The sequence below is a fragment of the Camelus bactrianus genome, chromosome 18 (genome assembly GCF_048773025.1).
Source record: "Camelus bactrianus isolate YW-2024 breed Bactrian camel chromosome 18, ASM4877302v1, whole genome shotgun sequence".
Taxonomy (NCBI): Eukaryota; Metazoa; Chordata; class Mammalia; order Artiodactyla; family Camelidae; genus Camelus; species Camelus bactrianus.
The window spans coordinates 18363449-18495290 of NC_133556.1; the positions used below are offsets into that span (position 1 = coordinate 18363449).

A 131842-nucleotide genomic window follows, 5' to 3' on the forward strand; every position below is an offset into this window, starting at 1 on the left:
AAGTCCAAAATAATATAGAGGATAACAATCTACTTGGATAGGGTGATGCCATCGTCTTCTCCTTAAAGTAAGTGTTTTCTATATCCAGTCCCAGATGTAAGACCTACAAACTTTCTGGGGAACACTTTTCTATGCCAGATGACACCAGTGAGGGCTTTCTTCCAGGATGTGCTAGACACATGAGAGGTGATGGCATGACAGAAGATCATTCTTATTCTTAGTGAGAACCTAGCTCCAAACAACATGGATATTATTTCTACCTATAGACTTAGCTTGGGGCAATAGCATTAATTGTTGTAATATTAGAGAAATGCAAATTTGGTTATGTTCATTTTCTAGGACACTTTTCTCTCCAAGGGACATACGTGCCCCTGACAAAAGGCAGATGAAAAGTCTTGCCAACTTCCAAGCTATGTCAGAAGGGCTTTCACTGCCTTATATCCAACCTACTTGGCCCTTGTCAATTCCACATTTTACCATGCATCACCTAAAACACTCCACTTCTAGTATTTTTTTTTTGTAATCCAAGTAGAACTCTACATTTCGCAAGTGTCAGAAACAAACAACTCTGAACTAGTTTAGGTTTAAAATGGAACAAATTATCTCGTGTACTGAGGAGTTTGGTTTCAGCCTAGCATAAGCCCAGATTGAAAAGATGTTACCAGGACTTGTTTTCTCTGCCTTTAAGTCTTGACTCTACTTTCTCAGTGTTCATGCCATTCTCTATCCAGTGCAATCATAAGATGGCTGCATTAGCTCCAGGCCCTATATGTACATAACTGAGTCTAGCAGGACTGGTGACTCCAGCATAGGTTGTAAGATGAGTTCTGAATGATCCTGATTAGGCTTTATTACCTTGCCTGAAGCACGTCCAAACCACTAACTGAATGCTGTGATTAAAATAAGGAATGCATTGATTGGCTTAGGTTTGGATTACATGCTTAGGTTTGGAATTAATCACCCAAAACACATGGTCTGAGAGTGAGAAGGGGGTCGTTCTCCCAAAGTAAAATCAGAGTAAATTTTGGGTTGCAAAACAGCTAATCTTCCATAATTTCCCCAATTTTGCCTTCTTTGGCACTTGCAATTGATAGTTGTCTCAGTGAAGCACTGTCTTCCCTTGATTTCTCTGGTGTATCACTTTATCTAAAATTTATTTTTGCTTTTTGAAACTTTTTGTAATGTAGAGTCTGTAGAGACTGGGCTTTAGAGGATCAGAGCTCAGAGACTCAGGAAGCCAGTCATGAAAAATACCAGGAAATCTTAAATCTTATGGAAAGTCAGAGGAGATCTAAAGTAGTTTAGAAAGCTTGATTAAACCGATACTAGGGCTTTGGCTTCAGTGGCACAGGATTGGCTAATTGTGGGAACCCAGTGGTAATGAGTAAGCTTGCTCCCAAGTTTGGCTCTTTCCAGGAGGATTCCTGTGGATCTAGAATGATATCCTTCAGTTCTTGTGGATGTTACCTTGCCCCACAAGGATGGGGTCAAGTCTCTCTCTTCACGCATGCTCATTAAAACAGTTTTGGAAACCTACTCTCTTTGATCACTGGTGAGTAGGAGACAGGATTCTTAGATTCACTCGTGTGAATTTCTTTCTTTCTTTGTGGTGCTTCTTTTGCAGGAAGCTTGCTTTAGATGATCAGCACCACGGACAGCAGCCACGGATACAGCTGTGGGTTCTTCCTATATGCAGGAGGTCTCCAATGGTATGTTCCTCTCCCACAAAACGCCACTTCAGCTTTGGATACATTAAGAAGGATGAAGTCTTGAAAGTAAACCCCTCCAGCCAGGTTATTCAGTTGGCACAAATGAGAGATGTCACAGTTGATTTACCTTTAAAACTCAAAATGTACCAGTTGATTCTTGATATTTGCACTTGTGGTAGTTACGTTCTATGAAGTCACCACAAACACTGAGTTAGCAAATACTGAACCATTGCTCTTAGAAGAACTATAGAGTTAGGTTCCTGCAAGCCTCTGGTTACAACATATTCGTTAACTGATCAACAAATAACTTTTAAAAATGTGTTTCTGCTTAAAAATACCTTATTTAATGTATATTTTTGGCTCATCAGCATTGAACTCATGGCCAATGGCATTATGACTCATGCATGAATGAAGCTTATCTAATACACATACTTTGTCTGAAAAGCACGTGGCAGCTTTCTTGTGCTTAGGAACACAGGACAGCACGTCAGATGGAAATTTATAACTCTAATGCACACATTTAAAAAGAATATTTCTTGGGGGAAGGGTCTAGCTCAGTGGTAGAGTGTGTGCTTAGTATGCACAAGGTCCTGAGTTCAATTCCCAGTATGTCCATTAAAATAAATAAATAGATGGATAGATAGATAGATAAATAAACAAACCAACCAACCAACCTAATTACCACACTCCCCCACCCAAAAAAAGAATAATTCTTGGCAAAGATGCAGAGAAACTTGATGTCTCATACTGCTTCTGGTTGGAATGTACTGGTACATTCAGAGTACAAACTGGTACTATGGAAAACAGTTTGGCAGTTCCTTGTAAAACCAAACATGCATTTACCATAAAACTTAGCAATCACATCCTTGGGCATTTTTCCCAGAGAAATAAAAATTTATGTCTAGACAAATACCTCTGTGTGAATGTTCTGAACAGTTTTATTTGTAATAGTAAAAAACTGGGAGTAACCCAAAAGTTCTTCAGTAGGCGAATGGTTAAACGAACTGATACATCTGTACAAGGGAATACAGTTCAGCAATAAAAAAAAAAGAATGAATATTGATAAATTTAACAACATGGATGGATCTCAAGGGCATTATGTTTAGTGCAAAAAGCTAATTTCAAAAGGTCACACACTGTATGAGGCCATTTATATAACATTATCAAATAGACAAAACTATGGAGATGGAGAACAGATTGATGGTTGCTATGGGACAGGGATGGAGGTAAGAGAGGGTGAGTGGGAACAGAGATAGGTATCAGGAGGGAGTTGCTTTGCGGTGATAGATCAATTCCGTATTTTGATTGTAGTGTGGTTACGTAAATCTATTCATGGGACCAAACTGCACAGAATCTCCTCCTCCCACATACACAGATAGATGAATGCATTTGAAACTGGTGATAACCGAATAAGGTTTGTAGCCTACTTAACAATATTGTACTAATGTTGGTTTCCTGGTTTTGACATTGCACATCAGTTGTATAAGACGTCATCATAGGCAGAAGCTGGGTGAAGGGTTCAAGGAAACTCTAAGTAGAAGTTTTGCAACTCCTTGTGTGTGTTATATTATTATTTCAAAATAAAAAATTAAAAGAATTTTTTAAAGAATATTTGAAGACCAGTACTCTAAGCTGCCGTATCAAGAATTTGGAACAAGAACGTCAAAATAAAACATAAAGAAAGTAGAAGAAAGGCAATGATAAAGAGGCGGTAACAGCAAAGACATACAGATAAGTTAATTATGTAAGGTCTTGATCTCTGGTAGTGCAAGTCCTCATTCTTCAAGACTATTCTAGGTCTTTTGCACGTCCTTGTAAAGTTTAGAATTAGCTTGTCAAATTCCACAAAAAAAGCTTGCTGTGGTTTTGATAGGGGATATGTTGAATCTATAGACCAATTTTACTAGAACTGACATTACAATATTGTCTTTACAATATTGAGTCTTCTAACTATGAATACGGTATATCCTTTCATTTACTGAGATTTTCTTAATTTCTTTCAGCAATATTTTGTAGTTTTTAGTGTAGAGGTCTCATGTTTCTTATCAGATTTATTCCCAGATATCTGATGAGTTTTGGTGTTGATCATAAATGATTTTGTCTTACATTTCACATTCTGCTGGTGTTACCAGTCCCTAGAAGTTAATGCAGCTGTTCAAGGACGTCAAGGTCCAGTCTCCTGTTTTCTTTGGATGCAGCATCCTTAGCATTTGAGGATCACAAGATGACTGCTTCATTACTTGGTCTGGAATATGCTTTCCTGGGAGGAAGAAGCAAGTGACAAGGTAAAATGGATAGCACCTAGACTGGGAAAGAAAAACTTTCCAAGAAATCTCTACAGACATATCAGACATTAGAACTCTGTCTGGCTACTCCTAGATGCAGGGGAAGTGAAAATGGAAGTTTTAAACTGGGTTCATTGCTGCCCCCAAAGAAAATCAGAGTTCTGTTGGTAAATCATAAAGGGAGAATAGATATTAGGTGGGTAACCAGCACTGACGGCCACAGTGCATAAAAAGATTTAGCACTTTCTTAGTACCACATATTCCTACCAACCTCTCAATGTGACTAAAGCACAGTTCTTATTTAGTGTTTTGTGTTATTTGACTGAGGTACATATCATTCCATACTGATCTGGGTCATACATTGTAATTAAGTATCCTCCATTGGTCAACTTGTTTGTTTTCCTTGTAGTTATGGCTTCTTGTCTTTGTTTGCTTAGCTTTATATATCTCCAAGTCTTCCTAAACCTTCAACAGAATTGCAAAATGTCACTAAAAAAATTCTTTTTTATGTAGTTAGACACATCATGTTTTCCTTTTTTGCATCTTTGGCGTCTTCTGTAATCTTACTCATTCTGCACTTGTTGTTCACTAGCATTCTGGAGTTTTCTCCAGCCTCTCTTTGTGCTGGGTTTTCTGTGTCCTGGCTTTCAGTCTTTATGGTTTAATCTCTTATTTAGGCTGACTATATTTTCTGATAGCCTCTTGATAAAGAAGTCATGGGAAGTACATTTTTTGAGGCATTGCCTTTAATCCCATCCTCACACGTGATTAATATAGTTAGCCTGGGAATAGAATTCTAGATTGGAAGTAAGATTCTCTCATTAATTTGAAGGCATTACTTCATTGTGTTCAGTTTCTTGTACTGTTTGTGGAAGTCTGATGGGATTCTGATTTCCACTTGTTCCCCCCTTTTTCCTTTTTGTTTTCCTTTCATGACTTTTTTTTCACTATGAAAGTTTTCATGATATTTTTGTACTTGGTGTTCTAAAATTTCCCAATTACATGCCTTGGTGGGGATCTTTTTCAAATAGTGTTGTGTACCTTTAATCTGGACCTTCATGTTCTTCAATACTAGACATTGTCTTCTATTACTTCTTGCTGGAAATTACTGTTCTCTTTGTAGAATTTCTATCAGTTGAATATTGAACTTCAATGAATTAATTCTCTAATTTCATTATCTTTTCTTTCCTTTTTCTCATCTGCTATCTTTTAAATTTTGCTCTAAGTTGAGATTTCTTCAACTTGATTGTCCAACATTTTTTTTATTTATTGAAGTACAGTCAATTACAATGTGTCAATTTCTGGTGTGCAGCACAATGTCCCAGTCTTGCATATACATACATATGTTTGTTTTCATATTTTTTCCATTAAAGGTTATTACAAGATATTGAGCATTGTTCCCTGTGCTATACAAAAGAAACTTTTTTAAAAATCTATTTTTGTATGCAGTGGCTAACACTGATTGTCCTACTCTTGAGTTCAATTTTAAATTTCTTCTATCAAAACTTTAATTCCCAAAAGTTATTTATACTCTTGTTTTTAAATCATGTTATTGTTTCATAGATGCAATATCTTTTCTTATCTCTTTGAGCAAGTTAGGTACAATTTTTAAAAAAGTTTTCTTCATCTCTCTGCTTTGTCTCAATTTCCTCCAAACTTCTCCTCCTCCTTCTTCTTCTTTTTCTTCTTTTCTGATTGCTTGCTTTGCTTGTCTTTCAAAGTTTGGGGTTTTTCTCAAATGTCTGATGATCCTGAGCTAACCAGCTTTAACAGTGAGGTAACAAAAAGCTGTAGATGTGACATGGGATTTTTTAACTCAGAGGACTTCAATGTAGGACGTTCAGGAGGAATCCAACCATTTGTCAGACTGCCAAATGTCACTGTCTGCGGATTTTTTCAGAGCCCTACTTCTCTAGAAAATAACGCCAATTTCCCGCTGACGGTCGTTCATACCAGTGTGGGACAAAATGGCAAAAGTGGGTTGGGTCAGGAAAGGTGTCTCACTCTAGGTCTCTGACTTGGTTCCCCAGTTTTCAGATTAGTTACTCTTGCCTGCCCTTTCCTCGGCCTTGTTTCTCAGAGCTTGGAATCTCTCTAGTTTAATGTCTTTGTCGACTATACTTCCTGATGGAAGTTGGAGCTAGAAGTGTCATTTCCGTGAATGTGTGTGCTAAGTGAGGGCACCCGAAGGTGTAAATGTGTTATTATAAGCCCCATGTTTTACCCCATCTTTTGCTGCATCTGATGTCTCTAATTCCTGACTGTATTAGTTGCTGGGGCTGCCATAACAAATTACCACCGACTGGTGGGCTTGAAAAACAGAAACTTATTTTATCACAGTTCTGGAGATTAGAAGTCCAAGAACAAGCTATTGGCAGAGTTGGTTTCTTCTGTGACCTCTTTCCTTGGCTTATAGATGGCTGTCTTCTCCCTGTGTCTTCACATAGTCTTCCCTTTGTGCGCGTCTGTGTCCTAATCTCTTCTTACAAGGACATCAGCTACTACTGTATTGGACTAGGGCCCACCCTAATGACCTCATTTTAACTTGATTACCTTTTAAAAGACTCTGTCTCCAAATACAATCACATTCAAAGTACTGGGTTTAGGACTTCATCCCAGGAATTTGGGGGGAGGAGGAGGATACACTTCAACTCAAAACGTGGGCCTTTTAGAGATGCTACACTTGGTTTGCCTGTGATTTTCTTCTTCTCTGCAACTATTTGATATTTGTATTTCTCAGTGCTGCTCACATTTTTACCTGATTTCCAGCTTTTGGAACATCTTGACATCTCTCTGAAGGATTTTCTGCTATTAACTTGACAGCATTACCTCCGTCTTGTAGCTCCCTCTGCATCACAGGGAAGAAGCCAAGAATCTTTCTTTGTGTTTGCTAATGAGAGACACTGGCAAATAATTTGAAAGATAAAAGAGAAATTGTTACTCTCTGGGGGCATTTGTGGGCAGACTGGTGAGCAGACAGCAAACCTGAAGTTCTCAGTAGCTTCCAGGCAAAGGCTATAAGTCACACCTTTTAGTTCTATGGGTATCTGAGAAGATCACGGGGTTCCCCCAGAGCTATTGAGCAGTGCTGGGATTGGGGCGAAGTGAGGCAGGCAAGGTCATTCAAATGCAGGATCAGACTGCTTTCTGTCTTAAATTTTTTAAATTAAAAAAAATTTAAGTTAAAAAAATTCTGTTTTAAAATGTTGACATTTTATTCATTGTGAATTTTTTTCTTGTATTCAGTTTTTTTTTAAGTATTGTATTAAAATTGTCTTCATTTCGATAAGTGAGTTGTGATGGTAAATTTTATGTGTCAACTTGACTGGGCTAAGGAATGCCCAGAAAACTGGTAAAACAGGATTTCTGGGTGTGTCTGTGAAGATGTTTCTGGAAGAGATTAGCATTTGAATCAGACTAAGTAATGAAGATGTCCTTTGCCAGTGCAGATGGGCATCACTCATTCCACTGAGGACCTGAATGGAGCAAAAAGGCAGAGGAAGGGTGAATTTGGTTTTTTTTCTTTTTCCTTTTTTTGCTTAAGCTGGGCCATTTGTCTACTGCTCTTGGACATCAGCACCTGGGTTCTGATTCAGACACCACTGGCCCTGCGATTCTCAGGCCTTCGGAATTATACCAGCAGCTTTCCTAGATCTCTGGCTCACAGACAGCAGATTGCAGGACTTCTCAGTCTCCACAACCATGTGAGGCAAGTCCTATAATAAACCTCCTTTTATGTATATATCAATTCTGTTGGTTCTCTTTCTCTGGAGACCCCTTAATACCTGAGTGTTTTGGTACCCTCTTAAAGTTCGTGTCCAAGGCGACTGCCTTGCTAACCTAGACCTGGCCCTGCCCTTGGGATGCACAGAGCTCCTAGGTTGCTCCTGGAAATTCATTCACTTTGGCGCTACAGGCTGAGATTGGTGATAGTGGCTTGTCTGCCCTGCATGCCCCAACCTTACATTGGTGGGGTAAGTCCCAAATTCCCCCCTTGTAACTCCAAATACACAGTGGCTTCCATTTTTCTGATGGTTTATATAGTCTTTCATTGACTGTAGTCCCCTTTCTTGATATCTGTTTTTCAGATTTATATCTTTTTTTTCTTTTATGCTCATCATACACCCCCCCAACCTATTGGTTCTGTTTCTCTGTAGAACCCTCACTAACACAAGGCATCACTTGACCTCAACATGACTTATCTCTGAGTGGTGTTAACTTCTATCAGTTGGTTAAGGCAGGTCTCTCCATCACAAACTATTTTTCCCCTCCCATACTTTTTGTTCTTTAGAAACAAGTGGAGACCACACTCAAGGGGCATTTAAAAATGAAAGTTTGTATCATAGCAGCAAGTAGAAAATCTGTCTTGCTCTAAATAGAGGGGGAATGTAAAAATGAATAGAGGAAATCAAAATAATGTGATTAAAATCAATCTAGATACTTGTTCTGTTATCCAGTTGTAACAAATTACCCCACAACTTAATGGGTTAAAATCATGCAACAGTTTGCTTTGTCTGAATCTGCAGCCTGGGCAGGGCTTGGCAAGGAAGGCTTGTCCCTGCTCCGTGGGCATCACTGGGGTGGACTGACAGAAGGCTAGGGGACCCACTTCCAAGATTGCTCACCTGTATGGCTAATGAGTTGGTGCTGATTGTCATCAGGAGCTCAGCTAGGGCCTAGGGTTGGGGTCCTCAGGCTTAATTCTTTTCCACGTGGCCCTGCCAGTGTGGCTTGGGCTTCCTCACAGTACGGTGGCTGGGTCCCAAGGGTGAATACTGAGAGAGAGAGAAAGAGAGAGAGAGAGGGAGAGAGAGAAATGGAAGGTGTGTACCTTTTACGACCTGGCCTCAGAAGTCGCATAGTGTCACTTCTGCTGAATTCTATTAGTCAAGGCAGTTTCAGAAGCTCACCAAATTTCAAAAGGGAAGGGGTACACATTCTACTCTTGTTAAGGAGTAGCCAGGTTCTCAAAGAGCATGTGGGATGTGAACCCCACAAACTACCCCATTACTACTGCTGCCTGCCGAAGGCTCTGAACTTGTGTGTAAACAGAGGAGAGAAAGAAAGAGATTAGCAAGTGGTGGGGAGTTTGCAAAACATTTGAGCACCACACTGAGACTCTTCCTTTCAAAAGGAAATGAATGCCAAGAACATACTTTTGTAATAGAAAAGAGCAAATCTGACTCCACATTAGACCTGTTCCTTTGGCTTTAACCCTGTGCTCTGTTTACTAGGTTTAGTCTTGCTGGTTCTGCAACTTTTGTAAAAGAATGTTTGCCTGTAGCCTGAAATATACAGGATAGTCTATTCTCAAGGCTCTGACTTTCAAGGGTATTAACACTTTTCCATTCACATAAAGATAAAAAGTTGTAGAATAGAAAACAGTATTTGTTCTGTTGGAGATTTACAAGGACACCATGACCTGACCCATGTGGACAGCTGCAAGAACAAAAGATTCCACACCAAGAAGTTTGCAACAACCACACCCCCTTCCCTTTTTAGTATAAAAGGAACTTGAATTCTGACTTGGAAAATGGTTCTTCAGGACATTAGTCTGCCATCTTCTCGGTCTGCCAGCTTTCTAAATAAAGTCGTCATTCCTTGCCCCAGCACCTTGTCCCCTGATTTATTGGTTTGTCATGGGGTGAGCAGAATGCATTTGGACTTGGTAACACTTTGCTTATCATGGATTTCTGAGTCTGTCCAACTACCTTGAACTTGAGCCTCATTGACATATGAAGACTTTTCCTGTCCCTATGTCATTACACATGCAATTTTTCTCTTCTTAAATTTCCTTTACTCCCTTCCTTGACTAGAAAACTCATTTTCTTTCTTCCAAACCCAACTCCATTCTCTGATGCTAGAACAACATCTTTATTCTAGCCCTTTTAAAAATCCCTTTTTAATATTTTTATTCATAATTTCTCTGAGATCTGTTTGGTTTCCCAAGTTCACTCACTACATTTTGAATTCCTAAAGCATAGAAACCACATGTTATTTGTAATTGTAAGTTTTTGACCATTTTGTTTCTGCTTGTAACACCCCATCTCCACACTATATTTCCTATCTGGCCAACTCCTCTTCATCCTTAAAAACCCTGATTAACTAATACATTCTAAATGCAATGTTCACTGTCTCCTCCCAGTTGAGTTATTAACTTCATCCTCTGTACTCTCACCAGATTTCATTCATATGCAGAAGACATCTAGGTGTTACAGTATAATTCATTAGATCGTATGCCAATCTTTAAGGGCAGGGACTGAATTAAATCATCTTTGATTTAGACCAGCTCCCCAGAACAAGACACCAAGATGAGAACTCATGGGTAAGTGGGTTTTAGGAAGAGCTCATGGAAGAAACTCATCAGGGGTGAGGGGAGCAGGTCATGGAAAAGGAAGAAGTCAAGCAAAGATGGGATTTGGTGCAAGGTCCTGGAAGGAGTACCTTCATCTTAATCCTGCAGGAAGCTCTCAAATATAAGGTATACCTCAGAATTTGTCACAACGGAGGCAGAGAAGCTGGCTTCCATACTCCTGTACCCAATAGTCATTGGCTAAGGGTCATCCCAGGAGACATAAGCCCCAGGCACTTCCAGCTCTCTGCGGTGTAGACGGGGCAGTGCAGTAGCCCAAAGGCAAGTGCCAGAAGAGAGTCACAGGTGCAAAGAGAGTCCAAGCAACGCACACAGCTGGGGGATGGGCACACAGAATGGGCTGAAGGATCTCATGGGTCTAGGTGGGGCGCAATCCTGGAGCTTCTTGAAAAGAAGAAAGAACTTAGGGACAGGGGAGGCCATTGCCACACACCAATGATAACAGAGTCACAAATAGAGGGATATTTTTAACTCACTTCCATGGTCCTGAACCAAAAAACAAACAAAAAGTAGAATTTTAAGATAATTCTTTGTAAGATTTTGCCAGCAAATTGGAAAACACAGGTGATTTTCTAGCAAAATAAAATGACTAAAATTAATTCAGTAGGAGAAAGAAAATTGAAGCAGACCAATATTAATGGATGGAAATTACAGACTATTTCAAAAAACTGCTTGCTCTACTAGATCCAGAGAGTAAACTGGGTAAATTCTTACAACTTTTGAAAATACATCCTTTAAATTGTTTCAGAGTCTAAAGAAAATAGGGAGGCTTCACAGTGGTTTTTAAAAAACTGACCAGCTTTGAATAGTCTTCTTTTTGGAGGGAATGAATGGGGCAGGGGCAGGTCTGTCTCCCACTAAGGAAGCTGTAAGAAGATATGGTTCCCATCCAACTTCCCAGCAGCTAGTGTTTGGACCTAGGGTTTGGCTCAATCAAATGAATGCTTCCACCTTGGGCTTAGAATTTTGAAGGTATGATAGCAAAAGTTCAAGGACAATCAGAAATTATTCAAGATTATTCATATCTGCTAGAACAGAACCAAGGGTCCAGAAATGTGGCTGCCATCATCCCATGGTGGTGCCAGCAGGGTGTCCAGCTTCATCTTTACACTTAAGATGCTTAAGGCAGCATTTTCTGGTGCAGGGTCCTGACTATGTACAGTCTTCCTTGGTTTCCCAACTCTAATTCTGAAGCTTTTCTCACAGTTCTATGAGCTTCTGGAGATCCATCCTCTCAAAAAACTCTCTTCCTGTTTTTTTTTTTTTTTTAACATTTTTAATTGATTTATAATCATTTTACAATGTTGTGTCAAATTCCAGTGTAGAGCACAATTTTTCAGTTATACATGAACATATATATATTCATTGTCACATTTTTTCTCTGTGAGCTACCATAAGATCTTGTATATATTTCCCTGTGCCATACAGTATAATCTTGTTAATCTATTTTACACTTTGAAATCCCAGTCTATCCCTTCCCACCCCGCCCCCTTGGCAACCACAATTTTGTATTCTATGTCTATGAGTCTATTTCTGTTTTGTATTTACGCTTTGTTTGTTTGTTTGTTTGTTTTTTTAGATTCCACATATGAGCAATCTCATATGGTATTTTTCTTTCTCTTTCTGGCTTACTTCACTTAGAATTCTTTCTGTTTAAGTTAGCTGAAAGTAGTTTATGTTGTTTGCTACCAAGAACTTGGGATGGGTCTACAGGTCAAAGTGAGGAAAAATATCTTCTCATTTCTGTTGATGCCCAGAGGCATTTGATAAGATTCAAGACCCATTTCTGATAATAAACCTTTTCTGAAGTAGAAGTGAATGGATATCACTTTAATGCAATAAATAATATATATCTCAGACCAAAAGCAACCATCAAGGTCAATGGTGAAGCATAACGTCAGGAACAAGGCAGGCTTTCCCACTCTAATTTCTATTCCTTAACAGAATTCTAGAAGGGCAACTAGAAAAGAGAAAGGAAAAGATGAGCTACAAATGTTTTAAAAGATGAGGCCAGGTTATTATCTTATACATTGATATGAATTCCTGAAAAACCTAAGAGAACCAATTTAAAATTGTGAGAAAGAACTCAAGTACATCAAGGTGGCTAGTTGCAAAAATAATTCTGTGCTAGAGACAAGCAACAGAAAATATATTGGCATAAATAATGGCATAAAATACCCCATTCATAATAGCAACAAACAGGAATACACTCATTAATTTTGTTTTGTTTTGTTTTGTTTTTGGGGGAGGTAATTAGGTTTATTTACTTACTTATTTATATTAATGGAGGTACTGGGGATTGAACCCAGGACCTCGTGCCTGCTAAGCATGTGCTCTACAACTGACCTATACCCTCCCCCAGGAATATGCTTATTAATATTACACAGACCTATGGAAGGAAATCATAGTACTCTGAGGGACATGGAGAACTTTTGCATAATTTTTAAAAAAATACTTTATTCTCAGATAAGAAGATACATATTATGATGATGTCAAATTTTCTTAATCTGTATAAATTAATCCCCCCAATAATTAAATTCATCTGAGAGAATGGCCAATAAAATACTAGAAAGTATTGCTCTACCAAACATTTCAATATATTCTAAATTGTATTATCGTGGAATATAAAGACATGTCAAATAAGGTAAAAAGAGATTTAAAAAACTCTGAATGTATGTGGAGTCTAATATATGATAAAAAGTGATATTTTAAAGCAGTGGAAAAGTTTAGGTTATTAAAAAAAAAAAATGGTGTTAGGACAACCGGCTAGCCATGTAGGTGAGGAAAAAGGTAAGATTCTTACCTCATTTCTTACACAAAAATAAATTCCTTATGGAGCCTTTCTACTAAAAGTAAGAAAAAGGAATTAAAAAAAAAAAAAGAAACCATAACAGCACTAAATGAAAACACAGATGAGTATTCTTATGCTCTTGGAATGTCTAAGCGTGTTTGAAAAAAAAAATCACAAACCTTTAAAGAACAAAAGGTTCAATTTGAGTATATAAAATAATTAAAATTCTCTATTTGATGTAGAAATGCTATAAATATGGTGAAAGGTAAATAACCAAATGGAATGGCATAGACCAAGGAATAATATAACTCATACACAAAGTACTTTTATTAACCAGTATTGATAAAAGGAACACACCAAAGGAAAAATAGGCAAATGATGTGCACAGGTAAATCACACCAGCAAAACTACCAAGTGCTAATAAAAAGGCATTACCAGTCACCTTCTTGATTGCAAACAATGGAGACTGACACTGGTTAGTTTTAGCAACAAAGGAATTTATAGGAAGACTATAAGTTAGCTCATAGAATAAACAGAGCTGGAGAAACAGGCTTGGGCAGAAATGCAGGGAGGCAGACACCAGTAAGAACTCACCACTAGAGCAGCCAGCTGGACACTCACTGCCCCCATTCCTAGTACTGCCACCACTGGACCTTCTGCTGAACATAAAGCTACCAGATTCCCTAATTTGCTACATTATCTCCAACCTTGTATCAATACATCCAGAGCCAAGATCCAGGTGGGAGCATCTGACTGGTCTTTCTTAAGTCATCTTCCTGGGCTCTAGATTCCAGGAATGGGAAGGGGAGTACCTTCTCCCCAGCCCCTGCTCAGTTTTCATAATGGAGCTTGAGTTGTCCTGCATAATTTGGTATCCTCTTCAAATAGAAAGTCTGTGTAGATGTTGGATGACTGCAAGACCAGAATATGATGTTCAACTTCACTCCTACAGTTAAAAGCATATTAACATGCCATTTTTTGTTCATCAAATTTGCCAATGTGAAAAAGACTGAAAATATCAATACTGCCTTGGGTTTGGGAAATGTGTGACCTCCCCCCACACACCCCCATAATTGTTGGCAGGATAAAATCTTTCTTGAGGTGAGCTTGACAATAGGTGTCAAAATATGAAATTTGCATGCCCTTCGGTCCAAGGTGTCAGCTTAAGGAGATAGTTGCAGGGATGGACCAAGTTTAGATCATGACAATACTCACTGCCCTGTTGTTTCTAACTTGTGTTTCCCTAGCTTGGCGGTAAGGGGTGGGTACAGAGAGGGACGGTAGAGGATTTACTACAGAATGTTGTCTGGGGTGGATCTTAAAGAATGACCATCAGAGCACTCCAACTAGGGATTCTTTCCAAACCTGTTCTGGTCAAGCTGGAATAGGTCAGCTTTGGGGCCCCATGGGGACCAATAAGCCTGGAATGGTGAGTAGGGCCAGATTGGGTAGGGGGTTCCTATGTTTCATGAAGGAGTTCAGATGTTTGGGTATTACAGCTGCCAAATAATCAACACTCTATCTGATGGCTACCTTACTAATGATCCAATAATGGGTAAGAGGAGCCTCTGTTGGCTTGAAGCCCTCACTTCAGAGCAGGTGACAGGTTGTAAGCAGACTTCCGGTATGGTAAACTTAGTGTCATGACTGAGAGATGCCTGTGGAAGGGACGCCTCCTGGAGCAGGTGATATCTAAGGTGAGACTTCAAGGATAAGGAGCGGTTGGATAATTGAAGAGGCTCAGAGAAAGGTGTTTGGGACAGAGAATACCACTTGAACAAAGGCCCATATGTCTGTTCTTTTTTTTTCCTTCTTTTTTTTTAACTGAAGGTACTGGAGAGTGAACCCAGGACCTTGTGCATGCTAAACATGTGCTCTACCACTGAGCTATACCCCACCTACCCAAGGCCCATATGTCTGGATCAAATTGCTTGAGGGTCTGGGGGGGCAGAGCAAGACATTCCATAATGCTGGACTGCAAGCAGAGACTGGGGGACACTCCCCCGACAGGAGGAAAGTCAGACAGAATTGTATTCTATTGGACTCTAGTGACCAAGGAAACCAGCCTCCGATTACTGCTGAACTATAGCAATTACATTTTTTGATTCCACCCCCGTGCTGGTGGGAAAAGATGGGAGTGGCAACTAGGTAGTATCAGGTTTGGGGAGGCGGCCATGTTCAAAGGGGTGTGGTGAGCCCTAGGATGCCCCTGTGTGGTGGTGCCAAGGTGGGTGCTAAGGGGCCCTAATTTCTTTGAAGCACATGACAGCCATGGGATCCCAAGTGGCTTGCTTGGACTGGAGGGGAGGGCCCAGGCAACGCGGTCATATTTCAGCTAAGACTCCACCAGTTGAGGGCTGCCCCTGTTAGGGAAGAGAGGCTTGTTAATTCAACTCTAGCCAGAGTTCTTTGGCTTTAGGGAGAATCTGCAGGAAGAAAAGCAAAGAAATGAAGAATAGACTTCTGAGGTGGGGGGAGGGGGGGCTATCACACTGCAGTGGCTTACACAGTTTATAGCTGTGGCTTAAATTAGACATGGGTTTAGGGCATAAGATGTGGGGGATGAAAAGCTGTTGGTAGGCTCAATTTCCTTCTAAAGCAGTGTATTCATTTAACCAAACATTTATGAGAACATGGTCAGTTCTCGGAATCTTTGGTCAGCAAAACAGATCTAGTCTCTACCTTAACAGCTGATAGTCTTTCCCAGATTTTGATGGGTGCTATGGACAGGAGTTCAAAATGGAGAAGTGCTACCCCCCCCCAAAAAAAAACGCAGCATAGGGAAGTAAACCTTGGGGGTTAACTTCCAAGTCAGGCTGAAATCTACAGAGACCATCCCAAGACCCTTCCAATCTACTAGAAACAAACAAGAAAGCAAGCAAACAAACCAATTTTTAACTTAATGGCTGAATATTGTGATAAAATGTTGAAATTTTGAAATTTCACCAAAATCTATTCCTTTTTTTAAATCCCTCCCTCCTCCACAATTTTCATATTTGAAAATTCTCAAACATGTTTGCAAGGGTTGAGGGCCACCGCATTCACACTTTAGAATAAATGATCAGATTGCATTCTGATGTCCAGACGAGCTCAAGATGCAGTTAGGAATGAATGTTTTGACTAGAAGGTGCGAGTCGAGGTGATTCAGGGGCTAGGGCAAAGAATCCATGGGGGTGTCACCATAAGGGTCCTACTTACTGCTGGATGGGAGGCCAGAGGCAAAAGCCATTTACTTTGAAATATGGTGTAAGGTGGGATTTGTTTTAAAAAGAGGAAAGACTTTGATTTCCCTGATTTCTCCCTTCTGCAGTAACCAGTACTCAGGCTAAGGGTTAGCAAAGAGATGAATCTACAGAGATCACAAGCGAGTGGATTTGGGGCTGAAGGCAGGACAAAGGGGCACTTTTTTTTTTTGTACTATTTTTTCTCTTTAAATTGAACCGACATTTAAAAATAGGATTTCCACCTTCTCTTAAAAAATCAGATGATCTGAGCCCTGATTTTCACGTGGGAACAATTGGCTGGAGTTGAGTGGCAGCCACCCCCTTTAGAAGGACGTTGATTTGCAGTTTGCCGGAGTCCCCACCGTTTCGTATAATCTCCCCAACACTGATATTCAAGTCACTTAGTAATGGTCAGTATGATGATTCAAACACGAGAATTCTTCGCTTACTGATATGACCTAGGTGGGTCCTTCTGATATTTATGGCTCTGTGACCTTTTGTTTAGAAGTCAAGTCTAGGGGCTTTGCAACACGCTTGGGTTTGACATGGATAACAGTCTTATCAATCTCAAAGGAACTGAATGGAAGATTGAAGAAGATATTGCATGCTCAACAAATGCTGGGAACACAGCAACTATTGTCAGCATCCACAAACAGGAGGGTAAGCAGAAACCCTGTTAGTTTCACACTTTGTCGTATTCCCAGGGTCTGGGACAGTGCTGGCAAGTAACAGTATCTGTTGAACGAATGAATAAATGATGGTAGAGCTCAGGGATTTTTTTTAAAGGCTGGTCTGAAAAGGATGGTAATTCTTATAATATCGTTTCACTCGACTTCAAAGTGCCGCCTGGAAGACAAGCCTGCCGGGTCGTGCCAGGCACTGTGATGACGTTCAAAGCGGCACGCAGGCGGTCGGGGTCCCTCGGGAGCCGGGCGAGGCTAGCTTGCCCAGGTCCGGTCAGGGCTATGTCCATCACTTCTTCCGGGGTCTGGCAAGGGGCGGCATCCTGATCCCTGCACTTTCCCAATGCCTTCACCATCAGATCAGCGATGATGGAGACTCACCCCAGAGGTCCACCACCGGGTGCGAGCCCAAAGCTCCCCAAGGCGCCTGGACCTTGCCCACACTAGACATGGCCTCCCTCGGGCTTCACGCACCAGGACTGCGCCCGGAGCGGCGAGTCATCGCCTCCGGCCGGGGAGGCGGCTCCCTTCCCTCAGTCAACATGGCGGCTGCGGCGGCTTCAGCGCGGGGCGGGCGGTGCCGGAGGCGGATCACGTGAGCGGGCCAGCTGGGCGGATCTCGCGCGCGCCCGCCCGCCCCGCTGGCCGCGGCTCGCTCGCTCCCTCGCTCGGCGGCGCTCTGAGGTGTGTGGGGCGTCCAGCCCCCCGGCTCGGTGAGGCGCGGCGCGGCGGGATGCGGCGGCGGCCGTGGCGGGGCCCCGGGCCGGGCGGGAGGACGCGGTGATGAGCGTCGGCGGCCGCCGCCATGTCCAAGGTAACGGCGCCCGGGCCCGGGCCGCCGCCGCCGGCGGCGGCGGGCGGGAAGGAGAAGCGCTCCTTCAGCAAGCGGCTGTTCCGGAGCGGCCGCGCGGGCGGCGGCGGCGGCGCTGGCGGCCCCGGGCCGGCCGCGCCCTCCTCGCCCTCGTCGGCGCGCTCGGTGGGCAGCTTCATGAGCCGCGTCCTTAAGACGCTGTCCACGCTCTCGCACCTTAGCTCCGAGGGCGCCGCCCCGGACCGCGGCGGCCTCCGCAGCTGCTTCCCGCCCGGGCCGGCCGCCGCGCCCACGCCGCCGCCGCCGTGCCCGCTGCCGCCCGCCTCGCCCGCGCCGCCCGCCGCCGCCGCCGCCGCCGCCGCCGCGGAGCCGGTGCCCGGGGTGACGGGGCTTCGGAACCACGGCAACACGTGCTTCATGAACGCCACGCTGCAGTGCCTCAGCAACACAGAGCTCTTCGCCGAGTACCTGGCGCTCGGCCAGTACCGGGCGGGGCGGCCCGAGCCCTCGCCTGACCCCGAGCAGCCCGCGGGCCGCGGCGCGCAGGGCCAGGGCGAGGTCACCGAGCAGCTGGCGCACCTGGTACGGGCCCTCTGGACCCTGGAGTACACCCCGCAGCACAGCCGCGACTTCAAGGTGAGCCCTTGGGGCACCGCCTGCCCAAGGCTCCCTTCCCCCTTCGGTCGCGCCCAGTGGGCCAATTGCACTGGTTGCCTAAAGAGAGAGGTTTGGGCCCCGAGCCCCGGCAGATAGAGCTGATTGTAAGGGGGAGCCACTCTCGTTCATTCATCGCGTATTTATTAAGGGCATGTTCCATGCCAAGCCCTGTGTTGGGCGTAGGGGAGGGATGGGACAGTGAACAAGATAGTCCACCTTCCTGGAACTTACATTCTTGGGGATGGGAGTGTTGAGCTTGGGTTCAAATCCTTGTTCTGCCACTTACTAGCTGTGTGACCGCGTGCAAGTTACTCAACCTCTCTGTGCTACAGTCTCCTCCTCTGGTCCCTACCTCATACGTGGTTGTGAGCTGCTAAGAAGTTGGTATATTAGGTTGAACGCTATGAAATTACCCATTTTTGATCGTTCTGAGGTACAGATTGGCACTTTTATAGGGTTCAACCTGGTTTGTAAAATGCTTCCATCGAGCGTAGTACTATGGGCATTTGCTGCTACTATTTTTGTTACTAAAAACTTTAAAAAGTTAAGGAGGTAATATCAGATAGTGGTTTGAAAGAAGTAAAACCTGGTGATGTGACTGATACGCTGGCAGAGTATGATAAATGGGGAGGGGGAAGGGTTAGGTTGACCTCTCCAGGAGGAGGTGAGGTTCTGAGATTTGAGTAACCCCAAGGAGAGCCAACCTTGAGGAGCTCCGGGGAAGCACTTCCCAGGTGTAAGGAGAAGTGTGGACGCCCTGAGGTGGTAAAGAGTCCGGTGCGCTTGGCCAACAGATGGGCAAACCTTTCTGTAAAGGGCCGCACAGCAAATATTTTATGCTTTGCTGGTCGAGATGCAAAATCCAGGATATTATGTAGGTACTTACATAACAAGAGAAAACACTTTTCTATACGTTTTTATTGCCTAAAATAAAAGTATTGTGCTAATTGAGTACCATGTTTTGTAATACAGTTCTGCTAGTGAAAAGAATGAGATTCTTTTTTTGGCGAGGATGTTTATTTAGCTTAATTGGAGTTCAAAATTAATGTTCCCTGTCGTCAGATTCATGACACATATTCATCTCTACAAATCATTCTTAGCTCATGGGCCAAACTGAAACAAGCGGTGGGCTAGATGTGGCCCTTGGGTCCTTGTCGTGAGTACATGAGAGCTGTGAGTGAGTGGTGGGTTGGGGCCAGATGGTGTAGCATCCTTTAGGCTGCACTAAGGAAATGGGCTCTTATTCTAAGCAAAAGGGGAAGATGATTTGAGATTGTATGAGGGCTACTTTTAGGTGGGAAATGGATATAAATAGAATTAAATAGAATGAAGTCACACAGTAAGAAAGTTAATTCCTTTTCCTTTCTTTCTGTCCTGATTGTGCCCAAGAGAAAGTCTCAACTTGGTGGTAGCCTCTTGCTCACTCCCCCACCTTTTTTTTTTTTAAGCAAAGAACAGATTTCAAGTTTAGAAACTTTAATTAGCAACACTAGGTAGAATTTAATAAGGTTATGCTTTCGTTGGATTTGTTTTTACATTTGGCTTCTATTATGGCAAGTGGTACTTGCTTTCCACTGGTGCTGTGAAGTTTCTTTCTACAACATTTATTTAAGAGTAAATGATTTGATTAAAATATAAAACAGTAGGCTAGCTAAGGTAAGCTCTCACTTGGTTGAGGACCCGCTTTTTGCTGAGGAACAGTACTGCCAAGGGCCACTCCTCCCCTTTTAATACATTTTACTTACAGTTTTTTATATTTATTTATGTTGTTCTACCCTGTTTTTCTCAAAGAAAAAATGGTTTCTGTTTGATCTTGGATATTTGAATGGAAATACTTAACTGGGATAGGGACTGGAGAAAAAGAAATCCATGTCAGAGATTTCAGAATAAGAAATTAGGAGAGAATGGCAACTAACCAGCTATATCAGTCTTTTTCTTTTTTCTTTTTGCTAATACTTGCCTGAAGGTAGCCACAGCAATTGCAGACTTTTCAAGGTCAGAGCTCAGTGTCTTCAGTTTGGTTTTCTATTCTTTTCTACAATGTGAAAATCAGTTTCTCCAGCATTTTTGTATGTGAACATTTCCATTGCTTTTTAAGAGGCTGTATTCACTTTTTTATTTATTAAAAAACTGTAACAGAAATGGGTCAATAATTCTAGAAAAGCAGAGACTGATTTATAGCATGCTTTGGCAAAGTTGAACAATGTCTTAGAGGCACTATTTTAAAAAAATGTAATCTTCTGACCCTTTAGTAGGTTTCACTTTGCATTCATTCATTCACTTCCCATTTATTGACAGTTTACCTGGTCAGTTAGGCATACCTTCTGCATCAGAAAGAGGAAGCTCGAACCACGATGCCTTAAGCAGTCAAGGTGTTGAATTAGTCCACCTGTAAGACGTCTGGAGTAGGCGGTTCTAAGGTGGTGCAGTGGCTTTATGGTCCCAAGAAGGACTTAGGCCATTTCTGTGTTTTCATTGTCTCGTCTTTAGCTGTTACTGGCTGTTTGTCCTTAATGTTTGTCACCGCAGGGCATTCTACCCAATTGAGGCAGGAAGTCATTAGAGAAATAAAAGTTCTTCCAGAAGTCCCCTTAGCAGGCTTCTGTCTACATCTCATTGACTGTAATCATGTCACTTGACCACTCTTGCTTGGCTGCCATGGAGGCAGGAAGGTGGTATTTGGGTTTTCCTGCCTTAATAGAAGAGATGAGGAAAGGAGGGGATTACCTTGTAGGCAGCCCACCAAAGTGCCTCACCTACCATGTGGCAGGCACTCATTTGGGAAATCACTGTACCTGCCCGTGAAGCATAAAGGAAATAGAATGCCAAGAAAGTGGGTGCCTGGCATACTGGTCACCACGCCCGCATTGCCTGCTGGTGGCAGACGTTGATGCAGATACCCTTCTCATGAGCTCACATTCAGCCTCAGAATCCTGTTGAGTTCTGGGCTCCAGGCAGCCACTACCAGTTGGCACAGGAGATGAAACCAATTTGCCATCTTGAGGTAATTTGCCTCGAGGTCTCCAAAAGCACTTCATATGGCTTCATATATCGTCTTAAGGAGCTTGCCAGGTAAACGTATTTTTGGTTTTGGCTGAGCTAGATGGTTGTTAAGGTTGTATTCATTTTCCAGAATGAAATGGGTTGACTGACCCAACCTTTGTAAGCTTTAAGAAACTTCTCTAGCTGCTACTTGGATCTTTTTTCTCTTCTTACACAGACGTTTTTCTCCTGTTCTTAGAGTAGTTCTCCAGGGCACTTTTGCTTCCCCAGCCCCTCACTCCTGGGAACACTTGGTGATGTCTGGAGACACTTACTTGGGTGTTACAACTGGTGTGGGGTGCTGCTGGCAACTAGTGGGGAGATTCCACGGATGAGGCTATCGTACAACGTGCAGTCATTATCCCTCAAAAAGAATTATCCAGCCCCAAATGGCAGTAGCGCTGAGGTTGGGAGAAACTATTGAAAGAATGGTTTGAGCTCCCTTAATGCAGGTTTTCTTTACTTTCCCAGCCTTTAGGTGGCTACCTTGTAACTTCTCTCTGTGTATGCTGCAGCAGAAGAGTAATAGACTTCACTGGCAGAATCCTTGAATCACTTTCTTAGTAACTCTGAGAGTAAGTCATTTTGAAACCTGAATGCTCAATATGCTGTTTTAGGAGGAAATCATCCTATTGTCCTAACTTTAATAGGAAGCTAGCATGGATGCTCCGGGTTCATACAGATGCTGTCTGACTTCTAGTACTCAGTGCCCTTTTGCAGTAAGTAAAAGATGGACGATCATCTTTCAAGTAACAAAGATAGGTTTTATAGCAGCAGTTTTCAAGCTGTGCTTCTAAAGAACAGCTAGAACAACTGATAAAAGAACTGTGGGAACTCCTTCCAAATTTGCAGTAAAAACAAAAAGGAATTGATGAATTTTCCTTCCCATATTTTTTTCCTTGAACTTTGGTGCCTGGTGGTGCTTATTTATTAGTGAGAGTTCTTGGGTTACAAAGGGAGTGTATGTGTATAAATGGATAGTGCAGACCAGCTAGCAGTCAGGGGCTTACACTGGCTCGGTTTCACACCGTACTTTGTTGTGGACTTGTGCTGGGGGGCTCTGATTTTATGCTGTAGATTTATAATAAAAAGTTTTCCTGGTTTTGGTGTTTCATAGTGGTTCCCAAGTAGTAATCTAACTTCAGGGTATCCCTCAAATTCATTTGAAAAGTAGAAAAAAAGATGAAATTGTGTAGATCATATTCAGACTTGTGACAGTAATAAGTAGAAAGTATGTTTCTTCCTGGTCAGTTCCCTTATCTGTCAAACCCTGCCACTTTTAGTGAAGCTCCACATCTCTGGAGGAGAAAGGAGGTGAGAGAATCATCAAGTTTTAGACTTGGAAGGACACCTGGGTGAGATGTGAGTGTCCGCCTGCTGGCTGCAGGCTGCAGGCTGCAGGCTGAGGGAGCAGAACCAGAGCTCTCACTTCCCCACTTTGTCACCCCGGCCATGCTGACATATGTGCACATTGAGCCCTGGATCTGTGGTTGCCTTATCAGTACAACCGCTGAAACGACAGGTCTCAACAGAAAAACATAAACAGGCAGGGTGGACTTGTTGAAACATGTAGCATTTTTTTTAAATTTTTTTATTTCCTGTAAGATTGCAAGGCTGAGTTGCAGAGAAAATAAGGTCAGTTGCAGTTAGCTTTGTATGTGTGCTATTGCTCCTGAGACTTAGGCGCTTTTGGAAGTCTTCCTTAAAAAATTATCCTTTCAGGTCATTTAAATGCGTATATAAACACGTCTTTTACATTGATGGGCTCCTACTCCCTGTAGAGCTCTGTGACTTGCTTTCCCCTATGACCCAGCCATGGACTTTCAAATGTATCACGGGCAGCATAGTTTTGTTGTTTTTGGTTAGTACGTCCAAGTCCAACTCATTCTTTTTAACAGCTGTATAGAAGCCACTGATGGATGTTTTGGCTGTATAAAATTTTTAAGCATTATAGCCAGTCCTTCAACATATGTCAAGCCTCCTTTTCTAAGGAGTGAGTCTTAGACGAGGCGCTGCCGAGTGAGAGGGAAAGTGCATTTAAACTGTTGGCTTGCTTACCAGATTGCCCAGCGAAAGCCTGACCCCTCCAGCTGCATGCTAGGGCCTCGCCCCTGACGGTTGCTTCCTCTTACAAGTGACTGCCCCGCTCTTCAGTTTTCAAGCTTATTTTCTTTCACGTAGGTCAGTTTTGTTTCCTCTAGGTATGCCTGTTCTCCACTTGTCTTAAACATCTGGCTCTCTCTCCAGTGAGTGTCCACCTGGTGTTTGCAGCTTCTTACCAGGTGGGAAGGGGGCTCATGGGCACGCGTGAGAAAAGTGGAAAGAGGACTAGCTGGGGAGTGAAGAAGCTCAGGGCAGTTACGGACTCTCGTGTTTGCTGACGCGCACCGCTTTTACTGAGCAATTACTGTGGGTAGAGGGGCTAGTTTAGGGGAGGGGCTGGGAATAGAGGATTAAGTAGGACGATTATAGGACAAAGTTCTTGCCCTCAGAGATCTTACCTGTTTATAGGAAAGTTTTTTAAAAACTGCATTGACTGGGAAAGTTCAGTGGGAGTTCAGAGAAGGGTGAAATAGATATGAGCTGAAGTGTAAGGACAGGATTCGTTCATTCATTATTGGCAGTTAAGCTTCGACAAATTTATGAATGTATGGAGCGCCTAACTCCATGCCACATGCTGTGCTAGTCACTGCGTATGTAGGGGTAAACCACGTGGTATAGTGATGGTGAAAAAAATGGTGTGAGGTCACACGGTCCATTCCTCCCTGGAACTTCTACGGTAACAGGGAGGCAGATGGTCACACACACTGATAAAGGTGGAATTTAAAATTTTAAGAGCCAAGAAGGAAGAGATTAGGTGTATGAGAGAGAATAATGGGTGTGGCCAGGCAGGGGAATAAAATTTATTCAGAAGGCTCTGCAGAGGGGCAGGGGTTGAGGGTACCTGTGAAAATCTGACAGGCCTTTTTCATGGGTTAGAGAGCTAGGAGAGCGCAGGATAGATGAGGCTGAAACAGGGGGCCGTGTAGGCTGAGGCCGGATCCTTTAAGATCCTCTCGTAGCTAAGGGATTTAGATTTGATTCTAAGAGCAGTGGGGAGCTGTTGCAGGTTTTAAGCAGAGTTCTGACACAAGCTCATTGAAATGTGAAATGATCATTCTCAGTGCTAAATAGTGAATGTAGACTGGAAGCAGGGAGGCCAGTGAGGAGGCTCTTGTGATAGACCAGGTAAAGGTGGTGGTGGACGCGGTGGACAAGTGAATGGATTTGAGATATATCTGGAAGTGGATTCGACAGGACTTGCTAAAGGATTGATTCCAGGGGAGGCACTGAGGCAGAGGGGATCTGCCAGAATAACTCCTTCGTGTTTTGAGCAGCAGAGTGATTACTGGAGCTGTGCACTTCCTTGAGCAGCAGTTTTGAGGGATCAGGAGTTCAGATGTGTTAAACAGGACACTTGTCAGATGTCTAGTAGACAGCTTGATAAGGGAGTCTGGAGTTCAGAAGGTTGGGACTGGCTGGAGATAAAGATGTGGGAGTCATCAGTCTATAGATGGTGTATAAAGCTATGAAATATGGCTTTGAATGGGACTTGAAGATAAAGGCTTGGATAGTTAAGGGGAGAAGAGATGCCATTCCAGATTGTCGAGGAAATCTTCTGAGCAAAGGCGCAGCATTGGAACATTGTCTAGGGTCAGAGAGGCCACTGGGCTGTCTGTGGTGGGGATTTGATTTGGAGCACTTTTTTCAGCCTTGGCACTGTTGACATACCGGCATTAATGGCTGGATGATTCTTTGTTGTGGGGGGGCTGTCCTGGCCTTGGAGAATGTTGAGCAGTGTCCCTGTGCTCTACCCACTGGATGCTGATAGTACTCCCTTCCCTCACCCCAGTCATGGTAATCAAAACTGTCTCCAAACATTGCCAAATGTCCCTTGGGGGGCAAAATTGTCCCTGGTTGAGAACCACTGATTTGGAGAGGAGGGGACATAAATGTAGATGGCTGAGGAGATGCGAGGGGACAAATTATGGGTGGCCTTGAAAGTCTGTCCCAACAGTTTAGCCTTGAGGCTGCAATCAGTAGTGATTCAAAATTGAAGCTTCTTGAGCTGTGCAGACTCTGATTTGATGAAAAAAGATGTTTTAGGAAAATGGGTCTGATGGTGAGCAAAAAATGAATCAGATGGAGAAGAAGGTAAATCAGGGAGAGGGCAATCAGAGGTATGACCTGAGGGAAAAGGAGGGGGAAAGGGTGAACCGCGGAGACATTCGGGAGGACGCCGTGACATCATTAAGGGCACTTCAGGAGATGGAGAGGTAAAGGTAACACCGAGGTTTCCGACCTGGGTGATGGAGAAAATAGGGGAAGTCTGATAGAGACAGAGCAGTTGGAGAACACAGGAGCAGGGGAGACCATGAATTTAATTTGAAATATTGGGGCTGGGGGACATGGGATATCTAAGGAGTCTTAATAGACAGTTGGAAATATGGTGCAATTCAGGACTAGCTGTGGAGACTTGGAGTTAACTGCGTAGAGGTGGTAACTGAAGCCAGGAGCACTGAGTGTGTAAGGATCAGAAGCCCAAGGTCAGGCCCTTGGGGGAAACTGAAAACAAGAGGATAGGAGGAGGGGGGACTTAGTGGACTTGTTGAAGGTGCAGCCAGAGAGAGAGGCAGAAAACCAGGAAAGCAGCGTTGTGAAACCTGGTTTATTTAGGTTGATTTCCTGTTCTTAACCCTGAATATAGTGCAGAGCTGTGGAAACATCAGTTTATACCCATTAAGAGTCAAATTCTGGTTCGTATTTTGTTGACATGATTCATTAAGCTCACAGATTTATTGAGCACATTTCTTGTGCTGGTACTGTTTTGGGAGGCACTGGGGCTATGAATATGAGTGAGATTGTCCATGCCCTTAATCCGAGTCTAGGAGGGAAGGCGGAGTAAAGAAACGGTTGCAGTAGAGTAGGATAAGCACTGTGACAGAGGCTGTGCGAACCCAGGGGAGAGATCACTTGAAGAAGGAATGTGAGGGTTGTGGGGGCCTGAAGAAATTATACCTGGACTGTTTCTTTGTTTTTTGTAAAATTTATTTGTTTACTTATTTAATTTTGGGGGAGAGGTAATTAGGTTTTTATTTATTTATCTTTAATGGAAGTACTGGGGATCGAACCCCGGACCTCATGCATGCTAGGCACACACTCTACCACTGAGCTATACCCTCCCCCTGATACCTGGACTGTCTTGAAGGCTTTGGTAGGAATCCTCTGGGTGGGTAAAGGGAGAGGTGGAGAGGTGGGAAAGGCCTTTCCAGGTCAGAAAATCCATCAAGTGCAAAGGCTGAGAACCTCAAAATACTTGGCTTATCCTAATCATTTCAAGGTTAGTGTGATTGGAGCAGAAGGGTAGGGGACGTGGTTGGGGGTGGATGGAATGGGGAGAAGGTCACTGTGTGATGCTTTGGCCAGAGTTAGATCTCTGACCTCCGTCCTTGGATGCTATGTCAGAGAACAGCATCTTGTGAGGGCAGCCACTAAGGAATTTCAGACAGGCTTGTGGTATGATTGTCTTTTTCTTTTATTTATTTTAAAAATAATGCTCACTCCGAGCCCAGGGACATTGAGGATGGGTGGGGTGATGATGAGAGAGGACAGGGGGCTTCAAGAGGGAACAGAATATATCTTAGCCTCTTTGAGCCTGGTCACATTTGGGAAACCGAGGCTGCCCTCGGTTTTCAGAGGTGCTGGTTCTATTTTAGACATGTTATGTTTGAGGTCTCGTGGTAACTCATGAAAGAAAATAGTAGTGTAGGGTGGAGTTTTGGCTAGAGATTTTTATTTGTTATAAAACCTCCATTCTGAGGCTTTAAATGTATCTTTCCAATTAGCGACATAAACTAGCACTAAATCTGTTATTTTGACTTGATCTAGTTTGGTTCTTGACACGTTTGCAGGGGCAGAGCTTCAACTTGAACTCACGGTAGTATGCAGTGATGATGACATTTGTGGTCTCACTTGTGCTGAACACATTGCCTTAAAGTGCCATCAGTTTACATTTTTGTACTTGTCCACATATATACATATTTTACGTAATTGCTATCATCCTGGCCAGGCCATTTTGGATTATGACTTTTTTTCATGCAACTTATAAAACATTTCCCCATATTTCTAGATAGTGCTCATAATACTGTTTAATATTTAATAATACATCTGTATCATATTGCTAAGCAATAATTTAATCATCCAGTCCTCTTTTATTGGGTAGTTCCCCGCTACCCTTTTTTATTACAATGAACCTGAATCATGTTTATAGCCTTTTGTTTTGTTGTGTTATTTATTTAGGATAAATTTCCAGGCATGTTCTCAGAGCATCAAAAGCTTCTGGACATCTTTTTGACTTATTATTATAAAAATTACAGTGCTGCTGTTTTGACCATAAACTTCACCCAGTCCGGTGAATGGTGCATGTTCGGTATTCAAACCATTTGTAGAATGCGTTGGAGTTGATAATTTAAATTTGTTATTGTCAGTTTATATTCATTCTTTGCTCATTTGTCTATGGGCATTTTTTCCCAATTAAAAAATTTTTTTTGGTAAAATACACATAACAAAATTTACCATTTTAATTGCTTCTAAGTACAACTCTTGGTGGCATTAAGTACATTCACAGTGTTGTGCAACCATCAGCCACTTTCCATTTCCAGAATTTTTTCATCATCCTAAACAGGAACTCTGTATACATTAAGCAATGACTCCCCTCTAGTCCCTGGTAACCTCTGTTCTACTTCCTGTCTCTCTGAATTTGCCTATTCTAGGTACCCCACGTAAATAGAATCACACAATACAATGCACAAAATCCTTTTGTGTCTGGCTTACTTAGGGTGATGTTTTCAATATTCATCCTTGTAGCATGTAGCAGAATTTCATTTCTTTTTATGGCTGAATAATATTACTTTATATGTATATACTACATTTTGTTTATCCATTCATCTACTGATGGACACCTGGGTTGGTTTTGCTTTTTGGCTATTGTGAATAATGATGTTATGAACATAGGCATGCAAGTATCTATGTGTGTCCCTGTTTTCAATTCTTTTGTATCATATGGTAATTCTGTGCTTAACTTTTTGAGAAACTGTCAAACTTTTCAACAGTGACTGCATCATTGTATGTTCCCACCAGCAATGTATGAGGGTTCCAGGTTCTCCATATCCTTGCCAACACTTCTTATTTTCTGTTTTTCTTTTTTTTTTTTGATATTTTCTGGTTTTTTTTTTTTTTTTTTTTTTGATATTACCCATCCTAGCATATGTGAAGTATTATCTCATTGTAGTTTTGATTTGCATTTCTCTAATGACTAATTATCATTAGTCATTAATGATTTAACTAATGGCTTAGACCTTCTTTTCAAGTGCTTAGTGACCATTTGTATATCATCTTTGGAGAAACGTCTATCTAAGCGCTTTCCTCATTTTTGAGTTGGATTTTTTGTTGTAGTTGATGTTAAGTTGTAGGAGTCCTTTATATATTCTGGCTATTAATCCTTATCAGATATATGATTAGCAACTATTTCCTCCCATTCTGAAGGTTGTTGTTTTACTCTTTTGATAATTATCCTTTGATGTACAAAGTTTTTATTTTTGATGAAGTCCAATTTACCTATTTTTTTTTTTCTTCTGTTCCCTGTGCTTTTGGTGTCAGATCCAAGAAATCATGGCCAAATCCAACGTCATGAAGCTTTCCCTTTATGTTTTCTACTAAAACTTTTACAGTTTTAATTCTTATATTTAGGTCTTTGATCCATTTTGAATTAACTTGTGTATATGGTGTAAGGTAAGGTTATAACTTCATACTTTTGCTTGTGGATATTTAGTTTTCCCAGCACCATTGTTGAAAAGACTACTTTCTTTGTTGAATGGTCTTGGTGCCCTTGTCAAAAATCAATTGACTGTATATGAGAGGGTTTATTGCTAGGCTCTTTATTCTATTCCATTGATCTATGTGTCTGTCTTTGTTTCAGTACCACGTTGTTTTGATTACTGTAGCTGTGTAGTAAGTTTGAAATCAGGAAGCTTAATTCTTTCAAATTTGTTCTTCTTTTTAAAGATTGTTTTGGCTTTGGAGTCCTTGGGGATTCCATGTGAATTTTAGAATAGGCTTTTCTTTCTGCAAAAATAAAATAAAATAAAAACCAAAAATGCCTTTAGGATCTTAATAGGAATTGCACTAAAATCTGTAGATCCTTTGGGTAGAAATATAATTGTAACAATATTAAGTCTTCCAGTTCATGAACATGGAGTGTTTTTTTGTTTTTAACATTTCTGTTGCCTTTAATTTCCTTCGCTGAAGTTTTGTAGTTTTCACTGTACAGATTTTTCACCATCTCCTTGGTTAAATTTATCCCCAAGTATTTTATTCTTTTTCATGCTGTTATACATGGAACTGTTTTCTTAATTCCCTTTTTGGGTTGTTCATTGCTAGTGTGTAGAAATGCAACAGGTCTTTGTGTGTTGATATTGTATCCTGAACTTCGCTGAATTTATCTATTAGCTCCAACAGTTTTTTTGTGAGTTTTGTTGAGTGTCTTTATCATGAAGGAATGTTGAATTTTTGTCAAATGCGTTTTCTGCATCAACTGAGATGATCATGTATTTTTCTTTCATTCTATTAATATGGCATATTACATTGATTGATTTTCAGATGTTGAACCTCTTTTTATTCCAGAAGTAAATCCCACTTGCTCATGGTGTCTCTTGGGATTTTGAAACTTCTTTTCTTCTCTTTTCTTTTTTTAAAAACTTTATTAGAGCTCTTTATAGAGAGTAGATTGTTAAGGTAACAACTTCATTAAGCCCTGATACATTTGATAAAGATACTTCTCTCAGTCTCTTACTCTTTTAGTTTTGTTACTTTGTATATTACAAAAGGTTTTAGTGTGTTGAACCTGTCCTTCTCCCTTATTGCTTTTATTACTGTATAGTATAGCTGAAAAGTTATGCTTGTATGTAACTTCTCTATTTTATTTTTTGTTGGTTTTTCTATCATGTTCCAAAATATTTATCTCTTCAACATTTGGAGCTTGCTTTGGTGTATGTGTAAAGTGGGGATTTATTTTAAGGTGAGGTTTCCCATCTTGTATAGTATAGTGAGTGGCTGAGAGCCTGGACTGGGGAGCCAGACTGCCTGTGTTCCAGTCCTGGCTGCACCACTGACTAGCCATGGAACTACCTTGGGCACTTAACTCTTGGGGCTTAGTTTCTTCATCTGTAAAATGGGGACAATAGTATATCTACCTCATTGGTTGTTCTGAAAACAAATAAGAGGAAAATTTGCCTGAGGGCCTGGCATACCATCAGTGCTAAGTGAGTGTTAACTGGTAGTGTTACCCCAGCCTTATCATTACCCTGTTTATTTGTAAAAGACTTCTCCATATTTAGTGTTATGGTCTATTTCTGAATTTTGTGTTCTGTTTCATCAGTACTTTTATTGGTACCACATGGCATTGTTGCTGCTTGTTCTTTTCATGCTATTCTCCGCCCCTACCACTGTGAAATTTTTGTTCTGCAGTATTAAGCATGACTAAAACCGGTGCAGAAAAGTACTACATACCTTGGGTAAGAGGTGAGCTATCTTGTTCTTTAAAAGTTCTCCGTACAAATTTTGCAATCATTTTGTCAGGTTTCAAAAACCAGTCCTGTGTGAATTTTAGTGTTAAATATATACATTAACTTGGGATAGATAACCATCTTTGCTGAAGGTCTGCCTGTCACTGATAAAATCCATCACTTTCAACAAAATGTAAACTAATAATGTTACAGTAAGAAAACCTGGTTTGACCAGTAACTGAGGAAGAAATTGAAAGAGTTATTAAAAGAACTGCCTGTTCCCCAGAAGATAACAGAACTGGATGGATTTATTTATACATTCTTCCAAGGATCAGATAATCCGCATGTTGAATGACTGTGAAAAGTGTAGAAATATTTCCTCTTAGAGGCAAGAGGATTCTGTTTCCTAAACCCGTTCATGTCTGTCTCCTCCACTGTGAGGCCCTCGACGGCAATGAGTGTGTCTTATTCGGCTTTACTTTTTCAGAGCTGGACAATGTATTGCTTAATCTGAACTGAAGATGCCATGAGTGAGGACAGCTTGCAGACCAGCCTGGGTTGTAGATGTAGATGTGCCAGCGATGGGCCACTTCTGTTGTGCACGTGGGTCAGACCTCACTTGAGGGCCGTAATCACACTTAGGCTTTAAGCCTTGAGAGAGGAGGGGAGAAACTGGAGAAAGGGGTGGCATGCTTCAGTATACAGAACTTTTTGAGCAAGTTTTCTGAAAATGGAATGAGCTGCCTCACCTAATAGTGTTTCTTTAAATCACTGGACAAGTTTAAGCAGAGTCCTGGGTGGTGTTGTAAAGGAGAGTCACTCACCTCAGGTTATGCTGGGTCCCATTTATTTCCTTCCCTTTCCTTGCCTCCTGCTCCTTTCTGCTGACTTTTGAACATATACAAAGTGTATATTTGTAGCAGAGTTGACAGCATTTGGCAGCTTTATGCGAAGAGTGGATAAGATGAGGAGATGAAAATAACTTTGAGGTTTTGAAACAGGGAGTCTTGGGGTGGTGCTCTTCAAGACTGGAAGCACAGAATGGAAAAGAGTTCTGGAGGTGGGTGGACAAGTTCAGGTTTAGACAGGTTGCATAGCATTTGAACATAAGAGCCCTAGGGAAGCTTTTTTGTTGTTGTTGTTATTGTATTTGTTAAATGTCTCTCATAAATCAGGCACTGTGCAAAGTGAATCCTTTAAGTTTTTGGTGACCCATATAGAAAGGAGCTGATCTCAGCTAAACATGACAGTCTCTCTGAAATTGGTACAGATGTAATAATACAGATGCTTATCCTGAGTTAGTTGTTTTACATCTTCCTTTGTGAAGCTTGAAGTTTTAGTTTGACTCTGCCACTTTTGTTTTGTTACTAGTGTGTGGTTTGATGGATTTTTCCTGTCCCCATCTATACACTTGTCACAATGAGGGGCTACTAAATAGGGCAGTGTTCTCTGTTTGTGTAGTTCCCCACAGCTGTTTCCTATAGTGAAGATTCTGGAAAACAATGACCTCATGGTTTCCACAAAAAAACCCTTTATATATAGTTGTGCAAAATAAATCATTCAAAACTGAGTAATTTAAAGTTCTGTCCTCTGTGGCTTTTTCCTTCAAAAATATTCTTGTTTGCTCTGCTAATTAGTTGTTCATTGGCTGTTCCTCAAATGACCTTTTTATGTTTAACAAACAACATTTTTGCAGTGGAGCACATTGAGATATCTTGTCTTTAACTTGATTGTGATCTTTCCCATTGTTTTATGCCACAGACTCTGGCAGTTCCTGGAGGAATTGGCCAGGCACCCAGCATCTGTTGCTTCGCCCCACCAGTTGTTGAGCTTGGATGGTAGCAAACAGTGTGTCCACAAACAAACAGTTCACGCTTTAGAAGATTGCACAGGACTGGTCAGGAAATGCCTTTGTTGCTTCAACTGTAAGGAACCTTTGTAAAGCTCATCACCAGCTCAGTAAATTCTTTGACTTTTAACTCGGTCTTCACATCTTTAAGAGCAAGGCAGAGCTATCTGATTGTTCGGAGATCTAAGAAACAATAATAATCATAATGATGTTAATACCATTTATTTGTGTGGAGCCAGATCATTTACAAAGTACATTCATATACAGTTTTTTCATTAAATCTTCACAGCAGCCCTGTGAAAGAAGCACTGCTATTCTAGTTTTAAAATTAAGATAGAGGGATTTAGTGCCAGGAAGCAGCAGACCCAGAACTCCAACCTTGCATGGTTCTAATGAGGTTAAAGAAGAAGCCGTAAGTGGGGGTTTAGTACAGAAACTCACACATTGTATTTCAGAAATGGAAGGTGGTGAGAAGGAAGGTGTTCGTTCCAAGCCTGTGGCTACCTGAGTACCCATCCCCATTTCTAAACTTTGTCCTCTTGACAGTTTTTATTGCTGCCAGATTAATCTTAAAGCTTCTCTGTAATTAATTTTTTTGTCTTCTCAAAAATTGCCTTTATTTTTTATATACCAATTTTATACCAATGTGGTATAAATTTCTTACATTGGCAGTTAAACTTTTTCAGAAAAATGAGATAAGAAAGGCATACATAAAACCAGCCCCACTTAAAAAAATGGTTAGATTCAGTAGATGTACAACTACTAGTAATTTTCTCTAAATGTTTCTCTAAATATTTCAGTCAATTACAGTTATTAACCTTATAGTCAGTTTGTCCCTCTTTTGGCCTTTGGGACGGATTGACTGGCCACCAAATCCTTTTGACACAATACCACCAGTAATTAGTCTGTGACATCAAACCAGAATGCAGGAAGTTAAGGTTTGTCAGGCTCATCTTACATGTTTCCTGTCCAGATCTGGAATCAGTCATTTCTTTAAGGAGCCCTGGTTTCTTTTGGTGACAAATGGTCCACCCATAGTTTGGGCACTAGAGGTGTCTGTGGTATCTCTGTGTTCTAAGTAGACAGAGCTAGGAAATGTGTAATTTGTTTTAAAGATATAATAAGTCATGCATTCGTATTGGTCATTCCATTCAGGATTTCAGGGTTTTTATTTAACCTCGTTATCTTACATCTGTATTTTCTTTCTCCCATGCTGAAAATCCTATTCATAGCACTAGTGTAAATTCTCATTTACATGATCTCACAGATGCATTTGTAAGTCTCAGTATAATAGTCCCAATATTACCACAAACAATAGGAGTATTTGAAAAAGGGTTAAGATTTATTTATTCATTTATTTAATTTATTTTTGCCCTAGGATGTGTCCTACTAGGTCTGTATAGTCAAATTATTATGTTTAAAAGTCACTTGGAATAGTTCTTAGTGTGGCTTTGTTACCAACTTGATATATAGTTAAATTCATTTGTTTCTTTTTGCTTTTGATTTGAAGAGTTGCTTTTAAAATTTAGCTTTGTTGCATAATTATGTAAAAAATAAAATTTATGGCCTGAAGTCAAATCTACAAAACATCTGCTCGAAGAAGTCTAGATTCTGTTTCTGATTCCTATGTCCTGTTCTCTTTCTTCCTAAATTTTATGATTTATTCTTTCATTGTTTTAATATAGGCAAATATGTGTATGTATATATGTGTATTTATAACCTCCTTCTTATTTACATAAGTAGTGGCACACTGTACGTACATAATTTTCCTCATCTTGCTTTTTTCCTGTAGTTAACATAGGAGTGCTTACTATATGCCCTGCACAGGGGATTATGTTATGTGTTCCTTATAACTTTGTAAGGTAGAGATACATATTACTATTTCTGTTTTACAGATAAAGAAACAGAGACATGTCTACAGATCTTTAATTCTGTAACTCCGTTTATTCCCCATAGTGTCTGGTCCTGTCCTTTGTGTGTGTGTTCATGGGTGAATGAGTGAGCAGCGAATTCACTTCTGTATCTGTTTTACTTTGAGCAATGATCAGGGCATAAAAAGGCTGTTTTTAAACTGTGGAAAAGGAAATTCAACCTCTTCTTTAAGGTCCAAGGCTCTCCGAAGCTGGAAAAGAACACATAATAGAAAGAACCTCTTTTCTGACCAGAAGTGCTCCTAGCAGTTATAAAGTTACATTAACTTGGAACATTCTTCAGTTTTACCCTTTTTGACAGTGCAGTGACAACTTAGTAAATCTCCCTCATTTTAGAGTCTTTACTCCATAGAAGTTATAAGAAAGTAGAATAGCTGAAGAAAAGACAAACTGCTTTAAAAGCAGCAGCTCATGGGAAATAGCTACCAGTTAATGATTTCAGGATTTTAATAGTGACATGAAGGAAGGAGAGTAGCCTCATTTCCCTGCAGGCAGGAGAGAAAGAGGAGCTTTGGCAGCTTTTTATCTCATATCCAGCAGGAGGAAAGGTTGGGACGTTGGAGACCTGTTGGTCGTTACCCTTTGAGGTTCTGTTGTGACACCAGGCAGCTGGTTGGGTTGTAGTAACTGGCCCACCCACTTCCTGGTGATACCCAGTTCTCTCTGCGGCTTCAGGCTGTCAGCATTGGAGGACAGTGCTGCGAGGAGGGTGAGGGCAGCCAGGGTGCAGGTCTGCTCCTTTCCTTTTGAAACTCTGCGAACCTGTGAATTTTGCATTTAGTCAGAATCCTGGTATGGCTGTGATCTTGGGGTGGTCACCGAGCCTCTGTTGCCTTATTTCCCTTTTCATTGCCATTTGGTAATACCAGCCTCACAGATCATGCTGTGTAACAACCACTGATTTCTTTACACCTGAGTGATGGAAACCCTTTAGCAGGAAAAACCAACCAGCCGATCCCCCTATCCATGCACCCACCAACGCAGCTTATGAGAGCAAGCCTGGGACGTAGGAAAGGGACCCTGGGAGAAGGAAGATATGGAAGATCCTACAAAAAGTCACTACAGTTAAGTGCTGGAGAGAAATAAATGTGTTCCACCTTAAATTTTCTCTAGGTCTCTAGGTCTTGTGACTCTAATTGTTTTGATCGCACCTTTGATGCATGTGTGCTGCCCTCTTGAATTGTAGACTGTTTTTTAGGGGGTGGTATTTAAATCTCTAGTGACTCACTAGGGCATCTGTCCCCCAAGAGGGTACCTCTCAGTATGATATATTCTGTGCCATTGTCTTGTCATTGTATGATCTTTTTTGAATAGCACAATGTAACCCATTCATCTGGCTTTTTGAGGGAATAAATTTTATATAAGCTATTTCCTGGATAATTATTTTTTTAAATATCAAGTCTTTAAAAGTTTAACTTTTTTTTTTTCAATAGATGGCTTGATAGCATATTTTACAAACTCATTTTTTCAGGGATATCCTGAACATACTTTATTCTTTCTTTGGTGATTCACAGTCTCTATTATGAGCATCATTTATTGCACTTTTCGTCTGTAATATGGAGGTTTCTTGGGGCTAGCAGGACTGTGTAGGACTTTCTGAATGGTTCTGGATTGCTGTATTGTTTGAATTCTTATTTCTGCTGTTTATAATACTCCCTCTTCTTCCCCACCATTTTTCTTCATGGTCCTCCCTTAGTTTTCTCTTGCTTTATCCTGGGAGCCTGTGCCTCCTACTTCCTCATTCTTATATTCTGCATTTTCTAATCTGCTTCTAGTTAAGTAACCATATAAATAGCATTGGCTCAAATGAGACTAAATATACTAAGCTAGGGCTTGAGAGTCTGGCTAAGTTAAGAAACTTTAGGGTTTTCCTTTTTAAAGTCAGTTTAAAAAGAAAAACTTCTTAATGACCTATGGCATACATACAGAAAAATGCATCACAGCATGGGCGTAGAGCTCAGTGAATCCTAAACGTTAATATTGTATCAACCAGATCAAGAAATGACTCGTCACCGGCATTCCACAAGCTCCCTCTTTTCCTCCCTCCCAAACCCCACCCTCTCCCTTTTCCCCAAAGGTAAACCACTTTCCTGGCTTCTAGCACCGTTGAGTAGTCCTGCCTATTCTTGAATTTTATTATGACTGAAATAAAGTATATTTTCTTTTAAAAGACAGCTATATTGAGATATAATTTACATCCCATATATGTCACCCACTTAAAGTGTACAATTCAGTGGTTTTTAGTGTACTCACAGAGTTGTGCATCCATCATCACAATCAATTTTAGAACATTTTTATCATCCCCCAGGAAACCCCATATCAATTAGCAGTCACTGTTCATTGCTCCCAATGTCCCAGCCTAGCTATCCATTAATCTACTTTGTTTCCATAGATTTTTCCTATTCTGGATATTTCATATAAATGGAATCACACGTGGCCTTTTGAATTTGGCTTCTGCCACTTAGCATGATGTTTTTAAGGTTTATCGTGTTGTGCCATGTATCATACTTCGTACCCTTCTATGGCTGAGAAATATTCCATTATGTCAATGTACCATGTTTTGTTTATCTGTTCACTTCTTGACTGACATTTGGATTATCTCTGCTTTTTTGGCTGTTACAAATAAAGCTGCTATAAACATTCATCTGCGAATTTTTGTGTGGAAGTATGTGTTCATCTCTTTTGGGTGTATGCCTAAGAGTAAAATTGCTAGATCATATGGCAACTCCACCCTTAACTTTCTGAGCAGCTGTCCAGCTGTTTCCCACAGCGGCTGCACCATCTTACATTCCCACCAGCAGTGTGTGAGGGTTGTAGTTTCTTTGCATCCTTGTCAGCACTTGTTATTGTCTGTCTTCTGTTAACAGCCATCCTAGTGGGTGTGAAGTGGTATCTCATTGTGATTTTGATTTGCAGTAAGTATTCTTCGGTGTCTGGTTTCTTTTGTAAGAATTCGTTATGGGTAACATCTATTTTGATAAGAGTAATATCCAAAATATTGTAGAAAACTTGAAAAATGTATAAAAGTTGAAGAATTGAAAATGTATGAAAACTGCTTGGCATGTTACTCTTTTTCTTCGTTTTGTGTATATTTTAGCATAATTGGGGTCTAACTGTGCATACAGTTTTGCATTATGTGATTTTCATTTCATATTGTATTACGAGTAATTTTCTTCACAAAAACTCTTTAGATCATTGTACGAAGGTACTGTAACCTATTTTTGGATGGTTTCTGGTTGCAGTGAACATATTTTTTACATGAATCTTTCATTTTGATTATTTCTTTAGGATATTTAGAAGTGAAATTCCTTTGTCAGTGGTTATCTATTTTGAAAAATCATATTGTTACTTTATTTTACAGAAGGGTGGTTCTGTTAGCAATGTAAGAATTATCACACCCTACTGTTGCAAAAAGATATCTTTAAGTTGATAAGTGGAAAATAGCATTTTTATTGTTTTAATTTGAATTTATTTGTTGATAGTAAGGTAGGTCAGCTTCATCTGGTCTTTAAAGTGGGAGGATACTTATATGCTAGTAACATTTCGATAATTTAGGGAATTACCTGTTTTGATTTCACAGACTTCTCTTTGTTTGCTCTCTGTGTGTTCACACACTGTTCCATTTAGCTTTCACATTCACATTCGGGCCGATGTGCACCGACTAGCATTGGCCAAGATTGGGGCAGGTCAGACCAGCCTAGACTGGAAAGGTTCTAAGTTGCCCTTTTCTGGGAAAAGCCTGGAGCCAGAATATCCCGGACACTTGCACTGTGGTTGGTCTTATGCTCTGATGCTTGTGGTGAGGGTTGAAATGACTGGCGGAGGCCAGGACTGATTTGGAGAGGATACCTCTGTGTGGCTTGTTAGTTGGCCTGGCTTAACCATCAAGCATGCGCAGTGCTGGTGTGGAGAAGAGTGATATGGCAGGCCCGTGACCTGAAAGCTTTAGCCAGTTAAAATTTTTTGGGAGTGCTCTGGGTTTATGGCAATACGATGCATAACTTATAGTGAAACTTGCTGGATCTCTATCTACTGATGAATAATAGCTCTTGATTTCTACTGTTTGATGTTTTAGTTACCAAAGTGCAGAAACAGAACATTGATTCAAAGCAAGATTATTCCCAGAATATTTTGAATCCCTTTATAAAATTGTCTATTTGGTTAAAAACATTTTAGATCTGTTTATCATTGAATACCAATGTATTCAAAACCAAGAGGATGTATACTTTGCCAGTGAACACACACACACTACTGATTATAGAAGAAATAAATGCATGTTTGGCCTCGGAGTAGTTCAGGGCCTCATGCCTCCCCCACTCCTTGTCTTTCCCGTCATATCCCACATCTGATGATTGTGGGTCTCTTTCCTCCCACCCCGAGAGGAGTGACACTCAGCCAGGAACATTCGTTGGCCCCGTGCTGGTGAGCAGGGCCATGTGCTGAGTTCATAAACCAGGCTCATGTTCCCCATCTGCTTCTCTCCACTTGATCAGGAAGCTGCTGCTGGGTTCTTCTTTCTCTTCCTAGGGCTAAGCTTGCACCTCCCACCTGGTGAGCCAGGGAGGCCTGAAAAGGCCCCTGGTGGTGGCTGTAGGCAAAACTCTTCTTTTCCCCTCTCTTTTCCTCATTTTCCTTTGATGCTATCTGCTGTCACTTTTTCTCCCTAGTGGTAAGATCCAAAGGTTGATTTGGGCTTTGGGTTTAGGGTTCATACAGGGAGGAAACTTAGATTTAAGACTCCCTAGGTCTATCTAGCAGAGAAAAAAAAAAAATTCTTAGCATAGTGCAGCTGGACTCTCCAGGATTTGGGGCTAAAGCCTCAGCTAGAAATAAGATCTTTTTTTTTTTTTTTTTTTGGCCATCCCTGTCTCCTGTGCATAAGATTTGGGTTCCTTGGCCAGAATACCAGGGTGTGCTATCATAAGATCATCCTTAAGTACTGCTTGGTTATTGTTATTAACAAATTCATTTTAGAAAACATAGAAAATACTGAAATGAGTAAAGAAGAAAAAGAAAAATCACCCCAAACTTACCACTTTAAGAAAATGACTGTTAATATTTTGGTGTACATTTACAAGGATAAAAAACAAGAAGATCTTTGAAAATGTTTTTTTAACAGTGTGGCGATTCCTCAAAAGACTAGGAATAGACTTACTGTATGACCCAGGAATCCCACTCCTGGGCTTGTATCCAGAAGGAACCCTACTTCAGGATGACACCTGCACCCCAATGTTCATAGCAGCACTATTTACAATAACCAAAACATGGAAATAGCCTAAATGTCCATCAACAGATGACTGAATAAAGAAGATGTGGTATATTTATACAATGGAATACTACTCAGCCATAAAAACCGACAACATAATGCCATTTGCAGCAACATGGATGCTCCTGGAGAATGTCATTCTAAGTGATGTAAGCCAGAAAGAGAAAGAAAAATACCATATGAGATCGCTCATATGTGGAATCTAAAAAACAAAAACAAAAACAAACAAACAAACAAAAACAAAGCGTAAATACAGGACAGAAATAGACTCATAGACAGAGAATATAGACTTGTGGTTGCCAGGGGGGCGGAGGATGGGAAGGGATAGACTGGAATTTCAAAATTGTAAAATAGATAAACAAGATTACACTGTATAGCACAGGGAAATATACACAAAATGTTATGGTAGCTCACAGAGAAAAAAAATGTGACAATGAGTGTGTATATGTCCATGAATGACTGAAAAATTGTGCTGAACACTGGAATTTGACACAACATTGTAAAATGATTATAAATCAATAAAAAAATGTTAAAAAAAAGTTTGAAATCAAGTTCATATGCAGTTTTGTATCTTCTTTTCACTTAATTTTATTATGTATTTATTACTTCATGTTTTCTAAAACTCTCAAACGTGTATTATTCCATGGAAGGAGTATATAATAACTTGTTAGGTATTTAGGTGGCTTTTCTAGTTTTTCTATTTTGAATTTTAACTGTTGGAGATGATTACATTTCCCATATGATGACCTTTTAGCCACATCAGGGCTGGATGTTTGCTTTTTTGATTCTGTTGGTAGTTAGCCAAAATTCCCCCTTCCTCCTTTAAAAAAAAAAGCTTTTAAGAAGCTTTATTTTACTATAATTGGGAAGAATTTTAGATTGTGTTGGAAAATGTCAAGGAGACCAAAAAGAAGATACTCTTGAGTTACTTGAGTTACTTGATCAGATACATAAACATGAGTCGGCTGGGCTTTAGAGTGTTCTGGAAGAATGGACAGAATCATCTCTACCAGCCGAACAGCTTGAGCATTAGAAGGTAAAGAGCACTCCCCTTTGGGTGTGCTGATGAGAGACAGACGCGGTTCTCCAAGGCGGTCTCTGGCTTGCTCTCTCTGGCATCCTGGGCACTCGAGCCGGGCACACTTCTTCACAAGCTGCAACTTGATCTTCTGGCATAGTCCGAATTCCTCCTTATTCCTCAGATTATAAAATCTCAATTAGATAAACTGCATTTTTGTTTCTGGGCCATATTTCAGTCATAGGAAAAAATGCAGATTACGGCAAAACAAACACTGATTAACAAGGATTTATTTAAAAGCAAATAAACTCCCAGAAGCCTCGGGCTTGGTGCAGCTGTAGTTCTGTCTCCAACACATGTTTTGTGTCTGCACTGAGAATGGTGTTCAGATGATGAACCTCAAGCCCTACATGATCCTGAGTTGTATAAGGAAAAAAAACATTTATTGAACGAAATGATTATGACTAAAAATGTTTTCAGGCCATTTTAATCAGATGAGGTTCAAGAATAGTGGTAACTTTGGACAAGTTACTTCACTTTACTTTGTAATGTGTTTTTATCTGTAATGTTAATACTTACCAGCATAGGGAATTTCTGGGGGTTAATTTTATAGGAAATAATACCTATAAATAATTAGTATAAAGCCTGATACATGATAATCACTTAAATATTAACTAATTATTATTGTTACCCTTTGTGTCAAGTATTGCATTTGCTAGGTTTTGGGGAAGTAATATTGAATAAGACATTTCTGATCACTGTCTAGTGGTGGAGACAGATACGAGATTATATGTCCTGGTGGTTTGAATAAAATGTAATAACTGATCTAATACAGTTATGACAAAAGAGCCTCCCAGAAGTTTTAATGCTTTTGGAAGTGAAACTTCAGAGTTTTCTTTGTGTGGCCATGTCCTTTCTTATATTCTTGGCTTCACATTAGAAATAGAACTGTTTTAAAAAAATCACATTTGAAAGAAAAATTAGCGATGATCAGGTCCCACTATAGATCTAATTAAGTCAGCATCTCTAGACTGCTGCCATGGGTGGTTTTATTTTTTAAAAAAACTTCCCCAAGTGATTCCAAGGGTCAGGAGCCAATGCTTTAGGTATTTTCCTCTCTTTGTCTTTGACATTTTCCAGGATTATACTATACCACAGGATTATTCCTTGCCTTTTTCTTGATTTTTTTTGAAACTTAGATAATAGCAGATGTTTAGAATTTAAAATGCTTTTAAGATCTCATTAAAGCCTCACAATAATCAACTCAGAAAAGCATGATCATTTTGCAGAAAAGATAGCCGAGACTCAGAAAAACTACACATTGAGTAAGAGGTGATGGAAAGAGGACTTAGACCCAGGTATTCAGAATCCAGTCTTTCTGTTTCTATTGCATTTCTGGCAGAAACTTCCAACCACTGTTTCAGTACTTGGAGGTTTTCTCTTGCTGCTGTGTTTTCTACCAATATAGCTCTATGATCTGTTGAGAAATCTTTTCCCACTGTTCATCTGGCTGAACCACTTGCGGTGTATTTCTTTTTATATTTCTCCCTTTTATTCTGGCTCTAATGATCTTGACCATACCTCCACCCTTAACTGTAATTTCTTGAAATGCAGTAACCATTTCTCAATCCTTTTATTATAGCCTTTTCTTTAAGAAAAGAATATACCCTTTCCTGTTCTTTATTTCAGCAGCGAGTCCCCTGCTACCACGTCTTCGTGGTTACTTAACGAGTTTGTTTAATACAGAAAGCTAGTCTTATAATTGCAAGTATCCCTTGCTATCCAAATTGTTTTAGTTCCTGAGCTTGGCTTTTGAGAACCTGGATCTGAGGGACACCTGTACTTGAGTTACCTTATGTTAGGGCCTCTGACTGGAAGGATCAAGGAGCTCTGTATCAGAAATAACTCACGTTTCCCTGTAACAAACATGAACACAAGAACGGGTTGTGTGTGGCATTCTCTGCTGTTCTCCCTGAGTTGTCTTTCTGTCCTGGATGGAAGCTCCTTTCCCGTTGTCTCCTTCCTTTTCAGTCTGTCCCCTCTCCCACCAGGGTCCCAGCTCCATCCTGCTAAGGAAGGAGAGTTGGGAGGGGGTTGCATTGGGAGATGAGAGTGGAGGGCACTCCAGGCATAGGGAAAGTATGTGTGGAAGTCTGGAGGCTAATACTGAGGGCCTCTCTGCCTCATTTGTGCTGTTATGTGAAAAGACCTCCCCACCAGAGGTGAAGATAAGGAGGCAGAGCTAGATGAAGGTCACAGAGAGCCCTGTTTGAGTGTGGCTGTGTTCTGTACCCTGGTGTGGAATTCTGTTGTACAGACACTTTCTCTATTACTGATTCTTATGGGTCATATCTGTCTTTACAGTGTACATTTGTCCCAATTTGTACCAATTTCATCCTCTGTGTTTTTAGTTAATTAATTCTTTACCAACTTAGGTATCCAGAATGTCAGATACAAGAGATGAAACTTTTCTCAAGACAAGTGTTTATTGTTCTGTTCTTTCCAGCACATCCAGAAATCAAGTTTCGCTGTGAGATACCATCTCTGAACCCAGCTTTTTACACTTCATCTTTCTCTTAAAATGTAAATTTTAATGTCCTCCCAAGTTCTTCTGTTCTTTCCCAGAATCACTGAAATATATTCCATGTTTTTTCTGGCGTAGAATCAAGGAAAGGGAGTGATGATTTCATTTGATGAGTTTTGGCAAGCTCCCCCAAAGAGTGCGCCAACTCATGTCCAACCAATACTGCCAGGTCCGTTCCCCAGGGAGGGAAATTGCCAGTTGCCATTGCTTTTCATCTTCTTCCTGGAGTCAGGTAAACGATGTCTTTTCCCCAGAGCCCAGGATTTTGCTGCTTCTGGACAAGGGCTCTATGAAAAGAAAGAACCCTGTGTTTAATTTTATAGCTCCAGTTGGATAGACTTAATTCTTTTTCTGTTCTGGGCCATGCTTCCAATGTTCGCCCCCTCTCCCTTATTTTCTTTAAGGGGAAAAAAAGTTCTCTGTAATTCTAGGCCTTAAGGTTTTATTTGAAGGGTAGAGAGAAATTTTATGAGACTTGAAAGCCCTACAGTGTGTTTTGACTTTTACTTCATTGTTTAGTAGCTAGATGTTAGGCATCATCCTGAGTGGAAAATTGGAATGATGGTTAAATGTATTTATAATAGGAAGTAAAGGATTTAAAGCAACAGATTCAGTTTAATGTTTTTACAAACCAACACCATACCCAAGTTCTATAAAATAGACACAAATTACATAGGTTAATTTTGAGAAGGTTCATACTCTTATTTTTCATAGAAGTGACAAATATAAGTGATTCCTTAGATTGTAACAATGCTTATATTTTCAGATGACATATTCTAGTGATAGTCAACTTTTTAAAAAGCTACAAAAATACAGAAGGATTAATTTTAGGACATCAAATAAACTAAGATTTAATTATGGAAAAAAATCATAAAAGACAACCAAAGAAGTGTCAGATGTGGCCCCAGACAAAAACCAAATCACTTGCTGGGACTCTAGGGGCAGAGCTTGGGTGAAGATTTGGTGTGCCAGGTCTCTGTGATGGCCCAGCTCCGCTGTTCTGACGTACAGCCAGGAAATCCCAGGTTAGGTGAGTTACATGAGACAACCAGTGTGTGGCAGAGCTGTGCTCCAGCCCAGGTTCCTTAACTCCTACTGTGTTTCTTCCTTCTGCAATGTGCACTAAAGGGTGGTTATTAGATCATTCAGTGCTTTGTTTTGTCAGGGGAAGAAGTAAAATAAAGAGTCCCTTGGGTCCCTGCAGTGGGAAGAAGTCACCATTGTGAAGGGAAAAGGAGCCTTTGTGTTGTGTATGTTCAGTGGGGTTTCCTGTAAAATTTCTTTTAGTTGGAGATGTAGTTAGTGATTTAGGGCGGGGCTGACGCAGAGCCGCTTTCGCCCTAGTTTCAGAGGGAAGCGGAGGTCCTGCTGCTTGTTTAGTCCTGCCCAACAAGAATCTTGTTGAGCAGCTTCAGCGCAGCACCTTGTACATAGTGATTGGACGATAAATGCTGGGTGAGTTGCAGTGAGAGTGGCGGGAAGCATAAATCAAGTTTAGTGCAATCCTGATAAGGAATTTTTTTTTTTCACTGAAGTATAGTCAGTTACAATGTGTCAGTTTCTGGTGTACAGCATAATGTTTCAATCATACATACACATACATATATGTTCGTTTTCATATTTTTCATTATAGGTTACTACAAGATATTGAATATAGTTCCCTGTGCTATACAGGAGAAATTTGTTTTTTATTTATTTTATATATAGTAGTTAATACTTGCAAATCTCGAGCTCCCAATTAATCTCTCATAAAGAATTGAATGTTGTCTCCATCCTGAATTTCATGGACATTGTGCATAAAATATAGCTGCTTTGACACATGAAGAAGCATTTGATTTCAGTTAATTTGTTTCTTAGGCTGCATATGCTGAGAACGACCCTGCCCCCCACCCTGCCACTGAAAGTAATTGGAAAATACAATGGACAGTTATTAGTTCTTTGACTTACTTGATCATTCTTCAACTTTTAACATTACTGATCACTCTCTCTTGACTCTTGGGGCTTCTTTCTCCTGATATTCTAGCCACGTCTTTAATGACCTTTTCTTGGTCTCCTTTGAGGGCCCGCTAAAGATAGCCTTCCTCTGGATTCTGTCCTCTGGCTTGATCTCTCGTGATCTTGCCTGGGCAGTCTTAGTCATACTCACGATTTCAAGTAACCACCCATCTGTTGACCCCCAAATCTTTGTCCCACTTAGCACAGACTCTTCCATTGAGCAGGTCTGTATTTTTTGGTTGTTTACCAAATACTTCCATTTGGAGATTGCACAGAACTTCAACTACAGTGGATTCTAATGGGAACTCATCACCCTCTTTTCTAGACTTCTTCCTTTTTTATTTTGTCTCGATGAAGGGAACCACCAGTGGCCCATCATCCACATAAGACACCAGGATGACATTAATGCCTCCTTCCTCATTTTCCATGTTCATTAGGTGGAAATCCTAATGATTCTACTGCTTCAGTTCCTAAATCTCTCTCAAATTTGTCCTCACAGACTTCGCTCAGCCCTTATTATTTCTTGCCTCATCATTTCATTTGTCTCCTGTCTGCTCTGTGTGCAGTTGTCTACCCTCCTTTCTCCCCACTTCAATTCGATACTCATAGCTAAAATTAGAGTGCTTATTATATGTCATTTAATGTGAAATGCTTTGCATGCATTCTCACTTAACCATTACACTAAATCATTATTTTCCTTTTTACTTTGTTTTGTTTTTTTGTTTTTTTCTCAAATGGAGGTACTGGGGATTGAACCCTGGACTTCATGCATGCTAAGAACGCACTCTACCATTGAGCGCTCTACCCCTGCCCCCTATCCATTTTACTTCTGAGGAAAGTAGGTCTGACCTCCCAAATAGTGGTTGGACAGATTTGAACCCAAGCTATATTTTCCAGAGCCCCAGATCTTAATCTTAATTAACCAGTTCACCTGTGACCTTATACTGGCTACCCCTCTTTGCTAACTCTAATCTTTGGAAGCAAGCCAACTGTCACAGCCCATAGTGGTGGTTAAGGTCTAACTCCTGGAGGCGGGGGTTACTGACATAAATTATTTAGAATTCGTCTATAAGGAAGATTTGTCTCTGCTTACTTATTTATTCACTCATTTACCTTATGTAGATTTGTTTATTTTATACTTCAGTTTATAATCTAATACTGTGATATTTAGCCAATTCTCATTTTTTCTCTTTTAAAAATTGAGGTATTATTCACATATAACATTATATTAGTTTCAGGTTAACAACATAATGATTTGATATTTGTAACAATTCTCATTTTTAAGATGTAGAAGTTATTACCAGAGTTTTGCTATTAGTGAATGAATATCTTCTTAGAAGTCTTAGCATGCTGTTTTGATGGTTTCCCTTAGATATATTCCTGAAAGTAGGATTGTTGGGTGGGTGCATTTAAAAGTTTTTGGTTCATGGGTGGGGTTTTTACATTGAGCATCTGTTTTTATATTTGCTGTCTTTCCAGGAAGTACTCTCTAACAGCATTCTTCATTGGGATTATGAATAGTTTATCTTTAGAGCCAGGAACTCACAACTATTCATGCTGATTTATTTACCTGTATAGAGTATTGTGTCAAAGAATGCACTGCAATATCGGGGAAATTCCCAGCACGATGCCCAGGAGTTTCTGCTGTGGCTTTTGGACCGAGTTCATGAAGACCTCAATCATGCTGTGAAGCAGAGCGGCCAGCCTCCTCTGAAGGTAAAGGCGTTCCCGCAGGGCCATCAGGGAGCTGTGAGCTGGGGCTCAGTGGCCATTTGGTGAACGGAATAGGAGAGAGTGTCGATTCTTCTACCAAACCTCCTCTGAGGAGTTGCTGCGGTTTGCAATTAGTTAATATAGTGAAGCTGACTAAGCTCTGGGTGAGTTTGAAATTCATGGGTACTTAGGGGATGCTTCCCCATGCTTGCCACTGTGCTGGCAGTGCCAGATACAAGAGACTGTCTCCAAGGAGCTTACACTCTTATGAGAGGGGACACATTTGCATGTATGACTAGCTTTAGAGCAACATTAAGTGATTCCATCTCACTAACCTTTTTTAAAGCAGAAATTTGCTTTCTATTCCAATGAGACATAGTCTGTCGATCACTGGAATAGAATACACAATCAAAAAGGAAATGTATGGATGTCTCTGCTGTTAGGATTAGATTTGAGTGTAGGAGCTGAACCCTTAGAATATTCTTACTGAGCAACCGTGATTCATTCTCAATTTTTGTTTATGTAGTCTTAAGGTGATGGGTAAAATGATTTATACAATAGAGGTAATTAAGACTAAAGTGTTGTTTTCCTCTCTCAGCTTTTAAAAATTTTTGGTAATTCTTTTCTGTATCTTAAATTTTAAATTTCTAGTTTTGGTAAGCTGTTAAATTATTCTGATTGAAGGTCCTTTGTGCCTGAACACTCTGTACTGTCATATGACTTTATGCTTGTGGCTGACTCTCCCACCAGATTGAGACGTACTCAAGGTCAGGCACTGTGTCTTATTATCTTTGAATCCTAACGCCCTTTACGGTGCTCTCTGCAGTGGTGGCAGATGCTTAGTAACTAATTGTTAGGGGGAGGGACACGGAAAGGTTAATGAGTAACATGTGAAGTGGGATGATTTATGCCCAAATGGGCAGCAGAGCTAATAGATGCTAGAGAATTTAGGCAGGGGAAGAATTGGTACTTTTGAATGGTTGGGATTATTTCCTGGAAGAGGTTGGAGGGGGCACTTTGAGCATTGGAGGGGGCTGGGAGTACCTGGTTAAGGACTCCCTGACTGCCTGGCTGGGGTGGAGAGAGGGGTCAGCACCGCTCTCCGGGAGAGCCTGTGAGGAGGTGAGTCTGTGTGACCCACATCCTGGCAGCTGTGTTCTGGTTCCTTTAGCAGAAGCCTTTCCCTGAAACATCTGGATCTGACACATAACTTATAAAGGAGGTCAAGGATATTTGTGACATTTTTAGGCTCATCTTCAATCAAGAACTGGCACTTCTAGTCTGTGAAATTGTATTTTATTTATTTGTTTTTTTAGCCACCATCAGAGACCAATTTGATGCCTGAGGGGCCATCTTTTCCTGTCTGTAGCACCTTTGTTCAAGAACTTTTTCAAGCCCAGTACAGGTAGGAGCAAATGCAATTTTCCCTTATGTTACCTGCTTAACGTAGCTCTGGGCGATCTTAATGTGAGCGTCTTACGTTTTTGTTTTTGAAGATCTTCTCTGACGTGTCCTCACTGTCAGAAGCAGAGCAACACTTTTGATCCTTTCCTCTGCATTTCTTTGCCAATTCCTCTACCCCACACAAGGTAAGAACAGGGTTAATGAAATTAAGACTATGTTCCTGTGTGTTCCTTTTCCTCTGTAGGCTCCTGTTAGGGCTTCTTATATGTTTAGACAAGTGATAGCATTAGTGATAAGTTAAATACAGGCATTATTAAATCCTTACAGAAGTTTGTAAGCGCCTGTCTGAGTTTACAGGGCAAGCGGGTGCATGGGGCAAGCCAGTCTTTTCGGTTGATCTGGTTGTGGGCCGTGCAGCTGGCCGTCCACCTGTGGTGTGGGGGCAGGAGAGGGTTGTGGAGTGCTTTCTGAAGCCTCTGAAGACCTTACGTTCCACTTTTAATTAGCTGCTTTATTTGAACTGTTTCTCAAAATTTCTAGGCGTTACCCTGTTTTAAAGAAAACACAAAGCACAGAACCAAGTATTGATACAAAGCTGTTTTTGCTTCATAAGGATTACCTTTTCCAACGAGCTCTTGTTTATTGTTTGGTAGTTCTCCTTAAGTCCAACTAAAGGTGTGGGTTAACTTCAGTTTTGCTGTTTTCGGGGTTGTTTTGCTTCTCTATTTTAGTTGAAATAAGTGACTAATGAGAAGATCTGACTTTGATCTGTACAGGCCTCTCTATGTCACTGTAGTGTATGAAGGGAAATGTTCTCACTGCATGCGGATTGGCGTGGCCGTGCCTCTGTCTGGGACTGTCGCCAGGCTCCGGGAAGCAGTGTCTATGGAAACAAAGATCCCCACTGATCAGGTAATAAGCTTGCTGGGACCGATTACGCACGAGCCACAAAAGTGTTGCTTTCTCTTTTAGTGGCATCTCTGAACAGTTCTCTGCCAAATACGGTTAGATAGAGATTTAAAACCACTTGCTTCTGGTGTTGAAGGGAAAATAAAAAATCAAGATCCAAAGGAGAAAAATATACACACGAACTTCTTATGCTTCGTTTAATTGTGTATATGTATATTTCAGAGGAAAAGCTATAACTACACGAAGACCTCTTCTAGCTTTGTTTATAATTAGTTACCCTCTTTTAAGTCATTCTTAGGGATGCGTATGTGAGCATAGGAAGAGCATCCTGTGGTGTTTGAAGGTCAGAGAGGCTTAGAAAACTCAACTGCTGGCTCTTGAAAAATCCCTTCCCATTATGGTGGAAAGAGTGAACATCTTACTAGTACAGTTACATTCGGGTGCTCAGTTTGGTTTATTTTCTGATTAAAGCTGATTGAAGTCTCTTATCCTGTTTAGGGATGAGAAGGAAAGTTGTACCTCCCCCCACCTTTCTTTACTTTTTGATAAGTATTTATACTGACCCCAAATACTTCTGGCCTGTTTGTAACTTGACATACTTTTGCACGCACTTTTTTTTTTTTTCACACAATTAAATATTATGGTTTTATTTGGGAAGAAAATTCCCTATTTAAAACTTACTGAGGAAACATGATTCAGTGGCTGAATAGCTTTTCTGTAAATAACTTCTGGAAGCTGCTGTGTAATCACGTGAATAATAAAGGTGTTTTGTACTTTGGCCTCCTGTGTTCTCATTTGGGAAGTTACCACAATAAAACAAATACAATCAACAGTGTTGCCCTGATACAGCAAATATCTTATATTTTCATAGGCCAAGTACTGGCAGATTAATAAGATTCGTGTTCTTCTTACTCTGAAGTGCTCATTGATTCTTCTTCTTTTTTTTTTTTTCGAGATGAGGGAAAAGACAGAAAGAGGGAGGGAGGTTTAGGTATGTGTCCGAGGCAAAATCTGGTTGTAAGCTTCTGGCTCTTTTTGCGTGTGGTTTAAATGAATGATACAATTACAAGTTTGGTTTTGACCTAAGCTTGCTGGAGAAAGTGAGTTATACTTGCATGTTCACCTGCGGGAAAACAACGTGGTGATTAAAATCATTAGAAGAAAAATGTGCCAGAAATCTATTTCTTGGACTATTTGTGGAATATGCTATCAGCCCCTTTCACCTCATAGACTCATACGCAGTATGTCTGTGATAGTTGAGGGGACCTTAGGGGTCCAGTCCAACCCCCTCATTTGAAGAAGGCCCAGAGAAACCATGTGATTTGTTCAAGATCACAGGGCTGGTTGGTGGCAGGCCGGGACTGGAACCTCTTCAGGCCCAGTCCGGTGCTTTTTCACTGGGCGGTGCAGCTGAGCACATAATGAAGTCTCTAAATGTCTCCATTGTCTTTTCCCCCATCTTTTGCTTTTCTGTTTCATTATAAGATACTCAACTGTTTCAGAACTTAGCTTAGTAAGTGAAAGTATCTTGTACTGAGTATCTTAGAACTAAGGGTTACCTAACTTTAATACTGTGTTGTATATTCATTCATATTTTTCCTGTGCATATGCTATATTTAATATTTTATGAAAACTGAATCATGTATACACACTGTTCTCTCCCTCCTTTTTATATTTACTTAGGAAATCTTTCCATGTTTGTGCAAATGTATGCAACTCATTCTTTGCATTTGCTTTATAATTCCGGTAGAACTGGAGTATAGTTCACTAGCTCCCATCATTGGACATTTGAGTTGATTTCATTTTTTTCTGATGCAAATATCCATTTGACATTTTTTAATCTGAAAAGAAGAAAATTTAATGGTGTGGGAGAAAGTCTCGGAGTCAGATGTGGACTCTGTCCCCGCTACGAGACTGAATGGTTGTATAACCTTAGGCAAGTCACTCCATCTCTCTTTGGTTTCTTCCTCCCCGTGAAACAAGGGGGTTAGACTTTATGTCTGCTGAGTCTCTTCACCAAGACTTAGAGGAACTCTGGGTTTGGTGGCACAGCACTCTGAAATCAGAGTGTGTTGTTACACAATCGCAGAGGTATTGTGCTTCCAAGACTGTCTTATCAGAGGCAGATCCTGTGGGCTCAGTGAGTTGTTTCCGAGCCCTTAGATCACTGCAGTCCTGCTGGTCTGGAGAAGTTCACAGCTGGATTGGGAGATCAGTTCATACCGACTTTCCAGTTATCCAACTATTTACATTTTTCCCATTTTTAGATTGTGTTAACAGAAATGTACTATGATGGGTTCCATCGTTCCTTTTGTGACACAGACGACCTGGAAACAGTCCATGAAAGCGACTGCATTTTTGCCTTTGAGACTCCAGAAATATTTAGGCCTGAAGGAATTCTCAGTCAAAGAGGTAAATGAGCATCTGTTTCCATAATACCACCTGGGTTTGCAGGTTTAACAACTGTCTACCCTTTTAGATTATTATATGATGGTATAGTTTTTAAAATTGTGGTAAAATACACATAACACATCTTTTTATGATGATATCAATTTTAGGTAACCTGTTTCCCTGTAAGAAGGGAGTTCCTGGGAAGAACTTTGTTCCTGGCCTTAGTGTCCTTCAAGATCCTAGGGCTTCTCTTCTTTTTGCTCTACTCCAGTGGTTATCAAAGCATCAGTGTCATCTGGGAACTGGCTAGAAATGCAAATTCTTGGATGCCACCCCAGACCCACTTAATGAGAAATGCTGGGGACAGGGCCCAGCAGTCTGTTTTCAACAGGTGATTCTGATGCACATGAAAGTTTGAAAACTGTTTCTCTACCCAGTCTTACCAGTATTTGCTCCTGCTGTGAATTTTTCGAACTAAACTCTCCACTAGCCCCCTCTTTTCTTCTGGTTCTGTTCCCTGACTTACAGCTGACAACTGGAATCCCTCCTTAGAGTCCCACAGGCATCTTACACTGAGCATTTCTGCCTTAGTTCCTCGTGCATTTCTTCCATGGAATGCAGCATCTCCATTTGTCTCTTCACCCGAGCTGGGTCCCACTACTCCCTCAAATTTTGACTTCTCCCTCAAAATTCACAAAGAACTGATCAAACACTCTGCAGCTTTCCTCTTGATTCTACTGCCACTGACACAGTACAGACCAGTCTCAGCTGGGCTTTTCTAGTAACTTCTGTACCCGTTCAGTTATTTCTTCACAGTGCCACAAGACTTAATCCAACATACAGTTCTGATCATGTTACATGCTTACTGATGTACCAGTGGTTCCTCTTGGTCTTTGTCTACGATTAAATCTAAACACCTTGGAAGATGCATGGCCCTTCATGATTTAGTCTTTGCCTTTTTTCCAGCCCCTCTGCTATATTCCATCTTATTCCTCATGTATTCTATCCAAGTTACTCTTTATTCCTTGAACATGCCACATGCTTTAATACTCTCCCTAGTGTTCCCTCTGTTGCAAATTCATTTCTCCAGCTCCTGTCTCATTAGCTCCTACTTTGTCTACCCTAAGACCACCTCCCAATCTCCCCATCTTGCCCATTTCTAAGCAACCACAATTCTACTTTCTGTCTGTAGGTTTCCCTGGTCTAAACTTTTATATGAATGGAATCAATACTATGTGGCCTTTTGTGACTTGCTTCTTTCGCTTAGCATAATATTTCAAGATTCATCCACATTGTAGGATATATCGGTCTTTTATTCCTTGTTATGGCTGAACGTTACTCCGTTGTATGTATATACCACATTTTGTTTATCCATTGATGGACATTTGGGTTGTTTCCGCCTTTTGGCTATTATGAAATAGTGCTGCTATGATCATTCATGCACAGGTATTTGTTTGAATACCTATTTTCAGTTCTTTCTGAGGATATACCTAAAAGTGAAAATGCTGGGTCATATGGTAATTCTGTATTTAACCTTCGGAGGAATTGCCAGACTGTTTTCCACAGCATTTTTCATTCCCACCAGCAATGTGTGAGAGTTACAATTTCTCCATATTCTTGTTAATATTTGTTATTTTCTGTCTTTTTAATTAAAGCTGTCCTAGGGGGTGTGAAGTGTTAATGTCATTGTGATTTTTACTCGCATTTTCCTAATGGTAAATGGTGTTGATCATCGTTTCATGTGATTGTTGGCCATTTGTATATACTCTTTAGAGAAATGTCTGTTCAAGTCCTTTCCCTATTTTAAAATTAGGTTGTTTGTCTTCTTGTTTTTGAGTTGTAAGTGTTGTTTACATATGCTGGATACTAGACCCTTCTCAGATATATGACTTGCAAATATTTTCTCCTATTCTTTGGGTTATCTTTTTACTTTCTTATAGTGTCCTTTGATGCACAAAAGTTCTTAATTTTGATAAAGTCTGATTTATCTTTTTTTTCCCTTTTGTTGCTTTTGCTTTTGATGTCATATCAAAGAATCCATCACCAAATGGATTCCAAGGCCATGAAGATTTACAGCTATGTTTTCTTCTAGGTGTTTTATAGTTATAGCTCTTACGTTTAGGTCTTTGACTCATTTTGAGTTAATTTTTGTGAGTGGTGTGAAGTAGGAATTCATCTCCTTTCTTTTACATGTGAATATTCAGTAGTCCCAGCACCATTTGTTGAAGAGACTGTTCTCCGTAGAAAGGTGACTCTGTAGAAAGGTCTCTTATTTTAGTTCTTCTTTTCCTTCACCTCTGCTTCCAGAGGTCTCTAGTGCTTCTAGTTTCTGAACCTTTTGGTCATACTGTATATTAGGTTGGTCAGCTTTCTCCACTGCCAGCTTAGGATTCAGTTTTCTCTGGTCTACTCATATTTACATTATTATTTTTCAGACAGTCTGTTGTTTCAGTTTTCATTCTTTGACTTGGGAGCTTTTTTTGTTTGTTTTCTAGTTGTTGCATTTTTATGCATGTGCTTTTGTTTGTTTATGTTGTTTTCTAATTTTAATTGCATTATAGTCAAAAATAGCCAGTCATCAAAATCACCTTGTCCAGAAAGCCTTTCCCCACGTCCCCCCACCCCAGGCTGGCTGATTGACTCCTGCTCTCCTGAGTTCAGTGTAGCTTCTGCTGATCTCTGACAATAGCATTTTGTGTGGAAATGATCTGTTTTCTTCTCTAGCCTTCCTACCACGCTGTGAAATTCTCTGTGGTTGAGACTACATTTTGCTTCATCTTTCTGTACCCAGCAGTTCAGTATAGTTCCTGATACATAGCAAGAGCACAGATAACATTTGTCCAACTGGAAGTTTCCCCAAAGCCCCCTTTGTAGCCCAGTTGCTTAGGGTTAGCACTAAGTTTCTGTTTATAAGTGAGTTTGGTGAGGTCCAAGGGTATATAGTCTAGCGAGAGAGTGAGTGCCTTTGTTGGAAGAATATACCACGTAGTGAATATGTGTAAGCCTCTTCTTTATAAAGGCCTCATGAATATTTTGACCAGTACACATGGGACTCCTCTTTTCTCCAGTTTACAGATCAGGGAGCTAAGACTTAGGTTCGGTAACGGGCGGGGGTCACACCACTGGTAGTAACAGGTCTAGACTTTGAATGCAGAGCTTGGTTTCTGAGCAGCTGAGTGGTGTCCTCTCATCTCGTTAGGAATCCTGATCACTTTTAGCAGAACAGGTCTTCCCAGCCTTCCTTCTACCAAGAACCTGGGAAAAGAACCCATTCATCGTCTGAGATTCAGACTTCTATTTATTTTCTCATACCAAAGTTTAAAAAGGTTATGAAGGGAAATCTGTTGCTCTTTTGTGTTTTTTTTATGGAATGCTTAAAAAGTTTTCTTTCCTCTAATAGCTTGGTGAAGATTCAGTTCTTCCTTATTTCTAGCGTCTGTGTTCTTAATTTTTAAACTAATTCATCTGGAATTTATTTTGGTATTAAATATGCATTTGTCATTTTAAATTGCTGTAACACTGACATACCTCATAGGTTCAACAAACCTCCTATTGCTGGATATTTAGGTTCTTGATGGAGTTTTGCTATGAATACTTCTGTGTAAACCACCTTTTATTTTATTTTCCTTCTGGTGATGGTGGTATTATTTTTTTGGTGTGGTGGTGGTGGAGGGCTTTTTCTGTTCCCTAGTATCATCTGAGTAACATTTCCTTAGACTCTAGTTCTAAAGGATTGAAGAGATGAGCAGTTATTTAATCAAGTAATTACTGAGTTCAGACTAGGTGCAGGGACAGGTGCTCTGTGCTGAGTACCTCTGATTGACAGAAAGCTCTGCTTTGGGGCATTTCTGAAGACGTGGTTTTCAGCAACCACTACTGTGCCTGTCAGACATATATTTTTGTTCACTTTAATGTAGTTCAATCCAGTCTAGCTGATTGTATTAAAGTTCTGCAAATTTCTTGTAAATCTGGCTCTTCAATCGGGGAAAAGAAGCTGCTGTTGGAATATTGAAGATTATTCCACATGTACCAGTCTTTATGTTTTATTAAAACATTTTATTTGGTTGCTGGTTGTATGGTCTTACTTTAAATTTGTCTTGGGGGATCAGCTCTGCAAAATTGTCATTCTAAAACTATATGTAATGTTCGTTGAAGTGAAGAGTTTTAATTTTCAGTTTTTGAGATAGGTAAGGTCAGTTTAAATGAGATAACGGATGCTAAAAATTATCTTAATGGCTAGGTGAATAATCTCAAAGTAGATCATTTGTTCCTTTTCTCAGTTGCAGTTGAAATTACATAATGACAACTTAATTTCTCTAATGGGTAAATCTTTCTTGTAATGGGTGAATAAAATCTTTTGAAGAGATAAAGTAAGTTTTTATTTTATTTTAGGAATCCATTTAAACAACAACCTAAACCACTTGAAATTTGGCTTGGATCATCATAGACTGTCTTCTCCAACACAAGCAGCCGCAAAGCAAGGGAAAGTGGACCTGCGCCCTGCAAAACCAGGGAGCGACAAGATTGTTCTGTTAGTGTGTAACCGAGCCTGCACTGGGCAGCAAGGGAAAAGGTGAAAACCAGCCTATTTTCTAATAAGTGTTAAGACTTTGAAAGTCTAATATTTTCAAATGTCTTAAAAAATAGAGCTAAAAAAATCCTTACTTTTAGTAGTTAATTTTTGATTCTGTTCTTTAAAAAGAGCATGTGTGTCAGTTGACCTGATTTGAGGGTTTGGGAGGGGGAGAATATAAAATTAGGATGATAGAGTCTGAGTTAAAAAAGCTTTTCAAGCTCATGCAGTTTTCAAAAGCTCATTTCACATGTATATTTTCAGCTCAAGATCCTTTTGAGGCTTTAGACCTATAGACCCATATCCAGCTACTTTCTTAACAACATTTTTTTTTTAAGTTTTTTAACAAATCTACTTGGATGGTATGTGCACCTCAATCTTATGTTCCAGACTAAACTCATTATCTTTCCCTGTAAACCTGGCCCTCCAGTATTTCCTGTCTCAGCAAATGGCACCACTTTTCATTCAGCCGCATTTAGTTGGAAATTTGGGAGTTAGAAATCTGTCTCAAATCTGTTTCCCAGTGTAAGAATTTGTGGGAGTTTCAGGCTGTCTTTGAAAGTGACTTTATCATCGTAATAATGTAACCTGAGTAGTAACAAGATAAAGCTACATTTCAGGGAGGAAGAATACTGTGTCTCTAGTATTCATCAGGGTAGCATTTATATTAAACTTTTAAAATGTTGCTTTGAAATTCGTCAGGGTAGCATTTATATTAAACTTTTAAAATGTTGCTTTGAAATAAGTTTCTTATTGAAGAATGGTAAATAATATAAATGCAAAATGTGTTGATTTGTCTATTTACGGTGTTCATCAGCAAATACTGTATTGTTTACAGTGTGTCGGACACTGTTCTAAACATTAGAGATACAGCAGGATCTGTGTTCTTCTGGAGCTTGCATCCTCGTTAGGACAGAGCAACTAAAACCAAGTAAACACGTTTAACTTCAGACATCATTACCACTTTGAAGATACTTAAACAGGCTGGTATGATAGAAAGTGCCAGTGGTGGGGTGAGGTTGGCAAAACTGTATCAGACGGGGAGGTCAGGGAGGGCCTCCCTGAGGAGGCGCAGCTGGGCTGAGCTGAGGGAGAAGGTGTGGGCTGTGTGAGCCTTGGGGAAAGGATCTCATGAAAAGGGGACATCAGGTACAAAGAGGCTGAGACTAGGAGGACGGAAGGAAAGGCAGCTTATTGTATTTGTATAAAATAACTTAATGGAATCCCCTTCATGATGCTGGTCTCTTAAAAGCGAAGACATTCTCATATGATGAATACGGCCAGCCGGTTTTCACATTGTGCTTGTAACGTACTTCACCTCACAGCTTATAGGCAGGTAGGCTGGCTGTTGAATACTGCTTTGAGTGAACTGGTATTTGCTAGGAGCAGGTTTCTTGGTGACCTGAGGACCTCTGCTTTGCCCTGAGTTGGGATTTATCTGTTTGTGTATTCATTCATTTGTTCATTCATTCAGCATCTGCTATTTTCCAGGCATTGGCTGTTTGTGCTACTAAGATGAGTAAGTCATAGCCTCTGCTGTCAGATAACCCACAGTGGGCTGGTGGAGGCGCGGGGGAATAGGCAGGCAGTATTTGCAGGGCAGTAGTGCTGTGGTGCAGAGCACTCAGAGAACAGATCAACATGGTGCTTTCTGGGGAAGATCCTGCACTGGGTCCTTATGTGGATGAGTGGGAAACAGCCTAAAAGAGCAATGGGAAGGGTATTCCAGGCTGAGGGGATTGGCTGTGCATTGGATGTGTGAGTCGGATGCATTCAGGGCACAGCAGGTAGGTCTGAGTGGCTGGGGTTTGGGTGAGAGTTAAGGCGAGGCAGAGCTCCTCCCCCTTGGCAGCATATCAGAACTACCTGGGAAGCCCTAAAGCATTTCAGTGCTTGAGCCACAGACCAGAGTGATTACAGCAGGATCTCGGGGACCTGCTCTTGGGCACGTGTTGTAAAGCTCCCTCCTTGACAGCAGCCTTCAGCCATGGCTGAGAACCACGGCACCGTGTCTGGTTCTCTAACACCTGTGAGCTCAGTACTGGGTAGGAAACTTGGCAGGGGCTGTGTGACTTCTGCCCTAGGCTAGCAGCTGACTTTCAGTGTCGCTTGCTTGCTAGTGCCTTCCTCGTGGTCAGGCTACCAGGCTACGGCCACCTCCCTGCTAGACCTTGCAGTCCTCTCTGACTGTTCCTCTGGCATCTGACCCCTTATATGTTTGGCCCATGCTGTTCACTCGACTCGCGTCCACTCCCACCTGCTTTCCTCCGTCCCCACTAACCCTGTCACCTGGCTGTGTAATATCCTAGCATCATGAGCTATGGGAAGCCATTTTGGTATATGAGTTGTTTAATTTTGTTTAGAAACCTAAGTTTCTCTTCTGACTCTTTCATCCACTTAATGAAAGTGTTAAGTTTCCTATTTGTTTTATTTTGAGAACTGTCCTAAAACTAATTGTATTGTGACTCCATTTAAAAAGGTCACGAATAAGGAATTATCGTATTAAAGGAGTTGTCATACTTTTGAAGGTGATTGCAGTGTTTATGTGTGTTAGATTTGGACTGCCCTTTGTGCTGCACTTAGAGAAGACAATAGCATGGGACCTTCTACAGAAGGAAATCTTGGAGAAGATGAAGTATTTCTTGAGGCCCACGGTTTGCATTCAGGTGTGTAAGCCTTTGATACTCCGGTGTAGCATGTGTGTAACCACTGAAGAAACAGTCACTGCAGTGAAATTGGAAATTCATACCTTTGCCCTCAGGGAAGACTAAACACTGCGCTGGAATGTTGGGAAGCCCTGGAGAAAGCATGTTTAATGTAGTCAGCTGTGTTCAGATTTTTAACACTAAGGAATTATCCCTCATTTTCTCAAGGGAGCTGGCCACTGCAAGGTCTTCTGTGAACTGCTAGGTGTTCCTTTATAATATTTTAAAAATTATTTTATTCAATTAATTATTTTTTTGTTGGGGCTGGAATTAGATTTATTTATTTGTTTAGTTTTTTGATGGAGGTGCTGGGGATTGAACCCAGGACCTTGTGCTTCCTAAGCATGTGCTCTATCACCTAAGCTATACACACCCGCCTTTATAATATTTTGTCTAATAAAGCTTAGCACATGGTCAACTTGGAGAGATTTCATAGAATATCTGTCTGTGTATTTCAGAATTATGATTACTATGTTAAGGTATCCGTGGAAAACTTAAGTTAACGTTCAGCTAAAGCAACATATTACTTGTCTTGCATAACATATTTGATACGTAAATTTCATTTGGGTAAATTGTATTTAAAGTGTATTAGAGCGGCCCAACAACCTAACATAATATTGTGGAGAAGCGTTTTGCAGAACAGTTTGCTGTCCCTCTAATCTGTTTTGGAAATGCCTCTGTGAAACAGATGCCCTCGAAGAGAAACCCGGCCTGATTCTCCTTTACCATTTGACGCAGGTGTGCCCGTTCAGTTTGCGTGTGGTCAGTGTTGTGGGAATAACATACTTGCTGCCCCAGGAGGAGCAGCCCCTGTGCCACCCAACAGTAGAAAGGTAAAAACAAAAAAAATTAAAATCACCTTCTAGAATTTCGTATATGCTCGTGTGTGATTTCCAGTGATGTCTAATACAATTTCCATGGAAGTGTGGTAGGTTACTCAGGCTCATTTAGAAAGTAAGCACTTACTTTATTTTAAATTCTTGTTTGAGTAGGATATGTTTTATGATCTTTTTTGGAATCAGAAAAGCTTGGAGTATTTAGGAAAGTGAATTAGTTAGGAAAGTAAATGAATCTATGTTTCAAAACTGCAGATGAATTGCACTTTCATACTCACCAAGATTGAAGTTTTCCAAAGTAGAATTCTAATCAGACCACTGTCCTCCTTGAAATCCTTAAATGGTGACCCGTGGCCTAAAAGCTGGAACCCAGTTTCCACAGTAAAGGAAGTTCTTCACAGTTTGAACCCTGGTTACTTCCCTTCTGTCAGGCCTCGTTCTTCTCTCCCCACTGTCTTAAACCTTCAGCGGCATCCAAGTAGTGAGGATTGTTCGCACGTACAGTTGGTTGTATTGTGCCTCTGCACGTGTGGTTTCCTCCGTTGATAATCCCTTCCTTTTGAGCCTCTCTTCACACTGTTCCTCCTCCCCACCCCCCTTAGAATTAGTCACTCTGCTCTGCCACCTCTGTTATATTACAACACTCTACATTATTAATAAAAGAACAGATATGTGTATATAGACACGCTATGGATACATATAAGTATAAAAACACGTTTTTATTATAATGGTTTTTTCAATAAATATTGTAGTGCCTGCATGTCAGGATTCCAAAAAAGTGTACAACACTGTTCCGTTTGAAAACAGCTCACTGTTTGGTTTTAAAGGTGAGAGTTAATAGATTAGATAATGATTCAAAACATTGCAAAACATAAAAAAAACCCATTTTATGTGTAATATTGACTCAGTTAATGCTGAGTGTCTCTGAAGATGACAAGGAGCCAAGGAGCTCAGGGGGAAAAGTGAGGTGAAACTTGGGGGGTGCTTTGCAGGACACCCCTCAAGTTTAAATTGGCGTGGGCACAGTCCAGGGACTAGGCATGGTTTATAGGGGGAGGAGGAGAGGTGCAGGAGCAGACTTTGTTCCCAGAGAGACTGCCATCCTGTCAGTCCTGGTGAGAAACTGGACAGTAATTGGAAAGATGGTAACATCTAAGAGTTACTGTGGATAGCTTTGTAGTGTGGTACTAAATTTCTTCCAGTATCTTTATTTCTATGTTGGATGTTTTAATTTAAGGATTTTTCCTTTGTACTCTAGTTATTAAATATGAGATTATAATGGTCTCACTAGAAACTTTTTCTGATGGGGAACGATGATGATGGAGACTTTTAGTAATCACATGATTTTAGGTAGGACAATCATATTTAAAACAATTTATTTAGAAAATAATATGAGACACCACTCCCCATCCTGCAGGGCCCTAAAATCTTGTGGACCAGGTGGCACTGCTCATGTGAAATTAGTGGTAGAATGGGACAAGGAGACAAAAGATTTGTAAGTACTTTTTTACTTAATGTTTATAGAGTCACTGTTTAATTCATTTTAATAGCATACTTTGATCTTTCAAAGTAGTTGAAACACAAACCTCTCTTTAAGGAAGAAAATGTATGTTGCTAATCCTTTAAAAGTTTGTTCTGATTCTATTTTTTGTTGTTGTTGTTTGGTGAGGGGAGGTAGTTAGGTTTATTTATTCATTTATTTATTTTTAGTGGAGGATGCTGGGGATTGAACCCAGGACCTCATGCATTGCTAAGCATGTGCTCTACCACTGAGCTACACCTTCCCCCCTATTTAAGCAGTTTATTAATAATTTCTCTCCTATACAGTCTGTTGTCTGGATCTCCAAACCTTAGAACATTTGTTTGCTGCTTAATGAGACAGAAGCTGTGTATTCATTAACTACTGTGTAGGTCAGATTACTTTGATTTTTGTTACAGGCCCATTAATTCTAGACAGTTACGCCAAATGCATGCCCTTTGATACAAAGGACAAGAATGTATGAATTAGTCAGCACAGTTTGTGGCCAATTCCAGAAAAACCAATTCCAAGTTATTTCTTGGAAATAACTTTATAGATAGAGAACTTTTCAAGAACATTTTGGAACACTGAAAAGTTGGATTGCCACTTTTACTTTCTTACTTGTTGGTCTTTTTGGTTATGAATTTATAGCTATAGTGTGAAGCTGTTAATTGTATTTTGTGTCAGTTTTGTAAGACATTCTCTGATAAATGCTTTTTTCTCCCGATGGCAGTTTGTTTGTAAATACTGAAGATGAGTATATCCCTGATGCAGAAAGCGTCCGTCTGCAAAGGGAGCGTCACCATCAGCCTCAGACTTGCACTTTATCCCAGTGTTTCCAACTCTACACCAAAGAGGAACGGGTAAGGATTGGGCAGCGTTTCTTGGGTGAGGGTAGGAACAGATTATACCCCAGAAAACTCCCCAGGATTTTTGCATTTACTAGGTTCTGCACTTGTGGTGGGCATCTTAGTGTTATTCCTTTTAGGACCTTAACAAAAGGCAGTTTACATTTCTCGAACTCTTGATTAATTGAAATGCTCTAGAAACGAACCTTTGTCTACTTCCTTCTTTTTTCACTTTTTGATGATTAATGATAAAGTTGTTTTTTGGTTTCAATTTAGAGATTTTAAATTATTTTCTTTAGTAACTAGATTCAGTGGTTCTCAACTTTTTGCTACTAAAAACATAGGTGCCATGAGTTACTTAAATTACAATTAAAATTAATTAAAACTAAAAATTCTGTTTCTCAGTTCCATTAGCCCCATTTCAGAGACTCAGTGGACACATGTGGCTGGCGGCTCTCATACTGGACAGTGTAGATACAGACTTAACGTTCTGTTGGACAGCATGCTTTAGGCCACTCAGCACAGTGCTTTGCAGGTAGTAGGGACTCAGTAAATATTTGAGTGATTGGATGGACAGGTAATGCACAGGGCCCGTGCCTAGGTGTGGTTTTTCTCTCTGCCCAACAAAGAACATTTAATAACAAGGTAGATCGCATATGCTTATCTAACATACATTTTTATATAACTGAAGCTAAAGCAAAACATCCTGTTCATTGGATAAATACAGCCTGCTGTTTGTGTGTACATTGCAGTGTGGTTTTAAAAAGACTGTAATTATAATTTCGGAACTTCAAAATCTGTATAGGTGCCAGTTTTCTCTCCTTTTTTCATATGGGGAAAAGAATAACTTTGAAAATCATTTGAAGCTTGGACCAAAATTCCATAGCTCTATTCCGAGGCTCACTGTGTAGAGTCTTCATGATTCAGATGATACAGGGGAAGCTTCAGTTCAGCCTTTTAGAGAAGACATTCCAGCTCTTATGATTTCATCAACCAATAAAATGTCGGTGGCAGTCACAGTACAGGGATGAAGAAGCTGTTTCTTTACACAGTGGTTATCCTATATGCCTACCACTGGCTCACCTGTGTTCAGGTGACCCGACCCACAAGTTGACCTGATTCTGAATGCTCCAGTTGAACTTGAACTAGTGTTTCCTGAAGGTCAAAACCAGAGTTCTGCACAAGAACCTTGTGAATAGTGAGCAATGCAATAGCAGATACTTGAACTCCCAGGTTGGGCCCTGCCCTTTTCACTGTCTGTACTTACATTTAATCAGGGCTTCGGCCGTCGCCGCTTCCACCGCACCAGCACGTGAAATGACACAGCCATCATCTATAGCAGTTTTAACAGCCCTCAAGCCATCTTTTGTTGTATCTTTGATTTGGTGAGGGCATGCTTATTTGGTCCTTTGACCAATAATGTGATGGAGTGAGGATTGTTCTCGTTTCTCAGTAAAGGCAAACTTCGCTTCTCCCTGTGTGTAGTCATAGACAAGTCCTGCGTGTCCCAGCCGGGATTTAGGTCATCAGCAGAATTTAGGGCTACCTCATTGCAAGCAAGAGTCAGCCTTTCCACATTTCTCCTTTCAGCTCTCTGCGGAGCTCCTGTGCCTTCTTTTGCAAGAGCATCTAAGGCGAAGGGGTCAATGCCATTTTGATTAATAACAAGCTCTTCATCTGAATCACCACCACACTTTCTTTTTAACATCTGTTTTTTCCTGTTCTATGGTACATTGCATGTAAGGATGTATGCATTTTATACTTTTTTTTTTTCGTATCAGGATGCCGTGTCCCATGGTCCAAAACAAGATTAAGCTTGTATAGGTTTAAAATTTATTTCATCTTCATGATCTCAGCCATGAAGAGGTTAATACATTGATCTTTTTTTTTTAATGGCCAAAATGAAGTCCATTTCAGCTTCTGTTAAAACTTCAGCAAGTTTAGCATGAACTTTAGTACATAGAGATGTTCTGGCCACATCTATAAGCCTTTCCCTGTTCATCTCTTTGCGTATTTTGACTTGTTCCCCAAACTGAAGTCCCTTTCCCTTTGCAGCTTCAAATCCTTCTGTTATTATTCTGGGATGAAGACCCTCTAATAAACGCATAGTTACAAAACCACCACTGACAGGGAGATCTTCAGTTAGATGCCAACTGTAGTTCATGATAAAGTAAATTTACAGAGGGGCATTCTGGGTCATTCATACTCTTTAATACCATTAAAATGATGTGCTGAACATTAATATGATGTTCTGAATATATTTAAAAGCATAAGTAGTTCTTTCAGTGTAGAGGAAAAGAACAGACATTGCTCTACCACAGAATCAAAGCCAAGGAGCTAAAGCACACTTGGTGTCCACTGCACAACAGGCCTATGTGGTTTTTCAGCCTCTCCAGGTTTGAGCACCTTGAGAAACCTTGATGAGGGCTCTTGGAGTTCATCTAATCTTGAGTTGATGTTTAGGATTATAATTCTGGCTACTGATTGTTACTCACTCTTGCGTCGAGGGAATCATGCCATTTCAGGGTTGGAGAGGACTTTAAAACTTCTTTTTTCTAATGGTTGAGTTCTTCTGCCTGATTTCAGATAGATGACTGCTCAGCTGCTGTTTGTACAGCTTTAGTTTTGAGGCATTTGCTTACTAAAGAGACACCATTTCCTCTTTGGGTATCTCCCATGGTGACCGAAGTTAACCTGAACTGTGTCCCCGAGTTACCACAACCAGCAGGTGTTCTCTCTCTTGAGTTCAGTAAGAACGGTTGAGGACAAGTCTTAATTTTCTTCTACTTATCTATGCTTCAAATATTTGAAAATTGGTTTTTATCTTCTCACTGAGTCTTTTCTCTCCCAGGCGGTTAATAGCTAGTGCCTTTAGTAGTTTTTCATTAGACATATCTTTCAAATTTGGGGCTTATATAAAATAATTGGCTTTGAAACTGGTTGATTATACGCTCTGTGTAGCACCTTATCCTATTTAGCTTTTTTTTTTTTAATTGATTTGGGATGTCACAAAGCTTAATTAAAGCAAGCCAATCTACTAGATGCAACACTGTGAAACATCTCAGTGATCTTTCTAGCTAGCTAGGGGGAGGGTGTTGCTCAAGCGCTAGAGCACATGCTTAGCATGCAGGAGGTCCTTAGCATGGGTTCAACCCCCAGAACCTCCTCTAAAAAAATTAAATAAGTAAACCTAATTACCCTCCCCCCCAAAACAAAACAAAAGCAAAACAAGCTAGGTTATATATTTTAGTTGAGGTTTGTTTGCTCCGTACATGTCTGTTAAGTACGTGCTGTGTGCTAGGTGCTGTGCTAGGTGCTGTGCTAGGTGCCGGGGATACGGCAGGCACCAAGACAGACAACATTTGTGCCCTCAAGCTCTTTACAGTCTAGTGGGGTTAAACAGGTACTTAAAGGAAGTGAAGGTCCTGGGATAGGAAGGAAGGTTGAGAAACAATAATGAGTCCAGCGTGTCTGGGGGACAGCAGGTAAGAAAATCTATCCTCGTCATAAAATAATACTAGCCTGTGTAGCAGTTTCCGGCACATAGAAAACATTCAAAAAATATTTACCAGAATGCATGAAGGGGGCTATTCCTTGAGAATTTCAGTTATTGGATTCAAATAGCTATTAGGTCCAGTTATTGGGTCCAAAAATAACACAGATACAGCTGAGGAGAAGGTAGGACTTAGCAGTGGGCTGTGTGATGATAGTCTTGGGGTCAAGTTGCCTGTAAGACCAGTAACCGTCAGCAACATCATGTAGGTGTCAGCCGCAGTTGGTTGTCTAAGGATGCTTTAGAAACAGGTTCTAGAACTCAGAGGTGATAGCACTGCTTTTCTCATTACCTTAAACGTTCACATTAAGAGACTGACAAGCTGGGGCACAAACAGAGAGCGTGGGTAGGGAATGGTGTGTCTGGAAATCCTGACACGGCTGATTATGTCTTGATGAGGGAAGCCTTACGTGGGGCCTGATAGTTATTTTCAGGTACTTCAAGGACCATCTTGTGGATGAGGGATTCGACTTAATTTTATCTAAAAAGTAGAATTAAAGATTGGAAATTAGAGAGAGAGTGAGTTTGTCGTCATATGAGGAAGAACTTGGTAAAAGACTGTCTGAAAACGGACCGGCCGCCTCCGGAGCCAGCCCCTTTCATTTGCGAGGCATTTAGCTGGACCGCGTTGCCCTACGTGTGCTGTGCAGGTCCCGGAGCTCTTTGTAGATAAGCACAGAAACTGAGAAGTGTTTTAGAAACTGTCAAAGCTATTAGACATTGTCATGACATTCTTACTGTGTCTCACAGAAGAGTATCTGTTTATGATGTATTGGAATTTAAGAACAAATTAACCACACCTGGCTCCTTTACCACGTGCACTGAGCTGGATGGCCATGCATGTAGACAGCATGTCACACAGATGTGGACTTACCGGATGAGTTTAGGTCCCTCCAGTTTAATTTTCTGATTCACTTTCATCCACCCAGACTTCTGTCTCTCCTCATCTTTCCTACGCGCATGATTGAGTCTCCCTGTCCTGAAAAAAATCCCCTCAGTTCTCCTTCCCTTTCAAACTACCAGGCCAGTCTTTCTCCTCTTTTCTGCCTAACTTTACCATTAGTGGTTTCAGTCTTTCCACTTACTCCCTCCCCAACCTCGTCATCTGTCTGACTTGCGTCCCTGACACTGCTCTCCGAAGTTTTCAGTGGCCCCTAGTTTGCTCAATTTAGTGGCCTTTGCTCAGTCTGCACTTGACCTCTCCATAGGATATGGTATCCACCCTGTGCCTGCCACTCTCTTTTCTTGATATGCATAAAAGCAGTGCTCCTGATTTGCCTGTTTTTCTGGGTGTGTGTCCTCAGGTTCTGGTGGTTTGTCAACTTTTGTGTTTCTCTTAGAAATCAGCGTTCCCCAAGACTCTGTCCTTGGCTCCTTTCTCTTCCATCTCAGTGGGCATCACCATCCATTCCCATGGCTTCCCTTACCTCGTCATGTTGATGGTCCAGGTCTGATACAGCTTCTGAATTCCAGAGTAGATTTAAAAAATCTCTCATCAGACATGCCGTATTAGTACCTCTGTGTCTCCATCCCAAAATCCTTGCCTGCAGAGATGACATATGTGGATTTGGGGCCTCAGACTGATGTTGAGGAAGATCTTGTTGATGGCAGGCAGGGAGAGTTGTTTGGAGCAGTTTGATGCTTGCGGGAGGACAGTGAAGAAACTTGAGGAAGACCAGGTAAGAGCGAGTGAGGACTTTCAATGAAGGTGGGTTAGGGGGACGGACAGGAGGAGACAGGTGTGAAGAGCGGCAGCGTTACTTTGGATGGACGTGGAGCAGAGGAGGAGGGAAGGGCTTGAGGGTTTGGGATAACCCCCTGAATTTTGCTCTTGATGGGTGGTAATGGTATTTGCTGAGGTGGGACATGCAGGGAGGGGAGGAAGGGGAACTATATTGCTAGAAAGGCGATGAGTTGAGTTTGGGAGTGTGCTGAGCGTGACGTGCTTCTGTGACTTTCAACATCCTCTGTACAGTGTTCACCTAGACAAGCTGCTCCTTTCTGAGATGTAATCTGTTTAGCAAATGTTTGGGTGCCAGCTCTAGCCAGGCAGCACTTTGGATTGTGTTTTCCCACTGACTCCCATCGTACGTAGTTTCTGGAGAGATTCTGAGTTGTACCATGGCCTGGCCAAGAAGTGAGTCCAGCCGTCTCCTATAAAAAAGTCGTGCCTTAAGTGGCGCTTAACAGAGGTCGTGCTCCTTGTTTTCAGCTTGCCCCAGATGACGCCTGGCGTTGCCCGCACTGCAAGCAGCTGCAGCAGGGGAGCATCACACTCAGCCTCTGGACCCTGCCCGATGTGCTTATCGTGCACCTGAAGAGATTTCGCCAGGTAAGGCAGACCTCTATCCTGGGAAAAAAGCTGTGGCCAAGCTTCTTGCGCCCCCTACTGGTGGGGAGCATGGAGTGGTCTTTGGTGTCCCTGTTTGATCCAGTGATCTGTGTTACAGACACACAGCTGTCCCTGTGGGGCCATGTTTTGTTCTTTCCCAAAGCAAAGTTCGAGCATCCTGTGACCCTTTAAACCCTAAACATTTTAGTTCATACTGTAGCTGTTTTACTTTGTTCCTGAGGATTTGCTTTAGATTTTAGAATGTTGTGCTCAAGTAAGTGTACTCTGGGATTTAAAAAAACAATTGAGCTCCTTTCTGGGGGCGGGTAGAATTCTATTTCTACCTAAAGTGATAACGGGTGTCGTCCTGCTTCCAAGAAGCTGCTGTACAGTTGGGGAGATGAGTCATAAGTATATGCAAAGAAACTCTGCTTTGAGTTGTCTTGCTTTGTGAGCCAGTTTTCCCAAAAAGGCTCTCTATTCCTAAGGTTAGAGTTGTCCTGGCAGCCCTATCGTAAGAGAGGTAAATGGGAGGTAAACGCTGGAGAGGTCTCTGAGCCTGGCTTTGAGAAGGCTTGTATCTGAAATACTAGGAGGAGGCCTGTACCAGGTGAGGTGGGGAGCAGGGCTGCACACGCGTCGTGGCCGAGGGCGCCGTGGGTGCAGAGCATGCACACGGGGCTGAAAGCAGAGGCTGGTGGGGCTCTGGGGGCTGCCAGGGGAAGACGTGAGTTAAGGTAGAAGAGGCGAGTGGGGTTGGTCGTCCCAGCAGAACCTTGCAGGCAGAGTGAGATTCTGAAGCAGAGAAGCAGCACTTCCCAGTCTTTGTTTTGAAGAGCATTCAGGCTGCTGTGTGGAGGGCTGGAGGCCACAGGGAGAGGATGGGAGACCTGCAGGCGGCCATTGCAGGCATCCGGGGGAGGCATGATGATGGCTTGCAGTAGGGTTGCGGTGGTGCCGATGGAGGGACCTGGATAGGTTTGAGAGATGTCGAGGACCTCTGATGAAGTGAAGGTGTTGGAGGACACGTGCGTGGTCCCCGGGGTGGGGCTGTTTTCACACAGAGGTTTGATGTCCAGCTCCTGTACTAGTGAAGAGTGGGCATTTGCCTTGAGGGTCCCAGCTGCATCTTCCATTGGGATCTGCAGGTGGACTGCTGCTTGAGGGTTTGGACCCTAGCCTTCTCTGTCTCCTTCCACACACACAGACTGATTTCCTTTGCTCCCTGTTTCTTTTGAAGACATAGGATCACCCTTCCAGCACCCCAACTCAAAACTGCATTGCCATCTTTGTCTTCTTTCCTGTCCCTGTCACCTGGGCAGTCACCTGTTCAGCTTGGCTGTGCCTCTCCACTGCCTCCTGTACGTGTCCCCGTCTCCCCATTCTTGGTGTCACCCTGCCAGTTCAGGCTTCTGATACTTCCCAGCTGGTTGCAATTGCAGTGTCTTTTAATTCTTTCCTTAACCAACACTGCTCTTCCCTTTCTGCCGTGTTTCAGGCACTGTTTATGACCACTCTGCTGACGTCACCTCCTCCTCCCTCATAGCCTCAGTGCTTCCCCCTTGACTGCAGAACAAGATTCAGATTCTTTAGCCTGACCTTCCTGACCATCCAGGGCCCATCCTGCCTTTTTTTATGAACATTTTCTTCCCTTGGCTGACCCGTAGCTCCTTAGGATCGGCATTATGTGTGTCCGATTAGTTTTTTAGAGCTCCCATAGACGCAGGAAACATTGGTAAATATCTATTCAACCGACAGATTTCAAAGGATCTCTCAGTGGGTTTAATGGGAAGTACAGATTACCCAGGATTGTCAGCTAAATGAATGTATTGGGCTGAGTCGCTGTTGGCTTTTCATGTGCCTGCTGGGGGAGGTGGGAGGAAAGAGGCCCTGCTGTGTGAACAGCTGTTCTCCGCCGGCGCCGGGCTCTGCCCTTCACGTGTGTTACTGTCCCATTACTTTTCATGTCTCTGTGACTGAGGTCTCAGGATGGACCACCTGAAATGGTCATTTTGCAAGTTAAAGACCAAAAAACCCTTTATCAGTTAAGGAAATGAAGACTCAGAGAGGCTCATCATCCTGTACATGTAGATCATCACTGATTCCATTTCTGGTAGTATTAATACCTGGTCCTCCAGGTAGTTGAAACGATTAGTCTGTTTCCTTATTTCGTGTGTGTCTTGGGAAACGTCCGATAGGTAACTCAGACCTCCTTCAGCTGATGGAGTCTGCGTTCCACACTGAACTGACCTGCCATCTGTTTGCATGGAAATATCATCAGAACTTGTTTTTCTTCTTGTAACAGGAAGGAGACAGGCGTATGAAACTTCAGAACATGGTCAAGTTCCCTTTGACTGGCCTGGACATGACACCTCATGTAGTTAAGAGAAGCCAGAGCAGCTGGAGCTTGCCATCCCATTGGTCTCCGTGGAGACGGCCCTACGGACTCGGGAGGGACCCTGAGGACTACATCTATGACCTGTATGCTGTGTGCAATCATCACGGCACCATGCAAGGGGGGCACTACACAGGTCTGCAGCGCGAGAGGCCGGGCGTCCGTGCTGACCATTCCTCCCGACGCGTTTTGCTTGTGACAGGGCTGCTTTGCTTTAGAGCCTCACTTTCTTTTCCAGCAGGCAGTGTGGCAACTGTGCGGGCGGTTTTCATCCTCTGGGTCTCTGTCCTGAGTTGGATCGTCTGGTCGCGGTCTGACCTGAGCCGGGAAGGGTGTGTGCAGACGATGGCATCGTCTGGCTCACCCAGGACTCGCTTTGTTGACCTCACCTACAAGCCCCGTTGAAAGTTTTGCTCTCCTTTCTTGAGGTCCTGGCATCTATCTCCCTTGCTTGGAGCAATTGTCAATCACTTTTATAGTGTCTTTAAAGTGACTTGGCAAGATTTTTCATTTTAAGGTTAAATTTACTTTTTCATTTGTAAAAGCAACAGTACTCATCATATGAAATTTAGAGACTGGAGAGAGGTAGGAAAAACAATACCATCAACCCATGGGCTTATCACTCAAAAATAACCACTCTAAACATTTTTAGAAACTGTGATAAAATATACATAACAAAATTTACCGTTTTAACCACTTTAAGTATATGGTTCTGTAGCATTAAGTACATTCACATCTTTGTGCAGCCATCACCACTGTCCATCTCCAGAATTTTTTTCATCTTCCCAAGTTGAAATTCCATAGTTGTTAAACAATAACTCCCCATTGCAGGGGTTAGCAACTTGCTGCCCACACGTGAGGGCCTTATGGGCTAATGGGGGAGATGCTTAATTCTTATAAACACTATTTTTAATGACCACAGAATCTTCTGTTGATAGATCTCTAATGTTATATGACTGTCCCCCATTGTTGAACACACATACATTGTTTCTAATTTTTAACTTTGAAGATAACATTGATGAACATCTTTGTGCATAGTCACCTCTTCTGTATTTTACTTCTGTATTTCCTGGAGATTGAGTCTCAGGAATGGTATTGTTGGGTTAAGGGCATGCATGCACCTGGGGCAAGCAGGTGGATTTGGGGGCTTCTTGCTGGGACCCCTGCGTGTGGGGGACTTGATGTGAGGGTACCCCTACTGCATGGGTGGCCAAGACTCGGATTTCGGCATCCTTCCCACTCAGCTTCTCTGGCACGTACACTTCTGTGGGACACTTCTTCTTCCTCAACTCAGTGGTTTCTGCAACAAGGCCCCAGGGTGCTAGTGGTTCGCAAAGGTAGGGGAAGGTGGAGGAGGGTAGACCCTTCCAGTTGGTGTTTCAGACTCTCCCCTGGCAGTTAGCCCTCACCCCCCACCAGCGAGGTGAAGGAGCCCATCGGGCCCCGGACCCCGTCCTTGGCCCGTTATATTTAATCTCTCAACCTGCTCTTCCCTCCAGGAGGCAGGGGGCGGGGAGGTGACTGGATACAACAGTCTTTCGTTCTTGAGACCCTTTTAGTTCAAGTTCTTTCAATATTTAGTTGTTGCAGGCAGCAGTTACTTGTGAGCAGAGTGATCCCGTCTTGGAGTGTATTTCATAGTGGAACGGTGTGGATGGCCGCTACTTGCCCTAGGAAGCACGTTCAAGGAGAAAAAAAGGAGATAGAGAAGTTCAGTAGATCCTCTCAGTCCATAGAGCACAAAGTTAATATTAATTAAATGTTTCAATATGTTTTACCTCGTATTTGATATAAACCAAATTTTAATACTGTTTTTTTGTGTCTTACATATTTCACACTTACATTTTATGGGGGCCACTTGTATAATAAATGCTGTGTGTCCAGTTGGATTCTTGCTTTCGTGGCATTACTGGTCATCTGTGGTCTTTGATGCTGAGTCACAGAATTATGTACTCAGCTGGTGAAGTGACGCCTTGGCCAGCATCCCTGGTTGGTGTTCAGCTAGCTTCCTCTGGTAAAGAACGCGTCTTCCAGGAAAGTGTAATGCTGCTTCTCAGGAAAGTATGATGAGCACGTTGTGTAGTTTCTAGCAAGAAATTGTTGAGGAAGATAGGATAGTGCTAGATTTTAGCCTATCGTGTTGCTCTTTACGTAGAACAGGCTCTGGAAAGTGCCTGGAAACCCGTACCTACCTCGGAGGTGGTGCAAACTGGTGAGAGGAGTGTGGGTTAGGAGCCAAACACGCCTTCCCAGCTCTGTGCCCTCAGGTGAGCCCCTTATTCTAACCTGGCGACCGCATGAGGGAGCCAGAAGTGGTCCTGCCTCCTTGCGGGGCCTGTTACCTGGGCGGAGCTCAAGCCCGCTGCATTACTTCCCCTTTCCCGTACTTAGGCCGTATCACTGCTCTTCGGGGAAGAACATTTGAAGTACCTCAGCATCGTTGAGTTAAGGGTACCTTGTTTTTGAGCTTTCATTCGGAGTGTTTATTTTGCCGTGGTCTTTACTTCACACTGATTCTAACTATAATTACACGGTACGTGCATGGCTGACTTGTGTAAGGATTCTAGAACGGTGCTTCTCAACCCATCTGTGATGAAGAACCTTTAAAAAACTCTTTTAAACCTTTAAAAAATTTTCCAGTCTTTCATGAACCCAGTATTTTTGCAAAAATGCATTAAGAATATCATGCAGTGTCATACTGCCATGAACTTTTTAAAATACTTACCTCGTTTTGGCTTATCTTGTGACCAGTCTGTGAGCCACAATTTGAGTAGTACCGGTCTAGAAAACACCTCAGAAAGTGGTGCTAGGAAGAAAAGCACACAGAATTATTTTATAAGTACATCGTTGATGCATTAGTGAGTCACGGTGCTGCCCGGGTTTCCACGCCATGCCTGAGGACAGACCGTCCTGAAGAGAAACAGGCTGAAGCTAGCACGGGGTTGCTCTGGCACCTTCTCTTACCGTCACCCCCACCTCCACCCCGAATAGCAGCCCCCCACCAGCGGGATTGTCTGTGCATCAAGCCTGACCCGACGCCATCGAGCAAATGGGTGCTGCCTTACCTGCTCCGTTCGCTGCATGTGTCTCCAGCTCTCTCCCCTCTGGTTCTAGTGAGTCTGCAGCTGCGGACCACTTCCCTCCCTGCAGCCTCAGAGTCTTATTCTGCTCTTTTTTTTCCAGACCTGTCTGGAACAGCCCTTCCTCTCCCGGGTCCCTTTCATCTCCTGGGAGTCTGTGCTTAGAAAAGTAGTAGCGGCCGACGGGGGGGAGTCCCGCCTGGTGCCCCTGGGGCCCTACTGATCCAGCGTTAACCAAATATTCTAGCGCGCACTTACTTTCACCCCAAATAAGTGGGTGTTTTTAGCAAGTGTAATAAGAACATACCTTCCTGGATCAGGCTTACCTGCTCCTTGATATGTCCTTACAGGGTGATGTGGCTTCACAAACACTAAGTTGTGTCTGTTCTTGCTGGTACTTGGATGCTCTGTTTTTATCTCAGGCTTAGAATTTGAACCAGAGAGCAGGCCGCGTGCATTCATGAGCTCAGATGTTCTCGGTTTGCCTGGGGACTTCATGAGGCATCGTTTGTGCTACCTCTGAGAGCGACCGGGTAGGGTCGGGTTTAACAGTAAGCTCAGGGATTGGACAGTCCTGAAATGAGCTGGGCCCTTCCCTTCACCAGCTGCATGGCCTTGGACAAGCTGGTTAATCTTTTTGAGCCTCTGTAAAACGGGAATAATAATAGGACATATCCCATAGGATTAAATGAGATGCACGTAGTAAGTGCTAAACAAATGTTATCCACTGCTACTATTATTTCTAATTCTATTTTCTATCTCTCGTAAACACTAATATGTTACAACATGTTTTAAACAGAGTTTCACAGAGGATGGGGTATAGCTCAGTGGTAGAGCGAGTGCTTAGCATGCACAAGGTCCTGGGTTCAATCCCCAGTACCTCCATTCAAACAAACAAAAAAACCCCAGAGTTTCTCACTCCTGGCACTATTAACATTTTTGCTGGGTAGTTCTTCATTGTGAGGCTGTCCTGAGCATTGTAGGATGTTTAGCAGCATCCCTGGTCTCTACCGACTAGAAGCCAGTAGTATCCTCCCCTACCCTCCTCAGCTGTGACAGTCAAAAGTTTCTCCATTCATTACCAAATATCTCCTAGGGGGCAAAATTGTCCCTGGCTGAGACCCACTGGTTTAAATAAGTGTGTTGTGTTTTCTGAGATTAAATAGAATTTCATCCATTTGTAATAGTTTGGAATTTCTTGAAACATTTTGCCCAAATGTGGTTTGGAATTTGGATTTTTTTAACCTCTCTCTGTGTTACTACCTGTAGCCTTAGAAGGTTCTTGAATTAATTCTGTGAGCCAAAGAAACGATGTGTGTGGGTGGCGTGGAGTAGCGGCGCCGCCACGCCTGGTGCTGATCGCTGGTGGGCTCTTTTTGGCAGCGTTCTGTAAGAACTCGGTGGACGGGCTCTGGTACTGCTTCGACGACAGTGAGGTGCAGCAGCTGTCGGAAGATGAGGTCTGCACGCAGACGGCCTACATCCTCTTCTACCAGAGGCGGACAGCCATTCCATCATGGTCGGCCAACAGCTCGGTGGCAGGTAAGGCCGACTCTGCATTTGGGCAGTTTTTTCCCCCGAGCAGAAAATTGTAATTAATGGTCCAGAGAGTTTCTCCAGAAAGTCTCATGATTCTGTCAGTTGGATCAGATTAATTCTCACAGTTGCATATAATCTGGAAACCAGAAGGATTGCAGTCAAGGAAATGGGGGTGGGATGTAGGAGCGGCTGTGAACTAGGAGTGGCTGTGTCCCTCAGGGCTTTCCAGGGGCTGGAGTTGGAGTGGAGCCCGGTTCAGAGTAAGCCCGCGGTGTTTACTTGTGGAGCAAACACATGTCTGAGTGAGTGAAAAAAGCAGCATGACATGCTGCTCTCAGAGTAGAGGGACTGAGCGATCTGGAAATAGAACGGAGACTCGGCTTTGTCACATCTTGGTCGAGTTCTCTTGGAGCACGTCCTGCCCAAGCCACGTACCTGTCATCTGTAGTCTGGGTGTAATCAGGCTGCCTGTCTCCTGGGGTCTTTGTTGTGTCTCATTAGGTAAACATGCGTTAAAGCCTTTTGTAAAGCACCAATAGAAATTGTTCTTTTTTCCCGTAAGATCAGCCTCTTCTGTTAGGGGAAGGATTGAAGGTTGCAATAATATTCGATGGCTTGGGTTTAGCTTGATGGGATCTAGTCTGCTGTGTTTAATAAATGCAGGAAGCAGCACCCACATGCGATGTTGACGCAGCCACACGCAATCCAAACCAGGGGATGCATGCTTCTTAATGCCGAAGTGGAGTTTAAGAGACTAGAGGACTAGGACATGGTAATGTGTGATCAGGTTAGAGAATCTTAATCCCTGCTGCCCTTGAAGCTCAACGCCACGAAAAGGAAGCATCGCTGAAGCAGAGCGACCCCTGCTGGAGTCAGACCCCCCCTCCCCACCCCCCGCTCCCAGCACACCCCACTGTCTGTAGGCGTGCTCTTAGTTAATGGAAAGGTGGGAGCTCCAGGGCTCCACTGCGTCCCGCAGGGCTTTCCAGGGGCTGAGGTATGCTCAGAAATTACCCTTTCTTGAGGTCTACTTGAGACAGTCACGCTGCCTCATGTTCTCAATTTCAAGAACAGTTTCTGTTGCTCTAATATATATTGAAGGGCCTCCCTGAAACAGGACAGAATGGCACGTAGCCCTGTGTGTGCACGTGTGTTTGTATATTAATATTGTGAAAGTGATTTTAAAATACCACTTAACAGTAAGGCCAAGAAAATAACAGTGCACTGCTACTTGGTTTCTTCTCTCTGTGTCAGAAATATTCCTACAAGTGCTTAGAACAGTGACTGGCAAGGAGGAAGGTGTGAGCTCAGCCTCAGCAAATGTTTGCAGAATAAATGAATATATGAACGATTGTCTCTGTTCCATTGTATCGCCAGCACTTAAGACTTGGACTTTGCGTTATGAAGTACCCATTCCTGTACTTGGGTTTTATTACTGCAGATAGTGTAGGAGTCTGTTTCATCCTAACAGGGTATTTGAGCAGGCACAATGTGGGGCCTGGGGGTTAAGGCTGACCTGGTGGTGAGGACAGTGGCCACCCCCGGCTCGGGCAGCAGCCCTTCCTGATGGCGTGCGCAGGGCAGGCGGGCCCCGAGATCCTGGCCTGACCTCGACGCCCGCTTCTTTTTCTGCAGGCTCCACCAGTTCCTCCCTGTGCGAACACTGGGTGAGCCGGCTCCCGGGCAGCAAGCAAGCCAGCGTGACCTCTGCAGCCTCCTCCAGACGCACCTCCCTGGCCTCGCTGTCCGAGTCGGTGGAGATGACGGGGGAAAGGAGTGAAGACGATGGTGGGTCTGGGTTTTGGTGACCGATCTCCAAAATGGCACCCCAGGCACACAGCACAGGGTCCCTCACGTTTAGGAACTAAGTTATGGTGGAGAACATAAAAGGGGCTGCAGAGTGTGGGTTGCATGGCTGTGGGTTACGATCGTAAGTGACACTGTATATAACAGGGTCATTTGCTTTTCCTGTGGCTTAGGACTTGTTCCTTCCACTTCATTATTTCCCACTTTTAAGGCCTTGTGTGGAGGCTGGAGCTTTAACTCTGCAATAATGTATACATTTTTTTCAAAGTGCTTTTTAAAATCTTCAAATAGCTGTAAGGGGACGCAGTGAGGCCCCCGGCTGACTAGCAGCTGTGCTGAGCCTGGCCCGGAGGCTCCCGGCTCTTCGGCTTCTCACCTTCCCACCACACTGTCCCTTAGTCCCTTAGAGGGATCTGACGTGTGTTCTTGTAAGTATGGAAGCATTTAGAACAAAACCGTTGCCTCTGCATAAAGGTAGTTTTTAGGAATTGAGAAGATCGTCACGGTATAAAAACTTTGAAAATTTGGTACAACTTGAGCTCTGGTTTTCTGCCTTCACTTAGCGCTTGAACATGGCAGCACAGCCCTCAGCTCTCACAGGGACCCCCGGGCGGTGTGGGCAGGAATGGGCGGAGCGCTGAGAGTTGCGAGGAGAAGGGAGTGAGCTCCACGTCTCTAATGAGGACGGGGACTCACCTCCCGGCCAGTCTCATTCTGCGGCCGGCACTTCGATGGCTTCTAGTAAGCCGCCTCTAGTGGTGGTGGGTAATTCTGAGAACGTGAAATAGAGGGAAGGAGCAGGAGGTTGGAAGACGGATGCCAGAGGAGGACCTACGACAGGGTTCCAGCTCTGCCCCCCTTCCTTTGGCTGTTGCTTCTTTACTTGTAGAATAAGAGTCTTGGGCTATAAATTGCTAAGCTAATGTCTGTAGCTCCTGACATTTTATGAAAAACTGACCAGGAACCTTGGCTCGTTTGTTATTTACATGTTATTTTCAACGCAGCCTTTAAACTTAACATTGACTGCTGTTTTAAGAATAAGCCTAGATATGGTTTGCCCCAATCTATTTTTAAGCGGTGTAGTTGGTGAAATTGATACCCGCTGAAGCATCATGATCCTGCAGTGGTGGAGGGTGGCGCCCACAGAGTAGGGCCCATCTCTTAGGATCTCATCCAGAGTTTTACAAATACCAAAGCTGCAGTATCAAGTGTGTGCAGAATTTAATTTAGAATATTTTCTTTGGAAGTTTTAAGTCACTTAAAATAGGAGTATTCTGTTCTGATTATGAGTATTTTCCTTGGAAGTTTTAAGTCACCCGAGGTAGGAATGTATTGTCTCTTTAGTTCTTTCCACGGATCCGCTTTCATAGTCAACGACAGGCAGCCTACTCGTGGCACTGAGTCAGGGGGAGGGGGCTGTGGTTCTGGTATTAGCTGTGTCTAAATATTTGTGTGGTCTTGGGTGGGGGTCCCTGCTGTGAGCCCCGATGTCCTCAGCAAGATGAAGAAGCCATAAATGAAGTCGCGCACATTTATTGAGGAGCCACATGGTGCCAGGTGCTGGGCCCAGGACTTTTAAGATTTTTATTTAATCCTTATGGCAGCTCTATGAGTTACAACAAGGGATAGCAAAGTATAGCCCACAGGCCAAATACGGCCCCTGCCTTTATTTAAAAAAAAAAAAAAATATTGGAACAGCCACTCCCATCTGTTTATGTGTTCCCTGCAGCTGCTTTTGCCCTGTGGTGGCAGAGTTGAGCAGCTGGCCCACAAGGCCTGAAATACTTAGTGTGGGGGCCTTTGGAGGAAAAGTCTGCTGACCCCTGTTACAGAGCAAGAAGGGGCACTGCTGATCCCTAAGTTAGAACGTCCCTATTTTACACATAAGGGAACTGGGTTCAGAAAAGTTGAAGTCACATAGCTGCCCCTTGACCCTAGATGTACGAGCTCTGAGGTCACGCTCCTCCCACCCCACGCCTTCCTTCCATCTTCCTTCCATCTTTAGATATTACCAAGATGTTTTGTCGCCTTAGCTTAACGATACTCTCTTTGCTGCCTTCAGGAGGTTTCTCCACTCGCCCCTTCGTGAGAAGCGTCCAGCGCCAGAGCTTGTCGTCCAGATCTTCCGTCACCAGCCCCTTGGCGGTCAACGAAAACTGCATCAGACCCTCCTGGTCCCTGTCAGCCAAGCTGCAGATGCGCTCCAGTTCCCCTTCCCGCTTCTCAGGGGACTCTCCGATTCACACCTCCGCCTCCACCTTGGAGAAGATCGGGGAGGCAGCGGACGACAAGGTCTCCATTTCTTGCTTTGGGAGCTTGAGGAACCTTTCTAGCTTTTACCAGGACTCAAGCGATAGTCACAGTCGACGGGAGCACAAGGCTGTGGGTCGGGCGCCTCTGGCTGTCATGGAAGGTGTGTTCAAAGACGAGTCAGACGCCCGTAGATTGAACTCCAGTGTTGTAGACACACAGAGCGAGAGCTCAGCACAAGGGGATCACTTGCCTCCTGTCTCTGATCCGTTTGATAACAATAACCAGATTGCTTATGTGGATCAGAGCGATTCTGTAGACAGCTCTCCCGTCAAAGAGGCGAAACCCCCGAGCCAGCCTGGCTCGCTTGCAAAGAAACCCGAGAGCACAGCCAAGAGATCGCCCAGCTCCAAAGGCGCTTCTGAGGCAGAAAGAAGCTTGCGGAAGGGGAGGCCAGTCTTGGCAAGCCAGGAATCATCTCTTTCCAGTACGTCTCCTTCTTCTCCTGTTCCTGTCAAAGTTTCCACAAAGCCCTCCCGCTCCCGAAGCAAAGCAGATTCTTCTTCCCGGGCCAGTGGACGGCATTCCTCCCCTGCCCCTGCCCCAAAAAAGGAATCCTCCCCCAAATCCCAGGACTTCGTGTCATCCCCATCTCTCCAGAAGCAGAAGTCGGCATCTTCCCTCGCTCACGCTGCTTCCTCCACATCTGCCAAAAAAGCCTCAGGCCCCGCCCTAAGGGGCCCCTTCCCTCCAGGAAAGAGCAGGACTTCTGACAGGAGCTTGAGTAGAGAGGGCTCCAGACAAAGCCTGGTTTCCGACAGAGCCAGCGTCACCTCCAGCTCCAAACCCAATTCCCCTCGCGTGAGCCAGGCCAGAGCCGGGGACGGCAGGGGGGACGGCAGGCACGTGCGGAGCTCCTCCATGGCCAGCCTGCGCTCCCCCAGCATGAGCGTGAAGGCCGGCCTGAAGAGGGACAGCAAGTCTGAGGACAAGGGGCTGTCCTTCTTCAAGTCAGCCCTGAGGCAGAAGGAAACCCGGCGGTCGACGGATCTTGGCAAGACAACCTTGCTGTCCAAGAAGGCTGGCGGGAGCGCCGTCAAGGCGGTCTGTAAGAGCGGCGTGGGTGACAAGGCTGAGAAAGGCTGCCAGCCGCCAGGTTCGCAGCAGCCAAATGCCAGTGCAGTCGGAAAGGAGCAGCTTATCTCTAAGGACCCCACTTCTGCTAAACATTCCCTGCTGTCCGCTCGCAGGTCCAAGTCTTCCCAGCTAGATTCCGGAGTGCCCTCGTCTCCTGGTGGCAGGCAGTCTGCTGAGAAACCCTCAAAAAAGTTACCTTCTAGCATGCAAACCTCTGCACGGCCTTCTCAAAAACCTCAGTGATACTTCTGCAGTCCAAGTGTTTTATCTGTAAAGATGTTTATTTATTTAGAACCTCTTCCCTCCCACCAAAGCCCTCTATGCTTTTGTTTTGTATTTTTTGGGTCACGTGCCTGACTGTGTGTGTGTGCGTGCGCGTGCGTGTGTACGTTTGAGTGTCTGTGTGTGTGTGAGGAGAACTGAATTGCAAATTGTTAAAAGCGTCGCCTTATTCTGCCATTGAACCAAATAACAGCCATAGGCAAAGCATTGATACCAAGCTAACTGGAGTCATCGTAGTCGATTCCCTGGGCGGTCCCTTTAGTAACTGTGCATATTTCTCCCTAGAGAACTCTAATGACTTTTGTTGGACACTAGGGATTTGAAACCTGTGAACCAGTTAAGCTACCATTAGTGTGCTCTGTAGAAGGATGAATTATTTGACTTGGGTTTCATCTGAGTGGAATTTGTCCTCACTGCGGATTGTCGTGTGGCACCGGGAGCTCTAAAAACTGTGACACTAACAGTCAAACAAACCGAGGGAAAACTGTCGCTCTCTGCACTTTGGCCCCATCTACCAGTTTTTGTAAAGGGCAATATTTTAACACTACTGTTTCTCAGGTATATACTCAGCTAGTCTAGGAGGGTGCGTCAGTGAAAGGGTTGAAGAAGAAGGTGGCCTGTGGGTGGCTGTCGTTTCTCCTACTGCCACAGATAGATGTTTTTAGAGGTAGAAGTGAAGCCTTTCACCAGCTTCATATCTGCAAAGATGTGTGCACCATGGGTGTCTTGACCCTTGGGATACGTCCTAAAGAGGTGGCAGGTTGGATAGCCAGAAAGCCAGTCACTAGTAGTTCATTTTTTTTTTCCTTCTAAATTTGCGAGCTACGGCCATTGGGATTTTGAAATGTAGTAGAGCAGGTAATACCTTCAAAAGATGCCTAGAAAAAAAAAAATGGATTCTGAACCGGATGTGCGAGCCTGTGCCATTTTCTTTCTCTGGTGGTGTTTTTTTCTGGGTTAGAAGTTGAAAGCACTGTGCCTCCGGTGTGTGCATGCCCGTGTCTCCTCGTCTCATGACTTGGAGAGGAAAGAAGTTTCCTAATGCCAACTGTCAGTGACAGTACGTTAGAGTGACGTGTGACCGAGTGTTACATGCGCACTTCTGGCCCTGCCTGTCAGTCTTAGTTGTGACTGCCCCTTCGGGAACGCAGTCATTTCTTTTCTGTGCTGAAGATTTAATCTATTACCCAGAGCTCACAAGCAGGATGGAGCACGTTCCGTCTGGCATTATCAGTGCAAATTGCATTTCTTGTTGGGAAAAAAAGGGAACCGCACAGAAATTCACAGATAAGCAAGATATATATATTTTTCAAGCTTTTAGGAGGTGTTCTGGAATTTTGGGCTTTTTTCTGTTTGGGTTTTTTTTGTTTTTTTGTTTTTTTTTTTTAAATGTCAAGGGAGTCGTGGTTCTGATTCTCTCTGAATAGCATGTCACTTTGCCATGAAATACAGCATGCTAAGTTTATATACTTTTACATTTAGCTTTTTTTTTTTTAAGTCATGGACTCTTCAAGTTCTTCCTGAACTCTTGGTGCACAGATCCATTTATAATCTCCCTTTTCAGTATTGCTGTGTGTGAAGTCACCAGAACACATATTATTACATGCATAACTATGAATTCTACACTGCCTTCCCCCACTTTTGTTTCCATGAATACCTCTTGGGAAATGTTTCCAGTGGGTTACTTAACTTTATCTTGCTGCTGATTTGAGCATTAGCAGGTAACTTGCAAGTCTGGAGGCAACTTATGTCGAGGGTTGCTGGAATTTTAGACCCTGGCAATATTGAAGACAACACACTCAGCCTTGTGAAAGTTACACTAGTGCTTCGTGAAACCCATCTAACATGAGCCTATTGCCCACCGCACTCAACCCTGGACTCACCAGTTTGCTAGGTGTCCTCGTTTCACCGTGCAGGTGTCCCGTTCCCCAGAGCAACATCCCTCTCCTCTGCTGTGCTGGGACTGCCGTCAATATTGTTACTGCTTCCAACGGCGCACTGACAGCCCGATCCATGTTTAGTCACTGCTAGTTTTCCTGTATCACCTTTATCTCCTGAAAAAGATGCGCCAAATGTGGGATCGTCAGTACCAAGAATTGAACATCTGTCTACTTTGACCCTCTCGTCTTTCTTTAATAGGTAAATCTCATTTGAAATCTCCTATCAGAAGCTCTGAACAGTCTTAGAATCACAGTTTGTCTACACAAAGTGTTTTAACAGTACGTTTTGGGAGGGGCTATAAACAGTTCAGCATTAATAGGATCTAGTTTAATTTTCACAGTGGTAAATATTTTTATTTTTGAGTCCTCCAGGAATGGGTTTTCTGTTTATGTATAGTGTCTTAAGAAAACAAAACAAAACAAAAACTCTGCAAGCTCCATTAATTTTCTATGGGATCTAGAAATAAACTTTCGGTATCTATGAACTGTATGTCTGTGGAGTTTAGTTCTTATTTCAGGTTTAAATGGGAAGAAAAGCAGACGTGTTATGGCATCGCCTAGGCGTCTTTGGGCCATGATGTTTCTGTAACATTGGCAAACAATGAAAACTTCATCCCTAACTACTAGGTGCAACGTTTAAGCCACAGGAAAGAATATTTTGCCCAGAAGTTTGGAGGTGTTTGTTGTGGTGTGAAGTGTCTTATGAGAAAGTTAATACTTGGGTCAACGCAGTCCTTTGGTAGAGTTAGGGACCCGGTGTTTTGTTTTGTTTTTCCCTTTTCCCAATGATGTTTGGCATAATGAGCACATAGGTTTTGGGGTTAAAGTTCACCTACTAAGGATGGTAGCCCTGGGTTTCTGGTTGACAACCAAGTGGGCCTGATGAGAGCAGTCATTTCCTGGCTGGCACAGAATAATCACTGATACTGGTGTTGCATCTGTAATGTTTGTTTGCTTTTTAAAACCTTGTTTATTCTTGGTTTCCTTTCCTGTAAACATCCAGCACACTGAGGCTGTATCATTCCCTAAGACAGCCCTCCACCTTGCCTTTGTGATCCCTTAGATAATGTGGAAGCACAAAGAGACTGTTAAGCTCATGTCATCTCAAGACCTTCTCCCACCTTTTTCTGTATTTCCTTACCCTAAAAGCAGCCTAACTGAAAGTAAGTAACGCTACGCTGGACCAATAGAAATGGATGTGGGAGTATTTGTTATGATAGAATACTGCTACTGTCTGTGAGGCTGCCCTCACCTCTCCGGTAATCATTCACTCATTCTGCAAACGATCACTGAGGGCCGGCTTCGCTTGTAAAGGCAAGCTGAGAGCTTCAGGAGTTTGCTGTAGCTGAGGAGCCCAGGGGATGCTGATGATGTCCTAGACGGAGCGACAGTCCTCCCGAACAGAAAGGTCAAATGGATCCTGGTGACCGGCTGAGGCTTATGGGCCTCTCGAGCAAGTCTGTTCTGTTCTGGAAACCAAAAGTGCCCTTCTTCATCTTTAGAGACGTTTTACTGTCACGTCCTCTTTTTCAGAGCTGTCTCTACTACTTAGGGGTTGGAAATCCATTATGAAGTCACTTTGCATTAGAATTTGGTCATCTGTGTCTGTATGAGATGGAGGTGAGGGTTTTGGTTGGGGGTTGGGGGTGGGGAGAAAAACGGTCATCCGTTTAAAAATAACTATCATGGGAAAAGCAGGAACAGAATGTACAGGAATCAGCAGTGGCAGCCTTTAGGGACAATGGAACAGAGAAGAGCTGTGAACAAAGCTCATTTATTTCAAATAAACACGTTTTTAAAAGTAGATTGACACCTGACGTTACATTTCATTTTGACAAATTACTGAACAGCTGAAGTTACTGTTTCCTAGGTAGGCTGTATAATTATTGGATGCAAAGATAATTAGTATTTCCAGGTTGGATTTTTGTGATAGAATGCAAATCATAAGCACAGTTTCAATAAAACGCATATTCCATGAGGTGCGTTGAACTTCGCATTATTTGGAACTGAGAAGAGCAAAACTTGCTGACAAATCAGTGCCTCTATCATAAACAGAAACACAAGAAGCAGCTGTGACTGCAGGCTGGCTGTCTTTAGTTTCCTAAAGGATGTGGTATTGCTCAACCTGACTGCATATTTTGGGGAGGGAACGCTGTGCTTTTATTTAAACGAACACTCTGTCTTATACTGCCTTTCGATCAACTCTCAAAGTGTGTGTTTTGGCAGATGTGTGTGTTTTTGAGCATGACCAATCATTTTCTCCCCCAAGTAATGAAAACAATTCTGCATGGCTTCCACCTAACCCAGAAAGCATGCTCTTACTACTATGCAAGCAACTCATAAAAAAATGTAGAAAAAATATAGACTACTTACACTCAGCATAACTTAAAAAAAAAAAAAGGCAACTCTTAGATCATGGAGTTCTATTTTTGAATTTGTAATTTTTTTAATGTGGCTTAATCAGTATCAGAGCATGAATGTGATTTCTTTTGCTTTGCACGTGTTTCTCTTTGTGGAATTTTTTTTTTTTGATCATTGGCAAGATTGTGTGTAAAATAAGTATTTTTGCAAGCAAGAGTGGAACTGGTATGTTGAACACACCCTGGTTTATATACTGTATTTAGCCTGAAGACTTTCCTAAAGTATTTTGTCCTAAAAATAACCTGCCATTTTCTATAGATTTTAATTTTTTATATCTTCTAGGGTTCTATCGCGGTCACAGGGAAAGAATGTGGCTTCTAATCGTGCTAATAATTTTAAAACACTTTTGTAGAGACTTCGGAGCTTCCCAGCCACTGGTTACAATGAAACTAAACTGTGGGATTTACGGTAATGCTGACAGTAGATTGGGTTCTAGGGCCATCTTAACGTTCGTCTAAAACCGGTGTTTCCCAGTTTAGGGGAGAAGGGAGATTTGTGGCAGACTCGGGAGGCTATTTCAAATCTCACACATGTACTCTCCCCAGGATTCCATCAAGCCTCTTCTGAATGACTTGTCTGAGATTCTGATACCCAGCATTCATAGAATCATCTAGGGAACTTTTAAAAATGCCTGGGTCCCACTCCCAGGCTTGTGATCTAGTTAGTGTAAGGGCAGGTCCCAGGAATTACCGCGGAGATTTAAAGCTCCTAGGTGTTTCTACTTCGCGGTCAGAACTGAGAACCACTGTGACACACCCTTTGCTGAGACCTATGGCGAGAATCACTGCCGTGGGAAGTGCTCAGGAGCAACTCAGATTCCTCTATTGCTTTGGTGAGGAAAGAAAAAAAGGAGAGACTGAGAACTAATATCAACCTCCTGCGTGACATAAGGGGCCGGGGGGGAGCCTTTCTGATTCAAGGCCCGATTCAGGGGCCTGGAGCTCTGTCTGTGCCTCAGCACTTGCCCATCTGGTGGGGGTCCGTGGTCTTTGGTTTGCTGGAGCAGGCGGAGTGCCCTGTGGGGGTTGCGTCCTCCCTGGAGCCTTTCCCCTGGAGGCCTCGGCAGGGCCAGGCCCGCGGGGGCACAGAGAAGTCACTCTGAGTTAGAAAATGCTGAAGTAGAGCCTTCAATGGCCTTGGAAAACCGGTCCCTGATTTTGCTAGACTGTCTCTTTGTAGTAATTATAATAGCAAACCTTAGGCTGCCGTCCAATTTCCTATTTAGCTCACTCTACTCTCCAGAATGTAGTTTCAGGAATAATTTTTTAGTTTAAAAATTAATGTGAAGCATTTGATTTGGGGGTCTTTTTTCAGTAACCCTTGGTATTTTTTTTTTCATGTAATTAAAAAAAATCAAATAATGTTCTTCCCCAAATTTGGCAGTATATGTTGTTACCTGTGGAGGCAAGTGAAATTTAGTTTTCATCTGTGGTGAGCTGAATGCACTACAACATTTTCAAAATAATAATCTGCTCTGCTTCTCAGGTGGTTTGATCCTGTTGAGCATTATGCTGCCTACAAAGAAAGGAAATAAACACAATTTACCTGGTGTTTTCAGCATTTCAAGTCATAAGATATAAGTAAACACCCAAGTTAGAAATGCTCCTTTCGAAAGGCTGCCCAGAGCAGTGATAACCTGTTGTAATGGTGGAAATGCAATATGAATTTTCCTAGGTGCTATTCTAAACGGTGAGGTGTCATTATACCAAATGGGGAGGCAGTGAAGGTCTTTCTGAAGCCTAAGTTCTCTTTGGGGGCCTTTCAAATATGCGTTTATGTTCCCTATAGGTTTGCTCACCAACTGTGCCTCCCACCACTGGTTAAAATTGAATTCAAGCCCCATTACAAAAATCGTTTCTTGATTAAACTCTTCAGTTTTTACACTGGAATTTCTATAGTTGTCTTAAAAGCTGCATGTTGTATCACTGTACACAAAATGTTTTGGTATTGTTCACGTACCATTCATAGTGATTTGTATATAATTTCCTTCTTGAGTTGCACAGTAATATGGAAGGCAGGATGTCGTTCCTTGAGGCTGGAAGAAAAAGTGTATCATACATACATTTTAAATTATTTTAGAATAAGTGCATGCGATGTGTCACTGACTTGTGTTATTTATTTGTATGTTTTATTATTCAAGGTGTATGCACTTTTAAGAAGCAGAATTTATATTTTTATGTTTAAAACGTTTTATTTCTGGAACAGCAGTTGATTATATAGTATACAGTTGGAATTAAGAGAAAAGTGGAAAATGTAACAAAATATAATAAATTTATTACATGATGCCCTCTTCAAGCCATTCCTCTTTCTCCCCTTTGCCAACCTATATATTTTTGGTGTTGACTAACCTTGGAAATGAAGCAGGTACTTGTACTACACTGATGTATTCAAAATGCTTTAAAATCGTAGTGTTAAAATGAAAACATGACAGGAGGATACATACAGATACTCTATAAGTAAAATTTTAAACCAAAAAAACCATATCCATGCTTATTTAATCTTCACAATCAAGGGTTCATATTCCCATTTTCTCCAGGAGGCAGTTTGTCCTGGGCCACAGAGCTGGAGAAGAACTCACATTTCTAACTCAATTCTAATGGACTTTCAACATTTCCTATAATTTCCCTCTTCTACCAAACTTTTATCATAGGAGGAAATAGCAGTGATAAAGGGAACCATCCTTTTCTGGGCCCTCTCTTGCCCCTGGTATCGTTGTTTCCAACCATCCTGTTCTTACAAAAACTTCCAGGTGGCTGGTGAAAATTTACCACCTCTCAGGACAGAACTCCCTGTTAAGGATGTCACACCACTTACGAGCACTCGGGGGCACTAGAGATCACCGTTATCAAAGGCATTTAGAAGTCCAGCCTGCAAGTTCTTAGCCTCTATGGAAATGCTTACTCAATATGAGTTGAGGAGCATTTTCAGGGGGGAGCAAGGGTTTCAGTTTAGATACGTTACCACCAGCCATCATTTTTCCTAAAAGGTGTTGAATGCAGATCATAGATCTTATTTTTCTAAAGCAGAGCATTATGGTTGAGGGCTGGGGCAGGGAGACTGTTCCTAACCGAGGGCAAGTGTGACCCACATGCCATAAAACCCGCAGTGCAGCGCTATAAATGTCTCTAAATGGTAATACTGTGCTTGAGGCTGGGCAGTGATCACTCAAGAGGCATCATTATGCCTGAAGGTGTTTGTGTGTCATAAAGTACACACTTCACAGTCATATAAATATTAAGGAGCATTCTCCTTAGAACTTGGCGATAATTTTCAAATATTTGAATGATCAATATCTCCCTGAACATTTCCCTCCTCTGTCAGTCTTCCGGGAAGAAGCAAAGTCCCGATGAGGCCCCTCGCCCTGGACCGCGTGTTTCTGCGTGCCCTGCGAGTGATTCCAGGCCACCGTCACCCCACAGGGTGTGGCTAGAGGCCTGTCCCACCCCCCACCCCCTTTCTCTTTCCCAGACCCGCTCCTGACTTCTCCCAGGTGGGTCTCTCAGTTTTCCTTTCTGCGGCTCTGTTCCACGTCTCAGGCGTTTCCACGTGGGTCATCTGGCAGACGTCACCTCTTGGCAGGGCTTGGTTCTGCCTCACGTAGAACCCTCTGGAATTCAGTCTTGACTTGGTCCGGCCTCAGCCATGTTTCTCACCCGCTGCCGACATTTGCCACGCAGAGGACAAGGGCTCTCCTCTCCCCGAGGGATGGGTTTCTGCACTGTGCCCCAAACCCACCAGCCTTGCACCCCGTTTCTTAGAGCTGTCAGGGGTATGACATGAATTTGACCTGCTCTATGGAATTGTAAGAGCTCAGTTTTTCTTAAAGAAAGTGGGAAGATAATTTGAGTGAAGCCAGTGGTGTAGTCAGAATCAGGCCTCCCTGCTGCTGGCAGGCTTCCTTCCTTCCCTTTCCTTTGTTCAGGAAGATTTCCTGGAGGCCTACAGCACACAGATCCAGTTCCCAAGATGCAGGGACATCACATCAGACTTGGTTCCTTCGGAGACTTGGGGGGGAAGGCGTGGGGTGGGGGATGGCGCAGGCTCAGGGTTGCAAGTCTGTAAAATGTGGTGCTGGGGAGGGTGCGTCTTTGTCTTACTCAAAATAAAGATCCAAGTTTCTTCAGTTAGCAGTGCCTCCTGTCTGGAAAGAGGACCATTCTCCAAGGAGCTCGCTGTCTAGCCAGGGGTCAGGTTGGTTGGTAGGAAATGAACATTTCCATGTGCGCTGCCACGCCTTGTACTCACTGCTCCTCCCTCCAGGCACCTCCACGTCCACACCCCACCTCCAGCGCACTTCCTGGTGTTCTGTCTCAGAGACAATGCCCCGTGGCTCACTCCCTTATCTCCTTACATCTTTACTCAGATGTCAGAGCCTTCCCTGACCTCCCTTTTAAAACACTGCAACCAGCTTCATGTTCTATCCCTCCGTCTTCATATTGCTTAGTACCATCAACCGCAGTATCTGTACGATGCATATGCAATATACTGAACATATGCAGATGTGGTCTATATGCTCACAGGAGAGCAGGGGTGTTTGCCCGTTCTGTGTGCTGCTCTTCCCCCACCACCTAGGAGGGTGCCAGGCACATGGTAGTTCCTAAGTACATAGTTACTAACAGAATTAATGGATTTGCTTGGGGAAATCCACTTAACCTTTCTGCGTCAGCCCTCCTGTCTAGAAGATGAAGAAGAATGGTACCTGCATCATTGACTTGTGAGAATTAAATAGGAAGGATGCCCACAAAGCATTCAGCACAGAGCCTGGCACAGAGTAAGTGCTCCGGAGATGAAGGGCTGACCCTGACCCTCATGGGAGCTTTACAGAGGAGCGGGCACCAGAGCTTAACTCACACATTCCAGGCTGGGGAAACTGCTTGTACTTTCTGGAAACCCCAGGTGTCCAATCTTCCTGGAATGTAGGGGCAGGAAGGCAAGAAGCAGAGGATGAAGCGGGAAGGAGGCTGGCGGAGGCTTCATCTGGTTGGACCTTTTATGACCCCCTACATTTGTCCTGAAGTACATGAGAATCCAGGAAGAGACTTTAACTTAGGAGAGAGCCGAGATCCAGTCTGTGACCTAGCATGGTCACCATGGCAACAACATGGCACAGGGAGCCCCGGGTTAGGAACTTGCTGCAGGAATCTGGGTACAGCCCTGTGGAAAGGCTGACCTAGAGCAGTGATGGGTGGTCAGAGAGGAGGGAAGCCCCTGGGGAGGTGACAGGCTCGGGCCCCGAGGGCAAGCCGCTAGGTTCGCATCCTGGTACCATGACTTCCCAGCCGGACGACCTTGGTCAGTTAACTTCTCTGTGCCTCAAATTCTTCACCTGCTAAGTGTGGTTAATAGTATCTATATGATCTTTGGGAGGCTTCATTGGCATTGTTGATTTATTTACATTTAATAAAATTACTACCATGTTTAGTTTTATCTACTATCTTACTGTTTCTTTGATATTTATCCCACCTGTTTTATATTTTTCTCTCCTTTCTTTTAGATCAATCAAACATTTTTTTGAATCCCAGTTTTCCACCTCTGTTTATTTGTTATTAATTCCTCTGTTTTTCTTTTAGTGGTTATCCTTGTGATTTCAGCATGCATTCTTTTTTTTAATTTTTAAATAAATTTTTAATTTTAGAACAGTTTTAGATTTACAGAAAAATTGCAGAGATAGTAAAGAGAATTCACATATATCCTGCACTCGGTTGCCCCTATTATTAAAATCTTACATTATTATGGTATATTTTCAGCATGCATTCTTGATTTACAAGAGTCCAAGACAGCTTAGTAATTTTTACCCCTTCAGGGCCTTAGAACACTTTACTTCCATTTCACCCTTTCTGCTATTTGCCATTTGTTGTGTGTTGTAATTCTATGTGTACTTAACATACATGAACGGTCAATCCTCCATATCTGTGGATCCCGTATTGTGGTTGGTTGAATCCACAGAGGCAGAACCTGTGCATATGGAGGGCCGACTGTACTATGCCATCCTATGTATGGGACTTGAGCATCCTCGGACCTTGGTATCTGCAGTGCGGGGGACGAGGGGAGTCCTAGAACCAATCTCCCATGGATACCAAGGGATGTCTGTGTATATAACTCATATCACTAACATTATTAAGTTGGAAGTCAATATTCACTTAGATTTACCAAGATGTTTACTTTCCGTTGCTCTTCATTCCTTCCTGCATTTCTGTGTTTCTTCTGTGATCATCTTCCTTCTTCCTGAAGAATTCCCCTTAGCAGTTCTTTTTTAAGCCCATGCTAATGAGGCATTCTCTTAGTTTTTATTTGATGGGAAATGTCCTTATTTTGCCTTTCTTTTTGAAGAGTATTTTCACTGGGAATAGAATTCTAGGTTGGAAGTTATTTTCTTTCATTCTCTTTCCATGGTTTTCTGCCTTTTATTATTTCTGTGAATAAGTCGGTTGTTAGTCTTATAGCTGTTCCTTTGAAGATTTTTTTTTCCATCAGTGCTTTGAAGATGCCTCTCTTTGTTTTCCACCAGTTTTATTACAATGGGCTTAGGTGTGGGGTTTTTTTCTTTGTTTGTTTCTATCCTGAACTTCATGAATCAGACTTGGGAAACTTCAGCCATTATATCTTTGAATATTACTTCTGATCCACTTGTCCATCCGCTTCTAGGGCTCAGTAAATGGCTTCACATCCACTTCAGCTGCTCAGTCTGGAAGCCCAGGGTCCACCCTTGACTCCACTTTTCCCCTCAACCCACATCCTTACATCTAATCCATTTGCAAGCTGTGACCAAGCCTACCTCCACAATTATGTCCTAAATCCGTCCACTCTTCTTTCTCTCCACTGATGACGCCTGAGTCCAAGTTACCACAGTCTCTTGACTGGGCTTTTGCATCAGCCTCTTTAATCTGCCCACTTCTCCAATCCCATCTTATGTCACATTCTTCCTTCACTGCAAGCACAGAAGCCACCTTAATGTCCTGACCACAGGACCTTGGCACTTGCTGGTTCTCTAACCAGAAATACTCTACCCCTACAGGTTCATATAGCAAGTCCTTTCTCATATCAAGTGGACCCCCAGGAAGGCCTCCTTGGACCCCTAAATCCAATGTCATTGTCCCACTTTGCAGGCATTCTTTATCTTGTCTATTTTATTTTCATAGCACGTCTCAGTCTCTGCAATCTTATTTATTTCTTCACTAGCACCAGTCTTATCATGTGTCTTCCCCACCAGATTATAGTCACCAGGAGAGCAGAGTCTTTGTCTGTGTTTGCTCTGTTACTTGTATCATTTTGGATGCTGTCAGCTATAAGGAACAAAATGTCCAACCACGGTTGGCTCCATTATTTCAGTTTTATACATAAGTGTACTGAGGCGCAGATAAAGTAATTAACTTTCTTAACAATCACACCAGTCACAATTGGTACATCTTGGATGTGAACCTAGTCCCACTACTTCAAAACTTGTGGGTTTTTTTTAGATTATTACTCCAATACCCTACATTGTATTAAATAAGGGATTTTGATAATCAACATACCCGGCTGCATTTAGTAATGCAGTTGCTAGACAGGGACTCCTTCTACACTCTATAAAGTCCTTTTTTCATGTGAAATCTCTGAGTAGTTTTTACGATGGCAAATCCAGGAAGAGAGAAAACTGTTACTTTTTGGAAACAACTAAGGAGAGCTTCCTTGGCTTAATCTTCTGACACTTAAAAAAAAAAAATTTTAGATTTACAGAAAAGTTGCAAAAATAGTCCAGAAGATTCCCATAGACTCTTCACCCAGCTTCCCCTAATGTCAGCATATTTCAAAACCAACATACTTGTCAAAGCTTGAAATTAACATTGGTAAAATACTATTCACCAAATTACAGACTTTGGATTTTTACCAGTTTTCCACTAATGTCTTTTTTCTGTTCCAGAAACCAATCCCAGGTCCCATGTTATGTAAGTGTCGTGTCTTCTTAGTTCCTCCAAACTGACAGCCCCCACTCTCTCACCACCTTGACAGTTTTGAGGATTATGAGACATTTGTTATACAGACTGCATCTCTGTTCGGATTTGTTTCATACCTTGTCATGGTTAGATTGAAATTTTGCATTTTTTGACAAGATTATCACAAAAGCAATGCGTCCCCGGGAGAACGTGACCTTGATATGTCTTGTGACTGGTGGTGTTAAAACCTTGGCCATTCAGTTAAGGTGGTGTCTTCTGGGTTTCTCCTCTGTCAGGTTACTGTTTTTCCCCGTGAACTTAATAAATGTCTTGGAGTTAATGTCAGATTGTGCAAATATCTTGTCTCTCCTCACACTTGCACCCACTAATTTTAGCATCCAGCAGCGGATCCTGCCTGCAACAATTTTTAATTGTGGGAGTATTCTGATGGTGCAAGAAGGACATCTTAAAAAACTTACTTAACAAAAAGTCTGGAAGCGGAGCAGGTGCATTGTGGGCTCAGTGCCTTGACAGTGGCAGCCAGGACCAAGGCTCTTCAATCTGAGTTCTCGGCCTGTTGGCCTTTGTCCTCAGACTTGTCCTTAGGGGCAGCATCCATTTGAAAAAGATGGGACCTCTCTCTGCCCAGGGGTCTTGACCAGTGAGGGGACTGTTTCTCAGAGCCACCCCCTGGTCTCTGAAAACCTCCCATTTGACCAGGATCTTGATTTCCTGCCTGTGACCAAGTTGCAAGGAAAGTGAAGAAAGGGAGTGTCTGGCATTTCCAGCCAGTGTCGGGGGATGGGAGGAGGGAGTTCCCGTGGAGAAGAAGCTTTTGAGGGGGATGAGTGCTGGGGAGGCAGCCCCTGTGCCTGCCATCGCGCATTGTCCCCAGCACCCCGGGCAGTGCCCCACACCTGCAGGTGCTCAGTTTATCTTTGTGAGGCCAATGAGTTCTTTGTTGCTGGAGACATGGTCTGCCATTACCTGGAAGCATTAGGGCTCTGGACTGGAATCAGACAGAAGAGAGGGATGTGGGGGGCAGATCAGGGGAATGGTGAGGTCAGTGTGGCAAGGATGGCAGAATGGCAGCTGGTGGAGGGGGCGTGGGTCTAGTGGGCGGCCCTCACTCACGACACCTTAGCCTCCTCATGCCTTGGTCCCCAGCTGGACCATCCACCTCCGCCCTGCAGGTCCCTCTACCAAAGCCTGGAGAAAACCTACAGAGGCGCTTGTGCAGGATGGCCGAGAAACCTGTCTGCATGACCCAATGGTCTCTAATAAGAAGGTTCTCTGGAGGAAGAGGGGACAGGAGGGAGGTCCCTTCTCCGTACACGCAGGAGTCTGGCTCTGGGGACCTCGGACACAGCCTGGTAGCTTGTTTGGTAAATAATGACATTGTTATAAATATTTAATAAGTCAAGGGACTGCAGCACATGAAAAATTGATGAGGTCCCCGTGTGGGAAATGCGGGCTTTCTCTCCACGTCTGCTCTGAGGGCAGCAGTTAGAGGCTGACGTCTGTTCGGGCTGCCACCTGTATTTGTGGTGGGGCTGATGAATGGCTGGAGAAATATTCGCCATGTTTAGGAAGCATCAATCCATCAAGCTGGAGTTTAGGCTGAGGGAGGAATTCACAGCCATCAATATTCTCGTGTTTATTAAGCAGTGCGTGTTTCGGGAGACAGCGAGCCTCACGTCGGTCCTGGGAGCAGCGCCTGCAGAAAGGGCACGGTGGCTCCTTGATGAATGACTTTAATAAGAAGCGGCTTAGAAGTACCTTCAAGGAAGAAATGAGTAACAATAATTAGATGTTTCTTAATCATTTATTTATTTTATAATTTATGTCCTGCCTGCTTCTGGAAAAAGAATGGAAGTGGCTTGCAATTAAAACACATCTACCCAGGATGGTTCGAATGAAGATAAACACGAAATCAGAAAATGCATTGAGGGAGTGAATTTTTCTTAATCAACTTTCCTGCTGCCCACTGAGAACGTTGCGTTCCCTGTCCCCGGCAGTCACCTCTGGCTCCCCGGAGCCACGGGATGTGGCAGATGTAAAGTGGTGGCTGCAGGTGTCACGGGACAGGCAGATGAGGCGGGAGCAGGGTGTGACCTGTTGTCTCAGCGGCTCAGCCCCTGGCTTCCAGCCACATTTGCATTTCATTTATCTTTGCTCTAAAGAAATCTGTGTGTCTGCGGCAGCATGGCATGAAAAATTAATGCCCTTGTGTCAGAGCTTGTCAGAGTGACAGTGCAGAAAGGGAATAACAGGGGGGACACGCGTGGTGCTTTCTACTTAACAACCACTCTCGTGTTCCCTGAACGCCTTCTCCCTGAGCCGGCGTGTCTGGGCTAATGGGGCTTCAGCAGCCAGACCCTCCCGGGGGGCTGAGGGCTGAGAGCCTGCCTCCGCGCAGCAGCCCAGACCACGTGTCTAGAAGGCTCTCCCTCCTCCCCATCCCAGTGGGAGCAGAGCTGGGTGACCAGTTGCCCAGCCTTGGCCGAGACACCCTGAACTTGGAGAAGGAGGAGGAAGGCAGCCCCCCAGAGGGTTCTCAGATGGCAGACTGGGGCAGAGCTGTTCTGGAGGCTCCCGAGTGGGATTCTCTGGGGAACAGGTGGGCGAGGGGGCAAGGAAGGGAGGAGGGGAGGGTTCGAGTGTCTGTTGCTTCGGAACCTCCACGAGAGGTAGAGTGGGAGTTTCTCTGCACATTCAGATACTCAACAAATGTTTGTTCAATCTGAGTCTCATGTTGGCTTCCTTTTGACCTGTGGGCAGAGGATGGGAGTAGCCCCTTCCTTCCTGCAGCAGGGGTGGTCCAATGTAGCAGGTTAAAATTATAGATTCTCAGGGGAAGGGTAGAGCTCAAGTGGTAGAGTGCATGCTTAGCACCCAAGAGGTCCTGGGTTCAATTCCCAGTAATTCTTCCAAGCAGAAGTCAATGAAGAAAACCTAATTACCTTCCCCTCAGAAAACAAACAATACAAGTAAAATCATGGATTCTGGAGCCAGACCACCGCTTTACCGCTTCCTCACTTTATGGCCTCAGGCAAATTGTTTAACATTTTTATGCCTCAGTGTCATATATGCGAAGTACTTAGAAAAACGTCTGGTGCTTGGCGTTAGTGGGATGAGTGATTGGATTTCCCTGATCTTCATGCAAGGGGAGTGGGTGAGGAAGGGTCCTGGAGCTCAGTGACCCAGCCTGGAGCCATGCTGGAAAGGTCTTGCGCAGGAGTTAAGAGCTTGCTGACTTGTTGAATGGCCGTGGGGAAATATACATCCCCTTCTGTCTACTTGACCCACTGGACAAGTGAAACCCTCTTTGCCTCCCTTTTCCACCAAGGATGAGCAGAAATGTGATGTTAGGTTTACGAGATGAACGACCCTCCTCCAAGCCAGGATTGAGCAAGGCACCCTTTTTTCATGAAATAAAAAGGAACAAAGCTTTTCTGCCCTCTGTGGGAATTTAGGAGTATCTCTAAGTGTTAAGGCGGTAGATCTCTTCCCTCATTGCCCAGTAGAATTCTCTGGGGAGTTTACAATTTTTTCTAAATTCTGGAACCCTCACCTAAGGTTCTGATCTGATGGGTCTAAGGTGAGGCTTGGATGAGAGTGTATTTTTGTGATTCCCTGCTTAGCTTTTCCCTGTTAAATGAGGGAGGACATGAAGGAGCCAGAAGCATCTGCAGGAGGCGTGTAGCACAAGGTCTGGAAGCCACCTGCGCCTCTGATATAAGGGCTGTGACATGATTTCGCATGGGACACATATGATAAATATGGCAAAGATTATGAAGGTGGTTCTAAAATGGTCAGAGTTGGGAAAAGCTCTGGGGTGGACCACTCACTGTGGTTTGGGGCGGGGTGGGGGTTGCATCAGGTTCCCTGCTCTAGCCCATGAAATAGGGACAGCTGTCAACACTCAGGCAAGGGTTAAGAAGCACTGAGAGTATAGAAACTGACGCATCATTGTAAACTGACTACACTTCAGTTAAAAAAAAATTAAGGCAAAGAGGCATTGAGAAGTGACTTTGCTTCTCTGGGTTAATGATCTTGTCCTCTTGCAGTAGAAACTGGTAATTGTCCTCCATGATCCCTTCTCTGTGCTGCCAGGGGCTGCATTTCCCAACCTCCCTGCAGGCGGGTACGGCCATGTGACTGAACTCCGGCCGGGATCGCGTAAGAGGGGAGCGGTGTGCACAAAGTCCAGGTCACAATTTTTTTTAGAAGGAGGCAGGGTGCCCTCCACGTCCTCTCTTTCCCCCTGTTTGTTGGTGGGAAATGGTAGCACCTGGAGCAGAAATGGCAGCCACACGTCACAACCCTGCAGCTCTGGACTAGCGCGTGAGAGAAAAGCAAAGCCTATTATTTTATTTAAGGCATCCCACGGTCAGGGCTTTGTTTCCGCAGCATAGCTTGCACCCTAGCTAAGACATGCTTCCTTTGGCACTAACTTGGGCACAGTCGGAATGCTAGGATGAGGACGGGGATGAATAGAAAGAGGAGGGAGAAGAAAAAGAAGGGAAGCAGGAAAGAGTGAGGCGAGACAGTAAGGATTTCCCTCTCCCTTTGTCACCTAGCTCATCTGTGCTAGTCTCTTCTCAGGTACCAGCAGAGCCTTCCCTGGCTCCGGTGACCAAGTCCATCCCCCTCCAACATCACTGTCAAGTGCCTCTTGCGTTCCACATAACCCTGATTTACAGCATCTCTCACAACTGCAGTACAAACCCCTCTGGTTCCTGTTTCACCTCCGGGTTTGCTCCCAACTGGCTCTGGTTCTAGGTTTGTTGTCCAGAACCCGCCAGGGCAGGAGGACATTACTCCTTGACCCCCTTGTCCCACTGTCATTAGGAAGCAATGATCTACAGCCAGACCACATGCCCTGTTTCTGGGGTCCCAACATGGAACTGCAGGTCCAGCTGAAGCCCCCCACCCACCTACATTTTCATTTTAGACTCCACTTGTGGAATGTGTTTTGCTGAAAATTTTCTCATTCTTTCAACAAGCATTTATTGAATGCCTGCTGTGCCTCAGCTACATTGTTCTAGACACCGCGGATAGAGTGTTGGTCAGAACGGACATGCTCTGACTTTATGTAGCTCCCAGTGGGGGGAAAGATTTGAACGGAATAACCTCATTGACCCACATTATTCACAGAGAAACATTTATATGTGTCTCCTCTGGTCAGCTCTATCAGAACAATAAGAGAGCCACAGTAGCCATCAGTAGCTTTTCTCTTGGAAATGGGGAAGAATTCTAGTGTCAGTTTGATTCCTGTGATGTAGGCTTTTCCCTCTGGTGAGGCAGCAAAGAAATAAGCTGGAGAAAAGGATTTTTACGGACCAGATGACAATTTAAAGCTGGGTGTCTGACTCTCTCTCCCAGTATCCCACTGAAGTGTCTTAGTTTAAACAAAAGAGAAAGCTCTAGGCCACGCCTAGAAATGAAAGTGGAGTCCCTCCACGCCTGAAGCCTCACAAGGCGTCAGTGGAGAAGTCCGCGTGGAGGGAAAGGGGTAGCTCAACCTGTGACCTTGAGAAGATACTCGCCAAAGAACTTGTAAAAGGACTCCTCCACTGCCAACTGCTCTAAACCCCACAGCATCTGAGGAGTCAGTAAGGAGATCAGGACAAGGACTGGTGAGTGCAGAACCATCAGAGAGACAAGCCCTGAGCTTCCAACCACGGATGGAGGTTCTAGGGAGTGGGGTGCCCGCAGTGCTGCCTGGAGCCTGCATTCACCACTTGTAGGTATGGAGGGTGGGGATCCTGCCATGATCGGCACGTGTTAGGTGGCCAACTGGAAAGGGCGTTATGAATTAAGGGGGGAGGGGAATAACTGCATAAATGCATAAATAAAATAAGCAAAGAAAGATTTTCACACACTGAAGACAATAATATGCCGTAAACAGAGGCGTGTGTTTATCTCAACTTTCTGCCACTGAGGTCAGTGAGATAACCAAATATTCTAATGTAGAATTTCCTTTTCCTTGGGTCTCGTGATTCATCAGCATGAGGAATCTTTAATGAAACTTCTTCAGCTACTGACACTGAACTGCCTTCACCTTATTTCTGAGATAACTCTCGAGACACATGGAGAAATTCATCAGAGTGAGTTCCTGAGGACTCAGAGCAAGTGACACGTTGTGAAGCCACGTTCCTGGGGAGGGGCTTGGGAGGAAACAGCAATGATGTGAGTAAGAGCAGGGTGCTATGCCGTTCCATTCCTGGGTATACACCCAAAAGAATCAAAAACAGGTCTACAGAAACACTTGTACTTGAGTATTCATTGCAGCATTATTCATGATAGCAAAAAAAAAAAAAAAAAAAAAAGGAAGCACCTCAAATGTCCATCTACCAATGAATGGATAAAAATGTGGTATGTCCATACAAAGGAGTAATATTCAGGAGTAAAAAGGGAATGAGGCTCTGATACGTGTTACAACATGAATGAAACGTGAAAACACGGTAAGTGGCAGAAGCTAGTCATAAAAGATCACATGATGTATCACTCCATTTATATGAAATGCCCAGAACAGGCAAATCCATAGAGACAGAAAATAAATTAGTAGTTGCCAAGGGCTGTGGATGGGAGTGGAGTTGAGGGCATGTTAGGGTGAAATAGGAAGACATTCTAATGGGTACAGAGTTTCCTGCTGGGATGCTGAAAGTATTCTAAAATAGATTGTGGTGGTGGTTGTACAACTCTGTGAATATACTAAAAAATCCATTGAATTGTACACTTTTAAATTGATGAATTATATGATTATGTGAATTACATCTCAATAAAGCTGGTATTGAAAATCAGAACAGTGAAAGCTAAGTAATTGTTTGTATGCTTGTTAAGCCTATTGTAATTGATAAAAATATGTTTTATTGGGAAAGAATCGTTTCTTTGTTCAACAGTCATCAACATTTTGCAAATCTAATTTCGCAGGATATTTTTAAAGATAGAGATTTATGATAATTTGGAGCCATATAAACTCCTTTGCATATTTAGAATGCACATTTAGCCTTGTTTTCAGCTGTCTACAGATGGGTAGGAAAAAAAGTCCTCTTGTGTCTTTCTCCTTCACTCTCACTTCCTACCACGCTCGCGACACTTCTGACACCAGATGTGTGGAGTTTTTCCCACACCAAGCAATTCTCTGTGATGACAACTGGGTGTCCTACAATTCAATTCAATTCTGACACTAACTGGAGTTAGCACGGACCCCACAGTGTAAGGGCTCAGTCCCAGGAGACTGCCCCCGACTTCAGACGCCAATTGCACATAGCAGATTTCCAGGTTACCCACAACTTCGGTCAGACTCGGCTATAAATCAGAGGCTCCCATGACAACCACCCCCGCCCCGACTTGCTGTGGATTTAATTATTTGCTACAATAGCTCACAGAACTCAGGGAAACCCTTACTTACATTTACCAGGGTAATAAAGGAGATGATAAAGGATACGAATGAACAACCATATGAAGAGATACATAGGGTGAGGTCTGGGAGGGTCCTGAGCACAGAAACTCTGTTCCTCCTAGCGCATGGATGTGTTCACCAACCTGGATGTTCCACAGCCCCATACGACTGGATTTTTATGGAGGTTTCCTCACATAGGCATGATCAATTATTAACTCCACTTCCAGCCTCTCTCCCCTCTCTGGAGACTAGGGGGGTGGGGTTGAAAATTGCAAGCTACTAATTATGTCTTGGTTTTTCTGGTGACCAGCCTCCACCCAGGAGTCTGCCAAGAGTCCCCTCATTAGAGCAAAAGACACTGCTGTCACCTAAGAAATTCCAAGGAGCTCTTATGTCAGGCACTGAGGTCAGATACCAAATATCAGAACAAAAGATGTTCCTCATGTTCTTGTCACGTAGGAGATTACAAGGGTTTTAGGAAATTTGTGCAGGAACCAGGGTCAGAAACCTATACACACACACACACACACACACACAAATTTTCTATTATCTCACAACAGAATACTTCCAAAGGATTATCATTCACTGAAGATGAAAACTGTCTATCTTGTTTATATGCTGAATTCTTTTGTGACACATGAATGCTTTCAGATGCAAGTAACAAGTAACACAACCACACTGGCTTGTTCAAACATGGGTTATTATTTTTTTTTCTTCATATGGAAAATCTGGAGGTAGGTTGCCACTGGTGTTGGTTCAGATGCTCAGTGACGTCAAGGCAAACACTTCTGGGATTCTTTTGGCCGTTCTCGCATTAGCAGTCAAGACAGAAAGAAGGAGGAAGAAGACAGGGCAGCACTAATATTAGAAAAGCAAAGTCTTTCCCAGGAACCCCACCCTCTTCCATTTATATCTGGGTCACATGGCCACCTCTGGCTGAACAGTGGACGGGAAAAGGAAGCAGGATACCAGCTAACAATTACATGCCAGCATCCCAATCTCTGTAACAGCCTTTGGCATATAGTAGGAGATATGCCTATAGTCCTTCGTACATATCTGTTGAATGTGTAAGGTAGGATGTTTATTCACGAGTACTCAGTACTCCTCCCTTTAGAGGATAAGACATCCACACTCTGTTGAACTCAGGCATCTGAATTTTCTTTGGCCAATGAAATGGTCAAAGAAATGGTTTAAAGAGCAAGGCTCTCTTTTTGCTGCCTCTGATCATGGGAGCATGTGTCAGAATAGAGCTTCCATCAGCCTGGGCCCCTGAATGACTGGGATGAGAAGCTTACCCTTGTTACTTACCCCACTGAGATTTTTTTTTTTTTGGCTGTTCGTTACTGCAGCTGAACCTAACCTATCCTGACTGATAGGAGGTACGTACCAGGTTAACAAATCCACAACAAATCCCCAAATTAAAATATGCCAAACTATATTTCCTGGTCATGTTCATAGCAAGAGTATGCCTAGATTGAGATCAATGATAACCACTTGGAAATTAAAGAAAATAAAAAATAACTCTTCTGTCAAAGTGGGAATCAATACTGAAAAGACAGCCTATTTAGGTCTTTCAGGTGATGAGACCACTGTATACAAATACATATGGGGATGCGACCAAAGTTATCCTTAGGAAAATCTCTGTGAATATTAAAAAAAATATGGTTAAATGTTGAAAGACTGAGAATAATTGGGTTAGGAATTCAAAATAAGGAGCTGGAAAATGAATAGCAAAATAACAGTGGGAAGAAGAAATTAATAAAGATAAGAGCCTACATTAATCACAAAGCAAAAAGTCAGTGGAATTGATTAATCAAATCAAGAACCAGAACTTTGAAAAGATAAATCAAACAGACAAATCTCTGGGAAGTCTGACTCCCCTCAAAGCACGTGAAAACATGATACTCAGAGTAAGCTATGAGAAAGGGACACTATAAATCGGTACAACATTTCCGGTGGGAGGTTTGACACAAATGTCAAGAAGTAAAATGCTCGTACCCTGAAAATTTGATGAATAAATAAATGTTAGATTGAACTGAATGAGGTTCTTAAATATGAAGTCTCTTGGAAAAATACTTTTTTTGTAAGACGTTTGGGACTCCAGGCCTAGTGAGTAGGGGATAAAGGGGAACAGCCTCTCCAGCAGCATTTGGAGAAGGATGTGTCTCAATCAGTTTGGTTCTGAGATGGGTCACATGACCTCGGCCCTATGATCCTATGAATCCTGTTCAGAGGGGATGGTCCTGGCTGTACCAGGACTTCCCTCTCCCAATTCCAGAAGCTTTTCCTGGGTTGTCCTGGTGCCCTGACAAAATCTGTCTTCCCAGGGCACCCACAAAATTTATGGGTGTTCACAGTGATGTCCTATGCATTCACTGAGCTGTCCTTGTATCTGATGCCTCCAGGGAAACTCCCTAAGTCAACTTGTCCCTTCTCATGCTATGAACCAGGGCCCTTTTGAATTCAGGTTCAAGTTCCCTCCTCTTTCACCGTTTTGCCTTGGGATTAAACCAGCACTTATGGCTGGAAGATTAGGGCTTGTTCTGAGGTCGGGTCCTGTCTCCGGAGATGCCCACTGGACGATGCCCTCAGCATCTCCATCTCCATGGGAAGATTTCTTTCATGCCCAGAATCCTAGAATGCAAGATGCAAGTGCATCCAGGCTCCTGGCCGAGAGTAGACCCTTGCCGCTGGAATTCATGGCCAGAGACAAATGACAGACTATTCACTCATTTGTACATATTGACATTTATTCGTTTACTTCGTTTACTTCATTCACTCAAAAAATATTTGCACACCTGCTTAGCGCTGGGGAATTTCCTAGACACCAGGGTTTCAGCAGTGAAACCAACAGAGACAAATCCTTGCCCTCCTGGAACTAACATTCTAGAAGGGCAGATAAACAATAAACGAAATAAACAGGTGAACTGAAAATGTGTGTCAGGAGTAAAATCTATGGAGAAAAATAAAACCAAGATAGAGGATAGGGAGTGTGGGGTAGTTGGAATTTTAAATGGGATGGTTAGAGGCCCCACGGAGAGGTGACATTTGGATAAAGGCTGGAAGGAGTGAGGGAGCGAGCATGCAGATTTCAGGGAGAGTCGGATTCCAGGGGGAGGGGATGGCAAGTGAAGAGCCCTAAAGAGGAAGCATGTGAAGAGAATTCAAGGAGACAGCAAGGAGGTCAGTGTGGCTGGAGCTGAATGAGCAAAGGGGAGAGAACCAGGAGACAAGGTCAGTGGGAACAGCAGGGTGGAGGCCGTTGTCAGACCCTGGGTTTCTTCTGCGTGAGCTGGGAGCCACTGGAGGGTTCTGAGATGGGGGTGGGGGGATGGAAGGCCTCTGGCTGCTGCGGAGGGAGCTGACTGTGGTGAGGCTGGGATAAATATAGGAGGCCAGTTAAGAGGCTTCTGTGATAATCTGCATGAAAGGTGAAGGTGGCTGGGACCTGGATGATGGCATGGGGGTGAGAAGTGGCTAGTTCTGGTGACACTAAAGGCAGTGCTGCTGAGAAGGAGGGTGTAAGAGAAAGAAAGTTGCCAGCGATGGCTCCAACACCAGCTTTGAAGACCAAGACTCTGTAGCTTCCATAGGAAACCCTACGAGGTACTGTGAGCTCTCATAACTCATCTTTTAACCAGCCAGGTCATCTCCGAGGACCAGCATGAGAGCATCACCTCTGGGAGCTGTTCTCGAGAACTCTGTGATTCTCCCTGCAGAGGGCGCTGCTTCCCATTGCTGGATGAAAGGATGTGAGCACAAAGGGAGTCTGGGCTCATCTGAATTCCGCCTCAGTCCCCTTGCTCTCTTCAGTGACGGGGAAAAAAGCATCACTGTGTAAGCTACTCAGTGAAAAACAATATTTAATTAGGGCTGAGAGAGATAGACAAGCAAACAATTAAATGTTCTATTACGATCAGTCTTGAGCCTTTTAAGCTTCAGTTCAATAAAAAATCATTATAAAGTTCTAATAGAAATGAAAATATAAATAGTGTAGTTTTGTGTTGCATTTCAGCTGTTTCCTCGGCCTTGCAGATCTAAAAGTCGGTTGGACTACGGTGGATGAAGGCTCTCAGCACAGACAGCAAGGAGGTGGAAGGTGGGCGTGTCCACCAGCTGGCTGGGGTGGAGACCGGAGCCTTTCAGCTAAGCTGGTTTGGACCTAAATGACAGGGTTTTTTTCATCTTATTTTTAATGTCTGAGAAGCAACATGAGAATTCTGCCTGGGAGAGAGGAGAGGCAGCTTAAAAGAAACTCCTGGATGTCTCGTGAAATGCTGGATTATAGAATATATACGTCTAATACCATCCCCCCTGGTTACCCAGCTTTAAGGATTTGGAAATAACTTCAGACTGTTTCATGAAGGAATGGCTTCACTGCAACTGGAAAAATGCCTGCCGAGGGCACCTCCATCACAGCAGAGGCTTTGGGATAAAGATACCATCCATCGCTGAGATCAGAGTATCTGCAGCCAGGACTCCTGCCTGTGCTTCTGGGGATGAGGGGCACAAGCCCAGGTCACTTCTTTGTGTCCTTTCGACATCTTTCTCCCCCTTTCAAGTAGTTCCATCTAGTCTTCTGTCAGGAATACCCAGAGTGTCGTGAGGATACGGTCTGGATGTAGTCCTAGTACAAGCCAGGTCTTTGGGGTTGCAAATGACAGAAAATACCACTCAGATTGGTTTAAGCAAAATGCAGAACCTGTTGATTTAAGTCACTGAAAACCCCATGGCTGGATGTAGCTTCAGGCATCACTGGATCCAGGTGCTGAAATGACGGCTGTAGGAATCTGTCTCCCTCACCCTTAGCTCTGCTTTGCTAGGTGTTGGCATGACTCTCAGACAAGCTCTCCCTAGGTGGTGGCAAGGTGGCTCCTGGAAGCACCAGGGTTATGGATCTGCCTTTCAGCAATGGTGATAGAGAAACTGCTTCTCCTAATGGCTCTGGTCAAAGACCAGCCTGGCCTACGTGCCCACCTCCAATCCAGCTATGGTGTCCAGAGAAGTGGAACATTTGGATTAGCCAAGCTAAGGTCACATGTTCATTCTTGGATCCAGAGGAAAGATTAGCCTCTGCAGAAACCATGTGATTATGAATGGGGGAGGGGTGGTTTCCCAAAGGAAAATCAGAGTACTCTTCCCCAAAGTGGTAGATGTTTGCTGAGTAACTAACAGATTACCCCACAACCTTGGCTCCTGATTTTCACGGTCATGGTCAAAAGTCTGTAGGTCCCTTTAAGCTCAGACACACAGTGGGCATGGCAGGATTGCTTCATCAGGAAGGCGGTGGCCAGTGGGAGGAGCCAGTCTGAACACAATGATGCAGATCCTATCCTTGACCTTCTGATAACTTTCAGGCTCTGAACTCTGGGCTTGTAGCTCCTTATCTACAGCAGGGTCTTGTTCGAGACCCGTTATGAGTCAGGGAGAAACACACATGAAATGAGGGACAGAGTTTGTGTCTCACGCTTGTGGGTCTAGGACTTGGGAAGAGACCCTCATTTCTCATTGCGTTAGTCTTTTGTTGCCTTTGTAATATCCAGAGCAAAGGTTGGCAAAATTTTTTTCTGGGCCAGATGTGAACTATTTTAGGCTTTGTAGGTCTCGGCTGCAACCATTCAACCCTGCCGTCGTAGTGCAAAAGCAGTCAGAGACAATAAATGAGTAGGCTCAGCTGTGTGGCAATAAAACTTTATTTACAAAAACAGGTCAGAGGTCAGTGTTGGCCAATGGACCATAATTTGTTGACTTCTGATCTAGAGCATGGCTGCAGGCTGGGCTCCTCAGGACCCTGCAATGAAATTAGAAGCAAACGTTTTTGCCAGGAGTAACAGGAGGAGGCAGGAAGGGCAAGAGGTGCTTTGAGACCACACTGTAAACCTTGCAAGGTCTCTGCCAGGAGGGGGCGCTCTGGAGCACAGGTTGCCCATTAGAGGGGTCCTGCTTTGAGCAGGAAAGGCCAGGCTGTAGTAACAACACCTTGTATGACCTTGGTTCAAAAGCTGAGGACCCTGAAGGAGCTGCCAGATGGAGGCTGTCAGTCCCCCACACTGCTTGCCGCTGGGCAGCGTGCATCTCTTGAAGGGGGCACTTGAGTGGTGCAACTCCGGGTCTTCCACAAGCGCCAAGATCAAGCAGTAAACACAGGGGGAATGAGCCCAGAGGAAGACCCACTTGCGCCAGAGGAGGACTTTGGCCTGTCTCTGGAATGGGCCAAAAGGTTTAGATTTGGGGCAAAAGCCTTTCTGTGCAAAGTGTGCTTTTCCCCTGGAGCATGCCTTCTCTTGAGAACCCGTGGTGGGGTTCAGCAGCTGAATGAGAAGTCAGAGGCCCCAGGTCCTGGCTGAACTCGTCAAGGCCACCACATCTGAGGTTAATCCAACTCATTTTGTTCAGTTTTATTTTTAATTGGCAAACTTTTGACTATAATTTGGCTTCCCACACAGCTTTCTCTGGAGCAAAGAATGTACAGGCCCCTAGGCTTGATGGAACAGTTGTACTTCTCATTGGAAATGAATACTTTGGAATTATAGCTCATGGTCCACCCAGTTTTGAGTGAGGCCACCTCAGGGGAACGGTCAGAATCCAGACAGCATTTCAGCTTAATAAACTGAGAACTGGACTGTGAACCTTTGAAATGCACCAACTCAAAAGCCACCCTGTAAGGCTTTTTGGAACTCAAGAAGGCTGTCTGCCCTTTGAGATGTCCCTACTTTGCCCACCTCTTCTTTGGAACTTCCACACTGCAGATATAGGAGAAGGCTGTTTGGGGCGGAGGGTGACAACCACCACACCTGGTAAGATGTGGAAGGACTCATCATTCACAAACATCTGTAACACCCTGAGAGTAATGTGAGGCTGGAAATCACCAGGAGATTTCAACCTCCCCTGCTGTTAGTCTGAAGGTGCCTGGTTCCCAGCCAAAGACTGCATTTCCCTGACTCCCTACGTGGAGCCCCAGGTGGACGGAGTCCTTACACCCTTAGGGAGAGCGAGCTGTGCTTGCATCCTGTGACCCGAGCCAGGGGGCACACAAGGCCATAGCGGGTGGAGAGACACCACTAGAGCTGCAGAATCTCCATCATCTTGTTAGGCACGGATGGTTGGCCACCGGTCCTTCCCTATGTGGTGCTGGGGTGGGTGGGGGATGGCTGTGTGTGGGGATCTGTGTGTGGAGGCACTGTCCCTGGGTGGTCTTGGGCTGAGGGAGAGGGGTTTCTCATCTGACGGCATCAGAGGGAGGGCAGGCACCGTGTCTGAGTGGATGTGAAGGATGAGGCGCCTAGGAGAGGTGTGTGTGCAGCATCTGAATGAATGTGCTTAATATTGATCATCACACAGCTCTTTTATCAGTGTATTATTTCAGTTTAATTGATAGCAGCTCTCTCTCCTCCAGGATAATTCATTCCGGTTTATCATTGGAAGCAGAGCTAAGAACCATCTATCCTGGCCTCGCAGGGTGTTGCAGGCTTATCGCCCGGTCTTGATTTGCCTGTCTGTTTAGTTGGTTAGCTAGCTGGTTGAGTGGTCATACTTTACATCACCTCTGTGGGTTTCCTCTCTCTTCTGAGTCACATTTTTGGCTTGTTCTGTGGAGTCGCCAAACCCCGGTTTTTTGCTACAGCTCATGGCTGCAGATTTTTTTAAAATTTAAATGAGTTTAAATCATCTCAGAATATATTAGATTACCCTCTCCCTGGGGTTGGATCTTTGGATGGAAATAAACTGAACATTCAGCAGTCATCTTTTCTTCTTCTCTTAATTGAACGGGGGCTGGCTGCCAGGAGGATTGGTGTTCTGCCCAAAGACATCCCTCAGTATCTACAGCTGGGCTCCTGTCGGGTCTATAAACACAACAGGCCAGGCTGGGGCAAAGGTGCTTCACGATTTAGAGCTGGAACAGAGCCCTGTTTGAGGCCCTACTGGATCCATGATGGCCAGTCCCTCCTTAATTGGCAGCCATCTGCCTCATATAGTAATTCACAGAGACCTCATGCCAGCATTTAGACAGTGTCCTCTTTCCCAAATGATTTATGATTCATAATGAGTGGAAGACTGCTCTTCAGATGACCTGTTGGGGTTAGGCTGACCCAGCGCTGGGGTCCGAGGAAGAGGAGCCTATTCTCCATGTTCTGAGGGTTGGAGAGAGGGTGGTGGGGCAGGGCACAGTGTGCAAGGCTCATGCAGATCAAGGCTGCTGTCAGTCTGGGCAGCATCTTTGTGTGCATTTGCAAAATGTGCCTCCTCTGGATAGACACGGCCCCAAGGCCACACAGTGAGAAGGGAAGGGCTCCTTCTAGGAAGAAACGAGACTCTTTCTCATGGCACATTCAGCCCTGTGCCGGGAAGCGTGGCGTGGTGAGGGGAGTGTGGACTGGGTTTCAGGCCCACCTGCCTGCTTGGCCAGGCCTTTGAGTGCACAGCCCCGAAGCAGATGCTGCTCATTTTCCTGTGGCAAGTGGATGGATCCCTTCCAGTTCTGTTTCCTCCCACCTTGAGGGAAAGAATCATCTACCCTCTTTGCCTTCTTTTCCCCGTGTCTTCCTTGTGTCTTAAACATTCTGCTATGATGTATGTATTATTGGTCCCATTTTAGAGAGGAGAAAACTGAGGATCAGAGAGGTTTTCCAAAGCTATGCAGCTTGTAAGTGATTGTACATGGATGATTAGAACTCAAATCTGTCCAACACCCATGATCTTTCACCTACATTTTCTTGTAAAAAAATCATTGGATGGATTCTGATTTTGTGTGCTCAGGATACAGTCATCCTTCAGTATCCACAGAGGATTTGTTCCAAGACCCCCTGTGGATACCAGACTCTGCAGCTGCTCGAGTCTCTTATATAAAAAGGTGTAGTACAGTGAATCCAGTCAGCCCTTTGTGTCTGCGGATTCATTCAACCTCGATCCAAATTCGAGAGTGGGACTGTAATGCAGGGTTGGGTCTCTCCCTTCCTCAACCTTGTGATGATGCCTTTAGTCTAACTCTAGCTACAGATTCTTTGTCAGGTTGTGCCATAAATGCTGGGTTTAAGAGGTCAGTGAGGAAAAGGAGCTTCCTGTCTAGTTGGATGAGATTGACAAATCCTAGTGCCCCCGTGTCCATTTTTGTTTCTCCACAGAGATGCCTGGGGGAGAAGAAGGACCCCTGGACCGGGGGATGAGGGGTCTGGGAGCCTCCCCTCAGGCCGGCTACTGACTTGCTGTGTGATGCCCTGAGCAAATCACTCAACTGGGTGACCAACTCACTCCGATTTGCTTGGAACTGTCCCATTTTTAGCACTGAAAGTCCTATGTCCTGGGAACCCCACCCCACCCATGCCCATTCTTGCAAACTGCTGCAGTTGGTCACCCTACAGTCAGCCCTAAAGCTTTTATCTGGCTGCTTCGTGGACTGCAAAGCACTTAGCAGAAAAGAGGGGGCCAGCATTTTTCTTTTTCTTTTTTTTTTTTAATTATACAAGCCATACATGTTGATTGCTGAACATAGAGATAACCAAAAAAAGTACGATGCTAAGATGGCTAATAAACATAGGGAAAGATGCTCAATTTCACTCTCAAAGAAATGCAAACCAAAACAAGATATCATTTTCACCTCTCAGATTGGAAAAGAAAGTGGAATCATTGAGAACACTTAGCTTAAGCTGGAAAGACTGTGGAGGACACGTGCCCTTTCATTTTCTGTGGTGGGAATGCAAATTGGTGCCTTGAGAGATCCATTTGGCGTATCTGTCAGTGTTTGAATGTGCGTGCATCCTTTGTCCAAGCAAATCCATTTTTAAGACTGTGCCCTACAGAAATACATGAATGGGTTCATGAAGATATATATGACAGAATGTCCAATACAGACTTTTTGTTGTTGTAAGAAAAATAGGGAACTAATCCAGGAGTCTACCACCTGGGGTGAATAATGGAACAATGACACATGATGGAATTTGCAGCATCTTCTTCCTGTGGTTCCTATAGACAAGTGTTCTGAAACATCAGTGTGCATCAGAATTCTCTGGAGGGCTTGCCTAAGCAGGCTGCTGGATCTCATCTCCAGAGTTTTTTGTTGTTGTGGGTCTGGGGTGGGGCTGGAGAATTTGCATTTTGAATAACTTCCCAGGTGGTTCTCGGGTCCCAAACTGTGGTCACACTTGGAAAAGCACTGCTATGGAGAGATGAGAAAATCTTCTTCATGTATGACCTAATCTAGATCTAGGAGCAGCACAGTCAGAGACAGAGAGGCAGGAGCAGGAACCCAGGAGGGGATTGGGGGGGGGGGGGGACTCTGATTTCCTCTCCACTGGCCTGGAGCCCCCACTTGATCACTCAGCACACGGACCAGGTGAAAGGTGGCTGGATTCCTTGGCAACCATGAATGCCAGGGATCCCTGCAGAGCAGGTCTTAGCTGTGGGCAGAGGGAGGGAGCAGCTTGTGGGTTGGCCTTGCCAGCAAAGTTACAGGGCTGGGAGGAGGAAGGAGGGCCAGCTTGGTGACTTCTGCCAGCTGTGTTTGTTGGTGTCTCTGCTTCTCCCTGGGAAGCTGACATTCTGGTTTCAAGGACAACATCAGATGCTTAGGGAATAGAGGAGCAGGTGTTCTCAGGAACCAAACCTTGCAAATGAATTAACCGGTGTTGATTGATGCCAGGTAGATGTGTGCTATGTGTGGATAGTGTTTTCTGCCTTCTTCTCCCTTCAGTCTCAGACTTACACCACCACCTCACCACCCCCTCTGCTAGAGCTGCTCTTGAAATCTCCCCATGTGCACACTGTGACTTAATTTGGGACTTTTCCCTAGGTACACAGTTTTGCTGTCTTCTTCATCTAGGGCAATGGTTTGTGGCATAATGATGAATATGAGAATGGAGTGGGGAAACACCCCCCTATTGCCTCCCTCTTGGAAATGTCCACAATCCCCATCACCACCACTTTTGCTAAAATTTTTCTCAATGTCCTAGGAAAGGTCAGAGGAGGGAGGGGAAAGGAGAGTAAATTACTGCTACTGCATTGCTCCTCACCCACCACTCTGGGCTTTGCTCCATTTCTGGACTCTGTCCACCTCCCCCCCACCCCCCCAGCACCATGCGCTACCTTTTGTTCTCACCAGGCTGACCCAGCTCCTTTAAAGTGGATACCTTCTCCTGCATGTTCTATGCATCACCTCCAAAGGGCATTGTGGTGCCCACTATATTCATGGTCTTAGTCCTGAAACACTTTGATCCACGCATCACATCTCGCTTCATCGCGGGCTTGACTCCTCTGGCTATTGAATTTGCTACCCATGCTCCCATTTGTCTCTTTTCCACATCCTTCAGATTCATACCAACTAGCCTCTTATAAAAAATTCTTTTAGTTCTCTACCTGAGCTACACTGTCCTTGGTTACCGTGGGTAATTCCCACTCCTAGTTCTCTCTAGTAACCTTTGTCTCTCCCTTCCTGTTCCAGCACCCCATGCCTGCAGACAGAGCAGCCCCAGGGGAAAAAACTGTTTTGTTTTGTTTTTTGAAAGAAGAATCCCTTCTCTGAACTGGAGAAGAGAAATATGGCCTTGAAAGCAAATGTCCGCCCCTGGGAGGGCCAGAGCCATAACGCTCCAGCCCAACACCAAGTCCGTTGTACAGCTCACAGCGCGCCTTTGAGCCCTGAGCTGACAGGAAGGCGCGGTCTGTGGAAGGAACTCAGCGATGACCCGGCGGGCGGCATCTTCGCTGTCCACGGTGCTGAACCGCTCCCACCGTTTGCCTCTAGGAGAGGGACAGGATCAAGACGCCCACATCAAGGAAATTAAAACCAACTGCCTCGAAACCCAAGCCCCCATCAGGAAGATGCATACCACTAAATTAAGATCTAGTTAAATTGTTGTTTGAGGCCATCTGGTTGGGCTTCAGATCCACTGACCAAGAAGAAAGGAAACAACACTGACCACCTGGATAGGCATTACGCTTGACCCTTTGGGTACATTATTTATCTTAATCTTTAAAATAACCAGCAGGGGTAGGTGCTATTATCTTCATTTTACTGATGAGGAAATAGAGGCACAGAGAAGTTGCTCACATTTTGCTCGTACAGCTGTTAAGTGATGGAACCAAGGCTCAAACACAGAGGTGCCTATCCCAAGGCTGGAACTGCTGACATTTAGACCTACACACCCCTAAGGCTAGTGCCGATGGCTCTTTGTTAGGCAGCTGCTGACATATGGGCACGCCACCAGGTTGCATGTTTTCTCCCTGGGACCTTTCAAATTTCAAATCTTTGAGACGCTGAAACCATTTCAAAAGCTCTCACTGTCCTCAAAAAACACACACCACACCCACACGAATGAACAAGCTTCATTTACTTTCTCATTTATGGGAAAGGGATGTGAATATAAGCAAGACATTCAAATTAAAATTGACTGTTTTATTTTAATTGACCTTTGATCCCCAGCTCACTATCTTCCTCACGTCCCCGCTCTGGCCCTTTCCATCCCTTGCTGTGCTCTGTGATTCATCAGGGCCTGAGGCCCAGCAGCTGTAATTGGTTTGTAACTTCCTGGAATGTCAAAGCCAAGATGGAAATTTTACATACCACTCCACCAATTCCGTCCTGGCTTTAATAATAAGTTGGCAGAGGGGAAGGCAGATTTACAGCGGGAGAGAAATGTAATCAAATTTGGAGGTGAAATGCAATAAGTACAAATGCTAGTTTTCATTTGGAAGCTTCTCAGATAAATGTGATCTCACCCAGCTCCCCAGCCAAATCTGGCTGTTTCTTCTGGAGCAGTGGAGGGCCCCAATGGAACAATAATCCTCAGAGGGAGAGTTTGTACCCAGGATTCCGCAACCCACCCCCAGCAGATTGACCCTGGTGGACTGGAAAACAATGGAGGGAGAGGCATGAAGAGTCCGTTAAGGAGACAAGGCTTAAATGGGGTCTCTGATAAACTGGAGGGATAAACAGAGTTAAGTACTTTCTAGGCATTGTAGTAAGTGCCTTGCATGTCTTATCTGAGTTTCACGGCAACCCTGTAAGGTAAATGATGCTATTCTTCCCGTTTGATAGAGGAATGAAGTTAGATTTAGGGAGGGGATTGTCACCTACAGTAGAGTGAAGTTCTTTTTGACTCTGCAGCTTACACTGTGAACCCCTCTTTTACAGGAATAGTAATAGCTGATGTTTTTAAAATACTTATGTGCCAATCATTATTCAGGTGCTTCATGAGAACTTTCACAGCATCTCTGCGTGGTAAGTGCTACTGTCCTTGTTATCTTCATTCACCAAGTGAGAAAATGTTCTCAAGATTGATCCTGTAAAAGTCAGTGAGAATCGTGTGAAAATAAGTTCACATCATTGGTCATGAGGGAAATGCAAATTAAAACCATAATGAGATAGCACTATGTATCAATCAGGGTGGTTAAAATTAAAAAAAGAAAAGTGATAACACCAAATGCTGGTGAGGATGTGAAGGACCTGGATCACTCCTTCATTGCTGGTGGGGATGTAAAATGATACAGCCACTCTCCAAAAGAATATGGCAGTTTCTTATGAAATAAAACATGTGCTTTCCTTATAATAAAGCGATTGTACCTTGGGCATTTGTCCCAGAGAAATGAAGACTCACGTTCACACAAAAGCCTGTACATGAGTGTTCATAGCAGCTTTATGCATAATAACCAATAACTGGAAGTAATCCAAATGTCCTTCAATGGGTGAATGGTTAAACAAACTGTGGAGCATCTATACTATGAATGACTGGTCATGGTCAACAACAAAAAGGAACAAGCTATTGATACATGCAAAAGCTTGGATGGCTCTCAAGGGAATTAGGCTGAGGTGGCAGGGGGAAGCTAGTCCCAACGATTATTTATTGTACATTTCCATTTAAATAACATTTTTGAAATGATAAAATTATAAAAATGACAAAATTGTAGAAATGAAGAAGCCAGGTTGCCATGAATTAGAGAGTAAGGGAGGGAGGCAGGTGGCTGTGGCTATGAAGGGACAGCACAAGGGATTTTTTATTTTCTCCCCCCTTAATGGAGGCACTGGGGATTGAACCCAGGACCCCATGCATGCCAAGCACCCACTCTGCCACTGAACTAAATGCTCCACCCCCACAAAGGATTCTTGTAGTGGATCTTGGCTGTGGTGCTGGTCACACAAATCTACACATATGATAAAATTGCATAGAGCTAAACACACACACACACACACACACACACACACACATACACACACACTCACAAAAGTGAATGTAAAACTAGTGAAATCTGAATAAGGTTGGTGGATTGTATGAGTGTCAATTTCTTGGTTGTGATATTGTATTCTATTTATGCAAGATGTTACCATTGGGGAAAATTGGGTAAAAGGAGCTATGATCTTTCTCTATTTTTTCCTTAAAACTGCATGTGAATCTATAATTTCTTAAAATAAAAAGTTTTTTTTTTAATATCAATGAAAGAAATATCACTGAGAGAGGACAGAGGGAGGAGGCAAAGATGCTTGGATACGTCCACACACTGGACGATTGAAATCCCTGGGCTCATCAGAGCCTTGGGCCCACGTTTTCTGCTCCATGCCACCTCCACATCTGATAGAAAACTGTTACGTTCTCTACTTCTGGGACCCTCCCTTTCCTCTTTTCATCTGACTCTAGTGATATGACCAATAATGGGGTCTTGAACTCTCAATTACAAAACCCAGGCTTTTACCCAAACTCAAAATTGAGCATGTGAGTTCTGCGCCCACTGCTCCCACAACACAGAGAGAGGGAGGCAGGGGAACTGGGAGCCATGTCGAGTTAGAGGAATTAACATGGGCACTGAGAAGAGACTCAGTTCTGAAAGGATCACTGAAACAGAAATTTCTGAGTGCCATTTTCCCACCATGTAGAAACAGTGAGCTTGAAAATAAAGCAAAATCAGAGGTGAGGAATGGAGAAGGGGAGGCAGAAACCTGATGATAAAAACTGAGCATATGTATCTGTATATCTGTAACTGTATTTATATGTATCCCCACCTATATCTATGTCATCTCTCTGTATTGGTAACTGAAGCATCCAAACTCACTGACTTCTTAGGCATGTAAGGCAATTTGTTTACTTTTTTGGTGCTTAAGTATCTTTGAGTGTCTTTTCTATTCTTTGCAGCCAAGAAGTCCCAACATATCACCAACCTGCTTACTAGAACCCTCCTAGCACTTTGCCCACCAACCCAAGCCCTACTCAGCCAGGGCACTCATTAGTGAACTCACAACCCTGCATGTACCGATAGCCAGCGAGCTCCCAGGTATCTGAAGATTCTGATCTGAGCTTCATTCTGCAGGGTGTCCTGAGCCCAGACTGGGGAGGGGGAGAGGGAGGCTGTGTCCTGAGTGGGATGGGAGCAGTGCTCTGAAGTGAGGAGTACGAAGCTCTAATTTACAATGAGCCAGTGACTTGGTGTCTGTTTCCCACTTCACTTGTCAGCTCATCTCCAAAATGACTTAAATTGGGACTCTGGGAATGTAGATTCTCACCAAGGTTCTGACATTAGCTGGGTACATGGGGCAAGACACCTAACCACTGCCAGTTTCAAAGGGGATGAGAATAGCTGCTTCATTGCCTGGGATTTCCCCACCCCCCAACCATGAAGACTAATTTTGGGGGCCTGGTGGCCTCTGTCACTAGTAACTGGACCAGAACCATGAGTGAAGTCATAGCATGAAGGTCATAGCACCTCGCTGAGGTCCTCATAGAAGGCTCTGGGAGATGCTCTGCAGGTTAAGGGACAGGGAAACACAAGTCTTGGTGAGCTTTGAGGTGCACTTAGGGGGATCCACACTTACATCTGTACCGTGGCCTCTCTCTCCCCTTCCCTCTTGTTGATCTTACTGAGGAAGGCAGCCTTGAGGAACCCCTCCCCACACCATCCGTGGTGCCCTGTCAGATAACAACAATGCTGGGGGTGCCCCGTGTTGATCAGGAGACAGGTCCTACCTCATGTTACCCCACTTCACCAATTCTTCCTTCCTCCCTCCATCCCCCCTCACACCACCCCTCCCCCTCCCCTTGTTCACATCACCCCATCCCACTTCCACCCACACTCCTCTGCTTCCCATCTGCCCCACTCATTTCTCTTCCATTTACTCCATCTTTCCTGTTTCATTCCAGCCACCACCCACCCCTTTGCTGCATTCAACTTACCTCCACTTCATCCCATTCAGTGTTGAATCTAGAACCCAGCCTCCCCAGCAGTGCCTGACTCAAATCCCCTGCAACATCCTTTTGGCAGATGAGGGAACTCAGAGTGAGGGTTGCACATGACTCCCTCCAAACCGTGGCATGAGAGAGGGATCTAAGAGCAGTGGTTCCAGAATCTCAAACGAAGACAACAGCTGGCACTGTCCTAAGAACTTTGATTCTCTTAAATAGCTGAATGAGGTAGATATGAGCATTATCTCCATTTTTTTGGATGAGTAAACTGAGGCATGCCATACTAAATGACTAACCCAAGGTCAAACAGCCACTGAGTGGAATAACCAGAAACTGAACCTGGTGCCCACACTTTTATCCACACTCAGCAGCAATGGCGGATGTCTCTATGAGAGAATAGTCAAGGGCTGTTTTGATTTCCTACCTTTGTGATGCTTAAACATTTGCAGGACAAATAGAACAGGAACTCACAAGTCAGGTGACTACCCACCCCCTCCCTCTGTTCAGGTGGGACTGACCTCATCCCTGGCTCCAAGGGTGGCCATAGGAGCTGGTCTGTCCAATCAGGATCCATTTCCTGAGCATAGCGATTAATTCAGTGATGGGCAAGCCGTCAAGGAGATTGCACGTGGGATTTTTGATGGCCTAAGGCAGCTGGAGAGTGGAATACTACTTGTGGATTGGCCAGGCCTGGAGCCAATCACTGTGGAGCAAGGGACAGCCCAGGATGATGGGCTCACTGTGGGAGCCCCTGGTCACCTCCATCAAACTGCATGAACTGGAGGCAGGAGAGGAGTGGGTCCCCAAAGAAAGCTGTGTGATTCCACACTGAGAGAAGAAGGAGTAGGTGCTGGGAGGGCAGAAGTGAGATGTTCACTCCACTCTTCACTCCCCTGCCCCCACACTCCTTGCTCCCCATTGTCGTCCTCAGCCCTTTGCTGGACCAGCCCGGTCCCAAGACCAAACCAAACCAGAGTGGAGGATGCAGACCTGACCCTGTGAGGAGAAGCAGAGTGTCATCCCCTGGCAGGCTGATCTCCAGGGTCCTGGAGTCCCAGGCCACCCTTCTGTTGAGATGGTCCCATCTCATCAAGAGGTTCCTGGCCCCAAGTCCTGGGCTCTCCAACTTGTCTCTTGGTCACAGAACAAGGCTTCTAGTCATCTTCTTATCCCACATTCCTGCTAGAGGTATTGTCCAGGCTCCCCGTTCTTCCATAAAGGGAATTGCAAATTGGAGGTCCGTGGATATATTTTCTTTGGCTCATACAACTTTTGAAGAATGGAATTATTTGACATCATTGAAAAATAAGAATATTTCCTTTTAAAGTCTAGACTTTCAGGTGGTCCTGACACACCTGTAGGATCTGTGTGGCAAGAGGCTGAGCAGAGGCTGCCCCAGGTAGAGGGCATGCAGTTTTCAGCCCAGTCCACTCCAGTCTTCAGTGTTGTCCACCTGGTCTCTGTGGACACTGGGTTGGAACCCCTGCTCTGTGAGACTGGTCTACCTTCGGTGACCAGCACCTCCCCTTGGAGCTGAGGTTGTCCCTGGAAGATGCCCAGAGTTCCTCTGAGCTGAGATCACAGGTGCCATGAGGGGCTTCCTTCCACACTTGCTGGGTGACCTTGGGTAAACCACCACAGCTCAGGGACCCAGATGCCTACAGGGAAGAAACAGTGAGATGAGAGATGTGAACATCTTAGCAGCAAAAGTGCTTAAATGCATGGCTGATGACTTGGCTAGGGCCCCATTTTTTTTAGTATATTGGGCTCAGTTGGGTTCTGGGAGAGTTGAAAACATGTCAAAGGCCCATCTAGCTGGCAGTAAATTGAGGGGGTTTTCTATTTTCATGTATCTAGTTACTTGCTCCAAGCTTATCTTCAAGGGGATGCTATTGCCCCATTTATTGGCCATAGGAAACACCTTCTCCAAGGGCCACAATAAAGTCTTTCCCAGTGTTCAGTCTCTCCCACAGCATTAGATTACACATTGTGTAATTGGGCAGGACACGAGGTGGGGACGGAGTGCTGTCAGGAGACAAGGCAGAAATCTACTTGTTGCTCTGTCCTGGGCAGGTCCCCATCCTCTCCTCCTGGACTCTGCACCACTTTGGGGTTTTTCATGCCTACTTAGAATATTTGGAGGACGTAGACTTTTTACTAACCAGTGTGGTGCTTGAGGCTCCCTCCTTCGATCTTATGTTCCCATGGATTCAAACACGAAATCCATCCTTCACAGAAGCAAGACTGGTGTTTCTCACAGCAGAGTCTATGGCCAGGCTCTATCCCAGACCCACTGGGCCCAGGAATCTGCATTCCACCCCTCACCTCCTCCGCCCACCACTAAACCATACCCAAGCCAGGTCAAACTTACTCAAAGGAAAGATTGAGATCGAACTGATACAAGTTCTAACTTTTAGAGGAAAATTAAAAAAATATGTAGACAATGTAAGTTGAGTTTTGTGCTCGGTGGCTCTGTTTTATAGGTAAGATTTGGCAGGATGGAGAGCTGCAGTATTTAAGGCTGAGTTTAAAGGCTTCACGCAGTGGAAGGTTTATGGTGTTCCCCTGATCGGCCACTATGACTTCAAAAGAAAAATAAGACTAAAGTACGAAACAGAAAGCATACGTGTTGAAATACCTTCCTTCTGGATGTGCTAATTGGCAAACATTGAGTGAGTTTATTGAAATGCAAATTGTCTTATTTGGAGGCTGCTGCTGCGCTGCGTAGCTGGTGTCTTACGGGTGATGCCTGAAGTCCGCTGGCTCCTGTAACATTGATTCATTTGTTCATTCATTCATTCATTCATTCAGCCATGTATGCAACAAATATTTATTGAACTTGACACAGCAGTTAACCAAAAAGCAAACATCTTTGCTTCCACGGAGCTTATGTTCTGTGCTGGAGAGACAAGCGAGAAAAAAAATATCGGTCTGTAAAATCTATAGCATGTTAAGAGTGATAAGCGCTCTGGAGGAAAATAAGATGAGGGAAGGGGCTAAAAGTTCTAGAGGCTGGGGACAGGTGATGAGAGAAGGCTTCTCTGAAGGTGAAGAAGAAAGTTCTGAAAGAGGAAAAAGAGCCTGAAAGTGGAGGAGGGTCAGGTAGAGGGGACAGAATTTAGCCTAGTCCTGGAGCAGCCGGGATGCAGGACCCCTGAGTCCCCAGTAGGAAGCCCTAAATAGTTCCCAGTCCGGAGGGAAGCCAAGCTGGGCCACCGCTCCCATCTCATTGCAGTGGCAAAGTCTGACCTGCTTCTCACTGCTGGGTGGCCTTAGGGTCTGTCCCCCAAACCCTATGACAGGTAGCATCTTCTCCTTGTGGGGTCAGGTCAGATCTGTTCAGTGAAGACAAATGAAGCACTGATTCTGTGCCCAGAATTGTACCAGGACCCATCAGAGACTGGCCCGAAAATCTAACACAGAAATTAGAATCTAAGTGTGAGGGACAGAGAAAGGACAGGGAACCAGCCTGGGGTGGGAGGTGGTGTCGCCTCTCCCGCACCCTCCCCTTGGGGGCTGGGACCCAGTTTCTCTCATTCACCCCTCCATCCTGAAAGCCTAACAAATAGGAGGCACTTAATAAATACTGACCAATTACTCTATGTACTGAACTAGGGATCATCGACTGTTACTTGCATGACCCACACGCCTCCTCCTGTCTACCCCCCTCTGGCTGCTGTCCAGGCCCCTGTGGTACATTCTTGGAAGCTCTCCCTGACCACGGAGAACTGTTGTCATTCATCCTACAAGACAGAGGGCAAGGTAATAGTTAAGAATACGGATTAGGGATCCAGATGGGCTCGATTTGGTCTCTGGCTCTGCCACTTTCAAACTGTGTGCTCTGGGCAAGTTAATTAACCTCTCTGAGCCTCAGTTTCCCCACCCCAGCAGACATGCTTTCAGTAAACCATAGTCTTTTTGTTCTGTCCAAATAACAGTGGTTACTGACTCCTCCACCTTGTACCACCTGCTTCCTGTGATGAGAGCCCTGGCCCAGGCTGGAGCCCCCTGAGACCCTCGCAGACAAACTGATGAGACGAAAAGTCCAAACTCAGTGACTGTGCCCCTGGGGACCAGGGTTAATGATCCGGAGACGGTTAATGAGCTTCCCCCTCTGCTCTCTCCCTTCGCAGGTGGCGTGGCAGCCTTCCAGACCCAGCGGCTGCTCCCTGCACCTGCCCCTCCACATCCAATTTCTTTGCCATGTTCTAAAAAGCTAACCAAGCTGAAATCACTGATACCAAAGCTCTAAAACTCCCACGGCAGTATTTAGTGTTCACCAAGGCCCCAACCTCATCCCTGCCTCCTAATCCTTCCCATCTGGTGGGAGCGGTCGAAGGACACAGTGATGATAGCAGCCAAGACGGCCTCTTCAGGGCTGAACGTCTGGCCCTGCTTGGGGCGGGGAGGCTGCCTGAAGGCTTCCTTTTGTGAATTCCTGCAGCGTTCCTTCTCATCCCCGAGCACTCTTCTTGGGTGCTTTCTGAGGTAGCCCCATACATTAGCGTCACAATATTATGATATAATAAAGCTGCGGGTGATTACCCTGTGGAGGTGGATGGCCGTAGCAGCCTAGAGCGTCAGATTGGGAATCAGGTTGCCTGGATGAATCCTGGCTCCATTTAATAACTGTGATCTTGGCCCCAGATAATGTTATCTTATATATTACATACAGCCGGCCTGTGGGAATTGTCCATATCTAGCCCTCAATCAGGCATTGTCCATATCTAGCCCTCAATCAATAATAATAATAATAATAATAATAATAATAATAATAATAATAGTTAATATTTTTTGAGAGCCAGGCAATGTTTTGGTGAATTCACTTAATATTCAGAAGACAATCATGTTAACGGGCAAAGTTTGCTGTGTCCAGCCAAGGCTGGACGTAGAAGCCCAGGACCCCCGGACATTAGTTGGGAGGATGGGTTGCATGAGAGCAAGGAAACTGTAATGAGGACGTTTTAAGGGTTCATTTCAAGGCTCAGAGAAGACAGAGTGGCATGTCCCCAGCCCAGCCCAGCCCACACCCCTTGGCTATAATGGGAAGTCCACCTCCATGCCCCCCTTCTTTCTCTGCTTCTCTGCCTCCATGGGAGGTAACACCCCCAGGCATAGGGCTCAACCCATGGGACAGAGAGGCAGCAGATAAATGTCCCAGCTCCTGTCCTTCAGAGAGAGGGTTCCTCAGCGTGTCCACATTGGGACTGAGTTGCAGTTACCCACGGCAGTGATCAGGTCAGCAGCGTGCCGTTTGCTGGCTTCTTCGCCTTCCCTGATTACTCTCCCTGCCTCTACCCCTCCTTCTTGGGATCACCTCTCAAGTCAACCACCAGCACCCAGATACTTGCCTCTGGCTCTGCTTGGTGGGATCCCAAACTAAGACTGTCACCCAGTGCTGGGAGCCCAAGGGGAGGTCAGGTCAGAGCTTTCTGTGCTCATCCCTGGAGCTCTTATGGAGCAGAGCTGGCCCACGCACAGGGACTGTGGTACCCAGGAGGTGCTCAAGGACGTGTGAGACATTCTCCTGGAGTGGTGCTGTCACATGAACTCCTTATTGCTCCGCAGAATGTAATCTCCCCATCTTTTAGAAATAGGACCCCACGGCTACCCAGTGGAGACTACATTTCCCAGCCTCCCTTGCAAGCAGGTATAGCCATGGTCATGCCAGTGGGATGTTGCTTGGCCTCTGTGTCCTCTCTTTCCCCTTCTCTGGGGGTTGGCATGTGGACTTGGTGGTGCATGAGCTCTGACCTGGGTGAGAACAACACCTCAGGTAGAAGGAACCTGGGACCCTGAGTGATATTGTGAAGATGAGTTTACTTCCTTGCTCAGGACCACCGTTCATCTTTGGGATGTTCCATGACAGAGAAACAAACTTCTGCTTGGCTTGAACGACTGTGTTTTTGCATCTCTCTGTTCCAGCAACTTATCCTGTGCCTCAACTAGCACAGCCAATAGGAAGGGGTCTGAGCGAGCAGATTATGAGTATAAATGCTGACGTGACCTCATTTGTGCCCCAAGGCTCGGGTTACATAACTCTCCTGTGTGGTGTTAGCACTACAGACAGAGCCCCTGGGAGCGAGGGAGACCCAGGCTCCTCCCGACGCGTCCCAGACCTCAGCCGCTCCCTTCTTACTTAGCCTGTGTCCCCTTCCCTGTAATGCTGTCTGTTTCCATGTTCTTTCTGCCAATTCCTCTCCTCCCAGGCTTGAGTGTGCACTGGGGTGTGGGCTGTCTGTGTGGAGGGAGCTGCAAAGGGTGTCCTCAGTTAGCTTTGGGGAACTGGGCCCCACAATAAACAGGCAGCAGTTCTGGAGCAAACATGCCCTGGCTTGTGTCTGTTCTTCTTTGTTCTCCAGATATGGGCAGTATTTCCTCTCCTGATCATCCTGTATCTCCTCATCTAGTAAACCCAGAGACAGGTAGTGATAATTTGTGATATTAGTTTTCTATTTCTGTGTAACTAATTACTACAAACTTGGTGACTTAAAATAATACCCACTTATATTTTTATTTTTTTTTTTTTGCTTTTTAAATTAATGGAGGTACTGAAGATTGACCCAGGGCCTCATGCATGCTAAGGACATGCTCTACTATTGAGCTATTTCCCTCTCCCCAGCACCCGCTTACTATCTCACAGTATCAGGAGTTAAGGAGAGCTTTACCTGGATTCTGGGATGTAGGATTTCCAGGTTTAAAACTGGGATGGAGGAGTTTCCCAAGACACAAAACACTCAGTGCTAAAAGTGGGAAAGTCCTGGGAAAATTCAAGTGGTCACCCTCCCCTAAATAAAAACCCAAAGGAAAACAAGATTCTCCTGAAGCTCAAAAAATGGAAAAAAGATAACTTCTACTGCTAACCTGGGATGTTTCCTTTTATCTGCTGAGGGGAGGTGATTGAAAGTCTCATGTTTCCCTCTTTGCTTTGACCTCTAAGAAGCTCCAAGGTAAGTCCTCTGGATAATGTAAGTGGCGTTTATCAGTTTAGGTTGTCTGAAATTATTGTTTCATTAACTTTGCCTTGTTTTTTTTTTTTTTAATCTTTTTTCTCTTTAAAAGTTTTAACAAGGTACAAATTGCACCCAGAATTACATTAAATAACTCTTGTCAAGCAATCATAAGAGAAAGCCCATGTCTCTTGCCTTTTTGCTTCTCTTCAATTGGCTACTGCTTTATTCTGTGTGTGTATTATTTCAGGGGTTGGCAAACTAGGGCCCGTGGACCAAATCTGGGACCACTGTCTCTTTTTGTAAATCAGCTTTTACTGAGTAACAGTCATACTTATCGATTTATATATTGTCCATGGCTGTTTTCAAGCTACAAGGGCAATGTTGAGTAGTTTCAACAGAGACCGTGTTGCCCACAAAGCCTAAAATATTAACCATCTGCATTGTTACCTCAAATCCTTTTGAAAGGATTTATATAGAATTTTAAATTTTACATGTATATGTATGCTTTCTGTTCAATGCAGTTTCAAAATTTATATATAAATATATACATGTATGTATGTATACACATTCTGTTTACAGAAGTAATATATGTGCATTATAAAAATGTTAACATCACAGAAATAATGATGATAGTAAACATTTCTTTTTTTCACTTTTTTAAAAAAAATTGAAGTATAGTTGGTTTACAGCATTGTGTTGGTTTCTGGTGTACAGCATAGTAATTCAGTTATACGTACATAATGGAATACTACTCAGCCATGAAAAAGAATGAAATAATGCCATTTGCATCATCATAAATGGAAGTAGAGATTATTATACTAAGTGAAGTAAGTCAGACAGAGAAAGACAAATATATGCTATCATGTATATGCAGAATCTAAAGAAGTAACCATCCTTTTTAAAATCTCAATTCCTATTGGTGGCCTCAGTTAACTAGTCAGTGTAGATTCCTCCTGATTCCTTTCAGTGCATAAACTAATCTACATATATCGTTTAAATAATGCTAGAAAAGAAACAAATCTCTCTGGGAGCACATCTTCCTAGGTAAGCATTCTTAAACTCTTCACCAGCAGCATTTTCACCCACATGTCCACTGACACATTGGCAGACATTCTCACTCATTGTTTCCAATATCTTTTGTCATTGATCTAGTTTAATCAAAAGCCCTTTCTAAGTCATCTTCACAACAGCAACATCATTGCAAGTTCTGATTATTCCTGGTACCTCTCATTATAATAATTATTCTTTTTAAAATCGTTACTAATTGATGTTACTTTAAAACATCTCTCAGAACCAGAGTGAGGATGTCAGATGCCTGAAGATTGTCACTTGGCTTCCAAACCATCAAGCTAAATATTCAGGGCATGGCTTCAGCTGATCATCCACTTGCTTTGGGGACACGATCAGGACCAGCACATAGCTGATTGCATCACTCAGTCTCAGAAGTCCACGTCTTCTAGGGTGTCTGTCATCACCCAGAATCTTAGATCTGTACTGCTTTCTACACATTAATTGGACCAGCTTACTTTATACCTCCCCTCACTTCCCTCCCTGAACATTTCCTCTGAGCTTTCTGAAATTCCCAGTTTGTAACCAGCAGACATCCCTATATTCTCAATTTCTCCTCCAAACTTTGTTTCTTGCCTTGGCTTAAGCCCAGAGTTCCTTGAGCCTCCGGATCAGCCTTCCCAAGTGTTGTTCGCTTTTCTGTCTCAACTCATGTACCTCAGGGCTCCCCTTTGTTACTTCCAAAACATTTTTCCTTTCCAAAAAAAAAAAAAAAAAAAAAAACCCAGAATTTTTCAAGTGAAGTCTACAGAATATGGCGCCAGCAGCTCCCCACACAGCCCTGGTCTTTTCCCCGTCACTCCTCAGCAACTTCCCACAGCCTCGTCTTTGACAGTAACTGTACAACCTCTTAAATCTGAATTTCAATTCTCCCACTTTTGACCGATGTTTCCTCTCCTACTCTAGTCCCTCCACTCCAGACATGTTCCCGACTCAGTGAAACCTTTAGTTCAGCCCCCGTCCAACAGAAATAATGCAAGCCATATATGTCATTGAAAATTTTCTAGTAGCCACATTAAAGAAATATAAAATAAACAGATAAATTAATTTAAAGTAACTCAATAGATTCAAAATGTGATCATGTTATCACTGCAATCAATATAAAATTTATGGAGACATTTAACATTCTTTCTTATACTGTCTTTGAAATATATGTTCTTTACACTTATTGACCATCTCAGTTCAGACCAGCCTCATTTCAAGTGCTCAGTAGCCACATGTGACTCTCATATTGGACAAAGCAGCTCTAGTCCATTGACCCAGTTAAGTTTTCATCCAGCCTCTCGAATGTCCTCCTATTATTTCTTATCCAAAGCAGATTCCATGTCCCATTGCTATCATCGCATCATTTCAAACATCCTCCACTATCCTTTTATCTGTTCATCCAGAAAAACTCAATACTGTGGTTGGACCAGTCTGTACTCGTGTAGCTGAATACTTCTGGAGAAAATCATGCCTCTCGGCTGCCTCGCTTCACGCTAGCTTCAGGACCATAAATTTCAAAGGGGCACACAACCCTCCCCAGAAACCTCATCACATGTTCTCTATGAGATTTGTTTACTTGTTCTCTGAGACTACTATTTCAAATGTTTCCATCTCTTCTCATGCCCCCTCCTTTCCCCCACTTCTCCCTCTCAGCAGATGCCCGGCTTTATTACTCACTAATGGGCGTCACAGAGGCAGTGCGTCCAAAGTGGAACTCTCTGCTTCAGTTCAGGTGATGGTCCAGTGTCAAGCCCCAAACCGAGGAACCAGCGTTTTCCTCACTTCTAATTCACCAGCACGTCCTATTATCAGAAATCTGTCCCTTTGTCCTTGAGTCTATAGCCACCGCGTAGGATCCCGTCACCATCATCTCTTGCCTGGACTTCAGCGACAGCTCACAGGTCTTCTCTGTTTCCATTCTGCCCCTTCGCAATCCATTTTCTGCTGAGCAGCCAGAGCGGTTTTTGAGAACATAAACCAGAGCATGTTGCTCCTTTCTTGCAACGCCTTGTTTCCATGGCTACAAAGGTCCTACGGATGGCCCTTGCTCACTTCTTCAATGTCATCTCTGATTGCTCTTCTCCCCACATCACTCCCCACATCATACGCACACTGGCTTCTCTCTTGTTTCTGGAACACACCAAGCTCTTTCCTGCCTTCTGGCTTTGGCATTGCTGTTCCCTGTGCCTGGAAAGATCTCCCCTTAGTGTTTATCATGATTGGTTCCTTTTCTCCTTTTGGTTTTTAGCGATATCTTCCCAATGCAAATATCTCTCCATGCCAAGCCTTCCTCTCCCCTCCTCGATCAGGTATTCTCTTGTCAGTTCTCTGTTATTTCCCTCATGGACCTTGTCGTCTGAAATCGCCTGGTTTATTTCCTCGTTTACTTCTTTATCATCTGTTTCCCCACTAGAAACAAGCACCACGATGGTAAGGATGTTGTCTTGTTCAGCATCGTGTTCCCTGAGTCTGGCACAGTACTAGGTACATAACAAACTCAAAGAATAGTCACTGAAGGAAAGAATGAACAGTCAAGGAACTGAAGGTTCCAGTATATCAGGGCTCCTCTCATTACTGTGAAATACGCAGAATCACAGGATTTAACTTAACAGCCCCAGCAAGATCATTAACCTCCAATCTGGGTCACTGAGATCGACAAAGCACCCCCTCCTTCCACCTTGCTAGAGACCAGGTCTATAACTACTGCTGGGTGTCCACGCTCTTAAAATGTGGTAAAACAGCAAGTCTAAATAGACTGCTTTCCTGACAGCGTTGGGTCAACAGAATGTATTATTCCAGAGAGGCAGATGGGCTTGAAGCCTCAGGGCTACATCAGTTTGAGAGCTCAAGAGATGTTCATCACACCGTTTGTACAAATAAGCTGTGACCTAGTGGTAGTTCTGGGAACTTTTCATACATTCACTTAAGCAATCATGCTGGCTTCTGTGCAGAAGATGGATTGGAAGAAGACAAGGAGAGGGTAGGGGCATCCATTAGTAGACTTTCATTTGCAGGTGACAGTAATTCAACTCAAATTGGTTCCAACAATAAAAGAACATATTGAATCATGTCAGCCTTCAAGAGAAGGCTGGAAGTGTTCGGCTTCAGGTGTAGGTGGATCCAGAGGCTCGAAATTATCAATAACCAGCTTAATTACCTCCTCTCTTGGGCTTGGTCTGGACTTAATGACACGATTCCAAAGAGCAGAGAATGGAAAAGGGAACATAAACAAGGCAACCCCTCCGCATCACAGTTAGTGGGTCAAGAATCACACACATGTGCAGACTGTCTCGTCTTGGCTGTTGTTCACGGTGATCGACAGTTGCTGTGATGTTGTTGTCTTAACTCTGACAGTTGCGAGTTATTGGACTGCTTGTGAGTCGTGATTTATAGTTGCTTCAAGTTTCTTTTACTTTTTAACCATGCGCAAAGTAGAAACGTTGCTGGGGTCTGTGTGAATTTCACCAGTATGCGCGTCAATGATGGGGAGTGGATGAGGACCATTGTTGCAATGGACAGATGGCCATTCTCATCACAAGAGGTCTCTGCTAGCAGGGCTGGCAGAGTCCTCAGCATGCCGGCTTCTTGGCACATCCCACCTGCTTGGGCCGCTGTTGTAAGCTCTGGTTAGGTCACAGGCTCACAGGGAGGACACAGACACAGAACCTCAGCGCTGCCAAAGCTGTGTGAGCTTTGGCAAGTTACTCAAAACTCTCTGAGAATAAATGAGACTAGTAACCGTGCCTCCCTCATAGTGTTGTTTTAGGATTAAATAAGATAACGCAAAGGAAGCACTTAGCAGTGAGCACTACATAGTAAGAGCTCAATAAACGCCTGCTGTTATTTTTATTATCTTAGTACATCTCCAGAGGCCTGCCTACAGGAAGTCGGCATTTCCATCCAGGCTGCTTTACAGTAGTGCGCCTCGAAGTGTGGTCAGCAGCCATGCAGCAGCAGCAAAGAGAGACTCTCGGGCCCCATCTCACACCTTTGAACCCAAATTGGGGTGGCAGTTTAGCAAGTTCTCCAGTGATTCATATGCATTCAAAGTGTGAGAAGTGCTTTCCTGTTTTGCCTTCTTTCCAGAGGGCAGTATTTCCAAGCTTAGCCTTGGTATTGCGAGAAATGGTGGGAGGAAAGAGGATAAAGCCGAGAGGATGAAGGTGGGGGAGGGAGGCGTGGGTCGCTGGGAGAGCTCTCTGGCCCCAGGGACTTACGCTCTGCTGAAGGTGCGGGAGGTTCTTCCCATAAAAGCGAGCAGATTTGCAGCTACATACTGCTATATATAAACTAGGTAAATAACAAGGTCCTGCCGGGAAGCACAGGGAACTGTATTCAGTACCTTGTAATAGCCTACAATGAAAAATATGAAAAGGAATATATATAGAGATAACTGAATCACTATGCTGTACCCCAGAGACTAACACAACATTGTAAACCGACTATACTTCAATAAAAGGGTAAAAAAAAAAAAAAAGTCAGATAATATAAAGAAAAAACCATCAGATTCAGCCACATTTGTTAGGAAGACAAGATTCAAGATGCAAAGGAGTAGGGGTGGCTATTCTTTAAGAAGCTTGCACTTTGCGAAAGTCTTTCTCTCCTCCTTTGGCTTCTAAGACCCCGAGCTCTCTGGCGCTGTCCTGACTTCCCTTGACCCCTGAAGTCTCCTTTTATAGATCCCTACCCTGCCCGGCAACCCTGTTCCCCAGGACTCCACTCTCAGCCCCACCCTCATCGCGTGGGTGTGTCTGTCTGTGTGATCTCAGCCCCGCCCAGAGCTTCAACCACCGGGGGAGCCTCTGGCTGCAGCCTTTACTTCTCCCGGAACTCCAGGGAAGTGCTTTTAACTGCCAACAGCGCTTCCCACCCAGAGACAACTCAGTCACCTCTGACTTAAAATGCCCAAGACAGACTCAATTATCCTTTTCTCTCAAACCTGATTTTCTGTGTTCCTTATCCTGTTGAATGACTCCCAACTCTCCTTCCCACGCCCACACACCTTACACTCCAACCACATTAGACTCATTAGATGAGCAGCAGGTTCTCAAATGTGTGCTGAATTTTCCTATCTGGATGGCTCCACTATTACCTCCACCCGGAATCCTTTTCACCTAATGCCTGCCCTTAAATCAGCCACTCATCCTTCTTCCTCTTTCTAGTAAATGGCACCACTGTCCATCCAGTTGCTGAAGCCCCAGATCTGGGGGTCATCCTGGCCTCGCTGCTTCTTCTTGCCCATACCTAGCAGGACGTCAGCAAGCCTTTCTGGCTGTCCTGTCTTCAGTGTTGTCTAGTACTTTTCCATTGCCTCTGCCACTTCCCTAGCGCAAGTCACTGTCACCCCTACCCAACACTGTGATGCAATGTCCAAGTAGGCGCTCACTGCTTTCATCCCTTCTTCACTTAATAATCAGCAGAAAACATCACTCCCCAGCTTTAAGCCTCCAGTGCCTTTCCATCTTTCTTAGAATAAAATCTGAACACCTAATTTTCAATGCCATACGTGATCTGGGTCCCGCCGTGTTCCCTCTCATCTTGTCACGTGGGTCCTCATTCTGTTCCTTAGACACACTCAGTGCCCTCCTGTCTCAAGGCCTTTGCACCTACCATTTCCTCCACCTGGACTCGCTTCCCCCCTATCTGCAGATGGCCAATCCCTTCGACATTTTGGGGGAGGGCCACCCTGCCCAAAGGGGCCTTCCCCTATGACTTTCTGTCATAACATTAGCTGACAGCATGTTCTTTCCTTCTTTGCACCGATCCCTGTTTGTTTCTTTGTGAGAGCAGTGACCAGGTCTGTCTTGTCAGTTGCTGCGTCCCCAGAATAGGTACTCAATAGGCAGTGGTTGAATAAAGGTCTAAAATGCCTTTCCAAATGTTCTGGTTTGAATAAATTCCTCTGCCCTTTGTACCTCATCATAGCTTGGGTTCTAAGGAAATGGAGTCTGAGGCAGAAATTTGCATGTAGAAAAGATACTGGGGGAGTGGTCTTGGATACAGCACCACTGGGGGAGCTCGAGCAGCAGGAATGGGTGGATGGAGAAATTTGAACCACGGCGAAGCTGTCACCCCAAAGAGGAAGGGAAAAGACTCTAGTGCCTGTTATACTCGAAAGATAACATTTCAGACAAGAGACGAAGCATTGTGTAGTGAAAAATTTTAAAGGATTTATTAGCAAAGGAAAAATACACCTCCAAGAGCAGAAGGTGGGCTGATCCAAGAACAGACCGTTCTTGTCTGCCCCTTCTCTTATACCCTCACTTAGAGGTGGTCTTTTGATTGATTGCTGGCTCTTACCCCTGGAGTGCTTAGTCTTGCGCATCCCTTTTGTGCACGTCCTTACCTATAATGCATAGAGAAAAACCCAGGGAGGGGCCTAAACCACAATGCTAATTACATTACAATGAGCATTGGGTCTGGTTAGGTCCTTGTCACTACCATGCAGTTGCGGCTGTTGGATTCTAACCAGTTTCTTGCTAGCACTCACTTAGAGGAGATAAAGCCCCTTTGTGCTGAAGGTGGGCATGCTGCCATCTTCCAGAGCATCCCTGCTCTCCTCCGCCTTATCTGCCCGGTGCCCCCACTTATCTAACTACCTGAAAAAGTTGCAAAATAGACTTCTGGCTGATCCAGGGGGTACCACAGCCCTTCAGATATGGCTCTTGTAACCCCACACCAGCAATTCATTGCATCAGGCTGCCCCCAGGGAGGAGGCATTACCTGAAGCAAGCCAGATTCCCTCAGCTGAGGGCAGAAAGACCCAGCAACCAACACTCGCGGCAGCTGGGAGAATGAAGTCATACGGGGAAGATCTGGGCAGCCCACGTGGTGTGCATCACACGCCCCACGCGTAGCATCTAGCAGAATCTGCCGTGGCTCATTTATTTCTGTATGTC

At 43.6% G+C, this 131842-nt stretch overlaps 1 protein-coding gene, 1 non-coding gene and 1 pseudogene across 2 annotated transcripts; 1 reads left to right on the forward strand and 2 right to left on the reverse strand.

The window, feature by feature from the left end:
* Window positions 1-17721: 17721 nt before the first annotated feature.
* USP31 (ubiquitin specific peptidase 31) lies at window positions 17722-87748 on the forward strand. Its single transcript, XM_010961021.3, has 16 exons — window positions 17722-18512; window positions 47399-47536; window positions 48850-48938; window positions 49030-49122; window positions 49714-49849; window positions 52114-52258; window positions 56630-56810; window positions 59365-59476; window positions 60254-60348; window positions 61769-61846; window positions 62604-62733; window positions 68484-68603; window positions 70909-71134; window positions 75462-75620; window positions 77253-77405; window positions 79486-87748. Exons 1-16 carry the CDS (start codon window positions 17871-17873, stop codon window positions 81051-81053), a joined length of 4065 nt encoding a protein of 1354 aa, XP_010959323.2. The 5' UTR covers window positions 17722-17870; the 3' UTR covers window positions 81054-87748.
* On the reverse strand, window positions 63547-65438 carry LOC123618551 (T-complex protein 1 subunit zeta pseudogene; annotated as a pseudogene).
* On the reverse strand, window positions 64955-65084 carry LOC123618578 (small nucleolar RNA SNORA22). Its single transcript, XR_006727037.1, has one exon. It is a non-coding gene; the product is annotated as a small nucleolar RNA SNORA22 (small nucleolar RNA).
* Window positions 87749-131842: the final 44094 nt, after the last annotated feature.

Bases quoted from the DNA above. Each gene is read 5' to 3' on its own strand.
- USP31 (XM_010961021.3), top strand. From the start codon at position 17,871: ATGTCCAAGGTAACGGCGCCCGGGCCCGGGCCGCCGCCGCCGGCGGCG. The intron at 47,537-48,849 runs GTAAAGGCGTTC...TTGTTTTTTTAG, and splicing joins GCGGCCAGCCTCCTCTGAAG to CCACCATCAGAGACCAATTT. The intron at 68,604-70,908 runs GTAAGGCAGACC...TTCTTGTAACAG, and splicing joins ACCTGAAGAGATTTCGCCAG to GAAGGAGACAGGCGTATGAA.